At 39.6% G+C, this 144,179-nt stretch overlaps 2 protein-coding genes across 5 annotated transcripts; both read left to right on the forward strand.

The window, feature by feature from the left end:
- The first annotated feature begins 1,513 nt into the window (after positions 1-1,513).
- LOC145416516 (uncharacterized) lies at positions 1,514-67,997 on the forward strand. Of its 4 annotated transcripts, none has more exons than XM_080285472.1 (6): positions 1,514-1,555; positions 8,027-8,253; positions 9,436-9,630; positions 10,234-10,900; positions 60,939-61,010; positions 63,465-67,997. In XM_080285472.1, exons 2-6 carry the CDS (start codon positions 8,071-8,073, stop codon positions 63,989-63,991), a joined length of 1,644 nt encoding a protein of 547 aa, XP_080141598.1. In that variant the 5' UTR covers positions 1,514-1,555; positions 8,027-8,070; the 3' UTR covers positions 63,992-67,997. The 4 variants fall into 4 exon arrangements, with proteins under 4 accessions (XP_080141598.1, XP_080141597.1, XP_080141599.1 ...); XM_080285471.1 differs by lacking the exon at positions 1,514-1,555 and adding an exon at positions 1,770-1,868; XM_080285473.1 differs by lacking the exons at positions 1,514-1,555; positions 63,465-67,997 and adding exons at positions 1,770-1,868; positions 62,497-63,208.
- Positions 67,998-119,923: 51,926 nt separating this feature from the next.
- Positions 119,924-140,759, forward strand: LOC145416486 (uncharacterized). Its single transcript, XM_080285443.1, has 4 exons — positions 119,924-119,933; positions 120,917-121,066; positions 139,804-139,930; positions 140,516-140,759. The coding sequence occupies exons 1-4, from the start codon at positions 119,924-119,926 to the stop codon at positions 140,757-140,759; spliced, it is 531 nt and encodes a 176-aa protein (XP_080141569.1).
- The last annotated feature ends 3,420 nt before the right edge of the window (positions 140,760-144,179 follow it).

A 144,179-nucleotide genomic window follows, 5' to 3' on the forward strand; every position in this document is an offset into this window, starting at 1 on the left:
GATGGTGGGAAGGGAAGGAGAGAGGGAGATGAGGGATGGAGGAAGGGAGACTGAGGGAGGGGAGGGGGAGAGACTGAGGGAAGAGAAAGTGAAAGAGACTGAGGGAAGGGAGAGGAAGCGAGGCAGGGATGGAGGGGGCAGAAAGATTGAAGAATGGAGGGAAGAAAGGGAGACTGAGGGAAGGGAGGGAGGAAGAGACTGAGGGGTGGGGGGAAAGGAGGGAGACAGATTGGTAGTGGAGGGAGGGAGGGTAGGGGAAGAAAGAAGTGGGGTGACTAGGTGGGGTATGGGCGGCATATCCTCACGCCTGGTCCTGTGCTGCCTTGCATTCTCCAGGAGGTAGCAGTTTTTGTTAAGCCCCGCGCGCCCGGCCAGGCTCCTCACACCGACAAAACCTCGCCAGGGCTACAGAGTGAGGTAGCTGCACTGTGTTGCAAGATCAATAAGTTAGGATGGTGATGGCATTCCCAACAAATTAGTTTAAAATGAAAGTATCAAGCATACAGACCAATTACGTTCGAGCAGAAGGTGTCATGTACAAGAGATTTCATATAGAATAAATATAAAAATCGTAGGGGTTTGGGTATGAGTAGCTTTTGCGTCGCCCTGTATGAAGGCTTCTAGGCCAGGCTGTATGTCTGCCATATCATGCAGGGGCCAAGGAAAGCACGCCTCCCATTTATTTTGCAATTATCTGAAGGACTGGGATAGTATTTGTTCCTTCTCACTTAGAAATTGTTGAGGACTTTTAGCCACACATTCACAGCTTGAGATGAAAACAATCCGATCAGAAATAATGAAGATATTGCGCGCAACGCAAAGGAGTGCCAACCGTATGGCAACACCTACTAGGCCAAGCTAACGGGGAAGATCTTGCAAAAACTGGCTATCCTGGCAGCCGGGTATGTTTTTCAAAATATACCCTTTTTTATAGTCATATACGAGACGCAAATCGGAGTGTGTTTACATACGAAAACTAATGAAATAGGCCATACAAGTAATTAGTACTTAGGTCTAATGGCGTTGAAACAATGCTCCAAGTTGCAGTGTGGAGACATGTTATAAGGACGCTGGTCAACTACATTTTCAATGGAAGGTATGAATTTAATGCACTATAGTTTGGCCGCTCTTAATATCTAAAGCAATATAATGGTGCTACGTAATGGTGTGTAGTATTTTTTGATTCATATGTAAAATGATAAAAGTATATGGAGGATATTTAGTTCGCTGTTTAATTATTCATGTGCACACGCAAGTCGAGACTACGACTTCTCATGCCCGCATTACACATTCAGTGCTAGAATGGCATATGTAACAGCACTTCTTTTGTACAAATTGATGGTACAAAATACATTGCTAAACATCAATATCATGCCATACAATACACAAAATACTGTAAAGGTTAATTCTCTACTGTCATGGGTCTGAGAAAAAAGGTACATTAAATATTAGCGCTGTTAGGATCTGTCAACTCTAGCAAGAACCATCGGCTCAGTCGAGGAGGCTGGAGGAGACAAGCTGCGAAGAACACGGCGGAAAGGAGCACGAAGCTTGCGTAAGTTTCATGCTATTTTTGCTTGTAATTGGCTGTGTTGATCGCCATACTATATAGAATCTACATTGTAAAGGTACAGGGGTCACGGTATTAGTAAATGTTAATGTGAAAACTGCGACACATGGCTTTAAAGTGCATTTGTAAGTGTGGTGGGGAATGTTTTGGGTAGCCTGGCGGCCATCTTGGCGTTTGAAGGAGGGGTGGCGGGCTGGTGGCGGGCTGCGCGTCTTGCATGTCACCAGGGCGGCACCCACCCCACCACCAGTACCTTGCCAGGCGTCTGGTATGGGCATCGTGCCCTTGCCTTCCGTCGGTAAGACTTGTGTATTGAGTAGTGCAATGTTGTGAGTGATGCTGAATGTAATTAACGAGAAACATTGGACTAAAATACGAGTCGTACCTACCGTAGTAATAATTTGCGGAGTTTGTGAAGGCGATTAAGTTTTCTAAGGCAAAGCTACTCTGTTTGTGAAATAACACTTATACTGTACATATATCTGTGCGTCCCTATCGGTGACAGGAAATCGAAGGTGCAATATCAGTACCTGGGAGTGGCACTGCGTAACCTGGCCTGACACTCCTGCCGCTTCGCTGTTAGGCTTACGTTGCTGGCACGCACTGCATCCACACCACTGATGTAACGGCTTATGATTGGTGGCATCAGTGGACAGTACCGAGTTGGAGATGATGATGACAGGCTCTGAAATCTTGAGAAAGTTTTGCTGAAATTGAAATATCTTGATCGTCTGTCTTAGATAATTATTGTAGTTGCTGGTGATGTGAAACAGTAATTCCCAGTGCACCATGTGTACTTATGTCATTTGTGTGCAACTTTCCTTCACCATAACCAAGCTTCAGTAACCCAAGTGCCTGAAAAATTCATGTAAACTTAATGTTACTGCCAGGTAAGATCAGTCGCTTCAGTTAACTGGCAGCCTGTAATGCACAACAATAATTTTCAGCTATTATTTGATTGCTGAAGCTCCCCATAGGGTGAATTTTCCTTCGCCATAACCAAGTTTCAGTGACCCAAGTGCCTGAAAAATTCATGTAAACTTAAGTGTTTGCTGCCAGGTAAGATCAGCCACTTCAGTTAACAGGCAGCCTGTAATGCACAAGAATAATTTTCAGCTATTTTTGATTGCTGAAGCTTCCCATAGGGTGAATATGATATAGATCGCCAACAAAATAAATAGCGTACAGCTTAGGCTGTGGAACAGTGCAGTTGTTGGGATAATTTGTGCTTGTATCGGTCACAAATGCAAAAGGCCATATTTATAACATAAAAAAAAATAAAATAGCATTTGTATTCATTTATCAGTTCATGCTGGAAGTAGTTGGATGAATGTGAATTACCAGCCTTCAACTTACTAACTTGCTGTGGGGGAAGATGATGCAAGTAAACTTATGTTTGTTTAATACATTATGCAGTATATTTTTCAGTTATTTTAATAATTCAGCAGAACAGAATTTAAAAAGTTTATTACAACCATCTGCCAATAGGAGTGACACCTTATATACTGTATATGTAGGGATTGATGGACAGTCCATTTTTACCATGTCAATGAAAGAAAATCATGTTATACTGGTACCATACATTATCAGATAGCAGTAGCCAAAATAAAGTGAAAAAATGTAATACAAAGGCAAGTGTAGAAGCTCTTAAGTCTTAAGGTATGGGTAGCATTGTTTAGAAATTAGCTGCTTTTATGCATTACAGTGTTAAAAGAGCCAGTTTCATAACTTCATTTGAAATTCTAGTCATCCCACTGTTAAGGGAAGTTTTTGTAGAGAGTATGCCATACCAGAATATTAAATCATTAAGCCATCAGGACAGCATAACTGTTTCTTATGGTACAGTGCGGTTGTAGAGAATACGACACCCATTACCTAAATAGAAGTGCCATTAAATGATGAAGAAAAATGCCAGTAAACTGTGCAAAACTTCAGATAACCAAGTTTAGAGTCAGAGGATATTAGAGTGGTTAAAGTTGCAGATAATTGTTTTAACTGTGTATATAATATCTTAAAGAAAAAATGTAAATCTTCATCGTGATTGATTGCTACAGTTTAGATATTTAGCAGAGACCATGGTTGCTAAGTGAAAGATTATTGGTAGATAATTTGTTTATTTATACAACTCCATGTATGTTGTTACTAGGATTATGGATCAGATTAGTGGTATTACTTAACCCATTTAATGTCATTATGACCTGAATAACATCTGATGGTGGAAAGAGTAACATGGAGAAATTGGGTGTCACAGTAGAAGGGCTAGAGTCTTAAATATCAGTAACAGAGGCACTCCTTAAGTTTAAAAATAATAGTGAGCCCAGAACAAAGAAATTAGACATTACAGTAGTAGGTTAAAAGAAACAAAACTGCTATGTCTGATTAAGTAAAGGCATATAGAGATCTCCAGCACCAGTTTAAATTGCATTCTTACTTGGTACATGTAATGGAGCGGATAATACCAGCTAGTTACAGTTATACACATTGCAAATCTGTTGTGCACATGTAGCTCAAAAATATGATCAGTAGGTTTGTTTAGTTTACTGCAAGTGCATGTTAATTGATGATAGTAATGGTTGACTCGTAGTGTGCGAAAAGTCTCCTGAGTAGATGCTTTCTGTAGACTTGTTTGCTGGTGACATTGAAAACAACGTTAACATAATTGCCAGGTTAGTACTGCTGGTAATTGCCGTGTTGTGTAAAGAACTTGTATCATAGCTATATAATTCATTTTTTTAAAAAGCAGAAAGATTCCAGTGGTTTCTAATGTCAATGAATGATCTATGAAGGGAGGTACAGCACCTTGTATGCAGGAAATAAGAATATCTTTCACATACTGTTTATTAAAGTAGTTACTGGTAATGGAAGACACTCAGTGTTCAGATTTGTATAGTAGCTGTGCAGCTTTATTCCTGTTAGTTTTTCAGTGTCTGTTAGGAAACAATAGGAAAGTAAAAATGCTTAGCTGCACTAGTTTTTATTATAACCAAAAATTGTACTGCAAAATATTGAGAACTGTAGCCTTTCGTTGTTGTGAAAGTCTTCCTCATTATGCATTAATACAGACAACATATGTTTCTGTATTGTTAACTTCATGTACACTTCCAGCATCAGTTAGCATGCATTACTGTAAATCCATGCTCACACAGTTTCTCCAAAAAAAAATTCCCCCATAGCCTTTGTGGTCAGATATAGAAATTAATGTGGCTTGATATAGCATGCATTAGCTACTGTATATCCTTTGCTCACATAGTTTCACAAAAAAAGAAAATCCCCCATAGCCTTTTTGGTCAGATATTTCTCAGAAATTAATGTGGTTTCAATTAGCATGCCTATCTGTATATCCTTGGTCACATTGTTTCACCAAAAAAAATTCCCCCATAGCCCTTGTGGTCAGATATTTCTCAGATTAATGTGGCTTGAGTACTGTAGTGAGCCTTCTGTACTTGCATCAGGTTGTGGCTTTTCACAGTAATATACAACATCTGGTCTACCTTATGAACCGAAGGAAAATTAATCACAGTAGTTGATGCTGTATCAAGTAAAGTATTGATTAATTGTTGCCATGTTCATTACTGGTAGAGATTACTCAGATCTTAGATTAATTGTTCTTTGGTTCTTATCCACAGAGGTGAAAATGCAGGACTCAGGGTGTTGTACTTGAAGGTGCTGTACTTGTTTGAATTGTAATGTAGTTAGTGATCATGTTTTAAGAGCATGAACTCTTACTGGTATGTAGAATGAGTTGCCCTTTTTATTATACTTTCCTAATTATTTTGGAAATGATTGTATGTATGTAGCCTAAGTAGAGGTCTGGTTTATTCTGCATAAGAAGATACCTGTACAATATTTGCATAAGCTTCTAAGGAGTGTTGTGGAGATGTATAGTACAGTGCTTTTTTGCCTTGTTATTACCAACTTTTTAAATCAATATTTTTATTAGCTATTATTTTGATCATGTTGAAATTATCACTCATCACATTCAGCAGCTGGGGAAGTTAAATTAATGGTTAATGTATGAGGTGACAATGTCAGTACATTATATTTTTCACGTACACCAACATGTTAAGTCCACCTAGACATATCTTGTATATTCCATAGCAACAACATCTGGTATATTTTTGAAGTAAATATCGGGTATTTTTGTTAGCTTATTCCTGTACAGTGAGGATTGTAAGAATGTGTTTGTGCTTACCTTTACATGCACTTATGAGTAGCAACAGCACATATGAGTGCTGTATAGGTGCATAAACAACATAGCATATATGAGTACATGTTGTTTATTAAGTACGGTACAGGACAGTAGTATTCCTGGTGCCTTGCTCTGATTACATTGATTTGGAATGAGCAATGATTATTTAGTATGGCAGACTTACATGATTAACAGATATCATACATGAGTTTACTTAAAAGGCCAGTTTTCCATCTGGAATTCATAGAATTTTGTAGTCATGCTTCATTTGTGAAAATTTTGTTTGTACTGCTCCAATTTAAAAATGCTTCCGGTATCAGTGAGGAGTAATTTTCTGTGCAGCTCTCCGTGTGTTGACCAAATTTTATTGTTTCAGCCATGGTATGGTGTAATACGATACATACAAATTCAGGTGTATGTAGCAGTAATTAAAGATGGTGACATTGGCAGTACAGTATACATTACACATTTTAACATTTTGATTACAGTATAGCACAGTACCCTCCCACAGTGAACGAGTTCATGGGCGGCAGTTGAGCTTGTTTACTGTGAATTCGTTCACTGTGAACAACATATCTTATGGGAAAAATAGTATATGGGAGGCTCCTCTCCCTCAAAGTCCACTTTTTGAGCCACAGAGATGTACTAAAGGGCACATTTCAAATATACAGCACAGATATATAAAATATAACAAATACATGGTTATTTACCTTAAATGGAGCAGATTGTAGTTCAGATTGGCGTGAATACAGGTGGTTCCGAGGCAGGGAGATACACTAAGGGTATCCCCGCCACATCATTCTCCACACCTGCCTTCCCGTCACTAGTCTCGCCCTCATTACTTGACTGAACCACTTCTTCACGTGCATCTACCTCATTCACCTCTCCCATAAAACTTTCAAAGCCCAAAGATAACACCACTGACATCACATCATCATCATCTTCCTCTGGAAGTGTAGCAGACAATGTAGAGGCAACTGGCTCCTGTTGTTCTTGAGTTCAGTCGTAGGGTGTGATGAGTTCGTTTTGTGCAGTTGACTTCTATATTGTGCCTTTCAATGTAATAACAAAACGTGGTTTCTACCCCACTGAGCACTTCCTATGTCTTAAGGTAGCTGGTTTCATTTGTCTTGTTGACCTCTTCTCTTAGATCATCCACTGCCTCTAGATCTTCTACACAGGCAAATCTTTGTCCACCATTGGATTCTGCTCAACAGGTTGCTTAGATCTGGCCTCTTGTGAAGCATCTACTTGGGGGGGGGGGAGATGGCGGGTAAGGCCATCTCTCTTTCATGATTTCGTTCACTCAGGGTTCAGCTCGTTCATTATGGTTTTGTGGACCTGATTACCCCTGTTCGTTCACTGGGTGAATTGATGATTCTGAATATGTTCATTGAGGGAGGGTACTGTATTTTAAAAAATGGAAAACAAACTCCAGTGTCACAAACTCTCGTATTTAATAAAAATACAATGCACTGTTCTCTAGCTTAGTGTATCAGTAATGCATGTTGCAGTGCAGTATTGCATGATTCTTGTGGCATCACTTTCAGTTGCATGATTATTTGTAACAGCAAACTTTTACATTTGTTTGCAGTAAATACCATATCTTCAGTACCAAGGATGATAAAATATTTCTTGGCGTTTGGTTCTAGGCAGCTGTGGTGTCTGCTGTATTTATTTTTCCTACCAGGAGAGGATTTTGTTCAGACAGAGACTTGTGAGAGGCAAAAAATAATCTCATTAAACCCCATCAGTACAATACTGTAATGTTTTATTCTGGCTGCCATCAGTATGAATAGGTTAGAAAACTTTACTGTGGAGTTTTTTATGCTTGACTCTCAGTCAGTTTAAGAATTATATCAGGTGTTCATTGTTTGGCAGTAATTTACCCAGATTTATCAGTACGGTATATTTCATCATTGCAGTGCATTGGCTTTTTCAGGCAAAGCTTGCTGTTATGTATGTGACCGTAAAAATTGTAGAAATCATATACTGTACATTGAAACTTTTATTTTTGAACTTGTTCTGTGTGTATTTGAAATGTCTCCTTTGATTACTTCAGGATGCTTCTCTGTCCATCATCTTATTGCATTGGTTCTTCCAGTGTTGTAAAGAAGATTTACAGTTGCCTATTTTTCATGATTAATGCTTAGTCAAAACTACAGTATCAAAGTACAGTACTGAACAGTACATGTGTTCTCAGAATGTATAATTAAATGAGTTGTATGTGTAAACAGTAACTGTTAATTATGATTTTTCCTCATCAGGGCTTGGTGGTCCAGGTGCGCGGGAGTCGTGGGACGGAAGGATTATGGCTGAACAGCAGTTCTGCCTACGGTGGAACAACTTCCAGGCCAATATAGTATCATCTTTTGAAACTCTATTAGATCGGGAAGAATTTGTGGATGTCACACTTACAGCAGAGGGGAAGTCACTAAAAGCACACAGAGTCCTATTATCAGCATGCAGTCCGTACTTCAGAGACTTGTTTCGAGTGAGTATGGCCTGTTTAATATAGGTGCTCAACTTTTGCATTGGTTGAATATTGTAATGATGATAGCTAGAGAATTTTTTTTTGTGGATTAATGAGCCACTGCAGTGCATGTAACCAGTTTTATTGTGATGTTCAAGATTAGTATTATTATGGACATACCATATGTACAGTACAGGTACTTTTATTATTGACATAGACTGGTACATGTTAGAACCTTTTGAATAGGAGGGATAGTGCTGCAAATTGTTTAAATTTTAATTAGGGTATCTACCAGTATATATTTTCACTGTCATGATTAGTTTGATTAGTTTATGATAAGGTCAAAATGGAAGGTGGTTTGTTTTGTTTTTTATTTTTCCATCTGGAAGACAGATGATACCATAGTTTTTTTTTTTTTTTTTTTTTTTTTAAATAACAATAAGAAACATACTGTTCTGTGGTGGCTAGAGGGGGTATGATCTGAAGTTTAGGAGCAATATCCTGTTGTCTTTATAAATGTTGTTAAAAACTGACTGTGCTTGTACATGTCAGCCATTGTATACATTGTGGCAGCTGTCCAAGGTGTATGATTTCATTCAGCCTTCCTAGCTAAAGTCTACACTGTAAGATTTTCTCCCGGAACCATGTTCTTTGTTTTCTTGAACAGCTTGTCTTTAATTCTTTATTCATACTCATCCTCTTTACACACACATTTTTCCAGTCTCGCAACGTATCCAAAACACTTTACCTGTCCCCTTTAGAAAACTTTTCTGTACCCGAGTTGTCTGTCAGCTGTGCACCATGTAGTCTTTTTCATCAGTGGCTTTTATTTATCCATCTTAGCATTCTCATTTTACTGTCTTCATACACACTGGCAGGGCCCTTTGTAATACTGAATTTATATATTCACTGACTATGTAAAGGTTGCTTTTCAAAATATAAACAGGATTTTTTTTCTGATAAACATCCGTTCAACTGTCCCTGAAAAGCTACTCTGCTCCTCACATATCAATTCCATAGTTACTTCTGTATAATCAGACTTCCTGTGGTATTCTGTTGCAAAATATTTTCTTGTAACACAACTTATTCATGAGGATTGATGGTATTTTTCCTCTGATTATTGTATTGTACATAGGTGGGAAGATAAAATGTCGTACAGTATAAGTTTCAAAGGTTCTAACTGTGATCATTTCTCAATTTCAGGACCTTCCTGCTCATCAGCATCCTGTTATTGTGTTACGTGATACAAGCTTTTTAGAATTAAAATCCCTATTGAGCTTCATATACCATGGAGAAGTTAATGTGTCCCAAGAGAGGTTGGGGCTCCTTCTCAAAACAGCCGAGGCACTCAGAATTAAAGGGCTTGCTCAAGACAAGAGAACTAGTGATAGTGAACAGGTATATATATATATATTTTTTTTGTGTGTGTCTGCAGTTGCATTTTAGATATAGTGTTTTGTATTTGATACATAATTCACTACCTGTATAATGCTTTAAAGACATTTTGCACACTCATGGAATTTCAAGAAATAATACATTATGAGAGACTATGTACCTCTTGAAGAGAATTAGTGGTGTTGGGGAGGGAATAGGTAAAAATCAGGAAGAATATGGAATGATAATTTGCTATGTTTGAAGGTTATATTTTTAGTTTTATGCAAGATTTAGAGTGTTAATGGTTATATGATTGCAGTGCAAACTATGTGACCATCATTTGTGTCATACAAACTAGATGGTCATAAAAAGGTGTGGATTGTGGCTGTGATCAATATTGGTTATTGTGTGATTGTCTGATCATTTTAACCAGTTTACCAGCACAATTTTTAAAGCAGCTTATTTTCAGTATAAGATCTCTTTTTTTTTTTTTTTAATTGGTTTTATGCTGGGAAGAAAAGAATCAGCATTGGTTTTTGCTATGTTTAATTGCTTAGATTCCCCCCCCCTCCCCCAATTTGGTTATTGTTGTCCTGGTAGTTAACAGAGTCCTTTTTATGCTTGCAGTTTGGTAGCCTTGCTAGTAGTCCTGAGAAGGAGCCTGAAGATAGCCTGGAGCGAGGTGAGCATCGTGGAGGGGGCCCTGGGTCCCCTGCAATGAGCCTTGCCTTCTCTGGAGTGGGTGGGCCAGTCTTGGCCCCCGTCAACCCTCTCGTTCCCCTGGAGCCACCAAGCCACAAGCCACATCTTTTGCTCTCACCACCTGCTAAACGACGAAAACCTCTTCATTCACCACTTGGAGGTCCCCCTTTACCCACCCCACCCTCACAACGAGAAAATTCAGTACCACATATACCACCTGTCACCTCTGCCTCCTCATTGGATGATGACAAATCAAGAGTAATCAATTTGACAATGGCTGCTAGCAACTCTGGCAGTGGCAACTCTCCTTCCCCAAGATTAGTGCCGAAATCTGAACTGAATGTGTCTGAAGAGGACGGTCCAGGCAGAGGTAGTAGTTTGGGTGGTGGTGGGGAGGACAGCAGTGACCATGAGGCTGAGGAGCCGCATGAGGATGACTCGGTTGACCACAAGATATCCAACACCTCTGCTCCTGACCTGCATGGCCTGCCTCAACACCTCTCAGCAGCAGTACAAAACTTTGTGCCATATGCAGCGGCGGCAGCAGCAGCAGCAGGATCCTCACAGCTGGAGACCTTCCCAGGCCCATCAGGTGAGTACATATTTACAGTTTATTGAGTCCAGACTGTCAGACCATTCCTGAGTTGTGGTCCAGAGCAAGGGCTTTCAAACTTTTTTGACATGCAACCCATTTAGTAATATATTGTTATTCCTCAGGTTTTTTATTAATTTTTATTTTTATTTTATTTTTTATTTTTTTAGCTCTCTAATAAAACCATTATCCAGTAAGATTACCCTTCAAGTTTCTCACCAACTATACCCTGTCATCAAATAGAGAATATCAATACAGCATTACTATTCATCTTTTCTCTGCAACTGGTGGCATGTGCAGGTAGCCATACAGTTAACGATGACAGGATGCCATTTTCATCGTCTTAATGGACAGAGAAGAATGAACATTACCATTCCCTGTGGGTTGTATAAAGTGACTGAAAGTAGCAATGGTGGTGAACTAAAATTCTGCCTTATATTGGCATTGTGATGTGGTGGTTTTTACTACCTAGCACATGTACCCTAATCACCTTCCTACTTCCTGTGGAACTGATGAGGGAGAGATTGTGCAATACCATAGGTTTCCATGCCCCCGTTACTTTTCCCCTTGGTGAGTTAATAGACACATGCCCTGAATCTCCTCACCACATACAAATACAGGACATTTTTGCTAATGCTGTGGCTCCTGGCTCATCTGAAGCATGACCTGGTGGGCTACGGACTAAAGTATTGCCCACTTCCTGCATTTCAGTATCCTCCTTTTAGGGGATAGGAAAGGAGATGAACATTTGTATAACATGGTAGTGGAGCCACCTTGTCATTTCCGCCACCACGTGAATATATCCCTCTTCATCATTGATAGGACATTAAGCTAGTAGTAGTAATCATTGGTACAGCCCAAAGACTATTTGAATGTACATCCAGTGGACTACAGGCTTTTAAGCTGCCCTCCCCCTGTAGCCAGCGTGACCTAATTTGCTTGTTCATGAGTGCGAAATAATTTATTTTTGAAGGTCATCTTACAGTTCACCTTAGTTTGAGAACCCTGGTCTATCCACAGTTGTTTTGGGGCTACTTTTTCCTGTCCATGTGAAAGTACAGTTGTCAAGTCAATCCTACCTTGAAATCAGGTTAATGGCTTGTATAATCCTTAGCAAGTCTTAGACAACCTGGAGATCAGTACTTGCAATGCTATTTCATTCAAACTTTGTGGATAAGCTTTTGAAAAAAGAATATTATATAGATATGTTATGTCTGACATGCTGGACTCATGCAAAATATATAGCTGTAGAATTAACCTTGGTGTTTAGCTGTAGAATTAACCGTGGTGTCTGGGGGCATTCAGAATGAATGCAGGCAAGAGGAAGATGATCGGAGATGTATTGCAGGGGGAATGGAGAATCATGTTTTTTATTGAGGGGTCCATGGTTCTTGGTGAAGTTGTTGTTGGACAACCTCATGATTTGCTCAGTTGGAACAGATGTGTATACAGTAAGTCATCTGATTCCACCTGGGCAGATCGTAGGTCCAACTCACTCTGATATATTGTCTCAGTTATTATGGCTGACGTAATGTGTTGTGGTGTGGAATACAGCTGTTTGTACTGCATACTGTTACTGTTTTTATATATAGTCTGCTTTTTTATGATGGGGTAGGGGGGACAGTCCCAAGATCCCTTCTGGGAATATGTATCAGTACTTGGTTCTCATAGTTTCTCCAAACATTCGTAATTTCCCTTGGTCAGCTACAGTACTTTTTTTTTTTTTTTTTTTTTTTTTTTTAACAGGAGGTCAGAGGATAGATTGGTTCTTCATGATATTGATATAGCCTGAGAGATAGAACCAGTTGTTTTGAAAGATTGAATTGGGTGAAATGCAGGGTGGCGTAGCTAATTGAGCAGTGTTGTTTCTGATTTCTGCCCACACAAGGGATTAGGGTGTTCAGTGCTTTTCATTAGTTTTATTGTAGAACAGAGGGAGGGGGTGGGAATCCAGTCCAGTTTACTCCTTCGGTCATAGGAATGCCCGAGGCTGTGCTACTGTAGTCCAGATTAAACATTGAGGTAGATCATATGGTGTTAATAGGACAATCCCAGTCCCTCTTTGTACATAGTACAGAGATGTCTGTTAATCCATTCATCAATAGCAATACTCTTTCTCCCAGGGCTGACTGAATCTGTTCCAAATACCATAAGGCAAAACACATTTTGCGAAGCAATTTCTTTTTGTTTTAAGGATCTGCCATTTGCGGTATTTAGCATGTCTGGCTTGTATTTGTATACTCGGAGATTAATAAACAACACTTCTTGGAACTGTCAGAAGAATTCCAGATCAGGGAAAGAAATAAAATTGCATGCATACATATGCAGGCTGTATAAAGGATTGGTGCACTATGGGTCCGATGCTGCCCCAGAGTGATTTGACTGTGGAATTTATAGCCTTGGAACATTGATTTAAATTATAAAAGATAAGACCATTCCATACGTCAGACTGGGCAACTTGCAGCCTGCTAAAACTTGTGATTATTACATGAATTTTTGCCTTTACCCTAAAAAAGATGTAGTTAACCATATGTTTTTGATACGAAGATACAAGATTTGATATTTTGTGTTATCATGAATACACTTAGTACGACGTTCACTAAATGTGACCCTGAATGTGCTTTATTCATAAATTTATTGATAATACCAACAAATATTTTTTAGTAAATACAGTACTTCTATAAGCAGTATCTAAACTTCTGCGTGTGCAATTATTTTTTTTTTTTTTTTTTTTTTTTTTTTTTTTTTTTTCCCAGTATATATTTATGTGATTCTTGTGGATTAAGTTTATCAAGTAATCACAGATCTCAGCTTAAAGAAAATTATTTATTTTAAAAATAGTCTCCAAGAAACAACATTAAATATTTGATGAAAATCTAGGAAAACTCCCATGTGGCTAAATAGTTGACAATATATATAAATATACAGTATATATATATATATATATATATATATATATATATATATATATATATATATATAAGTATAGTCTAATTATTATGATGGTTGATGTAAAAAGTTTCAGAAATATATGAGCAGCTTTACATGCAAGCTGCAGGAAATTGATGGTTGTCACATAGGGTGTGCAGGTCCCTTTGGCCCTAAGGTCAATCTGTCACAAGTTGTTTAGACCTTAAACTTAACCTAACCCAGCCTAACTTAACCTGATCTGACCCCATGTAGGCTAGCCTAACTTATATAGCATAACCTAACCTAACCTCTAACATAACCAAAACCGAGACTTACAGGCTTTGGGACTGAATCGACCTGCTGCCCCAGTAAGATGGCACTACCAGTGAGGAAAAAAATGTTGTCTGTAGTTCATGGAATAATGAACAAATATTAAACCAAATCCTTGTCTTAAGATTTTTATCATTTACTAATGGGAGCCATCTGACAGTTTGTTCAGTTATTCCTCCAAATTTTGACCAGTGTGTCAAAGGCATCCAAAGCCCAAGTGTCCTATTAATAAGCAGTAATATTGATTGAAGTGTAATAAATCTTGATTCATTTTTACTTTTAGAATTAATCATGGGTAAATGACTGGATTAATATGCATCTAGCTAGTAGTAAATATATCCTGAGAACCAATCCAAAGGAAAATAGTATGTGGATTGATACCAAAAATATAATTTGGTCCACAGACTCAGAAGGGTTACCCTTGCCTGCTGTACGTAATAGACAGTCTACAGCTTGTAACTGATAGTCATCTGCTATCAGGCCTGCAGCTGAGTGCAAGAACAGGGCTGTATTTCCTAGTATTCTTCAATCCATGCATTATACTAGTTAGCAAAAATAGTGCACCAGTATTTAGGGGTGATAGTATATAGTACATCATAAGAATCTTGCCATGCTTCTTCTCAAGGAATCCCTGTTCTGATAATGGATATGGTACAGCTTATGTTTATGGATTGGAAGCTGAACCAGGTGCCAAAGCTAGCCAGTTACTTCCCAGCAGTTGCTGGAAACTGTTGGAAAATATGAAATCAAGTATGTGCATTATTTAGAAAGGTGTTTCAGCCGTAACTTTTTCTTTTTTTACGTCGGTGAATGTTGAGTGATAATGTTTTTGCCTGCCTCTGTGTGTGTGTGTGTGTGTGTGTGTGTGTGTGTGTGTGTGTGTGTGTGTGTGTTCCCATTATATCTCATGAACGGCTTCAGCTATGAACATGAAACCGTCAGCATATCAAGAAATGGTCAAAATCTTGGATGAGTTTGAAACTGGGCACTCGAGGTCAAGGTCAGGGTCACCAAAATGGCTGCCAAAGGTCAGCTAGTTTTTATCGCCTGCCTTTGGCACCATAATATCTCATGATTGGCTTAAATTGTCAACATGAATCCTTCAGGGTATCAAGATATGGCCTAAATCTTGGACTTGGCCAACAGCATATTCTGGCGAGCGATTAGCATTCGGCTCCCGAATGCTTTACTTTGATTTTAGCAAGGTTTTGTACTGACCTTGAAACACCATTTGGAAACATACCACAAGTGCATACAATTGCAAGTGTATGTATGGTATTAGCTTTGTTTTGTAACGCTGAAACATCAATTGAAGTGGCATGTACTGTCAGTTCATAGGATTGAATCTTTTATGAGATGATGAGGTTTTTCTGTCTTGGGATGCCAGGAGAGCAGGCTAGTAAACTACCCATATTCTAGACTACAGTAGCATGGTATCAGGCCCATACACCTGAAAATGATAATAATGAGATTTAAGCAATAGTTAAAATTACTGGTACTGTTTTTACAACTTTTGAGAAATATGGAATTAAGTACGGTATATACTCAGTCCTAACTGGGGTCAAGTAGTCAGTCCTTTTTGCCTATCCCCCAGGATGTAGCCTTGGAGCTAAGTTTTCAAGTGACTGAAAATTTGGGGAGGAGGCAGGCAAAGCATAGTGAAAGAGTTTGGGAATGTATGTGGGAGGTGGATTCGGGGGGGTTGGTGTTGATGAGGGTGGGTTTGTGGTCTTTGAGAGAGTTGGATCACAAGTGTGTAATGGATTTGGATGATAGGGAAGTGGAGAATATGGGTGCGTTTTGAAGTTTGGAGGGGGGAGTTACAATAGGGAGGGGTAGTTGCAAATTCACTTGGTTAGTGGTGGAAAATGTGGGGGAGTTCACAGCCTGGCAATTTTGTGGTCCCAATTCTGGTGTGTAGGGGCAGGGCTTTGGCCCTGTTGTAGGGGTGGGAGTGGTGGAGGTGAGTGGTTTTTGGTTTAGGAGGATCATATGAGGTTACATGGGGGTGGCGTGGAGGAGCTTTGTGGTGGTGTTAATGTAATTTGAGACCACTGGGAGAGGTGCTTTGAGATGGTTTGGCTGTTTGAGGAAGGTAAAGGGTTTGAGGGGGCTGGTTGGGTATGTGTGTTTGGGTGGGATGAGGGGGAAGAAGGGGAGGGAGAGACCAAGGATCAAATGGAAGGATGGAGTGGAGAGATGTTTAAGAGAGAGAGGTGTAAGTGGAAGGGAGGGCAGCTAAATGACAGCGGACAGGGCAACATGGAAGCTATTTGTTTGTGGCCACCCCTTACAGGAATGTGCCATCTGGCTTTAGATAAACAGATAGATAGAAACATTGAAACCATTCAAGAATAATAAAACTGAAAGTACAGCAAAGTCTGCCTGGATTAACTCAGTTCCAAAGATACGTGCACAGTCATTTTAGGCTTATTGATGTACAGTACTTGCTTGGAGGATGGGGGATGTAGAGGCTGCACCATCACACTTGGAGTGGTACTTACTCACACATGTATACTGCTCATATCAGTATATAGTGGTAGGGTTTGAAATGTGAGGAGCGTTGAGTATGGGAAGAACATGGAAGTTTTATGTGGGACATGTAGTTTTTCTTACTGTAATTCTTATTTTGTCACAGTTGTACTCAAATGAATATCAAAATACTACCGATGCAGAGGATGAGTATCCACAAGCTTGTATAACTTTCCAAGCACTCATAAATTTAGGTTGGAGCTGCCTTATTTTCTCTGCAGTACTAGGCAATAGTGACACCTGAATTATAAAAAACTGAGTGTGTTTGTGTGCTTCTAGGAATGCATAGTAGCTACTCCTCAAAAACACCCACATTATGAATCCAGTAATTACAGTAACAGGGTAGTGATGATAAATTGGTGAAGACAATTATGATGGTTTTGAAAGCATGCGTAGATATTGGAATATGGTGGTGCAATCCCTGCGTCCCACATCTTAGTGTCAGTTACTTTTTTTTTTTCCCCTCATGTTTAGCAGTTTTTTATTATTATTATTATTATTGTGTGTGTGTGTGTGTGTGTGTGTGTGTGTGTGTGTGTGTGTGTGTGTGTGTGTGTGTGTGTGTGTGTTACCGGCATTAACTTACCAGTATATAAGCACAGTGCAATACTTCTCATTTTCCCTGAATGTAGTACAGTAAGGCACCAGGTTTTGCACCTAATAGGGACCGTGAAAAGTTCTGCCAAAATTGGGGCATTAACCTGATGGGAAATAAGCTAATAGGGACCGGGCCTGTAAGAAAACTTACTCTCTAGTGTAATTCCTACTTTAAATACTGTACATCCTAAAGTTACCTGAGATGTTGAACCAGCACCTGCTTCATAATACTTCTTCGCCAGGGCTAGATTGGCCATAAGTTCACTCAGCCATTTTCTCACACTATGCACCATCAACTCTGGCACATTATACATTTGCATATTTCAGAGCTATGAGCACCTTTCTCCATTTCTGCCATGATTTTATTTTTTAACTTGTCATCATACTTGTGTTCCTCCCCCCCTCCCCCCTTGTGGTAGTTGCATTAGGCCATCCCTTTATCACTTGCTGTTCCAAGCTCATGCCTCCTTATGCCATTTTCACTATCACCCAGTCCACCTCTGGCTCCACTGAAGCACAAGATGACATTTTCCTCATTTACTAATCAAGGACACGAGAGTGTTATACTCAACTTGTGAACACACTGAACATGTGCAGGAAACAGGCCGAAACTGAATGTTGGTGCTGGCATCGCCACGGCGAGAATCCATAGCTTGTGCTACTGCAGGACGCAAAAGTGTTTTTTTAGTCGCGAATGTCCAATCACGGGAATATTTGATGGCTGCTGCCAAAATGTGATTTCGCCAATCTGGATGTCACGAAACTTGATGCCTTACTGTAGTAGTTGATTCTTAATGATTAATGTTTTAGGTAGGTGTGCTGTACATAGTTTTTCAGTATTTGGGTTGATGATTCACAGATGGTACTACAGTACCTAATAAAACTTCCCCTGTGTTGGCTTGGGGAGAGAACCAAAGCCTCTTGTTGGCAGTGAAAGGTTCAGGGTATGCACAGTTAGGAAGAATTGAGGATGATTGATTTCAGTCAAATATGTAACAGTGAGAATATTTTATAAAGGATGGGTGATGTCTCATCATGACTGTGCAGTCTGTGTATAATTGGGTTGGTAGGTTATGGAGTGAAGGGATGGTTTAAGGATTGCAGGGGAGGAAGAGCTTGGGAATGAGGGGTTTACTCATAAAGGTGATGCACCCCAGAAAAGGGATTGCTTGAAGATTGCAGGGGAGGGAGAGATTGGGAATGAGGAGTTTACTCAAAGAGGCAATGCACCCCCAGACAAAAGCTCTTACAGCTTTTACAGGGACAGACTTTGGTCAACAAAAAGAAATGCTCTTCATTACAAATACTGTATCAGACAACTGATGTCCTAATGCATCCCTAGCATGGGCTGCTGTCCTATCTAATACCCACTACAACACCTTGCAGCCCTCTCTTTGTGAATATCTCAATACGTGAGGCACACTGTTCAATGCAGCAGTTTGTGCTGACTCAAAACACCTGTCATAGAACCACACAGTACAATGAGGATAAACCTTCATTCCATTTGCATTACCAGACCCTCTTCAACAATATTCCACCTCCAGATATTACTACACAGATTTTGAAGAAACATCTACATAACCACTCCACTTGCAGAACAGTGCAACACCTCAGTCAAAGTGCAATACTGCAAGCCCCTCCCTCCTTATGACATCATCAATTAGAGATATCTTAAAATAGAGCTGATTGAATTCACCTGTCTTGGCCTAGATTAGAACATCCACCCAACCCTCCTGAGTAATAAGCTTAGATTTGGATTGGATGGAAACACACATGGTACATGCCCCACTTGTAGAATTGGTCTACATATAGTAATACACGTAATGGAGCACTGCACAGCACATGTTGCACTAAAGATGCAGACACAGTATCAGGGAAGTAGGGAACCAGTGAGATAACCTCATAAGGGTGGTTGCTTATCTGCAGTCAATGGATCTGCTTGGTCAGGTAGCCTAGGTTTAAGCTGCAAAACTCATTACTGTATTGTTAGTGGATCAAGTGACTACTTCTGAAAGAAAATCCACCGTTTAAGCGAAATGCTGAAGGCTTTGTAGGGGGAGGCGTGGGGCAAGCTCCTCTCAGCATGGCTTTAGACTGGAATGGGGCTGGAGCTTGGATCTGCACCAGAGTATATAGGGCATTGTGATTGTCAGGCCATCACCTCCACCCAGTAGTGAGGGTCCCGAACCTAGGAGTAGCACCCCGGATGGCTGCCCTGTCATTGAGCACACAGTGATGGGATAGTCACAATGTCAGTGTGTGCTTGGATGGGTGTCCCCGCAGCTGCCTTGCCGGGATGTCCTGAGGCCACTGGCACAGCTACTGGTCATGGCTGGTGGGATATGGATCTTTTTTCCTCTGTCTGGGCTTGAGACAGTACAGACAGGGCCCATGGTCCATCTACATTACACCCCCCCCCCCCTTGCCCTCAGCTGTGGTTAAAAAAAAAAAATGTTTAAAGCAAGCCCTAAGGAATTAAAACACATCAAGGGTTCAAATTGTCATCTTGAAATCTAGGTATTAAGAAGGATGGGGGTGGGAGTTGACAGAGACCTTGAGCAGGTGGTGAGTGGGTATCTGTTGTATACAGGGAAGATGGTCCTTGAGAAGTATTGTAGCTACAGGTTATTCTGGATTGTAAATATTGATGTAAGTGGTGGAGTGGGTATGCTTGTTGAAGAGGAGTTTATAAGATATGATATGAATGTAGTTTGAGTAAATGAAAGGATTATGGTGTTGAAATTTGTTTTGAAAAAGATAATATTGTCATATGTGCCATAGGTCAGGTTAAATGATGAACAGGACAAGCACTGGGATTATTTGAATCTATACCGGTATGTGTGGTTGGAGGTATAGGGGACAACGAGATTATAGTTTTGGGAGGGGATTTCAATGGCCATTTGGGTCCAGCATCACAAGATATGAATGTGTGATTTGGGATGCATTGTTTCTCAACCTGAGTCTGCACAGTTAGTTCCTCTACATTCTTGGCCTGTAGGCATGAATTAGCTCATACGGCACGTTCTCCAGGAATGTGAATCCGACTAGGCTTCATATAGTATGTTAGGTGATTTAGAGGTGATCTCGTAAATGTTAAGAGACATCAACATTGGGTACATCAACACCACAAACACTGAATACAGGAGACCCTTCTTATCCGTGGGGGTTAGGTTCGAGACCCCTGCGGAAGGCAAATTCCGCGAATACTCAAGTCATCATCACAAAATGGCCTATTATTTCCACATAAACTAAGCACATCCCTGAAAAATTAAAACACTTTAAAGTATTACAAATGCATATTAACAATCACCAAAAGACTGTATGTTCTCTTCATAACCTTCGTACAATGATGACAACTGCTGTATGACGATGATGACTGCTGTATAGATGACTGTGATTGCTGTATGATGACAACGAGGACTGTAGTGCAGTTTCTACAGTGCCAATGGGGTGAGGCAACGAGATGTGTGGCGGCACTGTAGGTAAGCTGTGAGTCTAGTCTGACCCTTTTCTCTGACAATGATAACACCGTACACTCTCTCTTTGGCTTAGAAGGATTGCTTTTATCCTTAACTTGATTTTTGGGAGCAATTTTTCGCTTACACAATGAAAATACGTGTACAGTAGAGTTTTAAACACGAGAAGGGGAACAATGACGTAAGTACCGAACTTACTGGTGTTTACAATAACGCTGGCAGAGTGGCGGGAATGCCCGTGGGTGTGGGTATGCTAACTGTAGCAACAAAAGAAGTGCACGTTGCGTGCCTATTTCAAATTAAGTTACAGTGGATCTCCTTACGTGTCAAGTGGTTTGGTGGAGGGTTAGTGCCCCTCCCTGTAAAACAAATAACTCAGTCAAATGGCCACCCCGTATGGGATTATGGCGTCTGGCAATAGATAGATAGTATAGTACAGTATTAGAATAAGTTTGATCTGTGGCAACTTAAATCCGCGGATGCAAATTCCGCGGAAAAAAAGGGTCTACTGTACTGTGATTGGGGCAAGAGGAGCTTACACTGAGTACTTAGAAGGGTTGGAAATAAAAGTGCAAGTGTTTTTATCTCTTGGTTTTTCTGTTTCGTACTCAAAACAATGCGCTTGGAACTCTTGGTTGACGGAATGGGTTACGTAATGTTTGTAGATACTTATTTAAATATTGTGATGATTCATGAAGACTTGTGATTAGTAGTAGTAGTAGTGGTGGTAGTAGTAGCGGCAGCAGCAGCAGCAGTAGTAGCGTTATTATTGTTATTGAGGGTGTTGATACTGGTATATGTAGTACTATTTAATTTTATTAGTCTATATCCTACTGGTGTCCAGGTTGACATGGCTCATTTGTGATGTTTTGAATCAGTTCCATTAAATGTATCAGAGCATTGGTGTTTTCACTTGCCCCTGGCTTGTGTAGTCTCTTAACAGACACCTACATCTATTCTGAGAAGGATCCAATATACCTTACATGAGTCATCCCCTGCCCACTCCCACTCCCATCCCCAGCTGCTGCTGATATGGAACACAGGTGTATCAACAGCTAATGAGGCTCTTGGAATCATATCAGTCGCATCATCTAGTGTTTCAAAATGAAGTGTTGGAAAAAGTAACGATACTTTGTTGATAGATGAACATGGTTGTATGCAACAGTTTAGGAAAAGAAAAGTCAACTGATGATGTATGAATCTCAGGGTTATAGTAGCCTGATTGATTGTTTCCTGGTCAGGAGGGCCAGTAGGAGGATAGCAAGGGATGCAATCAGTATACACGTAGGGGTGAAGAGTTTGCAGCAGCACAGGTTACTGATATAAGACCTTTTTCTTAAAAAATGGGGAATAAAGAAATGGACCTATGCCTCAAGGAGAAAAATACGGACATTGAAAAACCAGGCACCAAAAGATAACGTTTATAGTGAGATGAGTAGAGTGGGAGCCAAGTATAGGACTGCAGGCAGAAGTGTAAATAAGCAGTACAAAGCTCTCAAGAAGTTTCGTGTGAAAGTTACTGATCCATTGTGTGGCTGAACAAGGGATCCACTGAAATATAAGGTAATGTGGTGGTGGGATGAGGGAGTAGAAGACCACAGTCAGAGAGAAAACAGACTGTTTAGAGATTGGAAAATAGAAGGTAATAGAGAGGAATACGTGGCAGCTAGGCATAGAGTCAGGAAAGTGTATAAGGCAAAGAGTGAGTGTCAGACTTTTACTGGTTAGCATAGATATTGCTGAGAGGAGGAATGCATTACTTTAAGTGGCTGAACATTTGATGAGAGAAAGCAGGGATATTATAGGTGAGCAATGGTAAAGAAGGAAGAATAGTGGGGAATGGTGAGGTTATTAAGGATACTTGGACAGAACATTACTACCAGCTGCTGAACAAGGAATTTGACTTGAACAGGGAAGGTTTGGGTATGGCAGATCTACTGTTTGGTCTTTGGCCTTTAGCTGACATTGGTACCAGTACTGTGGGCAAGGCAGTTGACAGACTTTTGCTGAGGGGGGCTATGGGTGTGGCTGGGTTGACCATCAAGATGAAGTCCTCTGAAGATACACAGTAGGTGTTGGTTTATTTACTGATTTAAGGTTCTATGAGTTATTCCACATAACTGATTGAAGAACATGATTGTAAATGTGTAAAAGGGGAAGGGTGATGCCCTGGAAAAAGAGAATTATAGAGGCATAAAGCATGACGGTGATGGAGAGAGCCCTGGCAGGTATAATAAAGGAAAGAGTGAATGCTGATGAGATGCAGTTTGCATTTATGTGAGGCAAAGGGACCATCATTGCAATATTCCTTGTCTGACAGCTTCATGAAAAATATATAGGAATAAAAGAGAGAGTTGTACTTTGTTTTCGTTGATATGGAGAAGGCTTTGGAAGTTTTGATAGTGCCCAGGGAGGTTGTGAAGTGGGCAAAGAGAAAGCTTTGAATTGAGAAATTGTTGGTTAGAGTAATTATGTCAGTATATATGGGTGCTAGCACTTAGATGACATTATTTTTGCACTAGAGGCTCTCATGTTAATTCAGAACTGGACTCCTGTGGAAGGTGTTGTATGCTAATGACTTGTTGATTGTGGGAAATGAGAGGGTAGTGGTGAGATGGACTGGGTTACAAGGGTTTGAGAGTAAACATGAATAAAAGAAAAGTGACTATTTAGGGAAGGTGGCGGTATTATTATAGGAGGAGAGAGCATGAGATCCAGTGTATTATAGGTAGGTGTAGAAATAATGGTGATTTTGAGTGTGATTTATGTAAAGGAGAGCATATAGGAAAGAGGTGGGAAAGGATTAATCTTGAAGGAGAATGTCTTGAGTGTGAAGGGGGACAGGGTGACTCTGGTAGAGCATCGGACTTGGGACTGGGGGTCGTAATTTCAAGCCACGCCCGGTAGCTACCATGCCGGCAGGAGTAGTGCCCTCCTGTCACCTAGTAGGGCTATATGATCTAATAAGGTCTAGCTTGGGGGGGTACTTTTTTTTTTTTTTTTTTTTTTTTTTTTCAGTGTGTAGAGGAGTTTTGTTATATAGGGGACTTATGTGCTGAAGGTGGGGCTGGAGCTGGCTCAGTAGCACAGGTGAGGAGTGGTTGGAAGAAGTTTAGGAGGTTGTTGCCTTTCCTGACATTGAGAGGGCTCTCCCTTTGCTATGGGGGCCTAGTATGCAGCATGTCAGGAGTATAATGCTGTATGGTAGCGAGACTGACTGAAGGAGGAGGATATTCGTAGGCACAGACATACAGAGAAAAGAACGATCAGATGTATAGTGCATCATTGATTGAAAGGCCTGGAGCGTTGGGAGAGGAAGGATGGGACTTATTAGTGGTGTGATGAGGAGTAGATTGTGATGGTTTGGGCATATGAAGTTTGAGGATAACAACTGGATGTAGAGGGTAAGAGGTATGAATTTTGGAGGTAGAGTTACAATAGGCAGGCCAAAAAAAAAAAAAAAAAATAGAGCTGATGTCGTACAGTGTGACCTCAGGGATAAGGGGCTAAGTAGAAAAGCTGCTAAGAGATTGAGCAGTGTGGAAAGCTGTCATTAGGTGACAAAAACTGATGCATGCAAACATACTTGAGCATTTCTAAATGAATGATGAATGAAATGAATGAGAGAATGGATTGATAAGAATTGCAACAAGGAAGGAAAGTCCCTGGAGCAGTGAGCAGTGACGAGAAATTATGTAAGCATTAGAGTCTAGAATTCACTTCATGACATTGTATTCTTTCCATCACTAACTTAGTAGTGAAGTGTGGATGGTGAATAAGGGACAGATCAATAGAGAACTATGAAAACAAGTTCTGGATGTAAATTGTTGGGAGGATTTACATTTTTGGCATTTTATATATTAAATATGTATTTATTTTTTAAACTATGTTCTATTGAACACTAGGCTGACACATATAAAGTACATTGTTTATTCCCATAGCTATTTTGCTAAGGGTAGTTCTGTCATTGTTATCTTTTGTCGGAGGGAGCTCACAAGCCCAAACAGGAAACCTGAATGTAAATTACTTGATCTTCTGAACTTGGTCATGTTTTATGGTCTGAACTTGGCCATGTTTTATGGCCTGGATATTGGGGACATTGTTTAGTAGTGTAGCAAGTATGTGGAGGTGCTGTACAGTTGGCCCTCTATGTATGCAGGGGTTTGGGAACGTACTGGGAACATAAACTCCACTGAATGACTTCTTTAGCTAATGATGCAACTTTTTTTTATTATTATTATTTTTTATTATTTATTTTTTTGTGTGTTTGTGTGTGGACTTAGATACAGTGGGGGGGTGGGGACATAAAAACTCAATATAATGAGTTGCTGTATTGAAACCCCATCAGCAATGCAAGGCTCCATTTACCATCACATCACAGTCACCATCTTACATCACCCATTACTTCGCTCTTCTCTCATCAGCCATTACTTTACTCTTATCTGCCTTAACTTTCAAAGCACAGTGCTAACACATGTTCACTAGGCTGCACCAGTGTACAAAACTGGTGTTCTTTATTAGTAATCTGCATGGATCAGATCTGAGATACTCCACTGTACACCTTTCATTACAATCTTCGTCCCTATTTCCACAATCAGAGCCTTTTTTTCTCTCTCATAACCCCGTCCATTTATTTAAATCTTTAAAAGATTCACCTCAAAAATCGATACACTCTCAGGCAATGACTTTTAAAGATAGTAAAGTAACAAGCATCTGTGATACACAGTATAATGCGAATGATTTGCTATATACATGTACCACAGCAGTGCTGTTTGGGTACCGAGCTTATCAAACACACATCACAGCACCCCAGACAGTAGAAGTTATAGCACCCCATATTGTCATTTGATGCACATGATCAAAATTGTACTATTCTTGATGTTAATATTAGTCCACATTAGTATGGTAATTAACAAAACTATGAACAGTGACTTTCAAAATTCGGTATTGCAGTTATCAGAACCCAGCAAACTTTTCAGGATGTTGTGTAAGAGTTTCATGATTATTCAGTCAGAAAGTAGATTGATATTACTGTCTGCAGTAGTATATCAAAGCACATTAAAAAAAAAAAAAATAGAGTTAAGGACAGTGTCCAACACTCTTGTTTGTTTCTGTCTGTTGCCTTAGTCACACCCAAGTGATAACTACCACACCTGAGCAGGTTATATGAAAAGACAGACAAATGAGGATATGAAGATGGTTTGTGTTACAGTAAATGCAGGGGAAAGCACCAGGAGAAGTACTTTGAGATGCTTTGGCCATGTGCAGAGAACGGAGAATGAGAAACTTGACATGGAAAGTGTATGTTGGTGAGGTGGGAGGGAGGAGGGGGTGGGGAGACAGGATGAGATAGTGGTTGGGGTGGAGGGGTATTTAGAGTGGGGTTGTGAGTGATGGGGGGGGGGAAGGGGGAAGACTGAGGATAAGATGAATGGATGAGGTGGAGAGGTGTATGAGGGATGGCAGTCTGATGTCAGAGAACTTGGGGATTTGTTTGTGGCCACCCCTTCCAGGATTAAGGCATTGGGCTGTAAAAGAGTATTTTGCCATGTGCAGGTGTAAAACAGTACAGCCAGTCGCTAGTCTCAAGTTACTCCCTTCAGGCATAGGTGTCCAAGGCTGGTGTAAACAGGTACAAGAAAAAGGGTCACTCTGACAGTCCTAACTTTACAATTAACAGTGTGAGCCCATACTCCATATGTAAAAGATAATTTCATTGCATTCACAACTTGGAAACAACCTGAAATGTCAGACTGAGAATCAGGCAGAAGTAAACTACAGTGTGTACATGCACACACTCACTGAATAATGAGCACTATATAAAGATGCTGCACCCTTTGCCTTATAGACTATAAAAACACATTGTCTGGTATTCACAAAACTGAGAAAATAATGCAGTTGTGTACCATCTTAGTAGAATAAGTTAGCAGGTCATCTCAGTCAGAATAGTTCATAATGTCCAGCATTAACAGTACTATATTTACCATGGATTCAGTTTGGACAGTTGGTATTTGCTTTTTGAGTCCACAATCTGAATTAAGCTGATCTTGATGCAAGCTTCCTGAACTGTGTGTTGTGTGAGTTTGATCAGTTGGAGTACTTTATTTTGTGTGTGTGTGTGTGTGTGTGTGTGTGTGCACACTTAAAACGTTCCTGTAATATTTATTATTTGCAGTATTCAGTTTTTTTTTTTTTTTTTTTTTTTTTTTTTTTTTTTTTTTTTTGAACCAGCGATGATATATGGCTGCATGGTGGTTCAGTATATATGTGGATGGTGTCATAAAAAATACAGTACAAGGCAGGGCAGTGGATGTTGGAGTGTCCTCAGTGAGAGAGGGTAGGGTTTGGAAATTGCCTGTACACTGCTGCTGTTTGCTTATGATATTGTACTGTACAGTATTAAGTGAAGACGAGTGGAAGGTGCAAGGCTTGGTGAATAATGTGGCAGTGTATAAGAAGCAAAATTTAAAAGTGAATGCAACAGAGTAAAGTTATGGTTTTCAGTGGACTGACATTTGGAAATGCATAGTGAGACTGGATGGTCAAGAAATGGAGAGTGAGAGTGCTTTCAGAGCTTCAGGAAGTGTGATGAGCAAGTGTAGAATTTTAGAGGATGAAGTGCATGAAAGATGACAGCAGGGATGGTAGGTTACAGGTTCAGAAAGACCTGTAGTAAGGAAGAGGGAACTGAGCATGGAAATAAAAGTCACAGAATGACAATAGTGTGATCCCACCAATGATGTATGAAGGTGAAGCTTGGACTCTTAGCAGAAGTCAGATGAGAGATAGGAGTAGTAATGAATTATTTGAGAGGAGCATGAGGAATTTGAAGAAGTAAAGGAGTGATTTGGTGTTGTTCAGGATGTACTGAATTGCATTAGAAAATCCCTGAAATGGCTTGGCCACGTGGAAAGAAAAGAATGAGAGATTGACCATGACAATGTATGTGAGTTATGTGTAGGGGGAGGGGGTTAGACTGGTAATGGGCTGGAAGGCTGGAGTAGAGAGGGGTATGAGATGGGGAGTGGACAGCCTGATGGCAAAGGACAGAATGATACGGTGGCACTTCATTTGTGGCCATCTTTTCTCTGATAAAGGCATCTTAGTAGGTGAATTAACTGCTAGAAGATCATTAACATCACCCAAGGCAATACCTATATCTACTAAGCACGGTTGGTTTTGGGGAACAAACACGCACACAGTTTTCAGTGAGGAATTGTAGGTTTATAACTACAGTATACAGTATATAGATTGATAGACATATGTACTCGTATACATTATTTCTAAACTTCTTACATTGACCTTTGTTATACAGATATCTTGATACCTTCCTTAGCCTACTCCACTACATTGTAACAGCAGTATTTACATCTCTATACATTCCAGCATAAATAAATCCCCCTCAAGTACCATTTTTTCTCTCATGTATCCATGAAAGTTAGCTCCTTTATAATTCAGATCTTTAACATTTATTAATATTTCTCACTGCTCATTGTATACATGGGAGGGACAAGTGCAAAAAATATCAGATCACATGATAGTGGATGAATAAGAGAGATGATTGATAGATGCTGAAGCAATAACAGTGAAGTTAACTGAATATGACTGTCATGTTATACCAGTTAACATTGTGATTAAGTTGAAGTATAGGATACTCAGTAAACAATGTTTAAAGCATTGGAAGATAGGGCTTTAGAGGTGAATATAGGTAAAAAGAAATATGGGAAGGGTGTAGAAAAACTGCATGGAGTAGAGCATTGAATAACTGCAGGGCATATAACTGGCAGGAAACAGTAATAGAGATGGCTGTCAGGGGTGTTTCAAAGCAAAATATGCTAGAGTTGGGGTTAAAATGTGTAAGCTTTTAAATATCTCATCACCATGATAGAGAAAATAAGAATGAAATGTAAATTTCAGTACTTTGAGAAAAAAGTGATCAGTGCAAGATACTGTTATATGAGATAGGGAAGCTAGTACTAAGGCTGCATTAAGATGTGTTAGTGCCTATATGAATGTGAGATTTTGACATAATATTTAGTTCTAAACACCAAGAATGAGAACAGTGGAAAGATGACTGGTAAGAATGGTACTGTATGTTAGTTTTGTAGTTTGAATGTGGTAAGAAATGTGGAGTTCCATTAATGATAAACTATAAAGGAAGTCTAATAGCGTGTGGGTAGAAAAAGTGTTTTTGTGTATGTTATTTAAAGAGATTGGATGTGGATAGGATGGTGAGAATGGTATGTGTGTTAGTTTGAAGGTGGGAAGGGTTGTTGATGGCTAAGACTAGTGGTGACAGTGTATGGTTGGTGATGGTGTGATATGTGGATGTTGATGAAGGTTAGAATTGGATGGATGGAGGATATAAGGAGATATATGTGGAAACTGGACCTCTTTTTCATCTTGACATGCAGTGAAATGGTTCAGTCCCACAGCTGGTGGTGAAGAGCATCTAAAAAGAGAAATGTGCATGGATTATATTTTGTTTGTACAGTATGATGGAGCCAAGAATTTCAAAAGTTTGAGTGACTGGGGTTGTCCATTTCACTATGTATTTTGTTGATGGGGTCTCCTACCTCAAGGTTTTATATTATTTATGAACACATTCTAGTCCATTACCAATATATTTTGGGGAAGTTGGTTTAGGATGATAATCAAAACAGAAATGACAGCAGATTACAGGCCATTCTGATTCAGTGGAGATATTAAGACTGCTGTTGAGAAAACATTTTTAGGTATGGAAGAAAATATTTGTGTGGTCTGAGTTTCATCTAAATGTGGACCTGCTTGACTGCAAGGAGAATTTGCTCATCTCCATTTCACCATCTCCCTTTGATAGAATAAGGAGATGAAGGTCATTTGTATAACCAAGAAGTGGAGAAACCTGGTTACATCAGTGCCACTTCATGAAGGCATCCCTCTGGCAAAAAAAAAAAAAAAAAAGGAAGTTAGATGAAAGCAAAAAGCAAGAAAAAGTTACAAAGGCTGAGTAAATAATAAAGGCAAATGCAAAGTGTTTAGGAAAACTCAGCATTTAGTAGAGTCTCCATTTGCAACAGTATCTGTGATTTCAGTTTGCTTGGTGCAGCAGAGATATATCAGGTAGTCTCTTATGATTAGGAACATTGTTTGCTTGGTGCTGGAGGCAGAATAATGAGTTAACAGTTCAAAACACATGCACGATAAAATGATGCCCATGTTAATGGTGGGAGCTAGGCAGATGCAGCCCACCATACAAACATTTCATTATTCCAAATCAAAGTGTGCCATAATTATCATCAATAGGATCTGTACATTAACATGTAAAGGACTGTGTATGTTTTTTGAGCTGTACAGAGCAAAAAAGAATTACTTATTTGAACAGCATCACAGTATAATAAATGTTCCCAACCATTGATTGCAGGGCTGGCCACCATGAAAGTAAAATAAAGGATGCATCTACCCAAGTCAAATTGTGCCACAATTACTGTAAATATTACCTATGCATAGCACAGCAGCTGCAAGTTACTTAACATTTTTTTCTCTCTGGAGTGACAGATTAAGTGGTTTATGTGAACAGTAACAAAGTCAACAAGTGCTCCTCAAAGCTGATCATGGCCTTCATGCTGCTGACTCATAACCTGCCATCTCTGTCCTTCCATGTTACTCAAAATTTACCCCTTGATACTTAAGTGTGCCTGTTGGTGATCAGTAATTGTTTATTCAAACTATTTCTGTGCATCGTACTCGTATTCTTGGGAAAATTGCAAGTATTGTATGGCCAAAATGGGAGCTTTGGAAAAAATTTTGATTTTTCCTTCCTCATTAGCTGCGTCATTGTTCAGAAGGGTCAGTTTGTTCAGTTCTATTACCATAGAACAATCCTTTCTTGTGATGCACTAGTCACACAGATGGAGGGCCTACTGGATACAGGGTACAGGAATTGGTGCCATTGTGCAAAATTATATAAAAAAATATTGGTTCAGTGTAATGAAGGACAAGTTATAATTGTGGATGGAATAGTGGATGATGAAGATGAGGTAGATGAAAGGTGAAGAGAGCCCTTACAAACTTATTTTCAAGTAACAAAAAGGCAACCATTAGCCTCTTGTGCTGGAGGATCTTTCATGTTAGCTGTTTAATCCAGTTATGTATTTGCTATTTTATGTTGCTATTTCCAGACAGTTTTATTAGGCTTAGGGTATATATTTCAGACTGGAAGATTTAGATACCACTTTTAATTGTTCAGAGTGAGAATTTTTTTTTTACCTATTTGAATAAGAGTGTCTGCAAGAATAAATTGTGAAAATGTCACTGTAATGAAAGGATGAATCATGCTGTCAGTTTGTTTTAATTTTTTTTTTTTTTTTTTTTTTTTTTTTTAAATAAAGGGGTCAGATAATATTATTATCTTTAATTATCCATTTAAAGTTATGGTCGTCGAGAGAAATGAAGTCACTGAATGTACAGTGAGGTTGGATGAGGATGAAATGGAAAATGTGAGTTAGTACTTGGGTAGCATGATGAGTAAGGGTGGAAGTTTAGAGGGTGAAGTGCTTTAAAGGGTACAACAAGGAAGAAAGGTTGTTGGTTCTTTGAAAGCAGTGATAAGAAGCAGGGAAGTGAGCATGGAAGTGAAAAAGTTACTACATGACAGTATTGTGTTAACCAGCTCTAACATATGGAAGTGAAGCTTGGCCCTTGTCAGAGGGACACAAGAGTGAGAGTAGTGGAAATAAGTTAGTCGAGATGAGTATGTGGAGCCACATGGAGAGAGAGACTGACATATGAGGAAGTGAAGGAGCATTGTGGTGTGGATGTGATTGAAAGTGTTAGGGGAAATACATAGAGGTAGTTTGGCCATGTGGAGAGGATAGAGGGCGAGAGACTGACGAGGAGAGTGTATGTGAGTCAGGTGGAGGGGGGGGAGGGAGGGGGCGGCCAAGGATGAGGTGGAGGGATGGAGTGGAGAGGTATATGAGAGAGAGGGGTGTGAGCTGGGAGCAGGGCAGTGAAATGGCAGGGGACAGGGCAACATGGAGGCAATTTGTTTGTGGCCACCCCGGGGGGCGCGGTAGCACAGTGGTAGCGCGCTGGACTCATAATCGGGGGATTGTGAGTTCGAGCCTCGCCCGGGCTGCCGTGCCGGGAGTGGTAGCTCGCTCCTGTAACCCTAGCGGGGCTATATAGTCCAATACAGGGCTTAGCTCGGGGGAACTCCATTTCTCCCATTTTTTGTGGCCACCCCTTACGGGATTAAGGCATATGACAGTAGATAGGTAGATAGATAGAATTATTCATTTCATATTTGGAAACCCTAAACTGAATTAAAATCATCTTGTGGAATCCTGATAATGTTGAAAAGACATTATCATAGCAGATGAATTTAGTGCTAGGGTGAAGAAAAGAGAGGGTGTAGAGTAGTGTCACCAAAAAGAATGTTAAAGGAGTCATAGCTACCTTGAATATACTTGATATTTTAAAAAGGCAGTGAGAGGGGATAGTGTAGTAACAATAACAATATGTGGGGAAGAAGAAATGTTTAAGATCTTCAGGGGCAGTATCCCAAATTCTAAGGAAACCTGGAAAAAAATTCAAGAAAGCTGATTTTTTCAGGAAATCTTGGAAGTATGCTAAGTCAAGATCCACAAATATTGTATACATTCCACATGAGCTAGCCATGTGGGATGAATATCCAAGATGGCCGCCAATGGCATGGGATGCTTACTGTATGTAGCTTTGGAATCAGAAGTCACAGATGGTCATGTAATACCTGTTTTTAAGGTTTTGGGGGTATATGAAAACCATTTCTACCATTATTTCAATGATTTATTGACATACTGTATGTTAAAAGTATGATCAAGTTACTGTATATTTAAAACAAAATGGTAACTTAAACAAATTTAAAGTCAATAACCAGCACTAACTTGACAGCAGCAGTTATTGAACTATATCAGAATAAAACTTTTTTGAGTATCATAACTAGTTATGGTCACCGATATAGCATGGAGACTCATATATTCTCCTTCAGGTGGGCGTGAAATAGCGCAAGATTGGCCAATACTCAAGGAACACAGAGGTGTACAGTAGAGTCCTGTTTTTCGACACCTGCATCTCGTGCCATACATTTGTTTACACCTACATGACACAATGAGAAGAACATGCTCTGTTTCTGCTGGTCTGTCAGCCAAAATGGGATTGAGCATTCCACCCTGAAGCTCACAACCCCAGTCAGTAGGATTTTGATCCTCAACATTGCCCAACCACTCCAGAACTGCAAAGTAGGCTCAATATAAATGGTATTTTGCAGCTGAAGATGTGGGAGGTGGGCTCTGAAGTTAAAAGCTGCTGGATGCTTTGTTCATCCTCTGTATGTACAGTACTTTACTAATCTCAGCTTATCAAGTGTTGTACATGTCGGATTGGCATTATATAACTTAAGTAAGAATATTCCCCTGACTCTGGCTACTTCATGGCTGGCATCGCTGTCCTGAAACACACCCAATGTCCTCCAATCCTCACTTTCCAAGACTGTCTTGGCACTCTTTTTGCTAGTGCCATATAAGGCAGAGACTGTCACATCCGGTGCTATCAGTATGTGTTGTCGGGTGTGTGGATGCATTGCCTGCAGGATGCTGTGTATGCTATAAACCATGTCTCTTGCATACTGCATGTAGATATTGTCTGTTGTTGCCCTAACAACCAACATGACAAGCAGATCTGTATCCTTTGCCACAAGTACAACAGGTTGTGCGATATTCACAGCAAGTGCCAATGCTGTGTTATTTATTAAGTAGTCAGCATTAGCCTGGCTTTACAAGTGCCAATGCTGTGTTATTAAGTAGTCAGCATCAGCCTGGCTTTGACAGCAAGCAATGCCTTCAGATGTAAGCCAGTCCTTCAGCCTAATGATTAACTGTGACTTGTTATGATTTGCTGAAATGGAGCATTTATTGCCCATGGCTGATGTGTTGAAATCAAACACTATGTCTGCAGAGACATAGGGATCAGTGTGGGAGTCCTGTTCTTCTGCCATGGTTAACATGGTAAGATTTGTGTAGCCATCAAAACAGACAGTGCATTCTTTGCTGTAGTTATTGATAACATGATTCGCATAGCTGTCACACATATCACCATACGTGCCGTCCACAGGCCTTGTCACATTTTGCAGCAAATGCCCTTCATCCACCACATAGTATGGGTTCATTCCCAAGAGCTTCAGTGGATATTGGGACTACTGGAGTTTTCAGCACCTTGGCAAGACCATTTTTGTTGCATTTGCACATTGTACCCTTGTCAAATAGTGCTGGTGGCTGTTTGCTAAACTCATGTTTAAGGTGATTCTCCATATCTAATTGGTTCTGTATCGTACGTGTGACCCACATGAAGAATAGTGTTAGGTCGACCTCAATGTCTTTGCCACTGACAGTGGCAGTACAGGTTGCTGCATCAATAGATATAACCTTGTCACTCCTTTTGAGCTTAACGTCAGTGTAGTTCAGGCCACTGATGCATGCAGTTGCCCTCTCACCTGATGTAACTGCACCATCTGCATTAGCACAAATAGATGCCAAACCTCCATTATCAATGCTGACCGATCTCTTGCGGTATTTACCCGTGTAGGTAAATGGCAAATGGTGTGATAGGTTATTCTGAAAGGTGAGAAAGTGACTGCTGTCACAAGTAACTGTGGATTCCCAGAGGTTTTCTGGTGTCGAATGACCCTGAAGGCCTTCCCCTTGGTTTCCTCTGAAGCCCACGTCCATCATGAAAACAGATTTGACAGTCTTGGTGGTACTTGGCCTCAGCTGCCACAAGACCACCAACATTTTAAATGCATGTATATACAGACTCTCCCCAACTATCAGCTCACTCCATTGCCTTGGCTGTAACAGATGATGATAGTTCAGTTGTTGTTGCTTTATGAGTCGTCTCACGTTGGTCCATTGGTTGTTTGGTGATCTTACTATAGTCCACATATTTCCCACAGTACAGACAGTCTTATTTTATATTAAAGATAGTGGCCTGTGAACGGCAGGTGATTATCTCATGCACTTGTCTCTCCGATTCTTCTGACTCCCTTTCTCACTTTTTTATGTATGATGGCATGATGTAATGTTCCTTGCACCATTTATGAGCCAGAACTGGTAACACTTTAGATATTAGCTTTTCATCAGGTTTATCCCTCAGATCAGCAATAATGTTCAGTATGCTAGGTAGGCCTTTTTCTGTGACAGTACTGTACATGGGTCAGAGGCGATTGGCTTATCACAAAAATCACAAATATCACACTGTTCTTGTGCAGCCATCTCATTCCATTCACACTGTCTTCTGTCCATCTGTGCACTTCTGCCTCTACACTTCAGTCTGTATTCAACCTGAAAAAAAAAAATGATGAAGTATGCTCAAGTTTATGAACTTAGAGCAAAATTATCAATATAGATTTCTGATTTTTTTTTGCTTAGCACACGTTCTTTGTGTACAGTATGTCAGTGACATAGAATTCTTTGAATAACAGCAGAAATGGATTTATCACTCCATAACACCCATAAAAAGTGGTATTACATGACCAAGTGTGAACTTTAGTCACTAAGCTATGTACCTGCCCCGTGCCGATGGTGGTCATCTTGAATTTTTCCTCCCACACAGTTAGTTTACATGGAATGTTTAGAATGTTTGTTGATATTGACTTAGGAGGTATTTATGGCTTTCATGAAGAAATCAGCTTTCTCAATTTTTTTTCCAGGTGTATCCTTAATGGCAAATGCTCCTGGGCTATCTTGTATAGATTATGTTTTAAGATGTGGAAGAAGGGTTGAGTTGTACCACTGTTCCAGGGGGAGGGTAGGAAGAAAAAAAGAATTGCACACAAGAGGAACACACATTGAGTATACAGAACCAAGAAATGTGTATGGGAGAATTACTGGTATCAAAAAAGGGGTTTAAGAAGGTGAAAATAAGAAAGGGAGAGTAGGAAGGTCTTCTGAAGGTAAGAGTTTGTATTGGTCAGATACCCATGAAAATTCTATTTGAATAGCATTTTATAAAGAAGAAAATTGTATTGAACCTTCATGAGGTTGGAAAAAGCTTAAGGTAGGAGTGATTGAGGTATGACAGTTGTTGAAAAAATGTGTAGGTGGTCTAGACATCAAAGGTTTTTGCAAGGGAAGTACTAGTGCATGTAAGAAAGAAAAGGGACAGTGTTAATAATTTTGAGTAGCCCGTAGGAATGAAATAATGCTGTGTCATGCCACCGTGGCCCTTTAATATTTCTGGGTATTTGCCATGTCACTGGCCCTTTAACATTTGTGGGTATTCACTGAGGCGTTTTAATATTTGTGGGTATTCACTGAGGCCCTTTAATATTTGTGGGTATTCACTGAGGCCCTTTAATATTTGTGGGTACTCTCTGAGGCCCTTTAATATTTGTGGGTATTCACTGAGGCCCTTTAATATTTGTGGGTATTCACTGAGGCCCTTTAATATTTGTGGGTATTCACTGAGGCCTTTTAATATTTGTGAGTACTCTCTGAGGCCCTTTAAAATTTGTGGGTATTCACTGTGGCCTTTTATAATTTGTGGGTATTCACAGAGGCCCTTTAATATTTGTGGGTATTCACTGAGGCCCTTTAATATTTGTGGGTATTCACTGAGGCCCTTTAATATTTGTGGGTATTCACAGAGGCCCTTTAATATTTGTGGGTATTCACTGAGGCCCTTTAATATTTGTGGGTATTCAGTGAGGCCCTTTAATATTTGTGGGTATGCACTGAGGCTCTTTAACATTTGTTGGTATTCACTGAGGCTCTTTAATATTTGTGGGTATTCACTGAGGCCCTTTAATATTTGTGGGTACAGTAGAAGTCCGATTTTTCGGCATCTATGGGACCAGGCAAGTGCCGAAAAATCAAAATTGCCGAATTATCAAAAACCCTACCCACTCAGTACCTTATATGTTTCGGTGAACACTATCATCACTACTTATATCATTACAAATGTGTTTGGAGAGAGTACTGTATACTGTTAGATACTGTACAATACTGTAATGAATACAGTACTATACATGAATATGAAAAATAAAGAAATTAGTGAACATACTGTATATAAATGTAATGGTACAGTAGGCCTACAAGTTCACATGCACTTACCTAAACTTATAGTAGGTTCCTTATGTCCATATGTACAATAGAAGGGGTTGATTGGAGTCTGCTGCTGCTGGAAGAAGTCCCCAGCAGTAGAGGGGACGTAAAAAATCGGAAAATCTGCCGAACGATCAGAGATTTTCGTAAATGGGACTATTTCTCAAAACTGCCGAAATGTCAGATTTGCCGGGGGATTGGATGCCGAAGAATTGGACTTTTACTGTATTCACTGAGGCTCTTTAATATTTGTGGGTACTCTCTGAGGCCCTTTAACATTTGTGGGTATTCACTGAGGCCCTTTAATATTTGTGGGTATTCACTGAGGCCCTGTTATATTTGTGGGTATTCACTGAGGCCCTGTTATATTTGTGGGTATTTTCTACTAGAAATCCACCAAAACATATCATCGTCAACAAAATCCTTCTTAAATGGCAAGCCAGCTTCTTGTCAGGCAGACAATCCCAAGCATTCAACCAAAACCAGATATCCAAATGCAGAATCCTGTCCAGATGGATTACTAATATATCAGTAACTTCAGACCAAACCAAACCAGCTGCAGTATACTTGTAGCATAAACTCACTAAAACAGTGGCTCAGGAGGAATAGGATAACTGCTTCACCAATGAATTACAAATCAGATTTTTTGGGCATGCACTGGAAACACGCATGGTCTTTTCTCATTACATAAACAACGTAGTTCAACCCAGGACCATGTTTAAGCTGAAGTGCTGCAAACAGACAAGCAACTACTGCTTTTCGCCAAAAGAAAGAAACAATCACCATTTACATGCAGTTCATCCACTCTGCATTTTACTGTACAGGATTGATTGAGATGAGTGAATTTGGGATATTTGAGGATAATTGATTAAGAGAGAGTATGCTAATGAGGGGAGGAAAGCAAAAGGGAAGGGGGAAACTTAGAGTGAGATGAAAGGATGGAGTGGAAAAGTATATGGATGAGAGGGCTATGAGTTGAAGATGGGCAGCCTGATAATGATGGACTGGGTGACATGGAGACTTTGTGGTCACCCCTCATGAGATTGAGGTGTCTAGCTAGTGAGTTCAGCTCTTGCTTTTTTTTTTTTTTTTTTTTTTTTTTTTTTTTTTTTTAATGCAAGGAAGATGGCACCAAAGGCCAGGAGCCTGCAAACCATTGCTTCCAAGAAAAAAAACAATACAAAAGAGAGCCAAATTCAAGATCCATTCATTTCGAGATGCCTGGACACACTGCGTTTGAAAGACTGGAGATCATAGGAAGTAGGAAATACAGACAGAGGGAGACAGTTCCAGAGTTGACCTCTTGCATAAATGAAGGACTGGGAGTAATGGTTAACTTTTTCATTAGAGAGTTGGACAGAAAAGGGATGAGGTTTGTTGCCAGATGGGTGCTACGCACCTGCTGTAGAGGTGGAGGGATGCAAGCAGACAGTTCAGAGCAGCTGTGACCATTGAAGTAGCGATAAAAAAGAGATAAAGATGCAATAGTGCAGCGAAGAGAGAGAGGTTGAAGGGAGCCAGTAAGAGGAGAAGAGTTAATGAGACTAAAACCCTTTGACTCCACCCTATTGAGAAGAGCTGTATGTGGGGAGTCTCCCCTCACGAGAGTTATACTCTACACAGGCAAATAAAACCCATGTGTAAAGGCAACATCTGTGCAGGGGTAAAGACCTAGCAGATACTATAAATCACTCAGAATTAAACATTTAGAGTGAGAAGGGATGTACATAGATATGGGAGCACCGGATATGCACTCCAGCCAGATAATGGAATTATTATTAGCAAACTTATATAACCTTGGCCTTCCTTACAGCCTCCTACACTCAGGCTCACAGTTGGTATCGTTTCGTTTCGTTTTTAAAGGCTCCAACATGCTTGTATGCGTTGGATTTGGTCACCTAATGGTGGCTCTCCATGCTGCTCAATCCATTGCAGCCTCCCTGTTCAGTCCCTTAACCCTGAGGTCACACTTAATGACCTCGTCCCATGTCTTTCTCGGTCAGCCCCTCATAACCGCACCCCCAATATTAACACTTATCCCCCATCCTCTCCACCTGTCCAAACCATCTCAATCTACCTTTCCTCATCACAACACCAATACACTCCAGCCCCATTCTACCTCTCAGCTCTTCCATCGTAAACCCAACCCCCCAGACCTTGCACGCAGGGACGCACTACACATCCACCTAATCATTGTCATTTCTGTACGTCTGAGCCGGCGAATATCCTCCTCCTTTACTGCCCAAGTCTCACTACCATACAGCATTACACTCCTAACACATTTTGCATGCAAAGACCCCTTTGCACGTAGGGAGAGTCCTCTCAATGCCAGGAGAGGCAAGAGCTCCCTGAATTTCTTCCAACCACTCCTCACCCTAGCCACAGAGCTAGCTCAAGCCCCACCTTCTGCACACGTGTCTCCCAAATAACAAAACTCTTCCACACACTCAAGAGATTCACCAGCAAGTTCAATCCTTTCACGCCTAACAATCTCCACCTGCCCTCCCCGACACGCTGTACACATAAAATCAACATTATCTTTTCAGTCTGCCTCTGATACCACTACATCTCTTGTGCACCCATTTATCACAAACACCACAAAAGATGGAATTACTTCCCGCGCCCTTGTGGCAAACTGCACATGACCACTCTCTCTCATCTTTGACAGTACCGCCACCAACCCTAGATATCATCACTTTTGTTTTATCTGCATTTACCCTTAAGTCCTTGTGTCCCATACCATCTCTCCACTTCCTAAACCTTTTCTCCGCCTTCCTTTCGTTCTCTGCAGTCAGCACCAAATCATCAGCATACAACATCTCCCACGGGAGTCCATTTCTAAAGTCACGTGAGAGGGCTTCAGGTAACATGATAAACAACATGGGACCCAAAACTGACCCCTGATGCACACCAACATTCATGGAAAACTCATCACTCAAATCTCCATTCACTCTTACCTGGGTACAAGCACCCACATACATAGCCATAACCACCTTAACCAGCCACTCCTCCAAGCCAAGCTTTCTCATTGCCCACTTCACCACCTCTCTAGGGACTCTGTCAAAGGCCTTTTCCAAATCAGCAAAAACAAAATATAGATCCCTTTTCCTACTAATATATTTTTCCTGAAGCTGTCGAACAATGAATATGGCATCAGTGGTCCCCCTACCTGGCATAAACCCAAACTGCATCTCATCAATATTCACACTTTGTCTAATCATACCTTCTAAAATTCTCTCCATTACCTTCATTATCTGATCTAAAAGCTTTATACCTCTGTAATTTCCTCTTTCCAGGGCATCACCCCTCCCTTTATACACATTTACAATTACACTCTTCAGCCAATCATCTGGGACAACACACTCATAAATAATCATATTTATCAGGTCAGTGACTAACCTCGCCCTTATATCTCTTGTACTGTACTGGTATACTGTACACTTTTCAATGTCTTAGCCATACCTATTCTTTATTCATGACTGTAGCATATCTGCCCGTAAACTGTACATTTCCCAATGTACCACGTGCCTAAAATTTCCAAATGCTTCACCGTACCCTGTCTACATAGTGTGTTTAGAATACTCTTCAGCTGTCCCATTTCCTCTACTGTCATAACTTTTCAGAGTAATTATACAGGCATACCCTGCTGTATGCATAATAATGTAAAAAAATTAACACTTCCCCACCTATCGATGGCTAGTCCCTGGTTATCTGATGGTTTTTATTTTCTGGTGGTTTCTTTTTTAACCAATTTTGATGATATTTTAGACTTAAATTTTGTTCAGGTTTATTTATAAGCTGTTTTTAGACTTAGATTAATGTGTTTAGTCACAAGTGGGGTGAACACTGTCATATTGGGGTACAGTTTACTAAGTTTGATTTTTTTCCAGACTTGATTTTGATGATTTTCAGATATTATTTTTGGGTGTAGGTGAGCTATAAATCGCTTTTTGGCTTACTTTAGGTTGTTTTAAAGCAATTTAAGGGTTTAGGTGAACCAAAAACTTGTTTTTGGACTCATTTGGGTGGGTTTTGGAGTTGGTTGAGGGAGATCTCAAGGCTGTCCAGTGCATCCCTGGCATAAATCGAGTCTGGCATAAATCTTTAATTTCCAAACTGCCCTCTTACGGTTTCTATCCTTCTATCTGTGCCTTCATTTCTAGCTTCCTTTCTGGTCGTTCTATAGCTGCTGTTGTAGATGGCTATCGTTCTTCTCCTAGATCTATTAACCGTGGTGTTCCTCAGGGCTCTGTCCTATCACCAGCTCTCTTCCTTTTATTCATCAATGACCTTCTAAGATGTACATCTAACCCTCTCCACTCATATGCTGATGACTCCACCCATCACCTTTCCATTTGATTCCCACAACGTCCATCTCAGCAGTTACTTCAACAGGCAAGGGATGAGGCTATGGCACACCTAATGTCTGACTTGGCTCGTATCTCTCACTGGGGCAAAAATAATGTGGTTGTTTTTAATGCATCAAAGACTCAGTTTTTGCACCTATCAACCCAACAGAATCTTCCACAGGTATACCCACTTATGTTTAATAATACTCAACTTAATCCTGCATCATCGTTGAACATGCTTGGGGTTTCATTTGCTCGGGACTTGTCTTGGAAAGATCATATTACATCTCTTGTAAAATCTGCTTCCAAGCAATTGGGTGTGCTAAGCCGACCCCATTCCTTCTTTGTCCCTGCACAATTGTTGACTCTATACAGGGGTTTTATCCGCCCCTGTGTGGAGTACAACTCTCATGTGTGGGGAAGCTCCCCACATACAGCTCTTCTCAATAGGGTGTAGTCAAAGGCTTTTCGTTTCATTAACTCTCCCCCTCTTACTGACTCCCTTCAACCTCTGTCTCTTCGCCGCACTGTTGCATCTTAATCTCTTTTCTATCGCTACTTCAATGGTCACTGTTCCTCTGAACTGTCTCCATGCATTCCTCCACTTCTACGACGGGTGCGTAGCACCCATCTGGCAGCAAACTCTCACCCCTTTTCTGTCCAACTCCCTAATGCAAGAGTTAACTGTTACTCCCAGTCCTTTATTTATGCAACAGATCAACTCTGGAACTGTCTCCCTCTGTCTGTATTTCCTGCTTCCTATGATCTCCAGTCTCTCAAACGCAGTGTGTCCAGGCATCTCAAAATGAATGGATCTTGAATTTGGCTCTCTCTTGTATTTTGTTTTTCTCTTGGAAGGAACAGTTTTGCGGGCTTATTGCCTTTGGTTCCTTCTTCCTAACATAAAAATAAAAAAAATAAAAACCTATACTTTCTGTGTTATAATGTCCCCAGTTGACGATACCCTGGCTCAATGATGGTTTTTCCCAAACACACCCCATCGTTATAATGAGGATGGCCTGTATGTACAGCATCCCTGCCCACATATTAGTACCTGTATTAAAACACCGTCATTAACTTTCCATGTAACCAGTATGTTTATTTTCGGGTTCAGAATGTAGGTTCTTAGGATGAGCAACTTTTCTGTGTCACTCTTCTCCATTTCCCTTCTCAAGCTTTTCTCTTTTTCTGTCACTGTACCAAGATACAAAAAATGTATATTTGTTTACTAACACAACTAGTGTACTGTAATTTGCAGCTGTCATAGTCTGTCTGTCTAGTTTGCTGTTTCCCTCTCTCACTCCTTGGAACTCCCTGAATTTTGTTCTCTCAACTTCTCTTTCCATTTTGACTCCCTCATTTAAATTATTTTTTCCCATCCATGTAACTTGAATTCTTTTACATTCATCACCAGGTTTCCCACTGTCAGGCACTCTTCATTCTGTCGTTGTTCAGTCTGTCCATATACCAACTCAAGCCTTTTTTTTTTTATTCACTTGACTACACCACTGTATACTTTTACATTCTTCCTTATTAAAATTCATGTATCACACTCTTAATTAATCTTACTCCTTCTGTTCTTAGGAAGCTCTGTTAAATGATTACATCTTCATTTACTGTCAGTAATACTAATTATTTACATCTGTCTTTTATTTACTGCCAGTAATTCAAATATTTACATTTCTCCTTCATTTACAGTCAGTAATTCAAATTATTTACATCTCATTTTCTCTCAACAATTCAAATTACAGTGAACTCTCACATTTGGTGAGTAATAGGTGCGGAAAAAAAGCTCGCCAAACTGGAATTCACCAAATATGAACTGAATAACTAATGCGAAAAAAATAAATTGGTTCTGGGAATGCATGACTGGACTGATTTTCCACCTGTATTATAATGTTATTGGGTGTAAATCATGTGATAAACACACACACAACATGACTCAATTTAATTTATTTTAGCTAAGAAACAATACAAAACAGAAAAACCCCCATAAGAAAGTAAAATAATGGTCTTTATGTACACATAGTGTATGGTGCGTGGATGCCTTGGTTGGTGGTCTGCCAAGGTCACCCATTCCACGTATCTGTGTTTCATCCATTATGTGTTCTCAAGTCCTCAGCACTGGTAAGAATCACAATAAAACACAGACAAAATGCACATGTGATGGTGGTTGGCAGAGAAGTGTACTGCATGTGATGGTGGCTGGCAGAGAAGGGTAAACAAAGATTACTTGGAACCAGGGTTGCCAGAGTCTTGTGACCAAAAGTAGTGGAAACAGGCCTCAAAAGCAGTGAATTTCAGTATAAAGTAGCCCAACATAATTATGTGGCTCCATCGGTAGAGAGGTGGCCTGCAGTCCTAACGGACCCAGGTTCAAATCCCGGCTGGGGCAGGGAACAGTTTAAGGATTTGAATTTCATTAAATCAGGCTTTACTGATCTACCAGAAGACCCTCCGACATGTCATAAAAATACCCCTGCTATTACCAATACACCAGTCCTGTATGAGACAGCCTTAGCATGTATTCAATATGGACATTGGGTGTTAGCACTGAAGTGGTGACATGTAGAGGTGTATGGTATGTAGGAGGACTGCTGGGCCTTGATAGCAGGCTGTGAAGCCTATGCCCAGAGTCGGACACACACACACACACACACACACACACACACACACACACACACAAATACAGTATATATATCTATATATATATATATATATATATATATATATATATATAGAGTGGTAGGTGGTGGTGACTATCATCCACTCACTTGATATAGTGTTGCCTACTTCTTCCTTAGCCTTTATCATTCTTTTTCTATGTCTGCCATCCTCTCTTCCTATTTCTCCCATCTTTCCTGTCACTTCTTATTGCTTTTCTTTATAGGTGGCTTTATATTGAGTGACAAGCCAAATGGCTTCCTGTAAGCCAAGAAACCATTTACAACGCTGGGTGGCAACCATATAACCAAACCATACGTGCTCCCTACATGTCAACAAGTGGGTTGGTGGAGGGTTAGTGCCCCTCCCCGTAAAAGAAAGTCAAGTGGCCACCCTTTATGGGATTATGGCGTCTGGCAATAGATAGATAGATAGATAGAAAGATATATACTGTATATATATATATATATATATATATATATATATATGCATATATATGCATATATATATATATATATATACAGTATATATATATATATATCAAAATTCAAAATTTAGTAGCACAGGGCTTCCAAAAGTAGCCAAATTTGCAACTTGTAGCACAATCTGGCTGCTTCAAAAGGTTTGAGATGAGACTTTAATTTCACAATACAAACTAAATTTTGTTGAAGTTAATTCAGATTAAAAAAAAAAACTGTTGAAATTAATTGGCAAAAAATATATATATATTATATTTTTATTATAAACAACTTACCAAATGTGAGATTTCTGTCGCCAAGTTAGAGTGTTATGTACAATCTCATCCCATCGCCAAAAGTGAATTCTATCCATCTATCTATCTATCTATCTATTGCCAGACCCCATAATCCCGTAATGGGTGACCAATTGACTCCGAGTTATTTGTTTTACAGGATTCACCAAATGAAAACTCCCCAGATGTGAGAGTTCACTGTACTTATATGTCTCTTTCATTTACTGACAGTAATACAAATTATTTACCATTCTCCTTAATTTACTCTCAGTGATGCATTTCGATCAAGTAATAGTTGGTAAAAGAACACCTTAGTGTCTTCGTCACATCTCAACCAGCCTTTTCATTTTCCCGATTACTGTGCAGTTCACATAAACCTTCCATGCAATCCTGTCTTTGATTACACACTATTCTTCCATACTTTACTTGCACTGTGCATTGTAGACACCATGATCTTACTTTTGCAAACTTGTCACTTATGCTTTGTGTCAGACATTAATGATTACCATTAACTTAATTAGCTTCTTTCTCTGTAAAGAATCCTATAGTATTTTCCTATCAGGCTTCACTTTTATTCCTTCTTCTGGTGTTATCTCTCTCTGATACAGCTTCATTTGTATGAATGTGAAACAGCCATCTTCAGTAAATACTGAAGTAACCAAATCCTCTTCTATGCCATTGCTTTTCCTCACTACTTTTTTCTTGTGAGATTCTGTGGTTTTTGAACAGTTTCCTATGCACTGCATTAGACATTTTAATACCTTTTTAGGTGTTCAGTTTCATTTTTTGCTGCCCCTCCCATGAGATGGTAGTACAATAATTGTCATCTTCCTAACTTTGGGTCTAGCAGTTTCCCATATGCTTGTACTCTGTACAAGATGTTTGACTTCCTTCCCATGCATTAGCTCTTACACTGTTTCACTCATCACTCCAGCTTCCTTTCTCAGCTCTGTCTATATGCTGCTGTTCTTAATCTCTTCACTCATTAATTTCCCCAACATACTTCCCTTCTGTTCCTTACTTCTTTGTGTATAGCCAGACATCTTAACCATAGAGGGGGTGGCTACAAACAGATAGCCATTATGTCACCAGAGCTGTCTTTCCTCCATCTAACAGTACCCTCCTTCATAGCCTGTACCTCACAACCAGATTTCTCCTAATACTTTGCAGCCCTTGTTTCTCCTCACAGCTGCCTTTCATACCACTTTCATGTACTACATCATGCACAAACTTAACCCGTTAACTGCTCATGGTGTTTTTTTGGAGGTGTCCGTGGTGTGCAGACATAGGGGTAAAAATGAAATTTCCCAAAGGCCAAATTATGTCTCAGGAATTGAGAGAACACATGCCAAAGTATATAGTAACAAAATATTAGCTCAATATTTACCTTGGTAAAGCCATCGATAAACATCGAAGTGGAAAGTATGGTTTTCTTTTTCGGTTTCTGTTTCGATTTCGGTTTTGAAGGCTTAGACATGCTTGCATGGATCGGTCTTGGTCACCATGGCACTATTGAAATTCACCTGCGCAGCCAGGGCTGTATTGAGCAGTCGCACTCAGAACAGCCCAGGCTGTATAGACAAGTTAACTGGTTAAGGGAAAACTTTGGACTAGTATCCAAAGATCATGTTACAGTTGGCAAGCAGCACTGCATCGTCTTTAGATCTGAAATACTGTACTGTCCTATAGTTTCACTCAGTATGTCAGTCTTGTTTTGACCCCTCTTTTTGCCCCATATATTTCTGCATTGAGCATCTCTAGTGACCTCACATGGTCTTTTCAATATTCATACTAAACCACATGCTTCAACATCCATCCATCCTCAACAAATACTTCACAAGTATCATAAAATATTTATAGCATTGAAGTTTTTCATCACTACACACTATAAACATATATATCCTTCTGTGACTCTTCTTTATTCACTTTTTATGTTTAGTTTCTACAGTAATAAGTCCTCCAGATTTTGCCCTGTCCAGCAATGTAACTTTTATCTATACTGGACATCTTCAACCATTTTGAAGCCACCCTGTACATCACTTACAAAGCTCCATCCATTCCTAAAGTTACTCTACATCATTTACAAGATTTACAAGACTCTGGTGTCAGTTTTACTCTCCTAATCACTATTCATCATGACCACCATCCTTCTAACACTTGCTTCTGCTAAAGAATAAGTGGATAGTGTTCACAGTGTTGAAAAAATATATATATATATATTTAATGGTAGAGAACTTAATTTTGCATTGGTGGCCATGCGACTATGGGATTATTTGAATCTTTCAGTAGTAATTGGAGTGTTTCTGTCGTGTAAAATGCTGCCAGTGGATTAGGTTGGAAAGCATTTGACAGAGTGGATAGACAAAGAATGTGGAAAATATTAAGAATATATGGAGTAAATGAGAAGCTGTTGAATGGCATGTAGAGTATGTATGAGGGTCCTAAGGCTGCAGTGTGTGTGGATAGTGAGCTGAGTGAATTTTTCTCTGAATGTTGGATTGAAACCAATTTGTCATGTCTCCATGGTTGTTCAGTGTGTACAGTATATAGATGGGGTTATAAAAGAGATACAAGGTAGGGCAGTGGATGTTGGAGCAGCCCTAATAAGAGAGGGGAGCATTTGGAAACTTCATGTTCTGTTGTTTGCAGAAGATACTGTATTTTTAATCTATCTATCTATCTATTGCCAGACGCCTCAATCCCGTTTGGGGTGGCCACAAACAAATCGCCTCCAAGTCGCCCTGTCCCCCACCATTTCACTCCCCTGCTCCCAACTCACACACCCCTCTCTCATATACCTCTCCATCCCATCTCTCCATCTCATCCTCGGCTTCCCCCTCCCTCTTTCCCCCTCCACCTCACTCACATACACTCTCTTCGTCAGTCTTTGACCCTCCATCCTCTCCACATGGCCAAACCACCTCAGTGTGTTCCTCTTAACGCCTCCTATCACATCCACATCAACACCACAACGCTCCTTTATATCCTCATTCGTCAGCCTGTCTCTCCATGTGACTCCACAGGCTCCTCTTAAACCACTAAAGATCTGAGAATGAATATCTGATCTACACAACCTCTTCCCTTCCTAAAGCCTCCCTGTTCTTCTCCAACTATTTTCTCTGTTCTTTCTCTAACTCTGTCAATAAGTTTCCTACCATATACTTTTCCTATTATACTAAGAAGACAAATGCCCCTATGATTACCACACACTTCCTTTTCCCCTTTTCCTTTGTACAAGGGAATAATTATACCTGACTTCCAATCCTCCGGGACTCTGTATTTTTAAGTGAAGACAAAAGGGAGCTGCAAGGCTTGGTGAATGAGTTTGGGAGAATGTGTAAGAAATGGAATCTAAAGGTGAATGTGAATGTAGGGAAGAGTAAAGTTATTGTCTTTGAGAGAAATTAAGTCACTGAATGCACAGTGAGGAAGAAATGGAAAATGTGAGTGCTTTTAAGTACATGGGTAGTGTGATGAGTAAGGATGGAAGTTTGGAAGATGGAGTGCTTGAAAGGTTGCTGGTTCCTTGAAAGCAGTGATAAGAAATAGGGAAATGAGCATGAAAGTAAAAAAGTAGGTGCATGATAGTATTGTGATACTAATTCTTAACTTGTGGAAATGAAACTTGGGCCTTGTTGGAAGGACACAAATCAAGGGTGAGAGCAGTGGAAATGAGTTATTTGAGAGGAGCATGTGGAGTTACATGGAGAGACAGACTGGCAAATGAGGGAGTGAAGGAGCATTGTGGTTTAGACGTGGATGTGATAGAGAGCATTTGGAGAAATATATCTTCATTCTTTCCTCTTCCTTCTGCCTGTGGGTGACTCTACACTGGGTGACAAGCCAAATGGTTTCCTGTACACCAGGAAACCATTTACTATGCTGGGTGGTAACCATATAACCAAATTTTTGCTTCTGTTGCTTTAGTTGGTAATAAAGGTGCTCCAGTCGGATTGAGCCGATGAAGATTTATGTCCAAGTTGTGGTTGGGGTTTATTGCTCACGTAATGCCACTCAGGGATGAGTGAGGCTGGTCACTCTCATCTTAAATGCCAGGACCAACTTTCCTATCCCCGGACTCCTGTGCTCCTCTTGGAGCAACGTAGGATTAGATGGTGGATGGATGGATGATGGTTTGGCCATATGGAGGGGATGGAGAGTGAAAGGCTAATGAGGAGAGTGTATGCGAGTGAGGTGGAGGGGGGGAGAGGAAGGGGGAGGCTGAGGATGAGATGAAGGGATGGAGTAGAGAGGTATATGAGTGGGGGGGGGGGGAGGTGAGCTGGGAGGAGGACAGCAAAATGGTGGGGGACAGGGCAACATGGAGGCCATTTGTGTGTGGCCACACCATAAGGGATTAATGCATCTGGCAATAGATAGATAGGATTGAGTTGGTTGCCTGCCCTTAAACTATATGTTGTTGACTTGGGTAATGTAATTCTGGCTGCCATACCCAAAAGGCTAGTCTGTTACCATTTGTCCTTTAGAGAGACTGCAAATAGCTGTGGGATAGTCATGCAGTTGATTAAATTGGAAAGGCAGTGTAAACTATGTGAATTGCATCTCCATACAGACATCTTGTTTCAGTCCTCGTCAGTACTTTACTTCTTCTGCGTCCATATCTTACTTGTTGTCACATTTATATACAGTATCCAGCTGTTGTCTTGGCCTTCCATGCTGCCTTTCACTTTCAAAATTATTTATACCATTTTCATCACCTTGTTTATATCAATGCTGTGTATGACCTTACTATCTGAACACCCTTTTTACCCTCCAGCCTTACTCATTCTGCATCTTCAAAAATATAGTACTGTAATTTTTGTATTTTAATTATTTCCTAAATAGTTTTGTTTCCTCAGACCCAGACGTTAATGTGGGCACTAGCACATCTTTATGCAGCCCACTTGCATCTTCCATTTTCAGACCTCAGTCTTATATCTGCACTGGTCACCTTTATTTGAGACACTTTGTCTATTGCTGTTCTATTTTTTAGCCTCTTACTTATCTTTTCCGTGATTTCGCAGAGGTATTGTAAATTCTTTCACCAGTTTGTCCTCCCACCAACACATCACACTCCTAGCCACCAGCTCTTTCAATTAATTCAAATCAGATCGTTTTTACATGCACTAGACTGTACATACCCTAGACTTACCAGCCTTTGTCTCTATCAGTGTCTTTTTTTTCATTATTATTATTTTTTTTTTTAGAACGGAGGAAGGAAAAAACAAATGAATAAAAAAAAATAATAATCCATACACCAGATTACTGGTGTCCCCTGTTCATAAAATATCTGTAACAGTTAGACCTGAACAGCTGTGGGTTGAAGTTTGGAGAGAAACAACTCTGGGGAAGCGAGTTCAAGAGAGATGCAGTTTGGGGAATGAAAGAATTCTGATAGGCAGAAGTTCTGCAATATGGCTGTGTGACATTCCAGTCATGAGCACTACCAGATGCCCGTGTAGCATGAGTGAAGGCATGGAGAGGTGGCACCATGGACGCAACTTTGTCTGAAGCCATAAAAATATCTGTAAAATAATTGAAGGGAGGCAACATTCCTTCTTACTTGTAGGGGAAGTAGTTTATTTGTAATGACAGGGTTGTTATTAATTCTAACAGCTTTGTTCTGAATTTTGTCTAGTTGTCTTATTGCAACCTCTCCACATCCATTCCACAAGGGTGAGCAATATTCAAGCTGAGAGCACACATGACTCCTATAAATTATAGCTAACTGCACATCAATGAAGAAGTTACAGACTCTGTACAATAATCCAAGTTTCTTTGAGGCGGTTTTAGCAAGTGATCTAACATGAGAGGTCCAGCTGAGGGCATTGTTAAGTGAGGCACCAAGAATTTCAATACTTTTGGGGATGGGAATATTAGTAGCACTGAAGGTAAATATATGAATCTGGCAATGTCTCTTAGTAATCTGTATATATTTAGTTTTACTAGCATTAAATGAGACAAGGTTGTTTTGTCCCCATTCACTGATTGTAAATAGGTCTTGATTTATGGAGATGGCTGTACTGAGTTGAGAGGTAGAGATATTACACTTTGTAAATGGGTGTCTGAGTGTGAATGAACTATGTAGTGTTGAGTCATCTGCATATGAGTGGATGGGATTGGGGGTGACAGAAAAGAGATCATTACTATGGACCAGGAACAGGGTTGGCACCATGACTGATCCCTGCGGCACGCCAGCATTAATTGAATGGAAATTGGATTATACATCATCTACTTTTACTCTTATTTTCCTGTCACTGAGATACGAGGAAGTCAAAGGATTAGTTCTTCTGTCATCTCATTTCTTTCTTGTATCCACACCAACCACTTTTCTTCTGCCATGGCTTTCTCAGTATCCACATCCCAACAAGCTTTTCTTTTCTTGCTTGTGAACACCTTTGCTGTGATTCAGAGCTCTAACATTTGTAAGAAAACACTTCCTTTATGAATTCCACAATTTTGCATGTATTATCTCCTTTCTTTATTGTCATACTTGTGACACTATACCATGTTGACACCCTCAACTTTCCTATACTAAATATTCTTACATCCATCTTCACATAAATCAGTGATACCCTTCGTTATTGAACACTGTACCCCTTTGTTGTACGTCATCAGATTTGGTTAAATATCCATTGTTTTTCTTTCATTATTTCCCATTTATCATTTCTGAGATTAATACTTTGTTCTTCATTGGCCTGACATGTGATTACTGTATAGTGTTCATCCCATTTCCTCCCTCATGAATACTCACTTCATGTCACATTCATATGTACTGTATATTTTTTGCATCTTTTAAGTTTCTCAGTTCCAGGGAAATTTGAATTTATTTATTTCCCAAGTTTTTCCTTGCCCATTTCTTTCACATACTGTACGTCTCTCTTTCTTGGCCTGGTAATTCCATCACCATAACTAATTTTATGTACCTAAACCTTAAAGATATAGCCATGAAGGGTTGTGTTGCTGTGTGGAATATTGAGAGGCATAAATAGGACTTGAAAATGAATGATACGGCTGAGTGCGAGTGTTCATAGAAGGAATGGATGAGTAAACTGAGGAGATGAATGAGTGATTTTTCATTGGGTTAATTCGTGGTGCACCTTTGTGAATATGAAAGAGTGAAGTTGGTTTTGATGATAGCACATGCACCTTGCAATAACTAAAGTGCTGTTATGTAAGTGCCAGGTTTGGGAATGATCAGAGTACAGTAAGTGACAGGTTTGGGAATGATCAAAGTACAGTTTGACTAAATGCCAGAGAACTGAAGGTGTAACCATCATTTAATGACTTTCATTCTTGTGAGGTGTTGTCAAGTTACTGAGAGACACTTACAAAGCTGGGGTAGGGCAAGAGATAGGCTGATGAGTTGATGGTAGCTGTTGATGGGTTAATGTGCAAGTTGAGGGTAGGTCAGATGGAGGGCGGTGGATTAGGGGGAATTTATAGCTACTTATGTGAGGTCAGGCCAGATGGAGGATGGTGAATTTATAGGAATTTGAATTTGCATGGAATATAGAAATGTGTGGTATGTGTGGGTCAGTGGGTGGTTTGAGGACAGTACAAGTAGAGGATGATGGAGTGCAAGGAAAGGAGATGCATGTGCCGTTACATAGTTAACCCTTCAGTATAAGGATGTCTGTTACTCTGCTTCTTCTTGCTGCTTCTGGTCTGTTGTATTCAGCTTAGGTGAGCACCCTCATAAGGAAAGGTGAGATACAATATACTGTACCCCACATGTACCCCTTCACTAGGAAAGATCTTTCCAAAGCTTAGCACAATTGTCTGTAGTTATGATATCAAGAGTGAAATAGCAGACATATTTTTGTGCCGAATAGGTTAACATAGTAACCTTTCATCAACTAGCTGATACAGGTACAGACATAAAAATAATACTGTATATCCACACATAAATCGCTTGCCACAAACTTATTAGTGGCTTTATTCCTCTAACTGGGTGGATGAAGATGTTACAAGTACTGAGAGACTGACTAGGAATGTGTGAGTGAGGTTGAGGGGGAGTGGGAAACTGAGCATGAGATGGAGTGAAGAGTTATGTATGAGTGAAGGTCATGTGAGTTGACGAGAGTGCAGCTTGATATTGGAGGACAGAGTGACATGGAGGCAGGTCATTAGTGGCCGCCCTTTTCAGGATCAAAACACATTGCTGTAGAGAATGATAGATTTATAGAACTGTGTGATCATAAAGTGTACTACATTTCATAGTACATCTAGTAGCAAATGAGTGAAGGTGAACATACTGTACCTTATTGTACTCTACCTGACTTCTTGGAGTTCATAAATTACTGTCAGTAGTTGGAGGCTTGCCATAGGACAAATTTCCCCAAGAGCAAAAACCTCCTCAAAACAAGCACAATTTTAAAGTTATAATAGGATCTAACTAGGCTGTGTTGCAGACATAACCCAGCCCTCGTCTTAAATATAGTACTGTACTGTACAGTGTAGTTAATGAAGTAGGTGTACATGTTTCAGTATGTGAAGCTGTACCGTGTACAGAGTAACACTTAATATTACACTGAATAGCATTTATTGAGCTGAGACAAAAGATAGGTCTGCTCGAGGAATCAGTCGACTATCTCAACACTGTAGATTTCTTAAAATAAATCATGAGGTCTAACCATGCCAGTTAAATTTTTGTTTAGACTAATGTTGCTTACTTGAACCATTTCCTGTGATGACATCTATTTTCTACCACCAAATGATTTGATTTATTATAAAGAGGACCGTTTGTACTGAAGGTTTTGAAACGAATGCCTTGTCTTCTAAGTCGAGTAAGATAATCTGGAGGTAGCAGTATTGAAATATAAAAGAAGTCTGTATGAAATGTCTCACCAGAGCCAAATAATATTGTCTGGAGATGGCAATAATAAAATATGAAGGATGTCACCGTATTCAAGGGGTTAAACAATTATGGTACTTTATGAGTGACAGTGCTAAGTCTTGCTTGTTCCTTCTCTGTTTCTGGGGTATGGTAAGCATGAACTGGAGACAAAATTTGGTGAATATGAGAAGGAGGGGTACTGTGAATGTAGGTGAAAAGGCTGAAGAATTTGCAAAAACAAGTGAAAGAGAAGTGGTTGAAAAAATAACTGAAAGGAGTATATAAGACTGAAGTAAGTAGACCATGTACTGTATTGTATGTACTTGAAAGTTGAGTAAGTGAACTGAGTGTGAAAAGAGTGGCAACGTAGTATTGAAATTGTATACGATAGGTGATTTTGTCAGTGCTTTTTGTACGTGTTAGTAAAAATTGAAGATCTGATTCTGAAGTGAGAATGAGACTGTGTAGGATGGTGGTGTAAATTATTATTTGTACAAAAGCTTGAACAGTGGTACATTCATACAGTACGTAGTATAAATCTTTGACTGCAGTTTTACCAGTGGCTAAGGCATCATAAGTGTTAACATTGCAGTTCCAGGAAGATTTTGGAGTTTGCTTAGTATAATATTTTGTTTAGATAAGGTACTACAGTAACAAGCGTTCATCATTTTAAGTTGAATGTAATCCAGTGTGTGTGGTTGTAAAGTGGTAGCATTACAGTTATGGAGAGCACAGCAAAAGATTCCAAAGCCCATCCATGCTTATTTTCTTCTTACCCTTCAGACTCCATGCATCATGTATTTATATTAAAGAAAAAAATGCAAACTCTTCCCTTCCAAAGACAGTTGAACAAAAAGTATATACAACAAGACTTGTGATGTTTCAGGGACGTGGTCCAAAATATCACATAATTCCAAAGAAGTTGAACTGAAATAATGTACAGTAAGACCTTATTTCATGTTAGGGATGTTCCAGAATATCACACATGTCCAAAGAAAGTGTGGCAAAAACAAAGTACTGTATAGAACAGTAAGACATCATTGTGTGCAAGGGATTTTGCAACTTTTACTGGTACACTAGTATAATTTAGGGGCAATGGTTAAATCAGCATAAGTAGGAATTAGCCTTTATAAGCTGATTTTCTTGTAGGTTACTGTGAACTTAATTTCAATAACAGGCAGCATATAGGAAAAACTTAAGATTTGTTCTTATCACTGTGTCTTCCACCATTGGGCTGCCTTCCTTCCAGCTTATAGCGCTCTTTCATCATGTCACTGTCCTCTGCCATCAAACTGTCCTCTCTTCAGCTCACTCCACCCTCATTCATATAACTATTCATCTCATCCATGGTCTCCCCGAGTCCACCTCATTTCACATACTTTCTCCAGGTCAAATTCTTATATTCTGTCCACATGGCCAGTAGTCATCTCAGCTCTTTTCAGCACCTCTACATCATCACCAAATTGCATCCAAACTTCCTCATTTGTGTGTCAGTCTCTCTGCATAACTGCATTTACTTCACTCAGGTCACTGCTTTTCACTCTTGTCATTCTTGTCATGGGTCCTTCCAGCATAGTCCAAGTCTCACATCCATGAAGTGGAGATAACAAAGCTGTCATGCAAAGATAAGAATGCTCTCCTCCCTGTTTTTTGTCATTGCCCTCAGTGTACCAGCAGCCCTATTTCCCAGCTGTACCCTTTGTAGCACTTAATTATTTAATCCCCTGTCCTTGCTTATCATACTACCTAAATACAGTTGTTTGAAAACATTCAGGTTCTTCCCTTTCTGACCATTTTGCCCCACTGTCCAGTCTTTAACTACATTCCTTTCAAAGACCAAGACTTACTCTTTGGTTTGGTGCATTTTTTTTTTTTTTTTTTTTTTTTTCCCCAATGTCCAGACTCATTTCACAGGTTTTATAACTCCCACTCACCTTCATTTAATACATTGTCATCAGCAATCAATAGTACATGCAGTTTCTATGTGGAGGTAATGTAAGAATATGTTCTGGAAAGAGGTAAAAAGAGTTAGACAGGGTATCAAAGAAGTTAGTCAGGGAGTGAAAGATAAAAATGGTGGATTACTAGTGGAGAAGGGAGAAAAAGTGAGCAGATGGAGAGGACATGTTAAGGAATTGTTGAACATAGAAATTGAAAGTAATGCGAGTGTAAGTGGCTGGGGAATGGCTGGGAGACAGAGGGATGTGAGAAGAGTGGAAGAAATCAGTAGGATGGAAGTTGTGGAAGCAATGAAGAAAGTCAAAATGGGGAAAGCCCCAGGAATTGAGGGAGTGTGTGGTGAAATGCTGAAGCATGGGAGAGAGAAAGAGTAGTAGAATGGATGTGGAAGATGTGCAGATTGGCCGGGGGGAAAGGTAGAGTCCCAGAGGATTGGAAGTCAGGTATAATTATTCCCCTGTACAAAGGAAAAGGGGGGAAAAGAAGTGTGTGGTAATCATAGGGGTATTTGTCTTTTTAGTGTAATAGGAAAAGTATATGGTAGGATACTTACTGACAGAGTTAGGGAAATAGGAATTAGTTGGAGAAGAACAGGGATGTTTTAGGGTGGGAAGAGGTTGTGTAGATTGAAGTTGTTGAATCCCGTGAAGAGTATGTATGAGGGTCCTAAGGCAGCAGTGCATGTGGCATGTGGATAGTGAACTGAGTGAATTTTTCTGTTTGAAGGTTGGATTGAAACAGGGATGTGTCATGGCTCCATGGTTGTTCAGTCTGTATATGGATGGGGTTATGAAAGAGATACAAGGTAGGGCAATGGATGTTGGAGCAGCCCTAATAAGAGAGGGCAGTGTTTGGAAACTCCCTGTACTGTTTTTTTAGAGGATACTCTGTTAAGTGAAAACGAAGGGGCGCTGCAAGGCTTGGTGGATGAGTTTGGGAGAGTGTGTAAGAAACTGAAAATTTGAAGGTGAGTTTAGAGAAGAGTAAAGTTATGGTCTTTGAGAGAAATGAAGTCAGTGAATGTACAATGAAGTTGGATGAGGAGGAAATGGAAATGTGAGTGCATTAAAGTACTTGGGTCATGTGATGAATAAGGATGGAAGTTTAGAGGGTGAAGTGCTTGAAAGGGTACAGCAAAGAAGAAAGGTTATTGGTTCCTTGAAAGCAGTGATAAGAAACATGGAAATGAGCATGGAATTGAAAAAGTTACTGCATGACAGTACAGTATTGTGATGCCAACTCTAACGTCCGGAAGTGAAGCGTGGACCTTGTTGGAGGGACAGAAGAGTGAGACCAGTGGAAATGAGTTATTTGAGGGGAGCATGTGAAGTCACATGGAGACACAGACTGACAAATGAGGAAGTGAAGGAGCATTGTGGTGTGGATGTGGATGTGATAGGAAGCATTAAGAGAAGCACATTGAGGTGGTTTGGCCATGTGGAGAGGATGGAGAGCAAGAGACTGATGAGGAGAGTGTATGTGAGTGAGGTGGAGGGGGAGAGAGGGAGGGGGAGGCCAATGATGAGATGGAGGGATGGAATGGAGAGGTATGTGAGAGGGGGGGGTGTGAGCTGGGAGCTGGGCAGTGAAATGGTGGGTGACAGGACGACATGGAGGTGATTTGTTTGTGGCCACCTTTTATGGGATTGAGGCTTTCTGGCAGTAGATAGATAGATAGTTTCTATGCCCTGCCCTCCCTCACTAGGAGATGCCTACATCCACTGTCCTATCTGCTTTGTGTTTCTTTTATAGCACTGTCAGTATTTAAAAATGGTGGAGACAGCACATCCTGGTTTCAGTCCAACAGTCAAATTTAAGAAGTCAGTCAGTTCATTTTCTAAATGCACTGCTGACAGTGCTCCCTCATACATGCTGTAGCAGCATTCAACAAATTCTCATCTGCTGCATATATTCTCAGCATGTTACACATTCCCTGTATGTCTACTCAGTCATAGGCTTTCTTCAGAGTCATAAAGACAGCACATGGCTTCAGTACATCACACCCTTCCATCATACTGATCCCTTCTTCCATTCTTGCCTGTTGTCTCTCAACCATTCCCTATCTGTTTAAACTAGCACTGCTTTTGCTCACTGCATTGAGCAGCTTATTAATATGCACTCTTGGTCTGATCAACTGCTTTTTTCCAAATGCATTCTGCTATTTTTATGTCACCTCCTCGGTGCATCTTCCATCACTCTTTTGTACTTTCATGACCTTCTGCCAAAATAATTTCTTATACTACTTATATTTTATGCTCAGGTTTCTTCCAAATCCCTCATTCCCCCCTCCCTCTCTTTGTTTTTTTCTTTTTTCTTGTCCCAAATCAACCTAATGAATATTCATAGGACTTCAGGCAACACATAGTGCTACAGTGAATCACTTAAGTACTGTACTGTAGGTTATCCAAAATAATACACAGTGCTATCATTAAGATTCAGAGCTCCTGTTTTGTATTTTCAGCACAAACTATATCCAACTGAGTTGGTTAAGAGCAGCTTGAAGAACTTGGTGCTCTATATTTGCTTTCCACCCACATTGCTCAGTTTTTGTCACACTAGAGCTCAAAACTTTAGAATTGTAATGTAGAGATCATTTTAAGGATACAGCAGTTGTCATACTTTCATTTGAGGTGAGGGTGGAGTTTTGTTTTGGCAAAGCAATCTCAGTCAGCTGGTGGAAGAATGATTATTTATTTTTCGCTCCAGATTATTGTTAAACTAGATTTACTGAGCTTGAGGAATGTAAAAGAAATTCAGTTATCGTCCTCTGATTATTGAGTGAGCTGTACCTTTACCCCTTTTCTTTCCTCCTCCCCACCGTTCCTACTCACTTTGCAATAAGTACTTCTTCCCTTTTGCTGTTTGTCTCTTGCTTTTGCCTTATGTCCATCCTACTCTTCTCCCATTCTTTCATATATCTTGTATACCTGTGGATCAGATTATTCCAGAAGGTATTGGCTATTACCATTCCAGCACAGGATATCCATCAGGGCATTACCATTCCCATCCACGTCAGTGGGTTCACCCTACTGGCCAACCACCCCATCAGTTCAAGCATTCCCATCTCTAGCTACCTTTCACATCCCCAGTCAGAAGTCCACTCACAACCTTCAGACTTCTAAGCAAGCTTTTACATCTTCCAGGGCATTTCCATTCCCATCCACATCAATGGGTTTACCCCACTGGCTAACTACCCCATCTGTTCAAGCATTCTCATCTCTAGCCACCATTCACATCCCCAATCAGAAGTCCACTCACAACCTTCAGACTTCTAAGGAAGCTTTTACATCTTCCAGAGCTCTGCTTATACTGTACTGTACTTGCATGGTCCTTGATTGGAGCAGATGCACACATAATTGTCAATACTGTACTTGCATTCCTATCAGCATTCCTGTTTTCATTAACTATACAGTCCTTGATCCAGCTGATCCCCTTATCCATGTGTATTTACAACTCAAATAGCACCTGCTCCTTGAACTCGTGTTGTATATATAAATAACACCAACCCCCTAAACTTGAGTGAAATGACTTGCCTTTTGTAATGATTACACCAGTACAGTATGTATGATAAAGGGCCATCAATTGCTAGACATTCTCATCATCATCATCACCATCCAATCCTATGTCGCCCCATGAGGAGCGTAGGAGCCCGGGGCTAGGCAAGTTGGTCCTGACATTTAAGATGAGAGTGACCAGCCTCTCATCCTGCATGGCATTACGTGAATAATAAACCCCAACCACCACTTGGAGTGCCTTAATTAGTAGTTAGGGTTTGGGAACTACATTTGGATGTACAAGAAGTAGCCAGAATTGGCATAACATATAGTATTGATTCATAGGGTGTGGTAGTCAGTTTTTTTTGGGATTCAGTATTGGTACTGAAATAATATAAGAATGTGTGACACATTGATAGGAATGCTGTATATGAGACAAGTCAGAATTACGGATATAGGAGTGGACAGATGATGATTATATCAGATCTGATGCATGCAGATTATTCTGTGTCTTTATAGGAGTGGCTGGAATCTGTGTAGCTTAATTCTGGATTTGCCATTGTTTGTGGTAGCAATCTGAAAGTCAGTGTAGATACATTTATCCCTGGCTTAATTATGAAATTACATTGCTGGAAAGCATAATACTAAGCAAAGATATTAGTGGTTCATTGGGAATGCATTGCTGGCAGTACAAAGATTGTTCCTTTGGGGAATCAACCTTACTAAATCAATTACTAAATTTCATAACTACCTAAAATAACACATGCAGCTGCTGGAAGCTGTTGTAGATATTTATCAGTTGTAAAACTTAAAAAGACACTTAAGGTAAAATGACAATAGAGTCTTGCTTTTAATTGCAGAAGAACCACTATTTTATGCATGTGTTACCTTCATATTTTCATTCCAATTCAAAAAATATTATCATATTTTTGCCACTGAGTTATAGTGAGGAAGTGAGTAAAGCAGTAGAGTATATTGGTGAGAGAGGAGGAAGAGGAGTGTTTAAGAGAGAGAGAGAGATATGTGATGATAAAAGTATCCTAAAGGCATTGTTGTTACAGCCATCCCCAGTTTGAGAGTTCTCAAAAAGAGGCAAGGTAGAGATGATGATGATGGTGATGATTTTGGTGCTGATGTTAAAGGGAATTTAGTTATCAGTAGCTGAAAATGAATGCTAAAATGTATGAACCACTGAAGCAAAATAATGATATGAAAGACACTGAATAAGTTTAATGATCATGCTGAAAGGCATTGGTTACAAGCAGATTGATATTGGATATGGTTGTGAAGAGCAAATGTGAGTGAGTCTGAGAGCAAAAGAGGCAAGAAAGACTAAGATGGTGGTCGATGCTTATGGTAGATGAATGTGTAAATCAGTGAAGTACATTGATTAAGGGAGCAGAAAAGCTGATAAGGTTTGGAAGTAGATAATTTATGGAGACATGCATTATGGGTTGCAGCCCCCCCCCCAACCCCCCCCTTTTTTTTTTTTTTTAAATAGCTCAACAGTCGATTCAATTACCACTTTCAAAGGCATTATGAAGTGTCTTAGCTTCTTGTATGCAGTAAATTTTGTTTGTACAAAATTGCATTTTTCTTAATACGCAGTACCAAACTAATACGTCTTCTATTCTTGTAGTCAGAGTGTCTTACTGGAATATCTGAAGCCAAATTGAAAATATCATTAGATGGTGTCATGAGCCATTTAGTAGACAGGTTTTACTGTACAACTACTGGGTTGCTTTGGCTGTCAAGTTGTAATGGGGGGAGAAGAACACTTGCAGGTAAGGGTACATGAGAGCTTGGAGTTAATTTATTGTTTTATGTAAACATTTTTTACTTTTTACTAATCATCCATCAACATTTTTTACAGCTTGTGATAGCTCGGATATCAGTTTAAGAAACGGAGGCTGAAGCTGAAGTTGCACTGCAGTGGTTAGAGTGGTAGCATTTAAGCATATATAAGTGACAAGTGTTATTCCACAGCACAGTATATGTTTTTCTCTCTTATTTTAACAGGAGTGTTGCCTCCCGCTAGTCAAGCAGGGTGGAGAGGGAGCCATACGGAACCCAGTGACACCTCAGCTCAAGGTAGGCAATGGAAAAGTCTTTCTTGTTTCCATTCCAGGTCTCAGGTTTTGTCTTCCTTACATGCATTAGGTACATCGGAAAGTTATTCACCCTCATTAGGGTTTGAACAGTCAGTGGACTCTTAGTTATCAGCATTTGAACCTGAGGTCTGGAAAGCTTTCTATTAAGCAAAATGCATTGTGGAAGGATTGCATTTGGTATGCTTTGTGTGGTGTGCTGTAGCGTGCATTTAAGTCTTAATGTAGATAGTACAAGCAAGTAAAATTAGTATTGCTTCTCCACTTACTAATGAATGAATGGTGTGATGTGTGATCTGCAATACTGTACTTTCTAATAATCCCTAACATCAAATCCAAATGCTTGAAGTCCAGAAGCAAAATGTTATATGGCTCAAATGGTTTTAAATACTGTAGGTATGTTGGGTAATATGTACAGCTGTGATTTTGATTATCTGTCAAATGTTTGTATGAAAAACCATATCTCTGTAAAAAGGAAGTCTCTTCTGCCCAGTTTACATCGGCATTGTAAATAAAATATGTTTACAGTATACGAAATACCTCTATACCATGACACTAACTTGCTTACATTCACTAATACATATGCATGGACACCAGTGCATATACAAGCAAAATAAGTAAAGTAGCTACAGAAACCTTCTTATTGGAATTATGGATTGTGTATCTCCTGGGAAGGTTACATAAAGGGTTCAGTGTATCACCATTTGCATTGTTTCTCCAGCTTCTTCAGAGGATGGTTTTTGCACTCGTTTGTGATGTGGTAATTGTGGAACTTGTCATGAAATTTTATTGAATACAGTATCATGTCGTACTGCTCCAAGGCGGACACAACCAACACAGACAGTATCAAAAGTCTTGTGAATCCTGCTGAAAATCTCTTTAATTGAAGCTCAGAGGGAAGCCTAGAGTTAGGGTATCATGAATGATGCCATGTGTCCTGGCTGATGGTCCTTTCTCTTCTCTTTTGCAGTTGAAAGTTGCAAAAGAAACGCGTGTCCCCTATGCAACTGCACGTTGGACTCTGTGTGGGCGCTGAAGGACCATCTAGCCAGGAGACATGATATGAAAGTGCACAAGTGCGTCTTTTGTGGGGCCAAGTTCCGCGAGGTAGAACAAATGGCTGTACATATGAGCAAGAGACATGGGGAGAAATTGGCTGCTGGGGAAGCTAGGGGATTATCAGGGGCAGTAGGGCCACCCTAATCATTGCTGACCCTCACTTCAGTCATCTCAGCATGACTATTAAGAAGTATCCGAGCAAGCCTGCAGCAGTGCACATGATTTGTCACCGCTGCTGTTGTCTTCCATGAAGGCCATCGTCCCATTTGTACATTCCTTTAGAAATATGCAAGCGTCCTGTGTTAACAAGTGATGCCAATGCAAACTTGAAGAGTCTACCAAGGTGCAGGTAGTTTGGATTTTGCTACTGGAAAACGGCCAGTGACGAAGGCTTCTTTCTCTTCTTTCAGGTCACAGCAACAAACCTGCATGCTACATCTGTGGGAAGATGATATCTAATTTGCAAAATCTATATAAACACATAAGGACAATTCATCAGCGTCAGGTATCTCGCTGTGATTATTGTGGTTCAGTGTTCCGTAATGCTGAATCGGCTCGAAAGCACGTGCTCAAGATGCACAGAAATGATCTCAGTCATGGTCGTGGGCTCTCCATGCTAGAGCCAGTGGTCAGTAGCAATTGGACTCTAACCAACTCTTTGTCTGCAAATACCACAAGCACCATCACCACAACCAACATCACTACCACCACCACCTCCACCACCACCACCATCTCCTCCGCGTCAGTCATAGAACAACTGGAACAGCATTCCATCAAGATTGAGGACTTTACTTAGTAGGCGCTATACAATTATTTGCTTGGTATCTTCATGCTTGTGCTTAGTGAACTCGTCCAAAACTTTAGTTCCAATCACTTGTTACCATTTGTATGTTTTTTAGAATAAATACTGTATATGTAAATAGAAATTTATATGAATGTTGACCATTGTGATGTCTTATCTTGAGTGTCAGGTTATGCCTAGGAAATGGATCATGTACTACTAATACCAGAAAATTAATGGATCTTACCTGAATAGCAGTTAGTCAGCTTACTCTCCTGTTAGCTGCCAGTGTGATATGTTTGTAGTATGATGATTAGACCCATTAAAGGTGAGAAGAGCCACTTTGGTTTAAATTTTCCTTCGTATATTGTAGTAGCATTGTGCATCTGTGCATGCAGTACTGATAAGAAGCAATTGGAATGAAACAAAACATTAAATCAGGATGACTCACATTTGCAGTTACTTGGAATTACTTTCTTGTAGTTTGCTTGCCATTTGTTTTTCCATATGATTCAGTTAAACTTGATATTGTTTAGTTGAGCGTGACTTATCAGTTTGTAGTAGTCTTTTTAAGTGTTGGTTTTTAATTACTTTCAGGTGGTCATCCTGTATTTAATGAATTGTTGTGCGGTGACGGTGGGTACGGGGGGAAGAAGGCAGTGCCCACACCTTGTCCTGTGTGCGGCAAAGTGCTCTCCAACGCATACAATATGCGTGTACATCTGGAGACTCATCAGAACATCGCATACAAGTGTATCATCTGTGGCATCATTACACGTACACGAGACACCATGAGAAAGCATCTCTCCAATGTACACAAGCTGCGTAATGTGGAACTGAAGAATTCCTTCAAGAAAATAACTGGCAAGCAACAAACAAGCACTAGTACTGCTGATACCACAACTCTAACTACAGCAACTACTGCCACCACACCAACCAAAACAACCACCACAAAATTAGCTTCCTCTCCCTCAGAACTAAAGCACTCGTGGGTGTCCAGTCCTGTATATGAGTCTGATACTGCCCATTCATCTTTTTTATCAATGGATACCCTCGGAGCCCTCAATTTGGCAAAGGGCAATAATTTAGCTTCCATTGTGAACAAACTAAGTCAGAAGCAGTAAATGTAATCGAGACCTCACAGCAGGATGAGCAATAGTTGCGGGAGTGTTGGGCCGCCTTGTACCAGTAACCCAAAGATAAACATCCAAGATGAATACTTGGAATTAGTCAGGCTTTTCGTTATCAAAATATCACATTTGCTAGTCCAATTTGAAGTCATTCATGGGAAGATTTCTATTGTGGTACCTTTGGTTTTATAACAGTATTCATACATTATTGGAAACAAGACCGAAAAATAATACTGTAATTTTATGCACCAGCTTAAACAGAGCAAATACCTTTATGTGCATTAACCTTCAATGGCCAGTTTTATTATGTGATAGTTGTCTTCCTTGATTGTTACCATTTTTTTCCTGTTATAGTCAAGTATTTACCAAGATTAATGCCAAATGAATGTTAAGTCCTAAGTCAAGTGCTCTTTACGTCACTCATAGAAGGTGCTATTTGGTTTCCTTAGTTGCTTAGCTTAGTTTAATGATTTTTAGTTATAAGTGTTGTGATTTTTTTGTAGAATTTTTGCTACTCTTCTTTACAACATTGAGCCAGTGCCTTTGTTTTTAATGTTAATATTAGCGGCAACTTCAGAGCATTAATATTTTTATGTATTTTCTTTTATACATAATATATATATACCGGTAAATATATATATATAAACCAGTTGCAGTTATAAGTTTTACAAAGCTAATACATGGGCAAACATGCTAAATTTTGCCAGTGTAAGTCTTCTGGATTAGAATAACAGGTAGAAAATATTGCTTTAAGCCTTGATTGGCCTGACAGTACTTTTATGAAACCCTTCTGTCAGCAGATGCATTATTTAGTTTGTTCTTGCTCCCCAAGACTATTTTACTCAACTCTGAAAGGACTTTCACAGGTGAAGGGGTTAATGAGGGCTGTACCTAACCATCTCCAGTTTGAAGAGTCTGTGTTAAGTTGAATAAAATTATGTGACAGTAGCAAGAAGAAACCAGTGAAAATGCCCTTGTTGTGAAGGGGTCAGTGCTGTGCACATTTAGCTTTCAAAATTATGTAAATTCCTCAGAAAGCAAAGCAGTTCTATAATTTACCAATCATTCCTTACAAATACAACCAGCTCTTCAGACACAAAACATCACTACCATTCATCATGATTGTGTTGATGGCATATCATAGTTACAAGAAATTATATATAAATTTCACAAGACAGGGTGTATCAAGAGTCTGTATGCATGTAGACTATAAATGATCTGTTGCATACAAGGTTTGGCTGCATTTAATTTCTCACTTCTCATTATTCTCATTACCTTCATTAGTTTGTGGCACACATTCCGGCTGTACAACAGCTCTTCAGTATTACATATGTTTACTTTACAGACTTTTGGTACCTCTTGTACATTGTAATTACAAGAACTATGTAAATAAGCTATTTACAGTACAGTACCATACCAAGAAATTAGGGAAAACATTATTTTTATATCTTAACCATCAAGCCCCCTTTAGCTTTTATAGTCATGGTATATACAGTTGCACAAGGAAGAATTAAGTCATGGAAATCCCCTTCCTCTCCCTTTCCCTGCCTTCCCTCCCCCCTCCCCATTCTCTCTCTCTCTCTCTCTCTCTCTTTCTCTCTCAATGATTTTTACCAGTCAGTATATGAACAGTAATGTAAAATATTGATAAAGTTTAAATGTTGGTTGTTTCTCATTACCACTGCTGCAAACGTCAGAATGGTAAACAAGGAAAGAAATGTGACTGTCATCAGTTGAAGCACAAACTGCAAGCAAGGGAAGGTGGTCAGAAATTATGTGATCCTTATGTGGATTGTTACAGTTCCAAAATTATTCACAAACCACTGGGGGTTCTGTCTATTTTTGAGAAATAGTTTGAGGAAAATGCATTAGAAATCAGTACGTAACAGTATTACTTTAGTTTAGCCTTCTTTCTCTCTAATGAGTGTTTTCTACACGTCACAAACCTTGAGAATTACCAGGAAAACATTATGCTCTATATATATACATTTTATAGGTATGTACTTATTAAGATTCCCATTTAATATTGTTTTGATACGTTGGTGACCGAGTAGCTAACCAGAGGATGTTACATATGGCTCACTGTGTACAGATGAGTCTGCCTTAGTGATGTGTGCCGAGTGTTTGTATATACATAAGTTTTAGTCTGTAAGTTTCCATCTTTTAGTTCAGGTAGATATAAACTGAGATTACTTGTTTTATGAAAGCAATATTGAGTTGTATACAAGAGTTTTTTAATTTTATGATGGAAGTCAGATGTTGAATATATCTGCATATACTCGTTATAACAGTTGAGTTGATTGTTGATATAAACTAATGAAAGCTAGTCAGGTAAAATGTAACCTACTTAATAGTACTGAATTTGCACTTTCACTTTTTGTTTTTAAAATGAACGAGAAGGGGTAGTGGGGATTAAAAGAAGTAAGCAAAGGGGTTTTAAGTATTTTGTTTCACAGTTGAAGGATAAATTCAAACTGGTCTAAGTAAGAGGGATTATAACAATGATTTCTACACTGCTGTACCAGTATATTTTTCATTGCTTCAGTGAAAAGATTTTAAAGTAAAGTTAGTGCCTTAAAACCTACAATGTGCATTTAACCGTGCCTTAAAAACAAGTTTTTATATAAGTATTTTATTGAATAGGATATCTTCTTTTCTTTATATATTGTATATATATTGATTTTTGCCATATCCCGTAGCTGTGTAGCACAGTATGGTACAGTATCTGAGTCACTGTGTATATGACTGCATTAATATTTTACTTTAAAGGTATTATAATTTGTGATAACCAGAATTGAAAGTTGAGGATATTATGCAATACTGTCCCTGTCCACTTAATCTCATAGCACACACTGATGTCTCCTGTTAAGGCTGAGAGTTTGCTCAAATCATAAGGGTGGATTCTGTTAATCAAAAGCAGTTCACTTAGGTCTACCCATAGTGACTTCACCAAAGTGGACATCACATCATGCAGTTTATATGTTGTTACTCAGACTAATAGACCATACTAGGGTGGGCAGGTCTGTGTAATACTTTGAAACTTCACTTTTCTGAACCAGTCAGGGATGAAGTTTATCAGAGGGGGAAAAAAACAAAAGTCTTTTACCCAACTTCTGCCAAGGTGTATTTTCGTTACCTAGAGTTATACAGTTGTCAAGCTAAGGACTTCCCAATATTTATTTATATGAGACATTTAGCAGGTATGGTACTATAGATATTCAGCTTAATCCTGCATCATCCTTGAACATGCCTGGGGTTTCATTTACTCAGGACTTATCTTGGAAAGATCATATTACATCTCTTGTAAAATCTGCTTCCAAGAGATTGGGTGTGCTAAGCCGACTCCATTCTTTCTTTACCCCTGCACAATTGTTGACTCTATACAGGGGTTTTATCTGCCCCTGTGTGGAGTACAACTCTCATGTGTACGGAGGCTCCCCACACACAGCTCTTCTCAATAGGGTGTAGTCAAAGGCTTTTCATCTCATTAACTCTCCTCCTCTTACTGACTTCCTTCAACCTCTGTCGTTTTGCCGCACTGTTGCATCTTTATCTCTTTTCTATTGCTACTTTAATGGTCACTGCTCCTCTGAACTGTCTGCATGCATTCCTCCACCTCTACGACGGGCGCGTAGCACCCGTCTAGCAGGGGGAGGCTCAATCGGTAGAGAGGTGGCTTGCGGTCCTACCGGACCCAGGTTCAAATCCCCGCTGGTGCAGGGAACAGTTTAAGGATTTGAATTTCATTACGGCAGAGTTTACCTATCTACCAGAAGACCCGCCGACATGTCGTAAAAATACCCCCCGCTAATACCAATACACCAGTCCTGTATGAGACAGCCCTAGCATGTATTCAATATGGACGGTGGGTGTTAGCGCCGAAGTGGTGACATGTAGAGGTGTACGATATGTAGGAGGACTACTGGGCCTTGGGAGCAGGCTGAGAAGCCTATGCCCAGAGTCGAGCACATTAAAAAAAAAAAAAAAAAAAAAAAAAAAATCCCTTTTCTGTCCAACTCTCTAATGCAAGAGTTAACCATTACTCCCAGTCCTTCATTTATGCAACAGGTCAACTCTGGAACTGTCTCCCTCTGTCTGTATTTCCTGCTGCCTATGATCTCCAGTCTTTCAAACGCAGTGTGTCCAGGCATCTCGAAATGAATGGATCTTGAATTTGGCTCTCTCTTGTATTTTGTTTTTCTCTTGAAGGGAACTCTTATTGCGGGCTCATGGCCTTTGGTTCCTTCTTCCTCGCATTAAAAAATAAAAAATAAAAATGAAAACTAAGTGAAGATTTGTCAAAATACCCCAAAGTCTTTTTCCAGCTGGGGTATATGAATAGGTAATTCTGTTTGCCTTTAATGTAATTTTTTCTTTACAGTAGCTGAATAGATTCAGTTGGAACTCTGATAAACATTTTATTTTGATGAAAATATTTTGGAATAACTATAGTGTAGCATTTAATTTAGTGATTCTGTAAGAAGTATCCCAGTTGAAGAATAATTTTTCAACCCAGTTTAACAGGTTCCAGTTAATGAAGTTTCACTGTATTATCCTATCTTTGTGCCATATTATTAATATTGTAATTTATTATTACACAACTTTAGTATTATTAGACATGTACTACCAATTCTGGGCATAGGTTTGGTAAGATGCAGATATAATATTCTGGATACACTAGTCGACTGAGGCCAGTACTATAATGATCCGTAACCAGCAGACATATCGCAGTCACCTATTGCTTAGGCTCCAATAAATTATAGTGCCACCAGTTGCATGATGTTTCTCATGCAGATGTAGGAGGTGGAAGTCATAAGCTTTTAATGAGTTGTGGATTATATGCACATAGAATTACTTTGTGACGACAGCTAATGATAGAGGCACTTAAAGAAACCATTAGGTTTACAGTTTTTACTGTTTAATCCAAGTCAGTATTCAATTTGCTCCTTACCTTAAGTGTTTTTCCTTGTGTCAGTTTCTTATTACATTCCTCTACTATTCTAATTGTTCTCTTCCCTTTTTCTCATATATGGTAGTGTCTTTTATTCATTCCTTACTCTGCATTTTCTTTACACCATTCTGTGTATTTGAATTTTTTACCTTGGAAAACATATGGAAGAGAACTGCCATCTTGATAGTTAAGCTACCAATAACTTCGTAGGTGAATGTGAGAGTATGTTGGTTAAGTAATGTTGATGATCATGATACCTAGTGCCTTGATATATGGTACCTGAAGTACAATATTGTTGCCATATCACCCTGCCTCTGTAGCAGTGTTCCTCAACCACTGGCAGCCAGATGGGTTACCTCAGTTTGCCGCTAAACATAGCAAAGTTTAGTGGTTGAGGTTCACTTCTTTCAAATGTATTGGTATGTAGTTTTTACATAGTCTGTTTTGTGTGTTGAGATGTAGTGAGTATGCCTTCTCATAATAAAGTTATTGAAAACATTGTTTTATGAATTTTGTTTCTCGAGGGTATGGTGTGTAATTTAGTTACTGTTGATAAGGCAGTGGCTATAAAAGATAGCTCATTTTGTATTGCCATGCCCTATGCCATGACCTGCTGGTAGTTTGAGAGGGAACTGTCTCTTAATCTGGCAACCTATTTGCAAAAAATGCTCCACCAACCATTCTGAAAAACCTGAAGTTGAACAGTTGTAGGGTGTGTGGCATGGCCACTGCAGTTTGTGTACTTCTGTTAGTACAGAAGCTTTATGAAATGAAGTGCAAATTCAGTTTCTGTTGACTTCTTGTGGAATAGATTATTTCATTTCTTTGTTATGATCATTGATACTTGCCCTTTTCAGGAGGAACTTCAGGGGTAAGAAATAATTAATCATGACTTTGCCAGCTTAAGATACATTTTCCATATTTTATTTGGCAAGTTTGTTAATTTAGTTTATAGAAATGGAGGAGTATTTAGAGGCAAAGATTTTTAGGTATAAATACTGATGAAAGATTTCAAATTAAATTTATAATTTATTGCATTTCGGTAGTGAAAAGAGAAGTAGTTACAGGTATATCCAGTGGTATTCTGATTATGATGGTGAACTCTTTCCTTGAGAGCCCTGCAGCATATCATTACATGCAGTATCAGGAAAAGGAGCTGGGCAATTTGATGCTGATTTGAAAATTAAATTCTGAAGCCATTTATCTTAAAATTCAGTGATAATAGATCACAAAATAGAGCATTGCCAAAAGAAATTTTGTTGTACAGTAATATAGTTATTTTTGTCATATACAGTACATGCACTTTAAATGATTTGTGTATAGATTGCAATATTTTCACTCTAAGTTATTTATTTATATAGTAATAGAATGTTGACAAAATTTACTTATGCAGCTTAGAAATTATAAAGTGCCACAGAGACAGCTACTCAGTATTCCTGTATTTTACCTTTCTGTGTTTTAACCATTTCTTATCTAATACCACTCATGATTTGGGTGTTAATTGTAATTGTTTAAGCAACACAGATATATTCATGTACAGTATACTGTAAGTACATAACATAGTATAGGTTTGTATGTACTAGTTTGTACTTTAATCAGCTGTGAATGCTTGTTAGTGGAAAGTTTGTGGTGATTAGACTAAAAGGGTGGTTGTTTTTGAGAGATGACAGTTCATCGTGCTGGTGGCTGGAGAAACCATAGAAGTAGTGAATAAGTTTATGTACCTTGCTGCAGTGTTAGCTCTTAAAAATGTGAAGAAAGGGGACAGTAGAATGGTTCAAAGGAAAAAGATGATTGGTACTAAGGCCTTGATATGAAGTGAAAGGCTGAGTAGGGAGGCTAAAAAAGGAATGCGTGAGGGTGTTAGAGCCTACGGAAGCATACTGGTGCGAGACTGGTTTTGCATGAGTGTAAAATTAAGACTAGAGCAGTGGAAGGAGGCTGTTCAGGAATGTTAGTTGCATAGAGTGGATCGGATGAGAAACATGGTGATTTGTGAAAGATGTGGAGTAAGGAAGTCAGTTGATGAAAGAGGTAGGATAGTTTGCTTAAACTGCATTATCATGTACCGTAAAGAGAATAGAGACTGGTACAATATCAGGGCGACTTGGAGGCGATTTGTTTGTGGCCACCCCAAACGGGATTGAGGCGTCTGGCAATAGATAGATAGATAGATTGACAATATCAGTAAGATGGTGAAGCAAATGCAGTGTAGTCATCCTCCATGTTATGTGGTTACTGTGTTAACCACGGGCTTCACACAAATGAAACAGTTGTGTGTAAATCTTTCAACCATACTTCAACCTCATGTACAGCCTGACCCCTCACCTCCTCATGAAGACCTGTGTTTGGTCAAATGAGCTTGCTTACTGTATGCTTTTTTGTGATTACCCATACATTCAGAGCCAGAACAGACATAAAACAATGACGTAAGAAAACCCATAAAGCAACAAATTACAGCACTCGCTTGGATGCTGACAACTGGCATGATATTGAGGAGGGATCCAAGGCTGAGGACTTGGGAATGGGACTGGTCTCCACCTCTTTTGCACTTTCCATTTGGTGGTGGAGATGGCAGGAATCCCCCCAGATCCAGTGAGGTTGTCTGAAGAATATTGTGCAGCACTGGGTGATTGGTCCAGGTGGCTTGGGTGGGGAGAGTGGATTTGGTTATGACAGTGACAGGAGGTTGGCTGTGATAAGTCGCTTGGGCCTGCTTTTTAGCTGTTGGTAAAGATCTTGCTTTGCACTGAGTCCAAGATGGTCTGACCCTACACTGAATCTTCGTAAGCTGTTGTGTAGTAGATATTAAGCACGTTTTCTCTGGTGTCATCAAGAAGATGTAGATCATTCAGGTCCTCCTGAGATGGCAGACCCTCTGGTGGTGAGGTAAATTTTCTGGCCTTTATCCCAAATAACATGTTGTAGCTACCTTTTAGGGATTAGAAAAGGATTTCTTGTCTCTTGACTATATGGTATCATAATTTTTCTCCATATAAGATATTGGAAGAGGGAGAAGGAGTGAGGGGGGAGAAGTGAGATACCCATCTTTTCATGCATCCATGAGTTTTTTTCATGACGCTGTGTTTCAGATTACTAGATCAGAATAGTATTCGTTCCTTGCCAGCACAAATTTCAAAACTACCGGTAATCATCATGTCTATAGCATTTTTAGAAGTGCCTTGTCTCATGCAGACTGAGTTCTCATAGGGAGGATTTCCTGTATTTCATTCTCTGCAGAAAAAAGTTTGTTGACAGTATGTTGCCATGTACAAGAACAGATTTTTTCACAGTTCTTCAGCAACCCCCCCACTCCCACCTAAAAAAAGGGGGAGGAGGGGGCAAAACCTGCTCTAATATGGGTAAAATTGTTGTGATTATGGTTAAGCTAAAAGAAAATTTGAGAATATTCAAAGAGTGTGGGAATACTGCCTGCAAACCTTTCCCAGAAACTACTGACATCATTCTAAGAAGCCATGTTCTCATTGGTCCACATGGTTGTGAGGGGGCAAGCTTGATTCTCACTGGATTGCTCTGCTAGCCACAGGTTAATTAAAGGAGATAGCCAGTCTCAGTTTGTCCAGTCATCCAAGGTAACAGTTGAAGGGTGACCTTGCCTGGCCTTATACTTCCCTTTGAATTTTTCCTGATCATGGTGACCATCCCATCTCCTTATCCACCCCCAGACCCTCAGCTAGTGGCAGTGTTAAGAGAAAGATAAAAACTTGTATGCTGAAAAATACAAGACTAAAGAAACAGAGAATGGGGTGAAGAAGACATGGATGGGGTGGGGGGGATCCACCATATTGAGCATTTTTCCGAAGAAAGCCTGGATAAAAGAACACATGAAGCATACAAAAAGTGAAGCATCATTCATTGTCAGAATGAGTGCCAACCTGGTACTGATGAAAAGTAAGCAACTTTTACTGTATCTGGAGAAGCCAGCTTAATGAAATATCATAGTGGACCCATGTGACATCGTTGAAACAGCCAAGGATATCTACATTACGGTGGTCAGGAAAATTATCCAGAATCCACCAATATTCATTGCTTCTCTCGGTCAGCTGCACTTATTCAGAGCGCAGAATAGATAAAGAATGTTAAAAAAGTCTTGGGGAAGCAGCCAGTGCTGACAATATGGAGGCAAAGGAGTAACCACAAGTACTGAAAAACATTGTGGAGACAGGCAGTTGCACTTCAGACCAAATTTTTAATATGCATGAAACAGGTTTCAACTGGAAAAACATGCCAATAAGAACTTTATTACAGCAAAACTGGCAAGGGTTGGAGGCCAATAATAGGAGAGACTTTCAAATTGAATGGGTTATATATAATCCTCATTAACCATTTCCTAATTTAATAAAAATCTTGCCAATGTTTGGACAGAATATCCTAGTCCTGGACCCACACACTCCTGATGGAACATTATTGGATTTAGTGAAAAAAATTGTTTAGAGGTAGCAAGACATCCCAAGGTGGAGGGGGTTTAGTGTTTAGATGGAGAGTATGTAATTAATATATGTCAATCCCATACTACTCCCTTGGGAGGTGTGGGAGCCTGAGGCAAGGCTTGCTTAGTCTAGCACAGCCAAGGGGAGGCAACCGGTCACCTCTCGAGGTTTGAAGTTGTCCCTATGGCAAGAACACTCCAAGCACCATGCTTGTATGTACATATTGCAGTACTGTATATTTACCTGTACTACCATCACTCATACAATAATTCACCACTAAATAGATGACCTCATCACCTGGACCCATGGGGCAGTGCCAGTTTCTACCATAATACCCATACATTCGTATTGGTTCATATCTCAGCCTCCTCTTGGTATCAGGTTTTCATGGTAAAACTTCCATTTTGAGGCATCGTCATATACTCTTTTGCTGTGTCTTATATTCACTAACTGCATTTGCAGTTAATTGGAGATACGTAGATATACTGCATTCATTTGAATGGGGGCCGTAAGCAGGGTGTAAGAAATGTTCAATAATTATTTTCCAGAATTGATCATTTGGCCCATATATTAGCAAATTGGACAAGAGAAGAGGGAGTGTATGAAAAGACGAGTACTGCATGCCTACCACAATGGGAGAGGCATATAGGCTGCATTGTAGAAAACAGTATTTAGTGCAATAGTAGTTGTAGTAGTGATCACTAATTTGATACAGTATTACAAAATAGACTGAAAGGATTCAGTGGAAGGAAGGGATAGAAACTGAGATGAAGGCATCTGAACATAAGTTGTTTAGAAGTGCTGCATGTGCATAGTCACAGAACTATACTCTGTACAGGGATGGCCGAGACATGTGTAGTCAACAGCTGACTAGAGCCAGAGAAATGCCCATGCAGCTGAACGTTTTCCTTCATTCTGAATACGGATATCAATGTAGGGTGGATGTGTGTAGGAGGCACACAGCCTATGACTGTGTAGTGCATCTTTGATCAGAAGACACATCAGAAAGTTGCACCTTTGCATGTGGATCATTTAGGAGCAGACAGATCAAGAAATAAAAGTAAAACATAATCTGCATTTCTTTGGACTGAATCAGCGATTACAGCACAGGGGAACTTGGATAAATACATTACAGGTAACAACTGTAGTGTACAAAGTAAAATATGACTTGGGCCAAACTTTTTTAATAACCCTTTCAGCACAATAGGTCTCACTTAATCTTGATATAAAAAAAAAAAAAAAAAAATGTAAAATACATCCTTGGCCTGAAAGTTTTTTTTTTTTTTTTTTTTTTTTTTTTAAATCAGGAAACCATAAACAAAACCCTTTAGGATTTGTTGATGCTGTAGATTGGGATCTTTGAGCCTGACTGACTCAGAGGTGAAGTAAGGGACTTGTAGCTTATTTGGACAGGGATACAGTACGTGTGTAAATGTCTGCGAATATAACATAACATAATTCAGTCATTGAAAGGAATTAGCGAGGAGACTGGCAGAATGTACTTTTAATTTTAACAGCTAAAGACCAACTTGCTTCTAGTCTGCATAGTTGAGACAGTGAATGCTTGTACAGTAGTATTTAATTATTGGTGAAAAAGTACATGTGAATATAAATACAGTAAAATTTCACTAGAACGGACTAATTGGGGTCCAAGCTATTCCGAGACAAGCGAAACTCCGATAAAAGTGACTTGTGGACTTCCCCAGCTAAGATATTTTCATACGTGAATAGCATCATGGTCACCATCCAGCTTCACCCCACCAGTTCATTCTAACTGGGTCAGTATCCCATTTGCCTCTTAACTTTTTTCAAATGCCACTGTAAATAATTTACTGCAATACACAGTAAAATTTAAGCAAGACTTGGACACAATAAAACTCATAAGTAATGTAATCGTTTTCATTTTTAAAGGCTCCAACATGCTTGCATGTGTCGGCCTTGGTCATCTAATGGCGGCTCTCCATGCTGCACGATCCATTGCAGCCTCCCTGTTCAGTCCCTTAACCCTAAGGTCACACTTAATGACCTCGTCCCATGTCTTTCTCGGTCTACCCCTCATAACCCCACCCCCAATATTAACACTTCTCACCTTCCTCACCCAACTATCATCCCCCATCCTCTCCACATGTCCAAACCACCTCAATCTACCTCTCCTCATCACAACACCAATACACTCCAGTCCCATCCTACCTCTCAACTCTTCCATTGTAAACCCAGCCCCTCCAGGCCTTGGACGCAGGGACGCACTGCACATCCACCTAATCATTGTCATTTCTGTACGTCTGAGCCGGCGAATGTCTTCCTCCTTCACTGCCCAGGTCTCACTGCCATACAGCATTACACTCCTAACACACGCTGCATACAAAGACCCCTTAGCTCGTAGGGAGAGCCCCCTCAATGTCAGGAGAGGCAAGAGCTCCCTGAACTTCTTCCAACCACTTCTCACCCTAGCCACAGAGCTAGCTCCAGCCCCACCTCCAGCACACAACATGTCTCCTAAATAACAAAACTCTTCCACACACTCAAGAGATTCACCAGCAAGTTCAATTCTTTCACGTCTGACGATCTCCACCTGCTCACCCCGGCACGCCGTACACATAAAATCAGCATTATCTCGCAGTCTACCTCTGATACCACTACATCTCTTATGCACCCATTTATCACACAAGCCCACAAGATGGAATTACTTCCCACGCCCTTGTGGCAAACTGCACATGGCCACTCTCCCTCGTCTTTGACAGTACCGCCACCAACCCTAGATATCATCACTTTTGTTTTATCTGCATTTACCCTTAAACCCTTTTGCCCCATACCATCTCTCCACTTCCTAAACCTTTCCTCCGCCTCCCTTTCATTCTCTGCAATCAACACCAAATCATCAGCATACAACAACTCCCACGGGAGTCCGTTTCTAAAGTCACGTGAAAGGGCTTCAAGTACCATGATAAACAACATGGGACTCAAGACTGACCCCTGATGCACACCAACATTCACGGAAAACTCATCACTCAAATCTCCATTCACTCTCACCTGGGTGTGAGCACCCACATACATGGCCATAACCACCCTAACCAGCCACTCCTCCAAGCCAAGCTTTCTCATTGCCCACTTCACCACCTCTCTAGGGACTCTGTCAAAGGCCTTTTCCAAATCAACAAAAACAAAATAAAGATCCCTTCTCCTACCAATAATATATATATATATATATACTGTATATATATATATATATATATATATATATATATATATACAGTACCCTCGCGTCCAACACGCGTTAGTCCAGCACAATTCACATCCAGCGCAGAGAGCAAATAATTAGTATTATTTAATTCGATTTAATTACTGCAACACGAGTGTGTTAGCATAACACACACACAGCTCCGAGAAGTGGGCGAAATCCACAGAGTTCGCCTCTAGCACGATCACCCCCGGTCCAACACGGTCATACTGGACATTCCCATGATGATGATAGCCAATGAAAACTTCTGATCAAGTAGCCTTCCCCACCCGCTATCGTGACGTTATCGTGATGCCGCCTAATTAAAAACGCTTCTGCTGTCATGTGATGTTTTGTTTAAATTTCTCCCGCCACAGCGCCACTCATAATTCGCACTGGACGGTGCTTTTTTCTCGCAGCATTTTCTGCCCTTGGTACTGCATTTTACCCTGCTCACGATGCCTAGGAAGCCTTCTGAGAACCCCAAGAAGCGGCGGCACCTCCCTCAGGCCACCAGGCTAGAAATTATTGAGAGGAAGAAGAAAGGGGAGTGGAATGTGGACATCGCCAAGGCCTATGACATGAATGAAGCCAGCGTGGGGACCATAATAAAAAATAGATCCTGGCGGCAGTGAAGGCTTACGGAGGCGGGCCACTTGACTCCAGGTGCAGGCCTACTGACCCAGCAATCATTATAATGGAGCGGTACCTCAGTATGTACGTACGGAGGAAGGAGGCAGAGAGTGTTCCTGTAGATTCTTTGAACATCTGGGAGATGGTGAAGAAGTTCTATAGTGTGGCTACAAGGAGGACTTTTCGTGCCTCTACAGGGTGGTTTGCATCGTTTTTGAAGAGGAAGGAGATACGGCGGGCCAAGTTGCATGGAGAAACTGCTTCAGCAGACCACATTGCTGCCTCAGAATTCCCAGCTCTACTGAAGAACATCATAGAGAAGGAAGGGTACACAGCACATCAAGTGTACAATATGGACGAGACAGGACTACAATGGAAGAAAACACCTAACAACACTTACATCATGAAAACCAGCTGCCAGGGACGAGGCAGGAAGGTCGATAAGTCCTGTGTATCTCTACTTCTAACCGTCAATGCCTCTGGGTCTCATAAAATGAGACCGTTTTTGATAAGCAAGGTGGCACACCCCAGGTGCTTCTACAACCGCGTTGTGGCAGATCTGGATATTATCTGGCATAAAAATGACTCAGGTTGGATGACGGCAGTATCCTGTATGGAATGGTTTAAGAAACACTTCATCCCTGATGCAAAACGCAAGATGAGAGCTCTGAAACTTCTTGAGAAAATCCTCCTGTTAGCAGATAACGGCCGTGGACATCCTCAGATCTTGGTTGATGTAGACCCAGCAGTGAAGGTGGTGTTTTTACCAGCCAACACCACGTCACTTATGCAGCCTCTTGACCAGGAGGTCATAAGTAACTTCAAGATGTTTTACAACCAGAGACTAAGCCGACATCTTCAGAGAGCAACAGAAACTTTTTCAGAAGTGAAGCAGATGGAGGTAGAATTGGGTGGAAGCCCCGACAGTTCACCAGCATCATCTCGCTCGTCCTCACCTGATCTTGACTCACCTGTACAAGGAACAAGCGCTGCCACACCACTGCCAGCATCACCACCTCAGGAATATCCTCACCCTGCCATGACGTCAACTAGTCCAAGTAACCCTGCTGCTATGACTGTTGTACAGTTTTGGAAAAAGTACAACATGAAAAATTGTGTTGACAATATTGTGGCTGCCTGGGTTAGTGTTAACGTGGCAACAATCAACCATGCCTGGCGCAAGCTAACTCCGTACTTCACCACTTCTCACCAACAAGATTCACTTCAATGCCCTGAGGACAGCAGGCAGGCAACCTTGGCAGAACTTCAGAGGGTCCCCGGCTGTGAGGAGGTTGCAGAGGAGGACTTAACAGACCTTGTGCAACGCCGAGAGGAGACCACCTTGGACGAACCTGTTCGTCGAGTTGCTGCAGTTGACGAGGCGCAGGTAGAGGAGGTGAGAATGGCTGCTGCAGACTCCAACGCACCTCCAGCTCCTCCCCTGAATATGCAGGATGTTACCGAGATCCTTCATGCTGTTGAAATTCTTAAGGAGGCCATGAACAGGGATCCTAATGAAGTCCGACACCGGGAAGTGATACATATCGTGGAAAACAGTGTGCGTTACTATGCTGATCTGTACAGGAGACACATTAACAAGAGGACTCAGACACTCATCACTAGTTTCTTCCAGCAAAAGGAGGAAGAGAGAATAGTGCTAGGACAGGCAGAAGCAGGACCTTCCATGGATGTGGACGAGGATAGTGATTCTGAGTGTGATTTTGAAGGATTTATGAGGGAGGTTGAGGAGGAGCAGCAGCCTTTACACGCTAGTGACGCCAGCAGCCATTCTCCGGGGACCTAGTAGGACTACCTACAGCCTCGGATATAACCTTCCATTCCCAGCAAGCCCACCAGCACTATCCTAAAAGGTTAGTTATCATTCATAGTACAGTAACATTTATTATAATTATAGTAGTACCAATATATGTATAGGTATATGGTAGGTATTTAGGGTGACTTTTCCTTGGGTTTGCTGACATAATTGATTTTTCCCCATAAGCTCTGTTGTTTGTCCAACACGTTTTTGATCCAACACGGGACCCATGCATGACAATATTACCGTGTTGGACGCGAGGGTACTGTGTATGTATGTATATATATATATATATATATATATATATATATTACTTTTGAGTTTTATAGCATAGTATTGAGATGATGGTTTAGGTATATGTGCAGGAGTTAATGAGAATGAGAGGGTAAGAGAGGGAGAGTGTCTGATGATATGCAAGAAGTGGAAGGAGAATATAAGAAGAGTTTGGAACAGTGGGTGCAAGGATTGTATGGATGAGGATGAAAGTAGGTAAATAAGCGTGGGCGATTGTATGTGCATATGCGCCGACAGAGGACTGAGTGGCAAGAATGAAAGATGAGTTTTGGGCGAGTGTAGAAGCATGTATGGACAAATTTGAGAGGAGTGAGGGAGTGTTTTTGATTGGAGACATGAATGGCAAAGTTGGGAATGTACAAGTGGATGGAGTGGTTGGTTGGTGGGGTGTGCCAGCTGAAGTAGTTGGGAATGGTAGTGCTTTGGTGGACATCTGTGCTGGTAAGGGGTTGGCAATAGCTAACACCTACTTTCAGCATAAGATGATCCACAGGTATACATGGAGAGTAATGAGGAGGATGGATGGTGAACTTGTTAAACGAAAGGCAATGATAGACTACATGGGTGTGGATGAGCGAATGAGGAGACAAGTGTTGGATGCAAGAGTGTGGAGAGGGTGGGGGAATGGACTCTCTGACCATCATTTAGTGATGGCCAATGTAAGGCTGCAAAGAAAATGGTTGAAGAGATGAAGGGGAAGACAGGAGGAAACAGCTCCTGTGAGAAGAGTGGAAAAGTTGCAAGATAGTGAGAAAATGGCAGAGTATAAGAGCATAGCGGAAGTAAGATTGGGAAGGTATGAGTTAGAGCAGATGAAAGGGGTGGAAGACGTATGTAAGATACTCACGGAAGAGATAGGCGCAGCGTGTGAAGTGGTTTGTGGAGCGAGGAGGAGATGCAGGGGTGTGCAAGGGACAGCATGGTGGAATGATGAGGCAAAATGAGCTGTGGAACAGAAGAAGAAGACATATAGTGAATGGCTAACGAGTAGAGGTATGGGAGAAGATGAGAGAGAGAAGAGAAAGGTATATGTGAGCAGGAGAAGGGAGGTGAAGAGACTGGTGAAGAAGAGTAAGAATAAAGTGGATGAAGAATTTGGGAGGAATCTGAGTGTGAAATGGAGGGAGAGTAAGAAATTGTTTTGGAAGGAGGTAAAGAAAGTAAGGCAGTGTGAAAGGGGAAATAGTAGGGGAGTGAAAGATAGGAATAATAGATTGTTGGTGGAGAAGAGAGAGAAATGGAGGAGATGGAAGGAGCCTTTTGAGGATTTGTTGAATGTAGAGAGAGAGAGAGCAGTGTGAGTATAAGTGGTTGGGGAATGGCTGGGAGAAGAAGAGATGAATGGAGGGAGGAGGAGACCAGTAGGGGGGAAGTAGTGGAAGCAGTGAAGAAGACCAAGATGGGAAATGCCCTAGGAATTGATGGAGTGTGTGGTGAAATGCTGAGGTATGGGGGTGAGATTGTTGTAGAGTGGATATGGAAGTTGTGTAGATTAGCTTGGGAAGAGGGAAGGGTTCCAGAGGACTGGAAATCAGGTATAATTGTTCTTTAATACAAAGGAAAAGGGGAGAGAGAAGTATGTGGTAACCATAGGGGTATTTGCCTTCTTAGTGTGACTGGAATAATATGTGGTAGAATACTCATTGATAGGGTTAGGCATATGACAGAGGAGCCTGTTGGAGAAGAACAAGGGGGATTTAGGAAGGGAAAAGGGTGTGTAGATCAGATATTTGTTCTAAGATGTTTAGTGGAGAAGAATCTAGAGAAGGGAAAGAAAGTGTATGCTGCCTTCATGGACTTGGAGAAAGCTTATGACAGAATAGATAGGCAAGGTATGTGGAAGGTATTAAGAATATATGGAGTGGAGGGGAAATTGTGGAGTGCTGTGAAGAGTATGTACGAAGGAGCTAGGGCTACAGTGCAAGTGGATGGTGAGCTGAGTGAGTTCTTTGATCTCCATGTGTGACTGAAACAGGGTTGTGTAATGTCTCCATGGCTGTTTAATATGTACATGGATGGGGTTGTAAAGGTAGGGTAGTGGATGTGGGAGTGGCTTTGATGAATGAGGGTGAGATTTGGCAGATTCCGGTGTTGGTGTTTGCTGATGATACAGTATTGTTGGGTGAAGATGAATGGGAGTTGCAAGGCTTGGTGAATGAATTTTGGACAGTGTGTAGGAAGAGGAATCTGAAAATTAACGTAAACAAGAATAAAGTTATGGTGTTTGAGAGGAATGAAGTCACAGAGTGTACAGTGAGGTTGGATGATGAGGATATGGAGAATGTGAGTGCATTCAAGTACTGTACTTGGATAGTGTGATCAGTAAGGATGGAACGTTGGGGGATGAAGTGCGTGAAAGGGTACAGCAGGGAAGGAAGGTTGTTGGTTGACTGAAAGCAGTGATGAGAAATAGGGAGGTGAGTATGGAAGTTAAGAAGTCACTTCATGATAGTATTGTGATCCCTACCCTGATATTTGGAAGTGAGGCATGGACCTTGCAAGAGGGGAACATGTTGAGAATGAGAACGGTGGAAACGAGTTACCTGAGTGGAGCATGTGGAGTGACATGGAGGGACAGGTTGACGAATGAAGAAGTGAAGGATCGTTGTGGGGTGGATGTGGATATGGTTGAGAAGATTAGGAGAAATACACTGAGGTGGTTTGGACATGTGGAGGGAATGGAGAATGAAAGACTAACTAAGAGGGTGTATGTAGGTGAGGTGGAGGGAGGGAGAGGGAGAGGTAGACCGAGGATGAGGTGGAAGGATGGAGTTGAGAGGTATATGAGGGAGGGGGGAGTGAGTTGAGGGGAGGGTGGTCAAATGGTGGGTGACAGAATGACTTGGAGGCATTTTGTCTGCGGCCACCTTTTGCGGGATTAGGGCATTGGGCTATAGAATATATAGATTGCGATACCAACTCTAACGTGTGGAAGTGAAGTTTGGACATTGTTGGAGGGACGCAAGTCAAGAGTGAGAGCATTGGAAATGAGTTATTTGAGAGGAGCCTGTGGAGTCACATGGAGAGACAGACTGACATATGAGGATGTGAAGGAGCGTTGTGGTGTGGATGTAGATGTGATAGGAAGCATTAGGAGAAACACACAGAGGTGGTTTGGCCATGTGGAGAGGATGGAGAGTGAAAGACTGACGAGGAGAGTGTATGTGAGTGAGGTAGAGGGGGAGAGGGGTAGGGGAAGGCCAAGGATGAGATGGAGGGATAGAATGGAGAGGTATATGAGAGAGGGGGGTGTGAATTGGGAGCAGGAAAGTGAAATGGCGTGGGACAGGGTGACTTGGAGGCGATTTGTTTGTCCACCCCGTATAAGGGATTAAGGCGTCTGGCAATAGATATATATATATATATATATACTGTACTCTCGCGTCCAACACGGTAATATTGTCATGCACAGGTCCCGTGTTGGACCAAAAACATGTTGGACAAACAACAGAGCTTATGGGGAAAAATGAATTATGTCAGCAATCCTAGGAAAAGTCACCGTAAATTCCTACCATATACCTGTACGTATATTGGTACTACTGTAATTATAATAAGTGGTACTGTACTATGAATGATAACTAACCTTTTAGGATAGCATTGGTGAGCTTGCTGGGAATGGAAGGTGGTTTTCGAGGCTATAAGTAGTCCTACTGGGTCCCCAGAGAATAGCTGCTGACGTTACTAGTGGGTAATGGCTTCTGCTCCTCCTCAACCTCCCTCATAAATCCTTCAAAATCACACTCAGAATCACTATCCTCATCCACATCCATGGGAGGTCCTGCTTCTGCCTGTCCTAGCACTCTTCTCTCTCCCTCATTTTGCTGGAAGATCTTGTCTTGGTTTTTTATTATGGTCCTCATGCTGGCATCATTCACGTCATAGGCCTTGGCGATGTCCACATTCCTCTCCTCTTTTTTCTTCCTCTCGATGATTTCTAGCTTGGTTGCCTGAGGGAGGTGCCACCACTTCTTGGGGTTCTCAGGAGGCTTCCTAGGCATCATGAGCAGGGTAAAATGCAGTAGCAAGGGCAGACAATACAGCGAGAAAAAAGCACTGTCCAATGCAAATTATGTGACTTAGTGGCGCTGTGGCGGGAGAAATTTAAACAAAACATCATATGAAAGCAGAAGCATTTTTAATTGGGTGACAACATGATCACGTCACAATAGCGGGCGGGGGAGGCTACTTAATCGGACGTTTTGATTGGCTGTCAGTGTCACGGGAACGTTCAGTATGACCGTGTTGGACCGGGGGTGATCGTGCTAGAGGCGAACTCTGCGGATTTCGCCCACTTCTCAGAGCTCCATCTGTGTTATGCTAACGCACCCATGTTACAGTAATTATCTATCTATCTATCTATTGCCAAATGCCTCAATCCCGTTTGGGGTGGCCACAAACAAATTGCCTCCAAGTTGCCCTGTCCCCCGCCATTTCACTGCCCTGCTCCCAACTCACACCCTCCTCTCTCATATACCTCTCCACCCCATCCCTCCATCTCATTAATTAAATCGTACTAATTTTTTGCTGTCCGTGCTGGATGCAAATCATGCTGGACAAACACGTGTTGGACGCGATGGTACTGTGTATATATATATACACACACACACACACACACACAGTATATTTTCTTACGTGACCGTTCTGACTCACTTGGCTCACCCTATCTCTCCTCTCCCCCTCCACTTTGCTGAGTGTATCATCATTCAGCACCTGTTGAAGGATCCGTCAAAGCAAATCCCTCAAAATCATTACCCATTATCATCAGGGAACAGTGAATCATCCTTCTGATTGTCTTCACTGGCAAGAGCTGAATCATGGACGGGAACTGGAGGTGTAGCTTGTACCTTGCATTCAGTGTGGTATACTTAATTTTAAGCAGTTTTAAAATACAGCACTGTACTGTACACTTTATACATCTTATTAATTACAATCTTACAAACTAAAGGTGTTCACTGTATATTTCACTTATCACTCTCAAGCAGTATATCAGGGACTTCCGGGGAAATGATGTGGGTCAGACTGAGGCACAATAGTGACACCACCAGCCCTTAATATTAATACAGTATTAATGACGACTCCTTTTCTAAATTTTTAGTATTTTTAAAATATTGGTACAACTTAAACACTTTTCAAATACTGTACTGTACTATACACTTTATACACCGTATTATTTACGATCTTACAAACTAAAGATGTTCACATCTGTATATTTCATTTATCACTCATCACCCTCGAGCAGTATATCAGGGACCTCCGGGGAAATGTTGTGGGTCAGACTGAGATAGAGCACGGGAGACCGATAGTGATGCCTCCAACCCGTCACCAACTGACACGTGAACACACAAACTGCGCAGACAATATGGCTGTCCCTGCTTGAGGTTAGGCAGTCCGGACTGTTTCAAGCATTTTAGGGGTTTTCCAAATATATATTCCAGTCGGCTCCTCGACTCAAAAAAAAAGCAAATTCCGGTCTAGTGAAGTCTGTTGTCGTGAGGTCATACTGTATGTATATAGTATGTTAAAAATTGTATTGCAGGAAACTGGAATATGACTTTAAATGTATGGCTCGATACATCCATCAAAGTACCTAAAAAAATTTCAGTGTTAATTGCCACATTATTGTAAATGAATGAATAAATACCAGTAAATAAAATAAAAATATAATATCAAGGGGAAAATGTTTGGCATGCAGACCTCAAAATTTATGGTGGAGATGACAGATATTTTTGAGGAAAATATGTGTGTTGTTTGACTCGGATGTTTCTCACAATCAAAAATTTGCTGACACTGCTGCCAGCTGTGGCAGTGGACAGTGTATGAAATATATATGAAGTGCACATCCAAAGAGTATTAGAAGAAAGAACACTCTCTGGTGTTTGAGGAGAAATGAGAAATATGGAAAGAAAAACAGTGCTGGCGAGGTACTGTCAGTAAACTTTTGCTTGCGATAGTACTTTGTATTAGTGGAATGTGTGCCATTTTAGTGTTTGATAACATTGTATTGTATTCTATATGTAGGTGCAGAGTTTTATAAAGACATAGCTAGTCAGTACTTGGCACTGTTTTTAGGTTTGTACTTGAACAGGATTGTATAATTTGTTTGGTATTTATTGTTGCTGGTATGCATTATGATCAGTCAGTAACAAACAGTCATTCCAGCAAGACAAATTTCTTCATGCACTTTTCACCCTAACAGGGGTTCAGTCGACATAAGAACTGAATATATTTAGAGAAGGAACATTTAAAGAGACAAGTGAAGAGGAAAAAGAATAAGGTAAATGATAATCTAGGAAGGTAAATGAATGCAAATTACTCTGAAAATTGGAAGTTATCCAGAAGGAAGTGTGGAAATGTAGAAGTGACAGTGGAAAGAAATGTGAAAGTGTGAAGGATGCAAATGGTGGATTATTAACCCATGAGGATGAAGTAGGGACCAGATGGAGAGAATATTTTGGAAGTCCGATGAATGGGAATGGAGCGAGCAAAGCGACTGTTAATATGATAGGTTTTAGGGGTGTACAGAGAAGGAATGCAGTGCCAGGAAACAGGACACTTGCAGAGGTGAAGAATGCTGTGAAATGGCTGAAAAATGGGAAAGCACCTGGAGTTGATGAGGTGTATGCAGAGATGATTAAATGTAGTGGAGAGAGTGGAATGAAGTGCTTGTTGGAGATATGTATGAAGGCATGAATGAGTGAAACTGTGCCAGTAGAGTGGAAAAAGGCAGTGATTGTACTCCTGTACAAAAATAAAAGTGAGTGCAGCAGTTATCATTACATAAGTCTGTTGAAGGTTGTAGGGAAGGTATATGGAAGAATTTTTATAAAGTAAGAGAGATATAAGAAGTCTTGTGAGTGATGAACAGGATGGCTTCAGGAGTGGCAGAGGATGTGTCAAATAATAGCAGTGATCCCTACCCTGGCGTATGGAAGCGAGGCGTGGACCTTGCAAGAGGGGAACAAGTCAAGAGTGAGAGCAGTGGAAATGAGTTACTTGAGAGGAGCATGTGGAGTGACGTGGAGGGACAGGTTGACGAATGAAGAAGTGAAGGAACGTTGTGGGGTAGATGTGGATGTGGTTGAAAAGATTAGGAGAAATACACTGAGGTGGTTTGGACATGTGGAGAGAATGGAGAATGAAAGACTGACTAAGAGGGTGTATGTAGGTGAGGTGGAGGGAGGGAGAGGGAGGGGTAGACCGAGGATGAGGTGGAGGGATGGAGTTGAGAGGTATATGAGGGAGGGGGGGGTGAGTTGGGGGGAGGGGAGTCAAATGGTGGGTGACAGAGTGACTTAGAGGCGTTTTGTCTGCGGCCACCCTTTGCGGGATTAGGGCGTCGGGCTATAGATAGATAGATAGATAGATAGAGACAGATTGTGGAGAAGGCTTGTGAGAAGGACTATAAGGTGTTTATGGCATTTATGGATCTGGAAAAAGCTTACCATAAAGTAGACAGAGAAAGATTTTAGAAGGTTTCGTGCATGTATGGTGTAGATGGTAAGCTGTTAGGTGCCGTCAAGAGTTTTTATGATGGTACTGAGGCATGTGTAAGGGTAAATAGGCATCTAAGTAAATGGTTCACGATCAGTGTGGCCTTGCAACAAGGTTGTACGATGTCCCCGTGGTTGTTCAATATATATATATATATATATATATATATGGATGGGGTGATGAAGGAAGGAAAAACATGAGTAATGGAGAGAGGGATGGTGTTGGGAGTGAATGGTGATGGATGAAGTACAGTATCTCAAATTTGATGTACAGTATGCTGATGATGCAGTGCTACTTGCAGGTACTGGACAAAAGCCTGGTAGACTAGGGTAGAATTTTGTAGATGTCTGAGCATCGTGCCTTGAAAGTAAATATAGAAGAGAGTAAAGTGATGGTTATTGAGAGAGAAGGTGACTCCCAGTGTTATGTTACAGTAAGTGGAGAGAGACCGGAATTGGTGAGAGAGTTCAAATACCTGGGTACTGTGATAGAAAGGAGAGGAAAATGAGCAAAAGAAGTGGAAGAGTGACACAAGGAAGGAAAATAGCTGGTGTTGTGAAAGCTTTGATAAGAAACAGAGACTTGAGTGTTGCAGCTGTGCAAGGCTTAGATGAAGGAGTGGTAGTGCCAGCTGTAACATATGGATGTGAGACTATGGTGTGGCATGAAAATGAAGAAGAGTCAGGAGTAAGAGCAGTGGAGATGGGACTGCTGAGGAATGTATATGGAGTACAGAGTGGATAGGATACAGAATAATGTGATTCATGAATGATGCGGAGTGAGGAAGTCTCTGGACACCAGAATCAAAGAGAATGTACTGAGATGGTATGGTCATGTGGAGAGAATGGATGATAATAGAATGGTGAAAAAGGTATATCTGAGTGAATTTGAAGGAGGGAGGAGGCAAGGTGGGCCAAGGAAAAGGTGGAGGGATATGGTGGATGAGTGTGTGAGCAAGAGAGGTATGGAAGTTGGTGAGACTAAGGGACTGACAAGAGATAGAGCTGTCTGGGTGAATTTTGTGCAGAGAAATGCATGATCGGGGATTTGGCACCCCATTTTAGCAAGACAGCATTCGGATTGGCTCTGTCAGATAGGTGGATGTGAAGCTACAGAATGTGGTGAAATTTTTTTGGCCTATCAGATTGAGCCAGGATTTCAAAGGCTTGAATGACGAGTGAATGGAAGCATGGGCCTATTGAATAGGACAGACTTTGGCTGTCTGGATGTTACCATTCCTCACCCTGCCCTAGGGTGGGAAACGAGGTCTAGATAATGATGATGATGATGACTTCTCACCCTGCCCTTCAAGGGTCCTGCACATCTTTGTGTGTGTGTAAGACAGTGAGTTGGGTGCTGGTCACTTTTTTTCTGTGACTAAGAGATGTTTCTTGGGCATATAGATCATTTGTTCGTCAAGACCCATGAAACTCAGCTTGAACATTTATAATAGAACTGCATGCCCTCGTCAGATACGTACAGGCCAGCCACTATAGTTCATATATGTACTTTTTTCTTCAGAGAGTCTGGATCTCCCATTAGACCTGGCTGAACTCAAGGATTAAGAAAGTCAGAAGACTTTTTTATGTTGCTTGGAAAGAGGCACACTCATTACAGTATGATTTGAAAAAATAAAATCAAACTTAAAGAAGATGAAAACAAACCACCCCTTCATTTTGTTTGTTTGTTTGTTTGTTTCCCAAAAACAGTAGTTTTATTCAGCCAGTGATATATTTTTCAAACTGGAGGACCTGGATGTAAACTACATAAACTTCTTCAATATCTGAAAATTTTCTCAGGTTAAATAAAAGTATCTGGAAGTAGCATGAATAAACACACAAAAATAAAGTCAGCAGAATCAAGGTGTTATGTTTGTTGTTGACTTGAATGGCAAATATATACCACATATGATGAAGCACAACTCCAGTTACTTTCCTTGGTTGCTTCAAGTCTTTTTTAAGGTCTGAAACATAGCTAAGCAGTTTGGAAGTACTTGACTCAATCTTTCTGCTAGCAGTATAGAAGAGTTTGATGTTAATAGTCATACTGTACTGAGCTATGATTTTTAGGAGATAGGTATAGTGTTAATTAATCCCTTCACTATTAGAGTTCGTAATTTGAATAAAATGTGGAGATACAAAGAATGTTGTTGTTGCCCCAGGCTTATCTGCATGCAAGCCCAGTGGACTCTAGGCTAAAGTTGCCATTCTGTACTCTACCACCCTCTTTTCAGGGGAAATGGAGGAAGTTGAAGGATATTTATATAACTGAGCAGCAGCACCACCTGGTTATATCAGTGCCACCATATAATAGTGATAGGGTTAAATACATGATCTAGAAACGTTGAAAATATTATGTTCAATAAAGCCGTAGGATGTTGGTCTAATTAGAATATACAGTAAAAGACAGTTGTGGGTTGAAAAAGTTAAGTACACTGCCAACTAATGTAGTATGTATATTTTTTTTGGTGACATCTGAGTTATCTCTTCATTTGCAATCATTTTTGTATTGTATTTCCATCATACCCCTTTTTTTCCCATCACTGCCTGTTTTCTATATTCTTCATGGCTTCCCCACATAGTGTGTACAGTATATGTGGAAGAGTGGAAGTCTGAGTCTGAGTGTACAATAAGTCCTGATTCTGTGTTGGGGATGCATTCCAGAATGTCATAGTTTTTTCCATACTCTTGATACTGTGCTGTAAATTGGGAGGAACTGGCAGATCAGCTTTATGGGTATCAGTGGGGCTGAAGTCAGTTTATATTGCTGTGGAATAGCAAGAAAGAACCTGAAAGTAGGGCAATGATGAGAACTTTCTGTATAAGGAACATATTAAGTTGTGGATATACACTGAGAAATTTCTGTGTAAGGGAAATTGAGGTATCAGTTAACCATTTGTGTGTGTGTGTGTGTGTGTGTGTTTGTGACAAGACCAAAGCACACTGTTTCCCCCCCCCCCCCCAGAAAGCACTCTAGTAATGAAATGGTTGATGAAGGCCGTATCCAACCCCTCCAGTGTGAAAAATCTTTCCTGAGCAGATTATAATCATATAGAGATGGCAGTACTAAAAGTACATCATTGGAACTGGAGGGGCACTCAGTGGAGTGCATCTCTCCAATAAGGGCAACATAACTACCAAACCACTCTTGATAATTGGTTAGGTGTTCTCATCATTGATTAAGGTTTTGCAAAAAGTGTTTTCCGGATCCAGAATTTGTATTACGATCCGAATCGGTCCCAAAAGTTAATTGATTGTTCCGTGGGACATGGGCTGTTTACCCACCAAAGTTGGGCCAGATCTCTCTTTTACCTTTTGAATAATCCTGCTAACAGAAAAACCAACAAACAAACAACAAGAGGTGAAAACTGGTGGAGAGAGTGAAAGGGGTTAAGCTAAATTATCCCTTTAAATATTTGATTCTGACTCATTCTGGTCCATCTCATGGTCATTTGTATAGTTACGTGAGGTTGTTTGATGTAGAACAGTAGGTGCTTGTATGAATGAGTGAGGTATGCAGTTATGTGAATTTGTAACTTTAGTGATCTAAGGAGGTCATACTTAGTCATCCTGTCTTAACCCTTTCCCATCACACATACAATATTTCCTTTAGCTCTGTTACTGAAGTTTACTGCATTTCCCTATATTGACTGCTTTTCACTGAGACCTTTATGCTAATGTTAGTAAATTTAAGCCTTTTTCTGATCTAGCATTACTTATGGTTATGCATGGCTGTGTACCTGTCTTTGTGTTGCTTCTCTTCCTACCTTCTACCACAACCCTGTCCATCCAGATATTGTTTGAAGATGTCCATTACTTTTTCATTTAGAGCACCATGTACTGTTCTGTATTTGTGCAATCACCTTTTCCTTTTCTTTTATTTTCATATACTCTTAGATATCTTGCTTTCCATGTTTACATTTGCTCAGTAGTTTTTGGTGCAGAAAATAAATCAGATAGTTGCTTTTAGCTCCATTTTGATAAAAAGTACCCTTAATTTGCATATTTGGTAGCTTTCTTGACAGGAATTTTAATAATTTCCTAGCCTTTTGTGAATAATATTCAGATTTCTTAAATTACCCATTCACATTCACACTACAGACGAAGCTTTTTTTTTTTTTTTTTTTTTTTTTTTTTTTTTTCCCTGTGCCTCTTATTTGTCCTCTGCAGTTGGTGAGTGCTCAGTCTGGTGGAAGCTGCGGCCTTAGAAGCAAGGCATCATAGCCTGGTTGTTGTCAGTGATTTACTATAATTAACCCACAGTATTCCAATTGATATCTGGAAAAAGTGCTGTAATTCTTAATTCTTCTTTAAAAATTCATTGAAGAAAAAAAAGCCAAAATTATGTCGGCTGACCTTTAATGAGGCCGTAACTTGCAGTCTTTTTAAAATACAGGTAGTGACAGGCATTGATAATAGAATAATGCAAATACTTTTGCTGCTTGTTTAAGTGGCTGTGAACTGGCAAACATTTGAACAAGTGTTTGCAATTTTTAGGTGCCTGTCACTGCATGCACAAACTATCTCTTTTTAAAGTTAGTAATTGGTTAAATTGGGAATGATGAAATGACTGACAGTGTCCTTTTCCATTCTTTTTCCAGATTATCAATTGCTTCAAAAATTACAATTTATCAGCGCCTCCCATCAGTACATGCACTGGCCATCGCGTCGCCCTGCGGTCTGCCCGGGATGTGGCAAGTTCTTTAAATTCAAGTACAATATGAAGATTCACCTGAAAAAATGTATGCAGGCGCAGGGTCACCTAGGTGGTGGTATGCTGGGAAGCAGTGTTGGGGAGGAAGTGGCAGCACATCCAACACTCCCCCCACCCCCACCACCACCACCCCACCCTCATGGCACCCACTCCACATCCTGACTAGCACCATCAAACCAGGATGCCCCGTCCACCAACATCATAAAAACTCCTCCATCATCTCCACCTCCCCCACTACTATCATCTCACAGCCTGTCGCACTCCCAGTCTTTGCTTGCCACTCTGGCTGCTAGACGGCAGGCTACTGCAGGGGAAAGAAAGTGGTACCCTTACTAGGGCATCCTGGGCTGTTCGCCTGCAGATTCTGGCTGAACCAGCAAGGATGGCTCATTATGACATACTGATGCCATGGAGGAAACAAGAACCCCAGTGACAGCAGTCGCATTGCAGCCTTCATGTGTACCCGCACTAGTAGAGCTTATATTTCACAATGTGATTGTTGATGTAGTGAAGGCTGCCATGTCTGATGTGACAAATATAAACTAGGGGTTGATACAGGGTTGACATCGTCTTCCAGCATCCTGTGCTGCAAATCTGCTCATAAAGATCAGCTGAGAGTGTATTCCATGTGGTGAAAATGTAAACATCAAGGTTTTAGCAGCTTAGGTGTGGCAGCATAGCTGCCGTGTTATGTAATTGAAGGTTAATGGCTTAGTTGTAATAAGTGAGTTATTGAGTTAAGGAAGTCAAGATGTTAATTATTAAGTACTGGGAGCTTGATTTTGTGAACTGTACAGCAGCAGCAGCTTTCATAAGAAGGACGTGCCAAATAGCGTGGTTGGGTGCATGCCATGACAGCTTCACATAAAAGTAATTTAGGTCCTGATTCTGAAGAATTTATGTGATGACAAACAGTCAACACAGAAGCTGGCATGGCCTCAACCACAGCATCAGCAACAGCATGCAGGCAACAGTCAGCCAGGTTCAGCATAGCAAATCATATTGGCAGCAGTTAGCAGCAGCAGCAGCAACATCAGTCAGGCTCAGTACAAATATTACGGGTTACATTGCTCGTTCCGTTGGTGCCCTGCACATGGGGCGCAGCTTGTCAGGTGAAACAATCAATGTGTGACCTCAGAGACACTTGCTCACTCTATGGCAGGGATCAGTACCTCATAAGGATGGTGATAACATGCTTCTGTCATCCAGCGACATCACATACAGAAGTTTTTTTTATTATTTTATGATGTCTTGGAGGACAGAAGCAATAATTCCATCTGTTCAACAATATTACCTCATCATGCGCTTTAATCAGGGTGAAGTGAGGCAGATGGCCTTTCTATAGTCAGGCTTATGATGCATCATTCACTCTGCCACATAAATTATTTTCCTACAGTACCTCATACTTATGTCAGGGTTACAAGAACCTGACTATATCCAAATTAGTCCATAATGCATTTATACAGTATAAACATAACCTACAATGTTCCTCAGGTATTTTTTATTACTTCTCTGTGGTCCACAGGTCTGAATCCCTTGGGAGAGTGTATGGCACCCATTCTCAGTTGCACATGTTTGCTGGGCACTGTGGCCAGGGCACACAGGCCAGGCTACCTTACACTACTTGTTGCCCATTGTTTGTAGTATTATTGTTGTTGTTGATATTGAAGAACTATTATTTTAAATGGTAGTGTGGTTGGCCTGTGTGTCCTACTTCAGTTGGTTGGGTCAAGTCCAGCAACATGGGCAGCATGCAGCAGCAAAGCAGTGGCTTGCCACTGCACCCACGTACAATCAGGGTGTCATCCTCTCCCAGGGCACAATCTACCTCACTGTGCAAACATATTGTATCCTGTTAATAAAATAGGAGCACGTTGTATTGTAGCTACTGACCGACCTACCTATCTTCCAGTCCCCACCTGGTGATCAAAGTGACAATGTTAAATATCCCGGTTCCCTGGCAGATTCTATGACCAGTCACTATTAAGTGCTGTTATTATGGTTTAACAGAAAGCTACATTATTTAATGTATCATACTGTAGATTCTTCTTAGTCCTCAGTGTATTTTCACAGACAAATCAGTTTTCTCACTGCATTTCTTTTGAAATAGTATACAGTGTAATTACTATATTAAGCACTATGGCAGGTCATAGAATGTGGCCACTTTCTGTGTTCATAAAATTGGCGATATGTAAAACATTTTATTAGTCGGTAAGCAGTTATTTCCCTCTTTGTGAATGTTTTCCGCTCAAATCATTCTTATCAAGCCTTCTGTTTTATGGGTATAATGCACACTTGTCATTCGTAAGCATTGCAGGATATTATGAAAGAACTGTTTAGGATACTAAATTAATAATTTGTTCTAGCTAACCAAGTGCTTACTCTCTTGCACACTGTTTTGTATAAAGAATCACATTGTTTTCCTGCTAAGTTTTTAAGATTAAAAGTATATACTTTTTTGTAATTCCCTCTTCAGCTTGAGGTGTGTGCATTGTGGTTGGTGGCAGTGTTGAGAGATGGGCAAGGGTGTTAGCACTTGGCAGCTTTCGTGGACATCCACGCTAAAACTCCAGGGGGCTCTAAATTGTATGCAGACATTCATTGAAAGGGAAATGTTCATATGGTGTGGAAGCATGACTATAAATCTTGTCACTTTGACTTAAATGTCATTGGGTTTACTTACTAAGAGGATTGAGATTTATAATAATGTATTTCTGAAAAAAATATATGACAGACGTAGGTCTATAATTTTACTAATTCTGTGCTGTGCGAAGGTGCTCCCTATTAACCACTTGTCAGCAAAAGGAAAAAAAAAAGTAATATTCTCTTTAATGTTTATTAATTGTATATGATGCAACAATGATGCAAGAAGTAGAGTAGTGAGCACAGTTGTTCAGTTCAAACTTTTAGGTATTGCAGACTGGAAGTGCCAGCCATCATGTGCATTATGTCCTGACAGTTTTTCCCGGTGATAATCCTTTCCCTATTATATTATACCACTTTAAATATTACCATAAGGCAAAGCAGTGTTATCCTAGGCCATAGAAATATTGAAGAACTCTCCCTCTCTCTCTCTCTCCTCTCCTCTCCTCTCCTCTCCTCTCTCCTCTCCTCTCCTCTCCTCTCCTCTCCTCTCCTCTCCTCTCCTCTCCTCTCTCTCTCTCTCTCTCTCTCTCTCTCTCTCTCTTTCTCTCTCTCTCTCTCTCAGCAGCCTTACACAAAAAAACTCATCATCATACCAAATGTCTACAAACAAGACATAGTTCATAGAGAAGTTATATTGATTCATTTGTCATATTCTGCCAACTCTGTCATGAAGCATATTCATTATCTTCTGTATCACTTAATGCTCTGTTATCATCATCATTATATCCTTATAAGGTGTTACCTACAGTCCTACTACCAAATATTATAGTCTTTTATAAGTAATTTAACATGTCCTGTTAGCACATAAGTATCACAACCATGATAACCACTGTAGTGTGGCATATGATGGTGATTGTTTCATGATGGCAGCACCCAGGGATGCATGTGACAGCAACAAGGCACATATTATCAGAGTTCATCTCAAGTCAGGCTCTGCATGTCCTTGTGAAGGATTTCCAAAGAACCACTAGTTGAAGTGTTTCCTGTGGTGATCAGTAGAATGCATTTATTTGGTTTTCTTGATACAGTATCTGATGATGATTGTGTATGACCATATATGCATGTGATACCTAAAGGAATCCTTCATCTAGCATGACAAAAAAGTTTGTCTTAAAAGTGTTATGGCAGTAAGCCAAAGTCCATGGTGTACAGTGCACAGATCTGATAGTCGAGATGTGATGGAGTGAGCTGTGAGACAGCACGCATCCCCATAGATTACTTATGGGGAGTAAAACAGCACTCAGTGCGTCCCAGTCAGTAAGGTAGCCAGGAGTGCCATGGCTGAGATGAACTCTGAATATGCTGTCATTAATGTTGTCCTTTTTTTACTGTATCCATGTGAGGCAGGACTACAGCTGGCTCAGGTTGTCAGACACTTTTGTGTCCAGAATAATGATTCCAAAACTTAGTAGTCCGCTTCTCCTCCTCCTCCTTCCTTCTGTAAAGCAATTAAGTAGACACTTTCGTGGCTAGTTATTTTTATTTTCTTTAGGATTTAGTCATCAAGAAAGTATCTCAAAAGCTATTCTTTTCTCTTATTTTGCATGTGACATTGGTCACATACTGAAATGAGATTTTATTAAAAAAAAAAAAAATAGAATCTAGATAATAGTTGAGTTTGCCATGAAGATGTGCTACCCTCAGTGGTGCTAAAACACTTAAGCACAGCTCTTGATACCAGTGAACCTCCGGCACACAGGCACAACAGATGCGGCCACTGAGTGATTGTTGTTTGTTCCCCCTTGTCTCTCTCCTTTAAGTATAATATACAAAGTTCTTATGACAGGTTATGCACTAAGTATTTGCCGCTCTCCTATTAGTCAAGATCTTGCTTGAAATTACCATTACTGTAATATTTTCCAAAGACTGTGGCATTCTGAAAATTTTACTTTATAAACATTCCTTAAATTTCTTTCTTTCATGGACTGGGTAATTCAGCTGTAATATGCTGGAGCTATCTCTAGATATGTAAGCATATTATAAAGAGTCTAATTGCATATAATAGTAAGACTACCCTTCTCATGAAGAGAAGATTCCACTTATCTCAGATATATTCAGAACAAGGATCTATGGAATGGATGTTATTTCAAGGATGTTTAAGTGCTTTTTAGACTTATTTATCCATATTGTATATATATCTTATGTATTTATGACACATCATAACAAGCCTTTTGGGCATATATGTGCAGAGTAATACTGGTTTTTATTTTTTTAAGACATAATCCTATATTGCTACTTGTATGATAGCACATTACAGTATATTCCTACAGGACAGTAGTTAAATAGAAGACATTATTCCATTTAAGGACTTAGATACACTGCAATTCTCAATCTCAGTAGATATTAGTTCTCAGTACAGTTTTTAAGTGCCACATTACTTCACATTTCTTGTTTTGATCAGAAATATTTATGTTTTCCATGCAGTACCGGAGTTCCTAATGCTTCTCTTTCCTCACTCTTCCAAGTTATGAAAGATTGTTGAGTGCTGGACGATTGGTGTAGTTTTCTTACAGCAAATTATGTGAATCATATCTTTTATGTGCTCAAGGGAAGATTGCTGTTAGCCTCTGCCCCCCATGTTTCAGAGTTGATGTGTTCATAGTTAACTATTTAGGTTGCATCAATGACTGCCCCATGTGAGTGTGTGTGTGTTTCTGTTTAGTGTGCCGATCTGGCCTGGGTGTGCTGGGTGTGCCTGTTATACTCTTTTTCACTTTAACTTGGCCTAAAATTGACATTTCCATCTTGAATGCTTTATTGTAACAACATTGGCACTAGAATATAATGCCAGTCACAAAGAAGTGCATTGTAAAGAATGTAGAGCCATGAAGTCATAACATTGTCTTTATTTACCACCGAACTATTGTGAAATAAGATGTAAAAGGACGAAAATTTAGGCCAAGTTAAGGTAAAAGAACTACAGTAGCCGCGATACCGGGAGTGCTGGTGGGTCAGCTGAGTAACTGGTAGGAGGCCAGTGACACAAGACTGATGCTCCCAGCCCAATCCCCCCTCTCATACTTTCCTTGGGATCAGCCTGTCTGTGTCACTTGACCACCTGCAGTGTAATGTGACATACAGTAATACAGAAAACTTTTGTCAAGTAGGTGCTTGTCATGATTTATGGGATATCCATACAGTGGTGTCAGCCTATCTGTGTTAGTTCTGTACAGATTGAAACTTGAGAATATAGTGTTGCTTTTTCCAGTGTGATGATAGGCTTCGTGACAGAAAGTAGTTACTGATGGAATTATTACATGAATGAACAATGTATATTTTTGAAATGGAGCACATAAACAGCTCTGAGTGTAGTTTAACCTGCATTGTTGAAAGCCTACTTATACAAGTAGTTTTTGTTTTCTTGATGAAATTTATGCTGAATGGCAACAAATTCAGTAAGTTTTCAGTCGTAATGTCACTACTCAGACCAACTTGTAACACATATCAGTTCTCTCGCTACTCCTGTGTGATTTTATATGATAATAAAAAAATTCATAGTTTACAGAACTCTTACTCTCCTTTGATTTTGTTGGTAGTAGTATATATGGTGTTTATATTGTAGTAGATTGTTCTCCCATCCTACAGTACACCCTGTCCTTCTCTGATATCATTACGCATCATCACAGTGAGAGAGGCTTTGGTGCTCTATCATGGTGCTCTTAATATTAATGCAAGTGTTGTTGATAATGGGTTATACAGTGGCAGTGAAGGATATGGATAAGGAAGTGGCTGTTGTACATATTACTGGATCACATAAATTTCAGTATACAGTATCTGTATATTACCTGTTAACCCCTGGCATGTGTAACAAATGCTTTTTGTTTCCTGGCTAATGATAATAATTCATTTTTCTATTATTTCTTTAACAAGTGTATGGATCCTCTTTCCCAGCTTTTATTCCCACTGACAGGGTTCAAAATTTCACAAAGATACTAACTACTTTAATGGCATCCTGCCTTTTCATGAGCGGAGTTTGGTTTAAATTTGCTTTTTACATTAAACAAACAAACAAAAAAAAGGTCTTTAATGCGTGTGGGTTGCTTTATTCTTGGCTTTGTGGTGATCAAGTCCTGCAGGTGTTAATGTTAAGTAAGACTGGCTGTGGCAAGCATTAGCAGCAATACAGCCCTGATAGTGGGAATAAACTGAGGTGTGTTGTTTCTCATCTCTTTCAGACAGTCATGGGCCTCTTTCATCTCTGCACCCCTCCCCAGTGTCTCTGTTCTTCCCCCCGCGTACCTGGTCAACCTCGACAGCTGGCCTGCGTCCCCAGCTCTCCCTTCCCCCATTGGCCCCTCTCACCTTCCCTCCATCTTCCTCATCCTCTCACGGGTCACCAGCGGCAGCGGCTGTAGCAGCCCAGCTGTCCCCTTTGAGGCCACGGACTCTTCGCCCTTCCCACCGCCCGGCTCACTGCCCGGCTTGCGGTCGATATTTTACCTTTGGACACAATATGAAGGCTCACCTTAAGCGGTGTCCTAAAAACCCTCATCGACCCCCGCTGGTTACCTCAGTCACATCTGTCATCTCCACCCCAGCCACAACGACCTGTGTCAAGCCCGAGCCCGACACCAACCACACCTCTCCGTCCGTGTCACCCTCCATCCTGGCTGAGAAGTTGACTGCTGATAATGGAGAGAGCCTCCGAGCTGCCTCAAATTAGTATAAAGTGATTACTGTACATTCTTCATGCTCAGAAATGAAGAAGTCTCACAGCTGCCTGTTAATCTATTCCAATATAGTGAAGATATAGATAGTTTTTTTTACTAAATTAATGTACACATTATTTATAAATGGAATGGATTACTTTAAAGGTTGATAGACATTGAAATATTATTATGAAATAGTATATCCTGTATGTACATCCAGGTGTATACTGCAACGTGCATTGGTGGTTGTGTTGCAATGTAGCTTATGTCAGGTATATTTGCTCATGTGTGCCAACAATCTGTAGTTCAAGGGAGAACTTCCCTGTTAAACATCATAAACAGTATGTTCCTATGAACCATGACAAGCGAAGCCTTACTGTCTTCAGTGTGGGTAGTACAGTGCCAGCTTACTTGAACACTACTGTACTGTAGTAGCAATATGGTAGAGAATTTGTGTTTGTACAGTAGGACTATCAACAAGTAGCTTTGCATTGTATGACCCTTCCCAAGCTGGACAGGTGGCTGTAAGTCTGCAAATGATGCAGCTTTATTTATCCATGACAAGTTGGAGACAGTTTTTTTTAAGGGTTTATAGTACTTAAGGTGATCATAGTTTTATAAGAGTGAATTAACTAACGAAGAATCTCCTTTAACATTGTGCCATATAACATGCTAAGTCACACTTAGTTTCTAAGATGCTGCCAGCATAATTAATAATACTCAAGAATGAATATGTTGAGAGAATTTGCTGGATTTGATTACTTAGTTGTAGAGACATAGTTTGTTGTTTTAGCTTTTTTATTAGTATGAGTAGATACAGAGTACTGTAGTCTTCAGTAGTATTTAACAGTTATTTCCATGACTTAAATTATATCCCAACACTCAGGAAAGCAAGCCGAGCAAATTTTCTCATCGTTCTACAGCATATGCAGCTAACTGCAAGCTTCCAATATTCATCTTCATATTATGTAATTCCGATGGTCCACAAAGTTGCCTATTCTTGCTGCTACACCCTTATCCTAGAACCTTTTGTAACATAAACACAGATAATAAGAAGTGGCCTTTTCAGTACATCTATATGGAAACAGTTCTGAGTACTGGCATACATGCATACAGTTTTAGTTAAATTATATATATATTAATATACTGTACATTAATTTGTATGCACAGTACAGTATATTATCAGTGTGCCTATGATGGAATGCAATGGAGCAGGAAAAGACAGGGAGGATTTCAAGTTTTAGTTCATTACTATTCTGAAATGCACATTGTTCTGTTACCGCAATTGCAAGTGAACTAGAATGATTATAGTTTGTCCTGTTTTCCTCACTTTAAGACTGGTTCTTCAGTCTTAAAATTAAGCTGGCTACTCAATTTATGTCCCTTATTGTACAGTATTGCTACTGTTAACTATAACTTGAGCTTTCTTGCAAACAAATGTAACAAATGAATATATTAAGGAAAGGTTCATGGTGTGGGTGGTAATTTATTGTTCTTTAACAAGAGTTTTTCAGTTTTCATAATGGTCTTGCACTTGTATACTGTTACTAGTATTTTTCCGTGATTTAATGGTATTGACTGTTCTATTGTTATTTATTAAACAGAGCCAGTACCAAAGTTGTTATCTCTGCATGAACCATAGAGCAAGTTCATTTTGGTACTTGTTGACCTCTATAGTATGTGTTATGTCTTTGTTTAATATGAATGGTTGAGACTAAATTGTGCACATTAGTTTAAGGTTATAAAAATTTAATTATCATAATGTGAGGTTGTTGCAGAGATGACAAATAACAAATCACCTTTAATTTAAGTAAATCCTCCTTGTGAGCCATCGGGGTTACTCTGTTGCTCATAACCCAGTAACTATAGGGTAGAGGTGCTTTCTGTGGTTCATATTAATGCAAGGTGCTGTGATCTGGGGACAGTCTGTGAAATAGGGCAGCTGCCAGTGTAAGCTAATGAAGGTTTAAAGAACAGTAGAAATCATAGCCAGTGCCCTCTTTTTTCATATTATCAGAAATTGACTGTTAGTACAGTAATTATATTATAGGACTACAAAGAAAGGGAAAATGGTTCATCATTACCTTCAAAATTCCTTAATAGTATTTTATGACACATACTTTAACTTGTATATTTGATTGTGATATTGAAAATTATAATTTAGATGTTTGATTCTGATAGTAATACATAAATTTGTACAAAATCTGTTACAGTACAGTATTTGTAAATAGAGTTGTTAAATAAGAATGCTGCTATGTGTGAATTGTGTGTTGAGTATTAAATGTGTTTTATCCTTCAGTGAAGGTAAATACCTCATTAAAAATAGCTATTAAGTTCTGAATAGTGCTGTAGATCTAGGATTATTTTCTGAAGTTAGCTATATTACAATTAAATTAATCCTTATTACAATACTGTACTGCATATTGGCCAAAATTCCAGAAGTTAGTGAGAGTTTGCCCCTAACAATATTTTAAGATGTCAGGGGTACTCTGTACCAGTATTTAAAATTTATTTTGTGCAATACAGTTTAGTCAGAAATGTGATGTCAAATGTGTACTGTGTGTTTATAGAATGCATAGCAGTACACTGTTTCATGTCTCTTGGTCAGTTTAATCTGAGGCTACATGATTTACTGTTGTCCCTATCTTCTACTTAATATCGTAAAGTCTTGCAATTAATAGCTTGAAAATTGGAGGGCGCAGCTGTGAAATACTGTGGTTTACAGTGACCAAGTCACTGATGTAATACTGATTGTCCAGGGTTGTGTCATTATTGTCAGTTTCTCCACATGAAGGCAAATATGTGTAAATGATGTGTGTGTGTGTGTGTGTGTGTGTGCTTGCATGCATGTGCGTGTGTGTTTCAGATGGGTTGCATCTATTATAGGTCAAGCCCAGTACTTTATTAGGGTATTTGATATCAGTGTGTGAGATACAGAATATAGCCTCTCCAATACTTTTTGAAATATGAATAGTTTTGCTCTCTGTTTAGAACTAAGTTTTTATTTGGCAGTCACCTCCCACAAAGCAACATCCTTAATACAGTGTATGAGAGATGATGCATCTGATGACAAACATGTACTACATCCTTGATCTCTTGAATCTAGTTACTTATTATATTAGTTTTTTCTTGTTACTATCTGACAATTTCATTCAGCCAGGGAGAGACCCTTCATGGTGAAGAGGTAAGTTAAGGCCATATTTAATACCTCAGATTCTGAAAGTCTCTCCATTGCTGAATAAAATCATCTCTAGATAGCAAGAATGAAATAATTGATTGAAGAGGTTAAAAAATAAATGGCTTCATGCAATTGTTGAGAGTACAGTTCAATACTAGGTTTTTGACTTAGGTTCATTGGGTACATTGCTCACCATTGTACTGGTGAAACAATATTGGCATAACAAACATCTTGAGCCTGTCATACCCAGAATGGTTTTGACCTAAGGATGTTTGTATATTAACAACGGTTGAATGACATGAGACCATAAAGCTCTCTCATCTGTGTAGCATTCGAACCCTACACAGATGAGGGTGCTTTACAGTACGATGTTATTTAACCTAGGGATGTGTGTGTGTGTGTGTGTGTGTGTGTGTGTGTGTGTGTGTGTGTGTGTGTGTGTGTGTGTGTGTGTGTGATGCATTATTTTCTTATGTTGCTTTTTACTGTTTCAGTTCAAACAAGATGTCACAATTCATCGCTTGTTTTTATTAATGATAGTTATATATACATATATATATTTTTTTGCATATCACATTGTTTCAATTTAGAATTTGTTTCCATTGTTTTTAGCATTAGCCTTTAAGTTTCAGGTTAATCTATGATTAATTTGGATTTTTGTTAAAATGTTTATTTTTGCTTTTGTACTTTTAGTAAGCCTTAAGAGATACATTACAAAGTTATGCATTTTGGTCAGGTATTTCAATACAAGTTTGCAAAACATTTTGTTGATTTATAGATAAAATGATATTGAACTAGTTGCATGATTGACAGTGTTTCAGTACCGAATTATTCCTTGTTGATGGCAGTGCATCTATTTCAATCTACAAATCGTAAAATTTAGCTCTGATAATTTAGTGAAATACGTTACTTCAATCACACAAGAGCTCCTTAACATTATGGCAATTTACCCAGCAAGCTGTAAACTCTTTCAAGAGAAATTAAACGTAGGAGTGTGTTTTAGTCCTAGAAAAGGCCCTTGATTTGAGTTAATAAACATTGACAGTAAAACCGTTTCCTGCAAAAGTTGTTATTAAGTAGAGAGATAGCAGAAGTCAAGTTGCATGTCACTCACATATATGTATCCAAATTTATATCTTCAAAATATACACAAAGCGTAGGAGTGATGATACTTGTCGGTGCATACAAAATTTGACCCATTCATTATTATGATGCTGTTTTTGTTTTAATCTCACTACATTCAGACTGCTCTGTTCAGCTTAGTAGAGAATTGAATGTTAAAGGGTTCAGTGTAGACTTCTGGCTACATTCTTCAACAAATGTTGGTTTCAAATTACCTTGTTCAGATTAAGTGATACCTTTTGAAGATGCATGAGATATATATTTTTTGTCATATGAGAGATTTTTAAATCTCTCTTATGACAAAAAATATATACCTCATGCATCTTCAAAAGGTACTCAGGAGTGAGTGAGGCTGGTCACTGTCATCTTAAATGTCAGGACCAACTTGCCTAGCCCCGGGCTCCTATGCTTCTCATGGGGCAAAGTAGGATTGGATGATAGATAGATATAGATAGAGATATTTTCTCCTAAGTTGAATGTAATCAGTTGGGGACAGCAAGAAAACAAAAATGATGATCATAGTAAAGGGGCTCTGAAAGAAGTAGCATATTCCTCAGTGAGAATAAGGACTAAGCTCGCTTACCATTCTGCATGAAAGCTAGAGATAACCTAAAAAGAGTATGTCATTTATGTACTGGCCAATTATAGATGGTTTATTATAGATTCGTCCACATAGGCAGTGCAGTACTAAGAGTGTTTTAAGCTATGAACATGTCTGCATTCATGCTTGACCATTATCTACATCGTAACTGGAGAGTCACAAGTGATATTAACCTGTACTTTTATGTGCCCACTTTGTTTATTTCATTGTTTTCCCATTCATTGAGGATGCATTGATTACTGGATGTTAGGATGAGAGAATGAAGTGAGAAAATGAATTTGCAACTGTCCATTTGTACAAAACAAAGTTTATTTTTACCCAAACATGTAAATCTCTGAAACATTTCATACCATTGCTAGACTATATTAAAATACTGTACTTGCAACTTTGAAATATATATAACTTTGGCTGTGGCCTTGTAGAACCGAAAATTTGCATCCAGAATACTTCTGGTCAGTTGTAGCATGCAAGCATAACAATACAGTAAGTTCATTTTTAACCCACTGAGCCTGGGGATCTTTTTCGTTTTACACTTTCCATCTCCTTTAACGATTTTATTCAGTTCAGTATCTGTTGGGGTTAGATATAGCCTTAACTCACCCCTTCAGTGTGACAGAATTTTCATAGCCTTTTCAATCCTGTGATGTCTTTTTACAGTTTTATTCTTGCCACCTCCAGGTGATTTTATTGAAATTAACAGGGACTTCAGTTACTGAGAGGGTTAATGAAGGCTATAGTTAACTCCTCTAATACAGAAAGTTTCAAGTCTCTCATGAGCTTAATAAAATCATCTGGAGATGGTAGTTAAGAAAATAAGTACAGTATGTCATCAGACTGAAGGGGCCAAGTTAAATAATATTGTCTGGTAGCAGCAAGGAATACTAACTCAGATGTCACCTATATTTATGGGGATGATCGCTCGCACCTACTGATGTGAGAAGGTTGAATTTGCACTGTGATTTTCTAAGTCAGTCTTGGAATCATTACAAGGCTGTGTTGTGACCCTGCATTAACTCTTGTAGACCAGTTATATATTTTTCACCTTATTTTTGCTCTCCAGACAGTATTAGTTAGCTTTAGAAAGACTTGTTGAAATGGAGAGGTTAGACATAGTGATAATTCAATCCCTTCATGACAAGAGGTCTGCCCAGAACTGAACAAGGCAATCTGGAAATATCAAGAGGAAATCAGTAATTTATGTACATAAATTGTAAGGGTTAAACTTCTTTTATTAAATGGAGACAGAGTACTTGAACACAGTACTTGTAATGCGATAAATATCGAGGAAATCAGTAATTTATGTCCACAGATTGAAAGGGTTATGCTTCTTTTATTAATTGGGGACATAGTACTTGAAGACAGTATTTATAATGGGATAAATGGGTATGTTGTGTATCTGGGGGTAACCGTAATTCATTTTTTGTATAAAAATATACTTTCTAGTGTTCTTGGCGATATAATGTTCCCTTAATTTCATAATGTTTGTGCAAGTGAGATTTGAAAAGAAAGGCTTATACAGAAAGTTCATGTTACATGTTGCCATTTTTTATATTGTTTGTTTGTTGTTATACTCACATCAATTTGCAGAAAATTTCCTTATTATATTTGATTGCCACTTATAAAACTGAATTACTAGTTTCCCTCAGCTTAAACACATCAGCAACACAAACATGAAGTGGCATTGCTAATGTGATGCAATATTACAGTTGATCCTCTCACATCCACACAACTTTATCTTTGCCCATTTTGCTACATAACAGTCCATCTTACCCACTTTCCCACATTCCACAAACATAGACTTGTTGCTCCAGTGTTTTATTATTTCAGGCTGGACCACGATGTGACCATCTCCATTCTCTGCTCTAGTATCAGCACAAAATACAAGTCATGAACAATCCACTTTATCATCACGGTAATGCAGTCTCTCACACTTCATCACATCTACCTACCCCATGCACATTCCTATCAAAACACAGACAGTCCTTCATGGATTGCAACAGCATAATTCATCATTGTGCTCATGATCATCCTAACCTAATTCTTAAAATATAATTACACTATGGGATTGGTGATGGTGATCTCATGGGGACACAGTTCACAGGAGTATGGAATCCTTCCTCAAACTTGGATATAGGCTTGACAGCATGTGAACGTGGCAACAGTCATATGTATGTGATGTGATAATTCCAGGATTGATTTAGATAAAGTTGAGGGTCATTGTTGCTTTGCTGTTGTTACACAGTTCAGTAATTGGCTGATAAACTGTACTCTCCCAGAGTTGACAAATATTGTCTGGTAGTTGTGAGAACAGAAGAGAACAAAATTTCTATACTGAAGAGATGACTGGAATTACTGTATCAGGATAGCAAACTCTTTCACTGTGAGAAATCTCCCTTTAGCATAGAAAAATTATTTGGTACTGGCAAGAATAAAATGAAAAATGCATCTTTGTATAGCAGGGATGCTGAAATCTTTCAGTCACTGAGGTTTTGAACGAGTCTGAACCTGTTCATGATACTGAAATTTTTGTAGAATATTATCATTGGAACATGATTCTTCCATCTCCTTGTTTTAAATCTTCGCTAATACTGAAGAACCTAACATTTGCACTCACGCAGAATTGCAGTATCCCAGAAAATGGCAGTAGCACAGAATACCATTATTGTGTAGCCAGTATGTCACTTCATTATCAAAAGGTTCAGAAATCTTCATAATCAGCAACATCAGTAGTTAATGTATTATTTTAACATTGCCATTAAATTTTTATTTGGTTATTTATCCTTTCACAGTTTTATTACCTGAGATTGTTATATTATGTTTGTCAACGATGATATCATTGTGTAACAGACAGAGTTAGAGCTAAAGGGGGAAATTCATGGGATATGAAATTTCGACCTCAAGTAAAATGATCAGACCTTAAGCTACATTATGATTATACGAGGAATACTTATCTAACCCAAAGAAAGTGTCATTAAACAACCTTGAGACCTTCAGCAAAATAAAGCATAACTCTTCTGTAGTCTTCTTCTTGCATAGCCAGCTTCTCAAAGTAGTAGAAAAATATATTACATTGTATTTCTTTCAATTCATTGTTATCCTACATGATTCTTGAGTTTTACATGGAATAGGGAGATCTTTTTCAAAGAAAAAGAAAGGATGCTGATTTCTTACATTCAGTGAATCATTTGCAGAATTATTATGTTTTGGAAAGAAATAATTAAGGTAGTGTGCTAGGAGTGTGTTGTATCAGGTGTAGAGCATGATCATTTCAGAATCAGCCATCAAGCTTTTGTAACCCTGTAATCACAGTGAATATTGTAGTTACATTCAGGATTCAGGACTTGGCACACAGTATTAAGCATCAACAAGGGCATCTACTTGATCACTGCATATGGGGTATAGTTCCCTTTTTTTTTTTTTTTTTTTTTTCCCAGGCAAAAAAAAAAAAAAAAAATCAAGATATTGCGAAGAACTGCTGTAAAACACTATCACTGTAAGTGAGAATTGGTTAACCAGAAAATAAGACCTGTTTAAGTAAAAATACTTTCTTAAGAAAATTTTACCCAATGTGAAATAATCTGTTGACACTGTATGTTCCATTTTGAGATACTACAATCAAAGTAATTTTAATGATGAACTTCCTAGGTTCCATTGTGAAGTAGAGTGTCTGGGTTCTGTTCCCATTATTACTCTTTGAAATGTGAAAACATAAATATTTGAAATAGTTAAGCACCTCTCTTTAAACATATCAGAAATATGGTTGATCTTTCTAGGCACTAGACTGAAATATACTCTTAAATAGCAATGTTTAATTTGTTAACACCTGGACTCCTATGACTCACTCAGCTGGATGAAATGCTCGCATTGTTCCAACATGGAAATATTTAATGGTGATGGTATAAACACTTTCAGACTCATTTAGTAACTCAGCTGAATAAAATAATGTGACTTTAGTGGGAATAGCATGCTAGAGTTGCCTAGACCATGAGAAAGTTAATAAGATGATACTACTTCACTATTTACTGTACATGCAAAATTCCATGTAAATTTATGTAATACTGAAAATTATGTGAGAAGCAATTGGTCCCCATTGACATGTAGAGGTGTATGGTATGTAGGAGGACTACTGGGCCTTGGGAGCAGGCTGTGAAGCCTATGCCCAGAGTCAGACACATAAAATAATAAAATAAAAATAAAAGAAAGAAAAAAAGTTATAGAAGTGCATTTTATATGTCAGTCTTAACCCATTCACTCCACAGGTGTATTTTAAACTTTATTCTTGCAATTTTCAGTTTGTTTTATATGGCTGAGGAGAGACTTTCAAACTAGTGGAGTTAGATATACCCATTATTACAGTAATCCCTTCAAGACTATATTATCTTAGTTTCTAAAATCATCTAAAGGTAGCCTAATTAAAGAAATACAGCTGTTCGTCCTGAAGGTGTTACGTATTTTATGTGTACATGGATAAATATCATTTAGCATAATGATGTGTAGGTTTTGGAAGGTGTGAGATTTTTTTATTGAAAGTGAAGGCTGGTCATAAGTACACTACTCAACAGTACTATTAGGTACAGTTAATCCTCATTTTAAGTTACATCATGTAAGTTGTTTCATTATTAAATTACTGATGGATTTAGATATATTCTTCACTTAAAGTTACTCATAATTTCATATGAAGTTGTTTAAAAGTTAGAAATACTGTATATGCTGGCATATAAGTCAACATTTTAAGCATTAAAAAATCACTAAAAAACTAGGGGTTGACTAATACATCTAGCATAAAGTTGTCGATACATGGCAGAAACAAAAATAAAGACATGGCATATACTGAAGGTGGGAAGTGACACTACCAGCAAGCCTACAGCCACACACTAGCCTACTAATTCTATCATGCTAGTCTTGTACCACAACTTTTAAAACAGATCCTAGTTTTATGTACAGTACCAGAGTAAAACCTCCATAAGTCGGAACCCTTTTAGTTAGGATTACGCTTAAGTCAGCATGGTATATGATCTTTGTTGATGAAAATAATTTCAATTTTTCGAAAAAAATTGTTGTAAAACTCCTAGAAAAAACTCCCCTAAGTAGTAAAATGTCATCTAATGGAAACCTAATCTCGGCATGACAACCTAGGTTCATCATGTTTTAGCCTGTTAGGGCCCCATGAATCAACATGCAGCCTCCTAAGCAATGTGTCCTCAGGGTTGCCTGCATAAATTTTCTGCAGTGACTGATAGTGATTAATTTTGCATACAATAGTGCTTTACAGATTTTATATTGTTCAGAGTACCATTCGAGATGAGTGCATTAATGAAGACAATAAATCTCAAACTTTGCTGGACAGTTCTATTTTATTAAGATCATCACAGTACATTATAAAGTGTTTACAGTCTTGCTGAGTTTACCGAAGCTATTGTGTCCAAATGGCTTAATATACCAAGATGCAGTATTTCTTTCATATGAGAGTGCATGAAAACTTTGGGTTGCTCTTTCATGTGGAAAAAACTGCACACAATATGTGAAGCTGTTTGCACACATTAAATCATTGTAAGTCCAGTAAGACTTTGAACACCCTGTGTTGTGTTTGTTAATCCATAGTGTATGGCAGTACTTAATGTGGGCAAAACAATTGGTAGAAGATGATCAGTTAAACCCTTCAGTACTTCATTTCCCTACTGCCACTTTATTTTATTCAGTTTTGGAGAGACATTTTGTAATATAGGGAGTTCATGGAGATAGCACAATATAAAGTGAATTAGTAATACTGGTATGTGTTCAGTGGAATATGACCTTACAAAACTAATCTGCAGATTGTTTAATGACAAGTTGCAATTCTCTTTTGAGTCATAGTACATTTGAAGTATAGTTAGTTTAATAGAAGCATGGTACTCATATTGGAAGAACCATTCTTTGACCTACATCGCAGTACTGTACACTCATTTATCAGGAAGGACACTATAAAGTTCTCTACTATGTGTGCATTTCATCATTTTACTCATGTTTATCTAGAATTTCTCAATAATTTATACCACAGAAAGCTGCAAGATCTTCCACTTGGGAGAGTTCCATGTAGTATGGTATACTGTATTGCTTGTCTTTAGAAGAACCTTGTTAACCTCAGTATCAAGCTGGAACACTGCATATTAGTAATATAGAATTAAAAATTGCAGCCAGCTTCTTTTACATTCTGATATACTACTCTGTGCCAATTTGGTTTACTAGTCATTCTTAGAAATGAAGACGAATTATCTGTGAACATTAGTAGAGCCTTATAGCTGATGCAACATGAAATGTTGTTTATATATTTGTTTTTATGTGTATAGAATACATTTTTACCAAGACAGTTGTAGTTGAATATTTTGTTACCAGTAGATAGTTTTTTACAGTGGATAATGGGTACTAGGAGACGTGATGCAGGACTTGGGCTTGTATTCTCATTAGCTCTAGAAGCTCTCTAGCACCTCTTTCATAGCACTATATTTTGCTTATTACACCTCATTATACCCTTGTCTGTTGCATGTCATTTTGATACAAACATAACTTGCATAAACAACTTACAAGGGATTATTCACAAGCTATATGTGAAAAAAAAAAAAAAAATGATAAGGAAGAGGTGCTAGGCAACCTTCTTAACTGATGAGAATACAACCCGTGAAGTTAGGAATGAGGGAGAGGCACTTTTTAGTGGCCTGTGCTGGAGGCTTCAAGTACAGTACACAAATCATACAAATGATCAGACAGTGCATTGTATATTTTTTGCTTTTAAGTTTTCTGTTGATTATATATGACAATTTTGCTGCAAAGAGTGAAAGATTACTGTACTGATGTAGTGTTCTGTACCACTTTATTCTCTGGGTAGCAGAGGTATTTCTGTGCTGATACTTGGATTAGATATGAATGTATTACAGTCATAAGTTGGAAAAGTAACTGTAATAATCTATAGTCGCACTTTGGCAATCACCTGTAGTATTATCTTATAGCATGCAAACAACCTTGGTATTTGCAATCAGTGATGCATGAAGATTATTTACAACTGGCAGAATATAACATCATTCTTAGTTATATTTTGGATTTGTCATGGATATTTTTACTTTCTACAGTGTGTTCACCAGACCCTGGGAGGATAGTTTTGTTTTAGACTGTACAGTACTTGTATCTTGTACTGATCCAGTAGACATGCATTACATGATGTTTCCCTTTTTACTGAGAAAGCCATACCAAGGTGAATAATATTTGACAGTACTGTAATCACCCCTGACTGGCAGTTAAAGTAGATGCGCTTTCAGTATATTTCCTGATTCAACCCTTTCAGTGTGATGATACTTGTGAATCGCCAGCCTAGCATTGCAAAACTTGGGTACTCACTTATATTTTATCCATGATACCCAGTTCATTTGTTGCTTTGTTAATAGTTCTCCAACTTTCATAATTTCTCTTTCCTTGTTTCTTAAGTCAACCTCACCCCATCTTTAAGTGGGAGAAAGGGTCATGATGATGATGATGATGGTGCCATAAAATTTATTCAGTATAACAAGAGTTTTTCCTCATGAAGAGTTTGATGGAGACTGTCTCTAGTCTTTTCACTATGAGAGAACTTTCATAAGCTGTACAAAATCATCTTGGGATAGCAAGGGTAAAGTAAAAGTGCATCATTATATTGAAAGGGTTAAAATTGCCATTAGCACCTTGCCACTAATTTTTGCCTATGCATTTTTCCCCTAAATCCATAATATTATGATGTGTCTGGGATATTGTGCATGGTGTGTGGCATCAGGGATTTAATACAGTATATTCACCCTCATTCACTCACATAAACCATTATAAATGACTAAATGTGTTTCTTATTCTCTTTTTCTTTACTTTGATAATTGCATGACTGTTATATCCTACCTCTCCCCTTTTTCTCAAATGTAACTCCTTTTTACCAGCCTGGTTGTTCATAACGCAGCAATTACTGTATGTCTGGAACCCTTTCGCAGTTTTTAATGCTTATCTGTCCCGCACTTATGCACATATAAATTATGTAATTTTTTTTTTCTCAAAATTTTAATCTCTACTGCCTGCTGACTTGTTTATTTCTCATACAGGAAATTCTTCAGAACATTATATTGATATTTGTTTTGACTCTTAAATCAGTATGTCATTTTAAGCCTTACAGTATTTAATATCCTATGTAGTGAGAAATTATAGAGCAGAATATGATACACATTGGATTAATCATCATCTACTCATTAACTGTAAGTAATCAGATTTTTATTAAACTCGTTTCACACAGTTCCTTACTCATACAAAATTTTAGCATGAATGAATGGATCAGTAAGAGAGAGAGAGAAAAAAAAAATACAGTACAGTGTTTGTTATTTATTTATTTATTTCCTTTGCTGTTACAGGATTTATCATAATACTGATGTGCAGTTTGTTTCATGTTAAGTTCCAGTGCTGAGTTTCCTTTGAGTTAATACTCTTTTGTGATACCGTATTTTGGTCTTCACTGTTGATACTATATAACTACCGACTTACAGTGAAGGGCTATTTTGTTAAGTTGCCATGTGTTTTATATAGACAGGATTGTTCTTTATTTCAGTACTTTCTCCCATTGTTCTGGGAAGTCATTTTGGATTCATAATTGTCCAGTATTTGAGTGGCCCTAATACACAATCTTGATAACACAGTGCAGTGCAATTAATTGATCAAGCCAGGATTCTTTGCAATTCCTGGATTTGCCTGTCGTTTTGCTAAATATTTTTCAAGAGTACTGTAATAAGTTTTAGAAGGAACATTCAATAATATTAAGCATCAAGTGAGTGTACTATATCTGTTGAGATCATTACTATTCCAGTTGGATAATTTTGCTGCTGGTGGTTTGCACTCTTTTGGTGACCTAAACTTCATAACAGTAGTAACTGAATGCACCCAAGATAACAGTTTCTTTCCTTCCCTCTCCCCTGCAAAGGATGGTGTGCTGTATACTGAATCAAAAATTGTTGGAGACAGAATGATGTATGTTTAATGCTTAATATTCAAGTGTAGTGAAGCATCTTTTAGACCTGCAGTGGCAAGGTAGGCTTTGATGACTCCCTATAAACTTTGATGACTCCCTGTAAGCTTTGATGACTCCCTATAAGGTTTGATGATTCCCTATAGGATTTGATGACTCCTTACTGGCCTTGTTAACTCCATATAGGCTTTGATGACTCCCTGTAGGGTAAGTTGACTACTTATAAATCTGCTGGGGCAAGGTAGCCTTTGAGACCTTCCTATGGAGGTGCCTAGCTGACCTGATGGCATATTGTTTATTTAAAAACTTGCAGCTTATTAATTACAGTTTGTTTCCATTTAATTCATACACTTCTATGATTCTTCTGCTTTTCATCTTGTTTCAGTTGCTTTACTTGCTTCATGTAGATTGTTCTTTTTCCCTAAAAGTCAGTGATCAGCCTGTGATGAGCCTAGGTGCAGTGTCATATATTTGCTCTCCTTGAAGGATATATATTTTTTAACGACATTGTGGATTACATAGAACATCTGTTCTTTATACTGTTATTGTATTCAGTCTTTCAACCATGAATAGGTAGTATAATACTATATAGTATATTCAGAATTACAGTACTTTTTTCTTTTTTCTTAATGTGCACTGAAACATCAGAAACTGAGTGTCCTTTTTTTTTTTTTGCACAGGACCTAACACTATCAGTACCTATTACAGTATAATTATGGTCATCAGTGATGGAGACAGTAAGCTGAATCAGCCAGTTTTTCCTTTTTGTGCCCATCATGTAATTCATGAAAAGCAAAAAATGGGTCAATAACTTCTTCATCACTTTGGAATGGCAGCTCATTCATTATAGACTCTGTCACTACCTATTCAGATTATTGAATCTTTGTGCTGTCTGTGAAGTAATTATAAGACTAGGTAGGTGTAACTAAACCAAAATTGCCATCCTAATTTTACCCCAGTGGCTAGTTACTTTAAAGTTAGCAAAGGTTGTTGCTTTTCATGTTAGGTGTACCCAGGCTAAGATTTTGCCTATCTAGTGTATAGTTTATTCAGAAGCATGGAATGATTTAGTGAACGTTCGTTTTGCATTCATTTAGCAACATTCACTGGTTACTGAATAATAAATTAGCTAAAGCATGCACACACCATCACTAAATCCAAACACAGAAACTAAGTATAGTATGTATTGTAGTTTAAATTGCTGTGTTTTGGGGAATGTATTACAGGTGATTGGAAAGTGCAGCATACAAGCTATTAACTGTACTGCAGTTATTTAGACTGTAGTACGAAAGATATATATATTTAACAGCTTTGAAAAAAATTACTGAGCAGTGTTGTATTTACTTAGCATTGTTCTATCCTTTTTGCAACAGAGGTACAGTAATTTAAATTTTAGTTGCCATCCTTAGTTAGATTAATAGATGATTAGTGAATACTGAACAGGAAGTCCCAGCATAAGAGAGATCTACTTTGCATTAATACATTTTAGCAAAAGTTAATTTATGAGCATTTTTAATCCTGCTACACATTATGGTACAAATGGATTTTCTGTTCAAATGAAAGACGAACATCAGGCATAGCTTTTGTTGTGATCATTTAATAAAATACAGTGTGAATGGTTTTTCCACTTCACAATGCACTACAGTACTGTATTGAGATTTAAAAAAAAAAATAAATGAATTTCTAACACTGATTGTTGTTGTTACCGCAGCCAAATATCCCCCGTTTTGCCTCTATCTATCCACCTTTTCTGCCTTATCCTTGTGCTCTTTATTTATTTATTTATTTTCATTTGTTATTGTTTTTTGCCATACATAACACAGTATGCTCCATTATGTTTAATGTTGATTGCAGCAATAATGAAATTTGTATTTCATTAAATGCTCTTCATATTGCATCCCAAACTGAGTAGTGTCTAGGGCACTGTTTACTTATTCTCTTGATGCTCAGTATTTTTATTGTATATATATATATATATATATATATATATATATATACATTGCCAAACGCCATAATCCCATACGGGGTGGCCATTTGACTCTTAGTTATTTATATATATATACTGTATATATAAAGTTCATGTTACATTTGAAACCTGTTTAAAGACATTTTTTCCCAGGCTTACCAGTTTTGAGACGATTCCCAGGATTTGTAACTACAATACTGTCCTGTGAATTCTCATACAAAGTGACTTGTTTCTCATCTGTGAAACCCCCTATTTCAGTTTTTTGGAGAACGCAAATGAACTCACCATTGACTTAAGCAGTGGGAGGCAATACACTGTTTGTCTGTGCACATATGTAGATAAGCACTAGTATGGTAAAGAGCATTAAGTTTTTATTTGTTTTTACTTTTAACTATATAGATTAGTTGTCTGATAGTGGTCAAGAAGTTTAATGTTGTAGGATTTTGGAAGCCTCCGAATTTTTCACCTAGAATTGTGGAGATATCTTCAGCTGCTGTCCACTGAGGTTTGCTTATTGTGTACAGATACAGTGCATTACTGAATGCTTGAGGAGGTCGATAAAATTAAATATCTTGGAGTTTTCTTACATAAACAAGGCAAAATTATGAGATTAAAGAAAACTCAATTCAGGGGAGAAGAGTACTTGTAGAAGTTGGCAATACAGAGTATTCTGAATGGTAGAATGCTTGCATGGAAGTGTAGAGAATCCTGCATGAAAGTACAGGCTGTATTCTACCTCAGACATTATGAGACTTAAGTCAGAGCAGTAAACAATAAAGATTACAGCCTGTAAAAAATTATGATTTTCAGAACAGTTGCAGCTGTCTGTCCTTCACGTTGCCTGTGACCTCTGATCTATTTTGTGCAATGTGTCCAGGCAACTCAAGTGATTGGCTGGTGTTTTAGTCTTTCTTTTGTTAATCTTTCTTTGGAAGGATGAGTTTTACAGGTCCCTAACTATTTGTACTATCTTTTCACCAAAAGACAAAGCAAGATAGATGATACAGTTCACATAAGAGGCTCTTTTACAAGTACAGTACGGTACATTTATACAGTTTCATAGCCTGGTTTTAGTAAGTATACAGGATAGAAAATGAACCATAGTGTCAGTAAAATATGTAACAAAGAGGCATGTTTCTCAAGTGTTCAGTGACTGGTAACATTGGTGGTCAGTGGCTAGCTTTAAGGTAGCTATATAGGAGATTTGTGTCTATCTGCCTATCAATCTATAGCCAGACACCCTAATTCCGTAAGGGGTGGCCACACACAAATTGCCTCCATGTCACCCTGTCCCCTGCCATTTCACTGCCCTTCCCCCAACCTTTCTCTTTCTCATATACTTCTCTACTCCATCCCTCCACCTCATCCTTGGTCTCCCCCTTCCTCACCTTGTGTACTTTTATATTTAATGATTACACTTGTTCATGAAGGAACTGTCATGACTTATTCCTACATGATTAGTAGTAGTAAAAAAATATATATATATATTATGTTTCTTAGTTATCTTAGCCCCTCCACTCCACAGATGTATTATGTACTTTATTCATGCCATCCCCAAATGATTCATCATAGATCAGAAGAAACTTTTTGAAGTGGATGGGTTTCATAGAACCTTCATTAATCCCGTCACTATGAGGGAACTCTCCTAAACTGAATAAAATCATCTGCTAGCAATAAGAAACAGTAAAACGCCTTTGTCGGTGAGGTACGAATGAGGGCATTTAAATCCGAAAACATTGAAACGTCGCCTTACACTCCAAGGATGCCTAGAGTATATTAATGGCTATCTACCCACCAAGTTTCATGCCTTTATTACAAACTGTCCGGCCTGTGGCCCTCTTTTGAAGATTTTCGACATGCTGCACTTGACGTGTGTCATGTGCCACGTGAACTGCTGGGGTGTGATGAAACCTGTCAAAAACAAATCTTAAAGAATGGCGCAATCATGTGATGCAAACCACACAGTTATCGGCCCTGTGGTTGCTGAGATACAAGCTTCACAAAAGCTTTTCAGTCGGACCAGGCCGGGTTGAGCCACCCATATGTGAGAAAATGCCGTTACTTGACAAGAGACTCACGATGGCTTTTCTCTCGCTCGTAATAGGCTACAGCTTGGCATTACTGGACTGAAGGGATTTAATGCTTTTGTATCTTTACCATGAGAGAGACAAAATACTGGATGATCCACATAGCTGGCCTATGTTGGTGGAAAATACACACGAGTAGTACTGTAGTGATAGTTGTAGTAGCCATAGGTGTGATTCAGGATTCATCTGAACATGGACCCAGTGGACTGAAGGTTGAAGTTGCCCTTCTGGCATCCACCATCCTCCTTGCAGGGGACAGGGATGGTGCTGAGGCCCATCAATAACTGGACAGTGGAACCACCAGGATTTGTCAGTGTCATCATGTGATGGCACTTCTAACACAAGTTAATATACAGTATGTCATTACTGTATTTGGCAAGCCTGTTCTTGCCTGAGGCAGTCTCAAAGCATGTTAAGGTTTCTCAGTGAGAGAGAGAGAAAAAAATCATTATACAAAGTAAAGGTCTCAATGCACAGACTTTATGGTCATGTCTCATTTTGCAGCAGTTTCAGGTAATTTCAGATGCAGTACTGTTTTACTTAAAATTATTGTAATCAACACATATGCCTAATTACCACTATAAAAGGTGATGGGTAGCATCCAGAAATAGGAAAGACATAGCACAAAAGAAAGATAAATGTCAGTTGAGTGCCCAGTGAAATGGACCACGCATCAATCACCCATCATTCAAGCTTCCGGAATCTTGCTCCACTCCACAAACAATGGCCATCCACACACTATATTTTATATGTTAGATTTGCTTCATGAGAATCAGTGAGATGGTGTCATTTTTTTTTTTCCAGCCAAGTCAAAATGGTAGTGTGACCAATGCCATGCTCATCCTCTACCTATACATACCTCAGTCATCTACAGTATTTTTATTTTTTGCATGCTTTATCTTCCATACCTTACATCCTCACACATTCATTAAACATATCCAACTATCTTTTTCTCCTTCAGTGCTTTCTTCCACTTTTACTCTCGCTCGCACATACCCTTTTTGCTACACTTACCATATTGTTCCTCGTTATGTGACCATACCATCTAGCAACTCCATTACTGAACACATCATTTCTACCTGAAGGAGTTGGTATTCTCCCCATTGTCCCAAGACTTCCTCACTGCTGGATAGCAGAATGGCAGGTATAATGAATTCTAAACATAAATAGGCTTGGTATAGTTCTCCAAAGGAATTTTGCCAGAACCTCTTCATCCGGGAAAGTTACTGAACATTTCAATACTAAGATGGCAGCCTTATATAATACTTGATTGTGCTAACAGCAAACTGTCACTTTTTTTTTTTTTTTTTTAAATGCTAGGAAGAAGGAACCAAAGGCCAGGAGCCTGCAAACTGTTCCTTCCAAGAAAAAAGCAAAATACAAGAGAGAGCCAAATTCAAGATCTGATCATTTCGAGATGCCTGTTTGATTTTGACCAGTAATCCAGAAGGTCCCCCATTTATAGTGTGGTAAATGTATGATGAATATTCAAAATGCACATCCCTTTCAGGTGCCTTCAAGCCTCTCTCTCTTTTTTTTTTTTTTTTTTTTTTTTTTTTTTTTTTTTTTTTAAATATGTATGAGGGATATGCTGTTAAATGCTTAATCAGTGTTTTTGTGCTTGAATTATCTGTCAGTGTATGTTTTATTACTGGCAAGTTGTCATATGCAAAATATGCTGAATCATCAAATTAATGAGAAGATATCAGTAAGAGCTTGAGTAACTGAATGAAATAAAATTTTATGCATCAATGAATACTGAATGCTTGAATGTGCACTGCTGCCAACTGTCTGATGGCTTTCTTTTGTTTTCCAACTCTATTCTTTTCTTTTCTTTGACACATTTTATGGACAATGTTCTTGCAACATGATACACTAACAACACTCAAAAGTAAACAATGAATCACAAAAGTCAGCACATAGTACAGTATTCATCACCCCCTTATCCCACTGTCCAATACCAGGAATCCTCCATTCTAAAATTCCCAGATAGAGTAGTGTGCCTGTATGATCCTTGTGAAGATTAGAATCAGTGTCTTGGAATATCGATGCTATTTTCATGATACAAATTAACAATTATTCTTGCCACTGAATTTATGAAGGTTTGTAGTGGACAGCTGTACAGTAGATTAGAAGTCACCTATTAGTATCCTTATGGTTTCACTTATACAGGGAAATAGATATCAAGACTATTTTCACCTTTGTATTTTGCAGATATTTCATGCTGCCTGTAATTCTTTAATTCTTTGATACATTAAATTTTATTGTATGTTCTTAAATAATAGGTTCAGAAGCACTGTAATGGATTTCACTCATCATTATCAGTACAGAGGACTATCTATCTATCTATCTATCTATCTATATATATATATATATATATATATTTTTTTTTAAGACAGAGAATGTGATCAGAAACATGATTTACTGTATTGTTTTATACTGTAATTTTTTTTTGCATTTCTCTCTGTGTCTGTCGTCAAGATGTGTTCACCTACCACTGTTAAATGCATTCCTATGCACTGGACAAGAATCTCATTTTTATCAGAAATGTGTGTTGTGCCACAAGTGCCTCTCATCCTCTTCACCTTCTTCAATAATCAGCATTAGCTCTTGCAGTTGTTATCACTGATTAATAAAATTTGTAAGCTTGAATGTCAGGCCGCTGACGGTAATTCACGGACTCACCTCAGACTAGTGGAGATAAAATCTGTTTGCCAGAGGTTGATCTCATAGCTTTACTGCTTGTATCTTCCTTATTGTAAGTTGTAAGGATTGTTGACAGAAGTACAATAAACTTGAGCAACTTTTAATATTTCATTGTCTTTTGCTATTTTATCCTATTCCTTCAATAGTTAGTTTGTAACCCATCCATGTATTTTGATTAATGTTGTAGATTGTGGAAAATAACATGGTTAGAAGCTCATTTTATACCCATGGAAATATTAAGCACAGCAAGTTTCTCGTATGGCATGCCATAGAATACGTGGTCATATTAACCCCTTCAGTCCAATGAAATATTTTAAGTTTCAGAGTAGCTCTGTCCAGATGATAATATTCAATTTAGAAAAGAAGTTTTGAACTATGAGAGGTCTCCCCCAAGATAAATAAAGATGACCAGAGGTAGGAAGAAAAAAAAAAAACTAATATATATCACCAGGTTAAAGTAAAAGTTCCTTTTATACTTCCATGGATATTGTTATACTGAAAATACAGTATCTTGTTCTGGTTAATTTCAATGATTTTATTTAGTAATGGGAAATCCACGGTATCTTTGGAGTTAAAAACTATCATATTAATGCTTGCACTGGTACGGCAGCACTTTGATGTTTTATTCTGGCTAACATGAAGAGATCTTTAAGTTGAGGTTTATTGAACCTGTGTCATTTGTTCAGTACTGAGTCAGGTGCTTGTTGTTTTTCATATTGATTGTTTAACCCCTTTGAGACCACTGATATTATTTTGTAGCTTATACATAATACTGTACTCACAGACTTTTTCAATTAATTGTGGAAGGATCTCTAGCAGCAGGAGGTTGGTTGGGGCTGAATCTAACCCCTTTGGTTTGAAAAGTCTGTCCTGGGCTGAATGGGTGGAGATATCAAGCGTAAAATAATACACCTTCAGTTCACATTGCAGTTTATCTTAATGGTATATCATTCCAGGTATGATAGATGAGTAAGTACTGTAGATGAGACAGTAATAAACGAATTACACTGTTCTTTGGCTCTTGGCGTGGGCATCAAGTAACTGCAGTAAGTAAAGTCAGTTTCCTGTGTAGTAGAGTGCAAAGTGAGTGTGCAGGATGGTACAAAAGTCCTTCCAGCCTTAACATGGTATCTAGGAAGTAAGTCTAACCATCTCTTCTGTAGTAGCTTTTTGCGTATGATTATGCTGGTGTTGAAGAGACACACCTTCACTCTACCTGGTAATATAAACAAACATCCCTCAACTCCCTTCAAAAGGAGGTTGGTGGACTATAAAAGGAGAGCAATTTCAGATTGTATTCCTCTGGGTTGACATTCAGATGAGCCTGGGGCCATAACAACAATAACAATAGTATAAGCTGAAATCCATACTGTACTGACTATTGCTCTCCTTTGCAGGTAACAGCACCATGTCTGCACTAGAGAGTCTGGTGGGTTCTTTAGGAGATGAAAACAACTCCGATGGTGCAAATGCCGGATTGGCGAGCAGCGTGACAGCATGTTTCACTGGTCCCACGCACGATGAGCCCCTGGCCTCTCACGACTCAGGTGATGCCACTGACCTGTGGACCACTAACCCTTGCACCACCTCCACTCTGCTTGCTGCCTCTGATCTCACTAACCCTTTGCTGACCAATCACCACCTGGTCCCCACAGGGTCTCTCCAGCAGGCGACAACAGGGAAGGTCAACTCATGCACCTCACCCTCACGCCAAAGCTGCTCTTGCCCCCTGTGTGGCCGACACATCGCACAAAGGCGCAGTCTGAAGCAACACCTCATGTCTAACTTCCATAGACTTACTCCAGTTAAAGCTGACAGTCTCGTTAAAGAATATCTAGCTGTTGTTACTAGATAAGATATTGAATATTCTGTCATTGGTTTTGTAGTGCAGGTACGCTGATACATTTTTGATATTATAGGATGTTTACTCTTACATTCCATTCTCATTTATGAGGTTGCTCAGGCAGAAGTTTATCATTAGCATTTTGCATATGCTATACAGTAAATGTTCTGACTATATTCAATGAATATATTTTGTATATTATCACTCAGTGTTGTCTCATACCTTGCTTACCATTTCAGTTTACTTCTTTTCCAATTTGTTCCCTTTTGTTCTGTATTTTTCTCCATCTTATCACTCCATAACTCATACTTGCTTGGCAACATCTTGATGACTATGCTGTATATGGCAGGGGTTGCATGGCATGTTGTCAGGCCTTTTCTAAATCTGTCACATATTTTCCATTCATGATCAGGATTTTGGCAATATTTATAAATGTCCTGCACACAGATGCTTTGTCAATTTTGGACTATAGTTGAGAGGATGGCAATGAGGCAGTTGTGATAGCATATTGAGCCCACCAGTAACTTCAGCACATCATTTTATGGACCAATAATAACATTAATATAAATGGCTGAGAACTCTTCAGGTTAGGTTTAAGACAGATATAATTACACAAAATAAGTACTTGAACCTGATGTACAAATTGATCTTGATTTAAGGGCATGCAGAACTGTCTGGTATTAAACAGTTATGCTAAATGTCATTTTTATTATAGAGTTTTCTTAAATTCAGTTACATTAAAAAAAGGTTCATAAGGTGGAAATGGAATCTTATGTAGCAGTAATTTCATATAAACATAAATACAGTAAGCTGCCTTAGACAGCTATCGTAAAAATGGCTACAGTTACTTATTAATTGGATTTATTACTTGGTGTGCTGTTTTATTGCTTTATTTTGCACACTTATTGATACTTGTTATTGAGCTTTGCTTTATGATTGTTCTTTGACACATCTATTGATTAATGAATATTGCAAACTCTGATTATCATCACATGTCCAGAAGGCTCATTAGACAACCGGTTATTATATCAGTGCTGTGCATGAATTTAAAGTAAGTTCAGACATAAAGTGTTACAGTGTAATTTATGGTCACCGTGGTATTTCTGTCCGGCCTGCTGTGTCAGTTAATTTGCTTTAAAATCGTGGAAGACATGCTAAAGAAATTCCAAATAGCTCTGAAATAATAGTGTCTCATGATTAATGCAGTACTGTATTTTTAAGACATGGTTTATGGAAAGGGGTCAAGAACTCCTTTATACCAGTAATGACAGATCTTTTTGCAAGTTATAGTAAATTTCATGGAGTGAAAAAAGGTCTTTGTGCCACCAAAAGCCCATTTTCCTCCATAGACAGTTTACCTGATATCTATCTATGTTTGCTTTTCTACTGAAGTATTGCTTTCCTCATCTTTCATATTTTCACAGTTATTACACAACAGATTCATATCATAATGTACACAAAATATACCCATATAAGTTGTGGGGAATGTAGAATTTGTTGCATGAAGGAAACCCCAGCTGTCAGGTCGCTGTCAAAACTGAAAACTAGTTAAAACAAATAAAAGGCTTTCATAAAGTCAAAAGCATGTTTTGCCTTAATTAGGATTTAATTGAAATACTGTACCTCATAGAATGAAGGTCATGCATCAGTATCCAGTCGCAACTCACAGACTCTGTGAGAGTGATGGATTCATCTTGTCACAGCCTGATGCCAAATTTGGAGATGCTGTAACTGAACTGTGCTTGTATCATTAGGGGAACACTCACTGAAATTTCACATTACTACAGTTGCATTGAAAATCAGGGCAGACTGTCACCATTCCTGTGTCACTGTTTTCACATCTCTCTCATGTGTCCTTATGACTGCTGCCTCATTCTATAGTGATTGTGTTTATGACCCTACTCTCATTTTTGAATTTCAGTCAATCAGGGGACTCATGGTAACTTCTTGTCTGCCCCGGATTTATGCCTCCCTCTTCATGACTTAAAAGAGCAAAAGCAGTACAATAAACCCCTTAGCTCCCAGAGTTCCTGTGTGAGGGATTTTGCTGGAAGGGTGCCAGGCATACTGCCCTCCTCCTGTCGGCTCATAGTCTTGAAGCTCTTGGGTCCCTACCGTGGGGTTCCCTTCTTTATTAAATTTTGAAAATGCCCAGTTCTGCCCTATACTGGGGACATGGGTCACAAAGGGGATAAATCCTTGTTGTTTATCAACTTTTTGACATTATGTTCTAGCTAATGAATCCATTGTAAATTAGAGAAAATTTGCTTATTGCAGTCCATTGTTACCAGTAAACCTGATTTGCTAGTTACATTGCTATAACATTGCCAGTTTTTGGCACCCTTTTTGATTAACAGTACCCATCATTTGTATTAACAGTAGACCTGAGATCAACATCTGCTTTTCATAAGCCACACATGCATTTTAAACATCAACTGTCCATTAAACTAGGTCACTGTGTACAGAGACAGTGCAGTCAACCTTTGTGATGTGCAGACAGCCGACAAATTACCTTTCTCACCTCAAAAATTTTTGTAGAAATACCATACATTAATAAATATCCATGCACAAGTAGATCAATATTTCTACCCATGAATGAAGAACTGGAAGACTGTAGGTGCTGCCATTCGTGCATAATGATTAGTTGAAGTTATTTTTGTCTATCAGAGACAGTGCTTGCCAACTAATGCTTAGGTGAGTGGAAAAGAAATTATCACCATCACATTGATAAAGGTTGCATCACCTTGAATCTCATCACTCAAGCACACCAACAAACTGCGCCATAATTTATACTCAGTGTAATCTGTGCATTAGAAGTCTGAATGATAATTTATGTTTTTTGAGATTTGAGGCGATAAGTAAGTGGTATGTGTGAACAATGCAATAAAATGGCATTTGTCCCTAATTACCTTAGCCTTCTGTTGCCATCACTGCTGTACTGTAAGGGTATGATGGGTCAGGAGTGTGAGCAAGTGAGGAGCAAGCAGTCCTCCAGACACAGGGAGGGCATCATTGACCTGACGTGGTACCAGGACCAAGTGAGTGTTGACAGTATTATGAAGTTGTCATGTTTTATCCTTGATAATCTGTCTAGCTTTAAAATTATTCATAGTGGCAGTATGTGGTAGTTCTGTGGGTTGAGCTTCATTACTTCATTTATGTTGGTTTTGGACTTAGGTTGGATATGAGTAACCCCCAGAGGGGCTCATGACCTTCAGCAGCATATCTCCATTGACTCCATGTTTTAACTTCTTCAGTCAATATTAAATTGTTTTGAAGCATCATTGTAACCCTGATGCAACATTCTCATCCTTTGATCCCTCCCTAGACCCTGTGGCTTCTACAAAGCTTGATCTGGTTGGGTGGGTATGCAGTCATACAATATATCTGTTCTTGCATCAGTTACTGTTTCCCAGCAATAAAGCTGCCCCATCATTTTTCAAGGTTTGGTTGAATTTGTCACTGCTGAGAGGAGACCCACTAGGAGACAATGAATGAATTTTTGTTATGGCTTCTCACATTCTGTTGTTTTCACCTTGCCCTCCTTCCCCCACTCTCTGAGATTTAAGATCTCTTTGGATCTTCTGGGGCTTTTTGAAGTCTCAGGACATTGATGTGTGAAGGCCCAGACTTTTTTTCTAGAGGTGTGTGTGGTCACAGCACTAATGCAGGTCTCAGGACACCTAAGTGGCTGAATAATTTTAACATTCATTTTGTCCCAGGGTGTTTTGAACAACTCCCTTCACACCACCTTCCTTGCTGGGCCTCTGAGTTCAGCCTCTCTTGGTTTGGCAGCTTCGAGGGAGAGGAGGGAGCCATTATGTTGATACAATAGTACTTTGCTCAGCTCTCTAGTCCTCTCATAGTTTTGGCTGGTGGGAGTAATTGAGGAGACTGTCAACATCTCTGACCTCATTTCATGAAGAGGGGAAGGGAAGATGGAGGTTATGCAAGGAAGTTGTCCTTGTTGCCCCCAAGTGCCTTGATTCAGTGCAAGTTAGCACTAGTGCAGTTTTTCTAATTAAATTGGTGTCACAACTCCTGTAGGGTAGAATCATTACTTTGACTTCTAGTTTAAAACAAGAGGAGAGTCCTGGTCATGTACATTACATCTCCATACATACATTCATTATCCATTCAATTAATCCCTCATCAGTTCTTATGCCTCATTAGTCATACCTCACTTTCTCACAGATTTGCTTACCATATCTAGTCATCATCTTGGTCTTCTATACCTCATCCTCCCAGCAGATTCACAAGCATTCACAAATTTGACCATTCTGCCTTTTGTTTCATACTGAGGCATTTCCTTGATTCACATGAAACTGTTGTGTATTTCACTTCTTATCACATTTTATGTTTTTCTCTGACATCACTAAGGTTTAGAAACTCCTTTGCTAATTCTGATCTTTTTGGGGAGAGTTTTTAATACAAGGACAGGCAAGTTACAGCACCTCACTCCTTGACTTATGACAGTGTCAGGATGAATACCTTACCCTGACTGCACATGTGTGCAGCAGTTGGATGCAAATTCTTGGCCTCCTTTTTGTTAGGTACCATAATGACCCACCAAAAATGAAAGCTAAAGGTTTTTGCATCACCAAAAACCATTTATCCTCTGAAGTGAGATCATAGAGGCATCTGAGGGGAGTTTTCATCCCATATTTTACCATCTCACAGTGTCGTCTGCCACACACTTAGAGTGGGAGTGAACATATTGATAATGGTTTTCAGACCTGGTTTTAAAACCTTCAAAAATTAAGAAATGTAGCCACTTCTCTTGTAATAGTCATCCTTAATAATATTCATGAAACTTGAAGAAGGCAGGGATGTGAGTTCATGCCTTCTTTAAGCATAATGGAGCGTTACTACCTGTTTCTTTGGTTAAATCAAGTATAACTGATGCTTACATTCACCAAACTCAGAACTTTTGTAACTGAAGTCTAAAGTTATTCCTTAGGTGCTTTAATAACCTCTCAGAAGAAAATTGGTCATAGCAGAGTATGAGTAAAACCCTGTTACATTCCATGTGCTATATTCATCTCTCTTTGTGAAGGCTGTTTTTCTTATTACAAATTATATTCTACCTGTCTGAAAGGCATGGATTTCCATCAGTTTATGTAGGATTGATCAGGTACAGTGACCCCTCCAGTTAAGCTGCTAATGTATCACTGAATTTTTCCATGGAAATCGAGCCATGCAAATGGTACTGTAGGAACCATTGTTAAAAGTCTAATTGGTATGAGGAATTCCAAAATATTTTCCAAAGTCCCCCTTGGCCCTCTTGAAAAATTTTGAAGCATTATGAGAAACACACTGAGGTGGTTTGGCCATGTGGAGAGGATGGAGGGTGAAAAACTGACGTAGAGAGTGTATGTGAGTGAGGTGGAGGGGGGAAGAGGGAAGGGGAGGCCGAGGATGAGATGGAGGGATGGGGTGGAGAGGTATATGAGAGAGGGGGTGTGTGAGTTGGGAGCAGGGCAGTGAAATGGCGGGGGACAGGACGACGTGGAGGCGATTTGTTTGTGGCCACCCCAAACGGGATTGAGGCATCTGGCAATAGATAGCTAGATAGAAATATACAACCTCTAGGAACATCACAAGTCATAAAAAAGGGTTAATTAGAATGTACGAAGTGGTAAATAAATGATGATCATATCCCAAGACAGGGGATAGAGCAATGCTTGGGTGTCAGGGAGAGATGTATCTAAGGCTGAGGGTCTAGAGAAGGGGAAATGAGTAGTGCCTCTAACCCTTCAAGGGATGAGGCTAGGCCCCACATCCCTCAAAGTTGCTCTCCCCATCATCATCATTTGCATGTGGTGGCGAGTGGGCCGGTGCAAAGGTGGATGGAGTGAGTCAGTTTTGGGGATTTTCCCTCACTTACCAGATTCTTTCCTGCATAACAGGATTCAGTGTAGAGTTTATCTCTTTGCATAAGTGGTGAAAATTGCAAATGGAACCACATAATTGGAGGCGTCACTGTAAAGCACTTTTAATTCATGAATTCCTTTATGATTTACTGTGGCTGCAGTACTTTCCAGTATTGTAGTTCAGAAAATACCTCATGTATTGTTAGCAGTGGAAGATGATAGCTACTGTGTATATTTTTTGTTAGCACTTGTGGTACACTATGTTGTAAGAATATATTTTAGACTAAAGAGATTTTCTTGCAGATTCAGTTCTGTTAATTTTTCATTTGTGTGATCATTGGTGATAAATGCTTCATAGCATCTTTGAGGTTCATAAGTACTGTATGTGCAGCAGTAATGTAGTCTCACAGTCCAGATTGTCGGTACACTTTGCAGAGGGAACATTTTTGTGTATGTCCACCTGGATAATAAAAGAAAAATATGCTCTTAATATCTAGAATACCATAAAATTTCATGCGCCATCCTAAATATATACTGTACATACATATACTGTAAAGACACATAACTGGTTATACCAGTACCTTGATTATACTTTGCAGTCTAGCTTTCACGCATCTCACATGTACCATCACAAGCAAAGATTTGTCAACAGTTCCGTAGCAGCATTGTGTTTTACATCCCATATTTTTCATTTCTTCCTGAATGTGAGAGAATATCCTTCTGTCTCATATTCTTTTGTTGTGAACTTGAAGGTGCTGTCACTTAGAAATATTTAATGTAACACCTTCCATCACCACAGCTAACAGTGAAGTATTAGCAAACTTTTTGTCCTGACAGTATCCACCTTCCACAAACACCACACAAAGTAGGAGTTGTTACCAATCCATTCCCTGCATATCACACAAGGCCATTGACCACCCTCCACCAATTTGCCATTGCCCACCCCAGTAACCATAACCTTTGTTTTCCTCATCCTTACTGCATACTCAAATGCCTAGACAATATACCGTCCCTTCAGTTCCTAAATTTCTCCACAGAACCTTCATTGCTGTCAGCAATCAGAACCAAGTCAGTTGTAAACAGCTGTTACAGCAACACAAATCTTAGTTCCCACAACAATATTTCAAGCACTATAATATAGCGAAATGTATCTGGATAGCTGAGGAAGGTGGTTACATGGGTGTGATGGTGATGTTTGGCATCCATAGTTGCTTCACTGGAACCTGAGGTGATAAAAGTGACAGCATAATTTGTTATATGGTCTACTGTGTCCTTCACCGTGAAAACAGCTGTAGATATTCTCTTTGAACAAGATTAGCTGACGAAAGTGCACCTCTCCGACACATGTGGCATGTGTCTTATAAAAGATTTTGACAGCAAATTACATCCTTGGTGTATGAAAAGTTTTAACACCAAGCTGTAGTATATTGTAGTAGCACTGCATAGTGCTACAGTATTTTGAAACATCGATTATCAAAGTCTTCACTCCAAAGGATTTGGACAGAATGGCTTGTTATTGCCATTTCCAGATAACACTGATAATATGGTCTGAATGGTGCAAACCATGGTGCTTGAAAGAAATTCAGCTGCGGCAAATCGTGCCTAATACCAACAGGGTGCTTGCTGTGGCTAGGATTAACAGAGCATTATATGGAGAAAATTACTTAATATACAAACAAAGAAGAAAGTGAACATTATCTCTTTGTTGAAATGGTTCCTTGTTGATTCACACGCCAAGAGTTGTCAGTAAAAAGGCATTATCGTAATGAATTGTGTACCTTGTATGTGGAAGAAACTGAGCGTGGGCTTATGTTCAGTTACTAATTCTTAGAGGGAAACAGAGGCAGGTCTATTCAGATTGTCTTCAGATGTTTTTATCAGTTTCTGACACCACCCCATCTGGAGCTGCAGTCCTGTTGAATATCCCATGAACACAGTGGACAGTGTATATATCCTGTCTCAAGATATATATATAGGTTAATGTGGCTGCATAAGCTTAAGGCTGTTTCACAGTGATTGGGAAAAATGGCTGTGTAAAATTATCGTGGACTCACATCAGTGAGTAGAGATCCAACCCAAGACATCAGAAAATGCATTGTCCTTCTGATGATCTTGAGTATTTATATCAGAGCTGAGTAAAGTAATGAATAGTCATTTTAAAGAGTAAACACTGTCATAAAGAGGTGTACATGTCTGGACTCAAATATGTCAAAGTGGCCCCTTTTTGGATATTCTCCACCCTTCTCAGGAGAAAGCCTTGTCAGCCATATCTTCATAGGATGCGTGACGGGGATTCCGCCGGCGTAGATGATGGGTCCGGGGCGAGATGGGACTCGAACCTGTGCTAGAGGGTACAGGGCACTGTGGTTCCCAGGCTGCCACTTCCGCCCAATAGAGAGGGGCCCGAACCTGGGATTAGCACCCCAGGAGGCTGCCCTATCAGTGGGTGTATAATGATGGGACAGTTGCAGTGCCAAGGCACGCTTGGAGGGTGTCCCTGCAAGTGTCCTGGTGGGGTGCCCTGAGGCCACTGCCACAGCCACTGGTAAGCTGGTGGGCTAGAGGTCCTAGATCCATTGCCTGGACCTGGGACTGTGCAGTGAGTGGGGCCTGTGGTATGTCTACCCCCTTTATTAATACTGACTGTGACTAAAAATAAGTTTCAAAGCAAGCCTGAGGACATTAAATCGCCCAGGGGATGAGGGTGGGTTCATGGAATGTGGGAAGTTTGAGGGGAAGAGCAGGAGAAGTCGTTGAGGCATTCAGTAGGAGGTGGGTGGATGTGGCATGTTTGCAGGAAGTCCGGTACAGGGGTGGATCAGCCAGAAAGATTGTTGGGAAGGATTGTTATTATAAGTTGTTTTGACAGGGGGGGGGCAGATGGATATGGGGGTGTTGATGTGATGGTTGTGGAGAAGTGGGTGGAATATGTTGTGAATGTTATGAGAGTAAGCAATAGGATATTGGTAGTGAAAATTCTGGTTGGTGGAATGATAACTACAATTATATCGGCATATGCTCCACAGGCAGGCTTAGATGAAGTATAGAAAGATAGATTTTGGGATGACTTAATATGTGTAGTAGGTGGTATGCGAGATGATGAGATAGTGATTTTGGGAGGGGACTTAAATGGTCATGTAGGTGAAGTAGCTCAAGGTTACGAAGGCGTACATGGGGGATGTGCATATGGTATAAGGAATGCGGAAGGGGAAAGGATACTCGTGTTTGGGGAGGCAATGAACATGATTGTGTGCAACACACATTTTTGGAAAAGAGAAAGTACGTTAATTACATATGAGTCTGGGGGAAATAGCAGTCAGATAGATTATTTTCTGGTTAGGAGGGCTGCTAGGAGGTTAGTGAGAGATGTTAAAGTTATAGGAAGTGAGGAATGTGTGCAGCAGCACAAACTATTGATTTGTGATATGGTGCTTATGGAACGAGTGATGAAAAAGTGGACTTATGTACCCAGGAGGAAAATATGGAAGCTGGAAAACCAAGTATGTAGTAAGGGATGCCTTCTATAGCGAGATGAGAGTGGTGGCTGAACAGGCAACAGTAGACAGAGGTGTTAATGAACACTACAGAGCCCTCAAGAACAACCTCTTGAGAGTTACAAATGTAATATGCAGTTGGACTAGAGGTCCACCAAGACATAAAGTAACTTTGTGGTGGGATGAGGGTGTAGAAGCTGCAGTTAAGGAGAAAAGAAGGCTTTTCCGGGAATGTAGGAAGAGTGGTAACAAGGAGGAATGCTTGGCTGCCAAGCGTAGGGCTGGAAGAGAGGTATACAGGGTGAAGTCTGAGTCACAAGGACTTTTACTTGCTAACCTAAACCATGGGGAAAGGAAAAATATGATATTTAAGGTGGCAAATCAGATGAAGAGGGATAATTGGGATATTATATGTGAGCAGTGTGTGAAGAATGATGAAGGAAGGGTAGTGGTAAACAGTGGGGATATTAAAGATGCATGGAGAGATCATTATAACCAGTTGTTGAATGAGGAGTTTGACTGGGACAGGGAAGGTTTGGAGCCAGCAGATCCAGTGTTTGGCCCTTGGCCTTTGATTGACGTTGCTACTGTGAGTGAGGCAGTAGGCAGGATGCAGGTGGGGAAGGCAGCAGGTGTGTCGGGGTTGGCTGCTGAAATGTTGAAGGCCTCAGAAGATATAGGGGTGAGGTTAGTCACTGGCCTGATAAATATGATTATATATGAGTGTGTTGTCCCAGATGATTGGTTGAAGAGTGTAATTGTAAATGTGTATAAAGTGAAGGGTGATGGCCTGGAAAGAGGAAATTATAGAGGTATAAAGTTTTTAGATCAGATAATGAAGGTAATGGAGAGAGTCCTAGAAGATATGATTAGAGAAAGAGTGAATATTGATGAGAAGCAATTTGGGTTTATGCCAGGCAGGGGGACCACTGATGTCATACTCATTGTTCGACAGCTTCAGGGAAAAATACATTGGGAAGAGAAGGGATCTCTATTTTGTTTTTATTGATTTTGAAAAGGCCTTTGACAGAGTCCCTAGAGAGGTGGTGATGTGGGCAATGAGAAAGCTTGGCTCGGAGGAGTGCCTGGTGTAGGGTGGTTATGGCCATGTATGTGGGTGCTTGCACCCAGGTAAGAGCGAATGGAGATTTGAGTGATGAGTTTTCCATGAACGTTGGTGTGTATCAGGGGTCAGTTTTGAGTCCCTTGTTGTTTATCATGGTACTTGAAGCCCTCTCACGTGACTTCAGAAACGGACTTCCGTGGGAGATGTTCTATGCTGATGATTTGGTGTTGATTGCAAGGAACGAAAGGGAGGTGGAGGAAAGATTTAGGAAGTGGAGAGATGGTAAGGGTTTAATGGTAAATGCAGATAAAGCGAAAGTGATGATATCTAGGGTTGGTGGCGGTACTGTCAAAGACGAGAGAGAGTGGCCATGTGCAGTTTGCCACGTGGGCATGGGAAGTAATTCCATCTTGTGTAGTGTTTGTGATAAATGGGTGCACAAGAGATGTAGTGGTATCAGAGGTAGAGTGCGAGATAATGCTGATTTTATGTGCACGGCGTGTCGAGGAGAGCAGGTGGAGATTGTCAGGCGTTAAAGGACTGACCTTGCTAGTGAGCCTCTTACTTGGGAGACATGTTGTGTGCTGGAGGTGGGGCTGGAGCTAGCTCTGTGGCTACAGTGAGAAGTGGTTGGAAGAAGTTCAGGGAGCTCTTGCCTCTCCTGATATTAAGAGGACTCTCCCTATGTGCTATTGGGTCTTTGTATGCAGCGTGTGTTAAGAGTGTAATGCTGTATGGTAGTGAAACCTGGGCAGTAAAGGAGGGGGATATTCGCAGGCTCAGACATACAGAAATGATAATGATTAGGTGGATGTGCAATGCATCCCTGCATGCAAGGCCTAGGGGGCTGGGTTTACGATGGAAGAGTTGAGAGGTGGGATGGGACAGGAGTGTATTGGTGTTGTGATGAGGAGAGGTAGATGGAGATAATTTGGGCATGTGGAGAGGATGGGTGACGATAATTGGGTGCAGAAGGTGAGAAGTGTTAATATTGGGGGTGGGGTTGTGAGGGGTAGACCGAGAAAAACGTGGGACGAGGTCATTAAGTGTTCTCTCAGGGTTAAGGGACTGAGCAGGGAGGTTGCAATAGATCTTGCAGCATGGAGAGCCGCCATTAGGTAATGAAGGCCGATGCATGCAAGCATGTTGGAGCCTTCAAAAATGAAAATGATTCCTTGGCCCTGATGGGAAAAAGTCAGGTCATAGGTGCAGAACAAATTACAACCAGCCAGTGTTGACTTTTACAGGTGACAGCACTTGGAAATGAAGAAGAAGGCACTTCAGGTACAGATTATGAAGTTTCTCCACCACTGGAAGTTAACAGTACTGTTTGCCATAAACAGTGCCAAAAAGCAGGGTGTTACAAAATTCAGTATTTACTCCTGTTGGTGAAGAGTGCAAGTACTATCTCACCAAAAATTATCTTCAAATTAAAGAACTTTTTGGGGTACTTCCTTTCCATAATTCAGCTGAACCACAAACAGTCAGTTCCCCTGCACTAGTACCCTGGACTATCTCTTGGATGAAAAGTATGAAACTGTTTATTATTTTGAAGGTCAGTTTTTTATGGGATCATTTTGAAATACCAGTTAGTCCATGTTTTTAGGTTGAGTGTAGATTGGCAGTATGCACTGGTGATTATGGTCTGTGAGACTGCACATTAATAGGGTGATACTTTGTTGCCACACTAGTGAAGCAAAGGTGATTTGGGGAAAAGAAATTATAACAAACATGAAAAGTATGTCTTTCCAATGCGCACATCTTTTATAACTATGAATCTCATGTTGCAACTCAATATCAGTTGATTCTTCCCAAAAAGGTTTTATTCACAGATTACATATTGAAACTGTCAGGGTTCAAAACAGTTTCTTGTACAAAATGTACAATTCAGAACATGTTTTGTTTAAATAGTGCAGATGATACGCATGCATTTGTTTAAAGACAAGCTACGACTCAAAATTATCAGCTACTCAGTTAGTTACCCATTTGTGGCCTCTTATTTGAATATATAGCAGGCGATTTTAATTTTATTTCTGATTATTGGGAAAGAATACTCCGGTACGCACGTGTGATGTCATAGGTGTAGCAACACTCTGCACGTGAATTAATGTCGAACTGTACACATTAATCTCAGCTGTGGGAAGAACAGCACCATGGTGGTTTATGTAATAGGTGCTCTAAGTACAGTATGTGGCAGGAAGCAGCCTGAATGGAAGATATAATGGCATAAGAATTTCATAACAGATAGGTCACAAAAACAAGTAAGGCTGCAGTCACTTTCAAGATTCTGTATGGTACTGAATATTTGAATGACTATTGCTGTAGACTAGACTGTATAGATTGGTAGTCTTAAGGAAGGCTGCTAAGTATGTGCAAGTCAACATGACAACACTGCATTGACCACACAGTCAAATTGTTTAGTTACCAATATATAAAACTTATTATTGTACTGTCTATTTTTGTATGTAAAGGGCATTGATCTCATGTTCATTATTTTCATATTTGATGTTGAATTATTGCTTTGACTTATCTCTTGGTCTTAATGAGTGTTTATACAGAATTTCACTGTGTTATATCAGTGTAGTGAATGTATATTCTGTGATAATAAATGTACAGTAAAAGATATTACATATTTCAATATTCCTATAAATTTTGGAAATTTTATATTAAATTTTGATTTACATGTTCAAAATAAAATTAGAGCTAATTTTGAATATAGAATATTGAAGAGGTACTATCAGTCTCTGAATATGCATTCATACCCTGTGGTTTGTCTGCTTCAAGTCCATTGTTTCTGAGCTGTAGCACCTCACTGTTTTGAGTGATTAATTATTAAGACTTTTGTTATGCACTGTCTATTGTTGAATTACTGTGTTGTTAATTGTGACAGGTGTCTGCCAAAAACAGCTGTCCAGTACATTGTAATCTCAAAATACCAGTTATGAACATATTTCCTTTATTGGAGATGTGAAGTGGGTGTCTGACTGTACACACTGTTTCATTATTTAACAGACATATTTCTGAATTAATTCTGTTGCCAGTAAACAGAAAATGTTCCTTATTTTCATGTTTATAAAACCAAAAGCCTTTATTATACCTGGGTAGTAGTCACAAACAAAGCATTATACATATACAGCCATAGCTTAATACAAGCCACTCTTAGTTTTTAAAAGATCTGAGTGAATCAGTGTAGCTGAACATTGACTGCCAGGGTGATAGAAATTTTGATATGAATTATACTGATATTTAATTTAACTATACTGTACTGACATACCATTTATTGATGTACCCAGACAAAGCAGTGCTGAATTTACAGAATCATAACAAATTGAAGACCTCAGAGAATTTACAGTTTGTTTCTTTGTGTGTAGAATATGTTAGGAGTGTAATGTGGTATGGTAGTGAGACTTGGGCAGTAAAAGAAGAGGATATATGTAGGCTCAGATACATAGAATTGACAATGATTAGATGGATGTGTAGTGCATCTCTGAATGCGAGGCCTGGAGAGCTTGGTTAGCAGTTGAAGAGGTGAGAGGCAGGATGTGGCATGTATTGGTGTTGTGATGAGAAGGGTTAAACTGAGATAGTTGGGGCATGTGGAGAGGATGGAAGATGACAATTTGGTGCGTAAAGTGAGAACTTTAAACGTTGGGAGCAGGGTTACGAGCTGCAGACCAAGAAAGACCTTGGACTAGGTCATATAGTGTGACTTCAGGGATAAGGGAGTGAATAGGGAGGCTGCTAGAGATTGAGCAATGTGGAGAGCTACTATTAGGTAATCAAGGCCAACACATGCAAGCATGTTGGAGCCCATATAAATGAAGCAAAGCAGAGTGAATGAGAGTATGGGTAGAAGATGCAGTATGCCTCTCTTAAAGTGGAGGGTGGGGGGCTTGCAGGTACAAGGCATTAACAAATTCCATTGTAACAAATAGTAAAGAGAGAGTGATGCACCAGTACAGTGAAAAAAAGAGACATGTACGAGGTGCTACCCAAAAGTTCCATTATTTGAATAGAGGGAGCCAACCATTTTGCAGTTTTGCCTTTTTCCACTAGGAGGAGTCAGCAGCACCCCTTGTGCGTCAGCATGGCCCCGGCCTTGTCTGTGAGGGGACATGTTGTTGAGCTGTGCTTACTATTGTAATATGGTGTGTAAGTGGTTTGGTGGTTTTACAATGGTGGACCTCACGGAACAAAGAACCTGCATGAAGTTCTGCTTCAGGATCAACAAGACGGCTGCAGAAACTCACTGGTTGCTTCAGCAAGCCTTTGGTGACAATGCCATGTCCCAAAGCAGAACATTGTTCTGGTACAAGCTGTTCAAGGAAGGACGAATGTCCTTCAAAGACGATGACTGTTCGGATGACCGTCAACAGCAACAGCTCCAGAAAACGTTGGAAATGTTCATCAGGTTATCTTTGGATATTGTAGAAAAACTATCCCTGATGTTTGTGATATCGTTGGACTGTCGTACAGGAGCATGCAATGCATTTTGTCAAACATATTGGGCATGAGAAGCATCACCGCAAAATTTGTGCCAATATGGCTGAGTGACAAGCAGAAGGCACATCGCACTGCAGTTTGCAGGGAGCTCAAGAATCAGGTCAGAGATGATGCCACCTTCATCTCCAAGATCATAACTGGTGATGAATCATGAGTTTATGGTTATGACCCAGAGACAAAGCACAGTCATCGCAATGGAAGTCTCGCAGTTCACTGAGGCTGAAAAAAGCGTGTCAAGTTCGCAGAAATGTTAAGTCGATGTTCTTTTTCTTCGATATCCAAGGGATTGTTCACAAGGAATTCGTCCCAGCCCGTCAATCTGTAAGCGGAAAGTTTTACTCTGAAGTTTTGCAGCGTCTGAGGGAGAACATCCGCCACAAACATCCAGAACAGTGGAAGAACAAGGACTGGGTCCTGCATCATGACAACGCCCCCGTTCACACATCAATTGTTGTCCAGCAGTTCCTGGCTTTCACTAACATGGTAGTCGTTCCCCACCCACCCTATTTATCTGACCTTGCCCCCTGTGGCTTTTTCCTATTTTACAAACTGAAATTACAACTGAATGGGCATCAGTTTGACTTAATTGAGGAGATCCAGACAGAATCGCAGGAGGTGCTCAAGACCATCACACCTGAAGCCTTCCAGGGATGCATGGACTTGTGGAAAAAATGCTGGGACCACTTTATACATGCCCAAGGGGACTACTTTGAAGGCAACAGTGAGAACTGGGAGGTAAGGTAGCTTATTTTCCTGTAATATTCAAATTACTGGAACTTTTGGGTAGCACCTCATATTTGTGTTGTGTAATGGTAAAGAAAGAGATGCATGTATGTTTTGTAATGGCTGGCTTGCACACACCTGACAAGGGTGGGCAACATTACTAAATATGTTCAAGCGGTATTTGATGAGTCTTGAAGGGCAACTGTTGTGTATGGTTGAGAAATACCACTTTCTCTGGAGTAGTAACCAGCCTCCACCCAGTGCATCATGTACCAGTATAGGTGTGGCAGGCTTTGGTAGTGTAGGGCAAGAAATGCATATGGAAACTGTGTTGAGTGGCTGTGTTTTTAAAGAGGCGTATATATCACAAAAGGAACCTAGATAGGGTGCCTTTCATTCATTCATTTATGAAGGCTCCACTGTGCTGGCATTCAAATGCCTTGGTCACTTAATGGCGACTCTCCACGTTGCTCAATCTCTAACAGCCTCTCTCTCTTCGGTCCCTTATCCCTGACACAAGTGAAAACACATGATGCAACATAGTATTGCACCCTCTTAAATGCCTGATCCCTGAGTGGGACCGAACCCAATTTGGGAGAACTGGTGGACACACATGCCACCAACCTGACAATTGGAGACTCCAGAGGGAGAATGGAGGAAGTTAATGAGAAGAGAATGTTAAACAGACAAAAAGCCTTTAACTCCAGATTAGCTTTGTTCCTGGGTTATGGTTGCTCTTGTGTGATCTTATATATGTGCTGTGGGGAAGGTTTGCTTTTAAAGTTTCAGAGTGGGCAGAGTGTCCTTTGTGTATAAACCTTCCATTTTAAAGAGGCAGAACCCATTTTCTACTTTGATGCTTTTCGTTGCTGAGCTCAGCCTTTGTAGCTAGCTATAGGGGAAAAAAAATTGTCCTTCCCCCCCAAAAAAAAAAAAAAAATCATTGAAATTCATATACAGGAGTTCCTAACTTGAAGTACAGATAGCTGCTATTCCACTTGTTTCCCTTCCTTATTGTACAGTATGATGACATGCATTTAAACAGTCAGATAGCTTCAGATGAGCACTGTATGTTGCATAGAACTGGAAAGATACAGTACTCTATTTCCAATTCATGGGACTGTGGTCTTTTTTTTTATATTTATAGTATATACTGTAAAAAAAAGTATTAGCATTTTTGTGACCACTGAGGATTGTAATATTAACCCATCACTTCCCGAGCTATTTCGCACATCTGACACCCCCCAGTCCCGAGGTATTTTCAAAAAAATTTTTTTTAGCTAAAACCTCTGCTTTTGGTGAGAAACATCGAAAATTCATAGAGAAATCACTCACCTGAGGTTTCAAATACTCGATCCAGATACCAGTACCTCCTTACCTGACTGGGTTCTCTAACAGGCTGGCACCAAAGAAAACGAGTTCTATGGGAGGGTAACTATTTCACACCACTCATAAACGGTATTTATTTATTTACTTGGTACGAATTTATATGTAGCACGAGAGTATATTGGTTTTCAAACAGTAATATAGTCATTATAAGCATTGTTTCACATACTAACTCATCACCATACCTGACCTTCTTTTGCCACGTTACCTGATCATTATTTCTGACTGTTTCTTCCTCTAATGCTATGTAAACCTTGTCCTCCACATTGTCATCGATTGGGGAATCACTATGGCCCTGAATGTCTTTACTGGCCAGGTCACTGGTAACAGGTGAATTGCCGAGACAATGGCATGAGGGGGGGAGGGGGGAGGATATGCGGTGTAAGGCATTGTCCCTGCTTGGCATCTTGTAGAGGAATAGAGGAAGGTGTCTCGTGTATACGAGACACCTTCCTCACGCGCAAAAATTGAAAATTGTGCAAATTAGGGACCTTGCAATTGCACGACGTACCAGTACGTCACCAGGACTGGGAAATGCAAAATGTTGCAACGTACCCATACGTCGACGGGACGGGGTGGGTTAACACATAGTAGCTATCTTGATTTCACCAGTATTGAGGTAGTCCCCTCTCATCCTGTTCTCTTGGGAGCCTGAGGACCTCAGTGCCTCCACTATCTTTGCCGAGCATGTACTGTATTTTAAATCATTGTGACTTTGACCAGAGGATCTCATTAATACAGTATTCAGTAAAACAAAACAAATGCATTATACTTGCATAAAACAAGAAGTGTGGCAAGTAGTTTATTACATATTGCTGAAGATGATTTTAAAAGGTTGGAAATTTTGTCTACATTTTGAAAATATGCTTAAGCAGTTTCTTTAGTCTCATTCACAGATAACCAGTTTGGCAGTCTACTTAGGTGCTGAAATAATGTAATATATTCCACCAAGTTATATTCAAAGTGAAATGCAAGCAGTGTACAGTAACATACTTGTGTTTCATTAGGATATACAGGGTGTTCTGATAAAATTTTGAGAAATTTTAGGGTTAATTTTGAATAAAGAATTCTGTATCAACAGGGGTCAAATTCCCAGTCATTATAGGGCTATAGTTACTGATGACAATATTGGTAGAAACGGTTTACCTCAGAATTCACCCTTAAGATCAGAAGTAACTGTTGCTCCATAATGGCTGAATATTGGACCCCTGTTAATGTAGCATTTTTTGTTCAAAATTAACCCAAGGATAAACTGCTGAAGTTTCTCAAAAATTTCCTAGGACATCTTGTACGAAAACTGCCATCTTTCAAGATACTTAAACTAAGGTATTATAGCAGACAAGTTTCCCTGTAAAGTTCCCGGATATCTAATTGCCACATTCATTTCATCTAACAGAAGGTAAGCTTCCAGCATCAATTGTTGGGAGTGCTGGTAGTTTAGGATGTTCCAGCTCCCCATATACCCAACCCTCAAGACAGCGGTGTCACTGCCCCACATGTGGACGCATGCTCAGCCAGAGGAGGTAAAAACAACCTCAAAATGAACTCCAACAACTGTACTCCTTTAACTTTACATACATACATACATACATACATCATCTAATCCTTTGCTGCCTCATGAGGAGTGTAGGAGCCTGGGGCTAGGCAAGTTGGTCCTGACAGTTAAGATGAGAGTGACCAGCCTCACACATCCCTGAGTGGCATTACGTGAGCAATAAACCCCAACCACTCCTTGGATGTAAACCTACACAGGCTAGTTTGACCTAAAATTTGTAACTCTCCATCTTGCATGCTCAGTTGTAGCAATCAGTTACAGTAATTTAGAATAATATTCTTGTCATGAGGAAGTGCTAGGGGAAAGATGTTAAGTTGTATAATTTTATTATTCTGCCATTGAACTACATGAAATAATCCACAAAAGAATGAGTATCTGGACCAAGCTGAAGTAAAAGAACTGCTATATAGTCATGGGTGGACAAGACAACTTTGTTTATCAAGTCACAAGAGACATACATTATTGATGTATTCAGTTTGATGTAAATATAGAATTGGCATTTATTTTTCATGGGTCTCTGAAATGTTATACTACTAGTGGGTCATCTTTGCAGGAACCTGAAACAACACATGATCACCACACACAAGATGACTCCTGACGATGCCACTGTCATTGTGAAGCGCTACAACTTTGAGCTTCTGGTTGATGAGCCGATGCTGCCGCCTCTCCCCCAGCCCTCCCTCCCACACCTGCCACTCCTGCCATCACCTCCACTAGCTATGCCGATGCTCCCAAATATTGCCCCAATATCACCACCACCTGCCGTGCTTCCACCTAAAAGCCCTCTCTCTTCATAGCCTCCAGCAGTGCATGTAATTTCGATATCAGTTTCTTATATTCTTTGTTTGTTTGTTTGTTTTTTTTAATGTTTCTTCAACTGTGATTCCTGTAGAGTTTAATTACTACATACAGTTATAGGTATTTATACTATTAGCATTAATTTTGCAGTTTTTTATATCATCACAAAATGTTAGAGAATAGTCACATTGTGATTTTTAGAGCCATTGTGTTACTAAGATATGAAAAAAGATTTATATGAAATTTTGTATTATCATTAATGCAGTGTTTCTGGAGAGTAGGGATTTGGAAATGTATTATATTATAGTTTACTCACTTTATTACATATAATGCTACTGTTTATACCTGAACCTTTGATAGTTGTGTAATGGTGATCGTTAGTGGAGAATTTAACATGTACAGTGTTTACTTTTGCAGAAATACTATACTCCTGATAAGAACTATATGACCTGGTGGTTAGCAAATAGAATTTGTTGTAGAGCTATGTTTATGCAACACTGAGCAGTATCTGATATAGGAAAGACATTTATTCGCAATATTTACGAGTCTTGTTGTTTATATTCATATCTCTTCATGAGTAAGTACATTAGAATCTTATTCTTTAGAAGAAAGTAAAAAAAATTAACATGGTTCTATAAAGTTAAGGATCATTTTTTTCCATCTGGAGACTGTGGTGGCATTTATAGGAGAAAGACTATCCCTCCATACCCAGTTGCCATACACAAGTTCAAGTGAGGTAAGGGATTCATCTTGACACAAGCACAAGCCAAGAGAGAGGTGCTTTAGCTTCATTTTTTCTTGTGAACTATTGTGATACTGTCTGCATGAATGTATACATTGCTGTGGTAGCAGCAGGGGTCGGGGTAAACCAGTGCTGAACCTAGTTCTATGTTCATATGTCTCACTTGTTGCCAGATTCACACAACTGTTTCATTGCGTAATGACAGTTGCACAGAGTAACACTTTGGGGATGAGCTGTTGGGAGGAAGAGAAGGTTTATTACTCCTTGAGTGAGTCTTAGTGACTCTCAGACAGAGGAAAAATGGTTTTTAGGCTTTGTCGAAGCTTGTTTTTGTAAGTCATTAATACATCTTACCAAAGGATGCCAAGCTCTGTCGCATGTTTTCTTATGCAGTACAGTATTTACCTCAGCAGTCCCTACTCCCACCCCCAACCCATCTTAGTTTGTATTTTTCTCTACGTATGACTTCCGGTCTTTTGAATACAGTGTGTCCAGACATCCCAAAAATGAATGAATCATGACCCTGATTTTGTTTTGTTCTGTTTACCTTGGAAAGGACACCTCTGTGGGCTTTTAGCTTTTGTTTCATTCTTCTTTGCATTAAAAAAAAAAAAATCACTAACACTGTATGTCATCATTATGGGCAATTGAGAGGCCCTGTCAAAGGCTTGTATAGTGTTACAGTGAGGGAGAGAATCTCTAGTCACTCTGTCAGAGTGACTGAGTGTCTCTATTGAGTATGTTGTGTACAGAGGCTGCAGGAGAATTGCATGAGAGTGTTAGTATGCACATTGTGGTAGTTACTGTATTATCATGAATATTAAAAACCAAGGATTAGAGCATTAGAAATGGGCCTGTCAAGCAATGCATGTGTGTAATTAGGTTGGATAGGATAAGAAATATAAAAACTCTTGAAAGATGGGGAGTAAGGAAATATATTCATCAAATGGTAGCAGAGAATGTGGAGAGGTGACAATGTGATGACATTAAGAGGATGCATATGAAGAGCATTTTGTAAAGAAATTATGTGAGGTAGTATGAGGACTGTAGGTGGCATGAAAGGCTAAGAAGAAAGTGGATGGGCATGATAAATAAATACTGTATGTCAGTCAGCAGTTTATGGATGTTGAAGAAGTAAAAGAATTTACGATCTATCTATCTATCTATTGCCAGATGCCATAATCCCATAAGGGGTGGCCATTGACTTTGAGTTATTTGCTTTACGGGGAGGGGCACTAACCCTCCACCAACCCACTTGTTGACACGTAGGGAGCACGTATGGTCTGGTTATATGGTTACCACCCAGCGTTATAAATGGTTTCTTGGCTTACAGGAAACCATTTGGCTTGTCACTTAATGTAAAGCCACCTGTAAAAGAAAGAAAAGCAATAGGAAGTGACAGAAAAAGATGGGAGAAAGAGGAAGAGAGGAGGGCAGGCACAGAAAAAAACATGATAAAGGCTAAGGAAGAAGTAGGCAGCACAACAACAAGTGAGTGGATGACGGCTGAAATGGATGGATGAAGTATATACTGTATACAGAGATGCATATGACACCCCATTTTTAACTTAGCAGTCAACAAAATGGCAACAGTTCAAGGTGAAAAGTGAGAATCACACAGAGAGGCAGATTATTGTCATAAGATTGCCCTAATCCCCGCTGCTACTGTAGCTGCCTAAGTTTTGGAGAGTTTAGATAATTTTGCAGACAGTGGAGTTATAGCATCTCTTATCCTTGACATATGGCAATGTTAAAAGGAATCTCTTGTTTTTCTCCATATGAAAGTTGTATCAACACTATGAGACATTTGGTTTATCAGACATGTCACAAATCACCCTATGAGCATAGATATGAGAATCAGAACATTCCCTGGCTTTGTTATGTATATGAATGAAAATTTCAGGGAGGAAGATAGCTATAACATTAATTATCATAGAAATCAGAGCATTAAGTATGTGGCACCCTCTATGAGTTATTATTATTATTGTTATTATTATTATTACCTTTTTTTTTTTTTTTTTTTTTTTTTGTCATTTTGAAATGTAGTGTTCCAGGACTGCCAGCATTAGGCTTTTTTACTTGATTACTGCTCATTGTGTACCCATTAATGAAGCAGCTCCCCTGGCATGGTACTTCAGGGTTCAGTCCCCCACTGACAAGTACACTACATTTTTTTACCCAGGAGTCTCAAGGCAGATATAGCACCAGGAACACTGAGCCATCACCAGGCATCACTTAGAGTGATGTTATGACCATTTGGTCAATATTTGTGACATACTGTTGTATTATATATCAAAGAGTAAGAAATCTGAGATGAATAAGGAAACTTGTAGCTGTATGAAAATCTTTCCTTGGACTTTGATGTGTACTGGTGGCTGGATTATCTAAGGGTGTTGATTTTTTTGGCTAGTTACCAAGCTGGCCACCATACAGCATTCTTTGGTAGTACAGTACCTCCTTGGGTCAGTGGTAGCAAACCACCTACTGCTACCTGGAAGTCTCATTAGAAGGTTAAATACTGTAACTCAGATATGATACTGTTGTGGAACAGAGTCACAGCCCACCTTTTCAACACTGAATTTTATAGCAGTTAATATTTTGTAAAATATAAACTTATTTCCTCATTGATGGCCAGTAATTAAGAAGGTTCCCATGTCCATTATACTCAGTGGAGACA

Source organism: Coenobita brevimanus, chromosome 106, assembly GCF_032717465.1.
Source record: "Coenobita brevimanus isolate Jiangsu-jjx chromosome 106, ASM3271746v2, whole genome shotgun sequence".
NCBI lineage: Eukaryota > Metazoa > Arthropoda > Malacostraca > Decapoda > Coenobitidae > Coenobita > Coenobita brevimanus.

What these genes read in the sequence shown, in the direction of transcription:
- LOC145416486 (XM_080285443.1), top strand. An exon ending in CCTGGCCTCTCACGACTCAG is followed by an intron (nt 121,067 to 139,803) that starts GTGATGCCACTG and finishes TTCATCTAACAG; the next exon opens with AAGGTAAGCTTCCAGCATCA. An exon ending in CGCATGCTCAGCCAGAGGAG is followed by an intron (nt 139,931 to 140,515) that starts GTAAAAACAACC and finishes TCATCTTTGCAG; the next exon opens with GAACCTGAAACAACACATGA.
- LOC145416516 (XM_080285471.1), top strand. Translation starts at nt 1,841, where the DNA reads ATGGGCATCGTGCCCTTGCCTTCCGTCG. An exon ending in CGTGCCCTTGCCTTCCGTCG is followed by an intron (nt 1,869 to 8,026) that starts GTAAGACTTGTG and finishes TTTCCTCATCAG; the next exon opens with GGCTTGGTGGTCCAGGTGCG. An exon ending in CAGTGACACCTCAGCTCAAG is followed by an intron (nt 61,011 to 63,464) that starts GTAGGCAATGGA and finishes AATTACTTTCAG; the next exon opens with GTGGTCATCCTGTATTTAAT.